Source organism: Ceratotherium simum, chromosome 29 (assembly GCF_057802395.1).
Source record: "Ceratotherium simum simum isolate JZ-2026a chromosome 29, ASM5780239v1, whole genome shotgun sequence".
Lineage (NCBI taxonomy): Eukaryota > Metazoa > Chordata > Mammalia > Perissodactyla > Rhinocerotidae > Ceratotherium > Ceratotherium simum.
Genome location: NC_141928.1, coordinates 23,096,467 through 23,229,384, shown reverse-complemented (window position 1 = coordinate 23,229,384; position 132,918 = coordinate 23,096,467). Strand labels below are relative to the sequence as shown.

General features: G+C 43.7%; 2 protein-coding genes and 1 pseudogene across 2 annotated transcripts in view; 2 read left to right on the top strand and 1 right to left on the bottom strand.

Annotated features, from left to right (window-relative positions):
- The first annotated feature begins 12,754 nt into the window (after positions 1-12,754).
- Positions 12,755-125,470, top strand: SNX30 (sorting nexin family member 30). Its single transcript, XM_004423338.2, has 9 exons — positions 12,755-13,155; positions 65,779-65,970; positions 73,931-74,041; positions 83,586-83,744; positions 88,147-88,342; positions 89,790-89,989; positions 104,261-104,347; positions 115,621-115,773; positions 119,065-125,470. Exons 1-9 carry the CDS (start codon positions 13,000-13,002, stop codon positions 119,122-119,124), a joined length of 1,314 nt encoding a protein of 437 aa, XP_004423395.1. The 5' UTR covers positions 12,755-12,999; the 3' UTR covers positions 119,125-125,470.
- On the top strand, positions 91,210-93,704 carry LOC106800716 (eukaryotic translation initiation factor 3 subunit J pseudogene; annotated as a pseudogene).
- Positions 125,471-128,401: 2,931 nt separating the features above from the next.
- SLC46A2 (solute carrier family 46 member 2) overlaps positions 128,402-132,918 on the bottom strand; it is a 16,563-nt gene continuing 12,046 nt past the window's right edge. The window contains exon 4 of the mRNA XM_004423339.3: positions 128,402-129,347. Within this exon, the coding sequence (XP_004423396.2) occupies positions 129,290-129,347 (58 nt within the window). The 3' untranslated portion in view covers positions 128,402-129,289. The remainder of the gene's footprint in view (positions 129,348-132,918) is intronic.

Below are 132,918 nucleotides of genomic sequence, written 5' to 3'. Positions count from 1 at the left end.
GCTTGTTAGCACATGTCTCAAGACACATCTGATAAAAGTCAGGTAGGACAAAAAGGAGTCTGTCTATAAAGTGGAGGAGAGAGGTGGGACACAGCAGTAAGGTGGAAGTCTAGGATGGTGCCTGAAAATTGTCTTTGTTGCTATTGAGTAGCATATAAATATAATTTGAAATAGAAAGTGATACATGTCATAAGAGGTTTTTTAAAAAGTGTTGTGGACTGTTAATTGGGGTGTAACAGATTTCTTAAAGTTCTTTTTGTAATTATATCACTTTAGGAGTAGAGAAAGATAAGCAAAAGGTTGGCTTATACAAGAATATTGCTTAGCCTTGGAAAAGAAGTAGGAGGCATTATAAATATAGTTAACTCATATGTTTCATATGTTTTGATTTTTAAATTTTTCCTTATTGAAATTTTTAAATTACAAAAGAAATAAATGCTCATTGTAACGTGTGAAAGTAAACAAAATGAAGTTGTGGAAAGAAAATATTAATCTGGTCTTTCCCTGCCTTGGTGCCCCCCAGCCCAAGCTAAAAACTTGTTAATAGTCTGGTGCATATCCTATCATGAGTTATGTGTATATATATATATATATATATATATACATATCAATGTATATACATTGATATATAGTGATCCCACTATACATATTACTTCGCCACTTGTCTTTTCAATTTGATTTATCATAGACCGTCCAATACATAAAGCTCTAATTCATGTTTTATTGCTGCATAACATAGTGTGGATGAACTATAATTTGTTCAACCTTTTCCCTGTTGAAGTGTATGTAGGTTGTTTCCATTTTCTTTGCCTCTATAAACAATGTTGCAATAAACATCTTTGCACATATATCCTTTTTTTTTTGTTTTCCTGAGGAAGATTTGCCCTGAACTAACATCTGTTGCCAGTCTTCCTCTTTTTGTATGTGAGCCGCTGTCGCATCATGGCCACTGACAGATGAGTGGTGTAGGTCCATGCCTGGGGACTGAACCTAGGCTGCTGAAGCAGAGCACACGGAACTTAACCACTAGGCCATGAGGGCTGGCCCTGCAAGATATCCTTAGGTACAAGTGCTTTTATTTTGATAGCACTACACGTTTCTGCCCACACTGTTTGAGAGCACCCATTTCCCTGTATCCTCCCCAGCGGGGTATTCGGAGGCAGATTTCCTGTGAAGCACATGAAGTTTCAGTTCCAGGGCCCTTTACTTGAACATGTGTCCCTCTCCACCCTCTTCCATCTCCAAGGTCCTGGGAGAAGTCTTAGCAGTATGCTCACATGGTATGTATTTTTTTAATATTGGAGAAAAGTAAGTAATGTATCGGCAACTAGTTAAGACAACTGTGCCTTACCACTCTGAATTCCCCTCCATTCACGCTGCCCCTTGAGTTGGACGGCCTTGGAGTGGCTGCAGGCATTTTTTTTTTCTTTTTTGGTGAGGAAGATTAGCCCTGAGCTAACATCTGTGCCAATCTTCCTCTATTTTGTATGTGCGTTGATGAGTGGCTTCATGAGTGGTGTAGGTCTGCACCCGAGATCCGAACCTGCGAACCCTGGACCACCTAAGCAGAGCGTGCCAGACTTAACCACTACACCACGGGGCCGGCCCCTGCAGGCATTTTTGAAAGTTGAGTTGGGATGCATCTATTTGAGTTTAGCAGGATGTATTTATGAGGCTCAGGGTCACTTCTGTGCATAGTGGGGTTATTGCTGGACATCCTGGTGTAGGAATAGTTTCCAGGTATACTTCTGTGAAGATACAGGGCCAAAGGTCACATCATGAAATGAACTTGTCTTATGGCATCTGGCACCAAATGTTTGAAGGGACTGGAGGGGAAACAAAGTTTGCAATGTATGGAGCCAGAAGCTGGTGTATAGAAAATTCCTCCCATCATCAAAGTTATACAACTGTAAACAAGTGATTCAGTTCTCACTGATGGTTAGCCAAAATCCAAAAGTTCTCTCCTATCAGGAATATCCTTGATAATGTAGTACATACAATTATAAACTCACCATATAGTTTTTTTTTTTTCTTTTTGGTGGAACTTACCTAAAACAGAATAAGAATTCCCATGTTTATAGGCCAAAAATCTGTAACAGTACTACAAACAGCAAGGATGTCTGGTGGTAAGCCACGTATTTTACGCCTGCAAAAGTATCAGATTGGATCTTAGCACCTTACCCACAACGAATGTGAAGCTGAAAGAAACTTTTCTAATCAATAATAAAAAAGCAAATTTCAATCAGCCATACTAGAAGAAAGACTTCATTATCTTTCTCTTCTCTCTGTAGAAATAATATTATATAAAATACTACAAGTAGAAGGTCTTAAGGGCTATGCATCCAAGACTATGGAAAATAGTATTGTGGAGGTGTGTCAGGCAATTAATAAATAATTTTTAAATTTTTTGTGCTGTTTGTGATATTTATCAGTTTTGTAAAACTTATAATTATGGTGATTTATTTTCTCATTCTAAATAAATATTTACCTTTGTACCAAGTTTTGTATTTGAAATTTTGAATTCTCTTTCTTGAAAAGGGCCCCCTAAACTGTTTAAATTTCAGACCTCGTAAAGCATGAATCCTCCCCTGATTATAATTTATTTGTCTTGCAATATTTGCCAATAGGATAAGCAAAAATTGTATCTTTTTGCTTTTGTTGACATTTCATAGATCTCTATTGAGATTGAACATTTTTTTCACACATATATTGGCCATTTGTATTTTCTATTCTTTGAATTGACTATCCATATCCTTTTGTCCATTTTTTGATTGATTGTTCTCTTATTAATTTGTAGGGGCTCTGTGTATTAAGAATATTAATACCTAGTGGGTCATTTGTGTTCCAAATAATTTTCTCTAGATTATCATTTGTCTTTTTTTTTGGTAACAGCTTTACTGAGATCTAATTCACCATACAATTCACTCATTCATTTATTTGTTTTTTAAAAATATTTTTTCCAGCTTTATTAAGGTATAATTGACAAATAAAAATTGTATATTTTAAGGTATACAATGTGATGTTTTGATATCTGTATACGTTGTGAAATGATTATCACAATCAGCTAATTAACATATCCATCAGTTCACTAAAAGTATACAATTCAATGGTTTTTATTATATTCACAGAGTTGTGCAACCATCTCCACGATCGATTTTATTTTTTATTTTATTTATTTATTTTGGTGAGGAAAATTGTCCCTGAGCTAACATTTGTGCCAATCTTCTTCCATTTTGCATGTGGGACACTGCCACAGCATAGCTTGATGAGTGGTGTGTAGGTCCCCGCCCAGGATCTAAACCCTCAGACTCCAGGCTGCTGAAGCAGAGAGCGCAAACTTCACTATGCCACCAGGATGGCCCCACACAATCAATTTTAAATATTTTTATTTATTTATTTTTTTTGTGAGGAAGATCAGCCCTGAGCTAACATCTGCCAATCCTCCTCTTTTTGCTCAGGAAGACTGACCCTGGGCTAACATCTGTGCCCATCTTCCTCCACTTTATATGGAACATCGCCACAGCATGGCCTGACAAGTGGCACGTGTGTGTGTGCCCGAGATCCGAACCTGTGAACCCCGGGCCACTGCAGCGGAGCGCGAGCTCTTAACTGCTTGTGCCACCCGGCCGGCCCCGCCCTACAATCAATTTTAAAACACTTCATAACCCCGCGAAAAAATCTTGTACCCTTTAGCTATCACTACCAATTCACCTTCACAATTTGTCTTTTGATACAATACTTGGTATTTTTAATATCAAATTTCCTTAATTACCTCTAGTCAAATATCCTATCTTTTCTTTTACAGCTTCTAGGTTTCCAGTTCCCAGTGTAGCTTAAGGTCTCCATTTTCTTTTTCCTTTCCTTTTTTTTTTTTTGAGGAAGATTGGCCCCGCACTAACATCTGTTGCCAATCTTCCTCTTTATTCTTTTTTCTCCCCAAAGCCCCAGTACATAGTTGTGTATCGTAGTTGTAGAGTTGTAGCTCTTCTATGTGGGCCGCCGCCTCAGCATGGCTTGATGAGTGATGAGTAGGTCCGAGCCCAGAATCTGAACCACCAAACCCTGGGCCGCCGAAGCGGAACATGTGAACTTAACTACTATGCCACCCGGCCAGCCCCAAGGTCTCCATTTTCTACAAAGTATTTAAAGATTCTGCTAATATTTTATTTTTACATTTACATCGTTAACTCATCTGGAATGTGTTAATTCTTAATCCTTCCCTAGCTACTAATCAAATAGACTCCCACTTCTTGACTAGATTTTGGGAAGAAAGTACTGTACCTAATGAGAAGTTTCTCTTTCAACACACTCAGGGGTAGATAAACTCTTGAGGGCCAGGCCCAAGCGGCAGGAGCAAGGAGGGGGAGCATCCTCAAAAGGCAGGGTCCTGATCAGCCTGTGTGTGTTTGGGGGAGTGGGTGCTGCAGGGTATATCACGCATGCTCGTGATACTCGGAGAACTGCCTTGACCGCATGACTTTCTCTTTCAAGTAAAGACCTGAAAATGGAAACCTAATAGCAAAAGTCAAAAAGGAGCCAACCTGTGCTTAGCAACATGATTCCCAAGACTGCAGTATGGGAATGGGTGGGGGGAGGAGTAACTACAGTGAAGAAACCTGGCAAACACTACTGCAACCAGGTGATCAAGGTTAACACCACCAGTGCTCAGTCATGTTGACAGTATGTAGCCTTGATATGATGTGATGACAGTGGCACTTCACCTCTGCGGTCTTCGTCCCCAGAACCCATAACCCCAGTCTAACCGTGAGAAAAACACCACACAAACCCAAATTGAGGGGCATTTTATAAATTGCCTGATCAATACTTTTCAAAACTGTCAAGGTCATCATAAAGTCTGAGAAACTGTCACAGACCAGAGGAGGCTAAGAGATATGACTACCAAATGTAAGGCGGTATCCTGGATGGGATTCTCTAGCAGAAAAAGAACATTAGGGAAAAACTAGTGAAATCCAGTCAAGTATACAGTGAATACTAATGTACCCATGTTGGCTCCTTAGTTGTGACAAACGTGCTGTAATGATATAAGATGATAACAATAGGAGCTGGGTGAGGAGTATGTGAGGACTCTCTGGACTCTGTTTGCAACTTTCCTATAAATCTAAAAGTATTGTAAAATAAAAAGTTTAAATTAAAAGGGAGGGGAAAATGTTTTTGCTAGCCACATCCTTCCTGAGGGAGTATATCTAGGCCATGAAAGCATCCTGACTTCAGAAATAAAGAGTTGGTGTCTCTACAACCTAGTGCTTAATTTGAACAAATTATGTGGGTCACAAAGGAATCTTGAGAAATCATTTCCCCTGTCCAAATTTTTCCAGCTAGCTCAGAGAAGCCTTCCAGAACAGTCGATTCTGGATGTCCTGGCGACTCCATGTCGGGGGATCACCCCAGCAAGCACAATGGTTCACAGTGACAGCTGTCCCCCACTCTCAGCCCCCAAGACGCTGCTCAGGATCACCAGAAGGCTCACTTTCTGGACCTGTTGCTCCTGGTTCTCAACCCCTGCCTCTTTTTTTGACCTTTGACACTTGCTTTTATCACCCCGCCCCCCTTGCTTTAGTGACCAATTCAGACCCTTACCCTGGTTTTCTGATCTTGGCTCCTCCCTTTACTCAGTTCTGCACAATCTCTTGATTTCTGTGCCACCTGAAGCTGCAGGCGAGAGATATTCTTCCTCCATCTTTCACTGCCCGACTAGCCCAAGGTCCCCTAGGTCTTAGCTGGAAGGAGTGGACACTATGTAGCTTCTCTTGTCCCTGTGACCGGATATCAGCAGCAGCAATTTCATCAAATATAAAGGCATCCTCTATACTCTAGGAAAAACACAGGAGCTGTCCAGATGAGAATGGCTTTACGAAAAACACTATTCTCTTCTATTACACTAATTAAACTAATATATAAAGTTATTATTGTGTAGCATATGTTCCATATTTTAAGGGAGTAGTGACATGATTTAAGTTTCTGGTGTCCCCTGAAGTTTCCTGATCCCCAGATGGTCCTGGCCATGTACCCATGTACCCAATACTCCAGGGCGTTCTGGGTAGTAGTGGTGCTGATGGATGGACCGAAGTCAGCAGAGCAGACCTTAATTCTGAGGCTGTGCAGAAACCCAGTGGTCGAGGTGGGGCTAGAACTCTGGTCTCATTTCAGTGTTAAATTACTTGTATCATCAATAACATCAATATCCCACCCTGAGGGACTGGATGTGTGGCTTTTCTTAGGAAGAACTTAGGTTTGCCTTGACTTGATGATAAGAAGCAGTTAAATGAGTAAATTTGGACGATTGGCAACCTCACAAGGATGCTAACCTAGAGGAGCCAAGATACACCATATGCACTAGAAATTGGGAGCTGAGCAAACCTCATTCTAGTGTAGGACAGGGTGGTTTAAAAATTCTCGCAGAGATGGGCCTGGCCCCATGGTCGAGTAGTTAAAGTTCCACGTGCTCCACTTTGGTGACCCCGGTTCATGGGTTCGGATCCCAGGTACAGACCTACTCCACTCACCAGCCGTGCTGCGGCAGTGTCCCACATACAAAATAGAGGAAGACTAGGACAGATGTCAGCTCAAGGCTAATCTTCTTCAAGCAAAAAAAAAAAAAAAAAAAGAGGCGGATTGGCAACAGATTAACATCTCAGGGTGAATCTTCCTCAGCCAAAAAAAAAAAAACAAGTCTTGCAGAGGACTGGGTTTGATTTTGGAGAAAATGAGCATTCTAATGGATAAAACTTCCATAAGTGTCCATTTATTGGCCCAGGCTCAACGGCTACTATTCCAGCAAGCTGAGAGAATCAGATTAATGTGTGTGTGGTGAGTGCAGCTTCCCGAATCTCCCATTTCTTCGTGAGTGGTGGTGATGGTGTGCTGCCTGCGACATCACAGGAACCCCAAATGAGGGCTCAGGGACAACCTGGCCTCCTGCTCTGCCCATCAGAGAATCCTGAAACTCCAGCATAATTAATTACTTTATATAGCTGGGGGCGTGATGGAAGCCCTGCCTTTAGCAAGTCACCTCACTTGGATCTATCATCCGGGTACTGAGTATAATTTTCTTACTGTGCCCTCAGCACCATCTTGCTACACTGCCCACAGGTTCTACAGAAAGACAAGGCCTCGTGCCCACACAGTCTCACTCCCTCTGTATAATGAGGACAAATCTGTGGCCCTGCACAGTCATTTATCACGGTACAAAGCGCAGGAGGGGCTGGACAGAGCGGGCCTGCTGGAGCTACCACAGTAGCAGGGATCCGGGAGGAGCTGGTGGAATTCCGAGGCTCTGGGGAGGCTCAGGAGCTCTGTCTTAGGAAGCCAGGAACTCTATTCCTTTTCTGTTTTAGAGCTTTTCTTGCATCATTACAGAGAAGTGTTTCTCAACCTTTTTTTTTCCATTATCACTGCCCCTAAGGGAAAAAAGTTAATTAGGTTTAAATTTTCCCTAACAAGAAAAATTAAATACTAAGGAATAAGATTTTGTCGGGGGTGTGTGTGTGTGTGTGGCTGAGCCTCAGAGGGGCACAGCCATTATAATATCTAAGACCTTTTGGCACTCCCCCAAGAACAAATTTTCACCCCTTGAGGGGTGGTATTGCCCCTTTTGAGAATGCATGTTATAGAAGGATGGTACGGCTGCTGTGACATTGCTTCCCACGAAAGGGACTCTCTTCCTAGACTTTCTCCTGCCTGCTTGTATTCCTCGTCTTCTGAATCCCTAAGGATGAGTTCAGCGCACATTACAGGATCCCAATTAAACTGCCTGAGACCACAGAGATGTTTAGTTTTTACTTAAGAAGTGTAGAGCTAGGTGCAGGGGCTCAGTGATGCCGTCCAAGACACAGGCTCTTTCCATTTATCCACTCAGCTAGCCTCGGGGTTTTGGGAATGTCTCCGCTCTTGGCCACAAGATGGCTGTAGCGGCTCCAGGCAAGTCCTCACAAGACAGCATTTGAAGGGAGGGAGGAAGACAGAGACGGGCAACAAGCCGTGGAAAGGGACAAATGACTGGTAGGCAACTAACAGTTGCTGACCCCTCTCTTTCTTATTTCCTCACTCCTTTACCTTTTGGCTTTACTTATGCCAGCATTCACTAACCCATCTGTGCATCGTCATGCACCCAAGTAGAAGGGAGCACTAGCAGTAACACTAGCTGGTTGTCCTGGAGCAAGTTACTTAACATCTCTGGGCCTCAGTTTCCCTACTTATGAACTGAGGGTCACAGACTAGATGCCTTCTTAACGTAAACTTTTTATTGAAGTATAACATAAAGGCTCACAAATCATAAATGTATGGCTTGATTGGGCCAGCCCGGTGGCTGAGAGGCTAAAGTTCTGTGTGCTCTGCTTTGGTGGCCCGGGTTCATGGGTTCAGATCCCAGGTGCGGACCTACTCCAGTCATCAGCCATGCTGTGGAGGCATCCCACATACAAAATAGAGGAAGATTGGCACAGATGTTAGCTCAGGGCTAATTTTCTTCAAGCAAAAAAAAAAAACAGGAAGATTGCCAAAGGATGTTAGCTCAGGGAGAATCTTACCAAAAAAAAAAAAAAAAAAAAAAGTACGGCTTGATGGATTGTTACAAAGAACCAGCCTCCAGATTCAGAAACAGAATATTATCAGTACCCTAGAACCCCACCTAAAGGTAGCACTACTCTGACTTCTAGCACTATACATTAGTTTTGCCTGTTTTTGAACTTTATACAAATGGAATTGTAAGTAGCTATTCTTCTGTCTGGCTTCTTTCATTCAATGTTATGTTTGTGAGATTCATTCACTGTGTTGCTGCTTCATTCTCATTGCTGTATATGATTCCATTGTGTGACTATACTGCTGTTGAGTCACATGAGTTGTTTCTAGTTTTGGCTGTTACAAATAGTGCTGCTGAGGAGATTCTTGAGTCTATCTTTTGATGAATATCCACATGCATTTCTGTTGTGTTTTGGGAGTGGAACTGCTGGGTCATATGATGTCAATGATCATCTCCTAGATGCCTTTTAAGGATCATTCCTAGTGATGGAACCAAACACTATCATGGAGCACACAGCCAATAAATAGGTTTTCCCTCGTATTCAAAGATTCGCTGCTAATAAGACTCAATGCCACAGCTTCCAGTACTTGTCAGCTCAATATTTTCTCCAGCCCAACCTCTCTAAGTGGGTAGCCACCACACACACACACACAAAATACATATACACCCACACACTCGAGAGTCTGCTTGTGAAGAAAGTCAGGTAGCAGGCATCCCTTGTAATGGCGGTGAGTTACGTTTCTATGGCCAGATGCGGCTCAGTTACTAGGAGACCGCGGGCCAGCCAAAGAAGTTTTTTGGGGCTCTGGAAAATATCACACTCCATTGTGAGACATTTCACAGCCAGAGCTCTGAAATGAATCTGTCAACAGATAGTTTAGTTCATCTGAGCTCTTCTTCCAAATTTTAAGCACCTGGTAGATGCTCAATAAAAATAACCATAGAAGTTTAGAGTAAAAGGACCTTGTAATAGAATTTTGTAAGAGAAATTTGACTTTTAAGCAACTCTTCAGCAAACAGGAAATTTCTCCCGAGTAAGCACTTAAAAAATGCTATTTACAAAAGGAGGTTTGGAATGTCAATTTATGGTTTAGAGAAATGGGTGGAGCTCTGAGAACAGTGTTGCTCAAAGTATAGTCTATAGACGAGCATCAGCAGGAGCATGAGATCACCCAGGAGGTTATTTAAAAAATGCAGATTCCAGTCTCCACTCCAGAATCAGAATCTCTTGGGTGGGTTCTAGAAATTTGCATTGAACAAACTCACAGGTGGTTCTCAGGCACCGACTCCGTGATCTGTGGTGCATTAGCCACTGCAGAGGGTCTCCAAGCTTTTGGGGCCAGGAGCTTCAATATGGAAAGATAAAATGATCCTGTCATTTACCCACAAGCCTCTCTGCTGGTTCTGGGGCAAGATCCAATTTCTTGTTTGTAAAACTCTTCAGATCCTGGCCTCAAGTGGACCTGCTGGCTTTTGCTTTTTCCTGGGACATCGTTGGCTGAATTAAATTGTCTGTACAATTTTGCCTCTGTTGGCAATAGTGCCTTCTCAGTTGCCCCTCCTGTTTGAGACAGCCCTCTGTGGCTTTCTACATGTCACTCTGAATGCTCTTTGAAAACCTCCTTTGTCCTCATCAGCCATCCACTTCAGAAGTGGTGGTGTTATTTTGAGGCAGGGTTTGGGATGCCATATAGAATAAAGCTATGATTGTATTAAAAACCAGAAGAGGATAAGCAGCTGACACAAACATGAATAAGGGCTAAGCACGTGCTGTACCAGGGGAGAGAAAGAGAGAATACTTGGTCGTGACTCTGCTTTGTTTCTGAGGTCTGGGTGCTCCTGTAAAGCCCTGATAGACTTGCTAGTGAGGTTGCCGGATTCCAGCTTGGCAAACTTACCGAATTCTGGGGCTCAAGGCCCTGTCTCCTGAAAGGTGCCAGCCTAAGTGGATGGCCTACAATTCTGTATGGATGGGGGAAAGCCCCATGCTGTGTTCTTGGGTTCTGGTGGCATCTCCCTTGTGTTCCCATGCACATACATCCAGTGAATTCTTCCTCAGAACTCAGCCCTAGAAATCCAAGCTTCCCCCTACAAATTCCAACAAACGCTACAACCTTCTGCTCTGGCATAAAAACTTCATTTTCCTCCTCACCACCATGTTGCTTTGAAAACTTTTAGTAGAAGCCTAGTCACGGACTCTCGGACACAACGTTATTTCAGTGACGATTTCCCACCACAAGGAACACTGAAATACAACAGGAAACGGTGAATATGAATAGGCAGTCCTGAGCTAAATTTGAATGATGGAAACTTTATACCAAAATGTTTTCCACAGAAGTTCACTTTCTTTAGTTTTGATGACTACCCACTGGATCGTTGTGGCCAGATGCCACTGACCAACCAGGAAATTGGAAAATAAATAATAAACTGTTTCATAAGGCCTTTTAGGAACTCTGTTTTCTTTTTCTTTTTTTGGTGGGAGCATAGAAAAATGATATTCTGAACTAAACTGAGCAGAGGAGTTTGGAGTGCAGCATGTTTAATTATGAAAGTTCTATCATTACCATTTCATAAGAGTAGTAGAGAAAGCCCATCAGAGAGGGAAAGGAAGGGAACTAATGTTTAGAGAGCATCTATTCCACGCCAACATTTTGCTGGGAACGTTACATAGAGAATGGTATTTCATTCTCACAATGACCATATAAGGTAAGTCTTATTACCTGCTCCCTCTCCTCCTTTTTAGGTTAGGAAACCAGTCCATTAAGGTTCATTAAATAAATGAACCATTCAATAAAAATACCCATGTTATACATCTATAGAACACTCATTTCTAGTTATATTCATGCTATTTATTTTAATGCTAATCAGAAGAACAGCCAATAGGGTCTGTAGTAGTTGTAAACAGCCTTTGAATATAAAAGTATTAATTTTACCCAACTCCAAGAGGAGTGGACATTGGCTTTCCAGTGAGGTAGATGCAGCATTTAGAACTGTTCCCCGTGCCTCCTGAATCCTGTTCTTTCAACCAAGGCAGACCCATGTCGGGGTGATAAAAGATGACACCTCCAGGATTAAGGCCCGGTGAATTACACCAGGGGAAATAAGGAAGATCTTTGAAACTTGGTGAGTCTCCGAGTGCTATTTTGGGTCAGCTTCGATTCTCTGCATTCTCCTCCTGCTGGAGTATCACTTGCTTCTGGAGACCACAGTGAATCCCAACTTCAAGATTTGTCAGGTGAAACTCGACACACCTAAAGAGTTTGGCAATAGATAGGGGGAACTGTGCTCCCTCACCATGAGCCACCCTACCCACTACCTTGCTAGTATCAATCTGTCCGTGGTGGACTGATGACCTCTAGTGACTTGGCCCTGAGAACAGAAGCTGCAGAGACAGATAAGGTGAACTTCCACCCTAAAGAGCCGAAGTAACGCCTTGACTGTCTCCACTCCTTTAGCAAACAGAGCTGAGAATCCAGCTCAGCCAAAGGCCTGGAAAGGAAGCACGAAGGCATAAAAAAATACGGTTCTTTGCAAAGGCAGTTCGGTCAAGGTGTGAGTTGGAGTCATCTATCATTCGCAGCACTCCCTGTCTTTATGTACTGATGCTCACTCCTCTGAGGTTTAACCTTACATAAACCTGGCTTAACTGCAGAAGCGAGATGGCAGGGGGACCTCAGCGTGCATCTGAAGAAACCCCACACTGCTGCCTTGATTTCCCCTCTAGGTTCCCCACCCGATGTTCTTGATCTCCTTTGAGACTCATGGCCTTGTATGCCATTCCTATAATACGCGTTGTAATTCCTTGCATTTTGAGTTATTTTAGAGCTCAGAAGATCCCGACTCACGTGCGTGCCCCAAACCCCCCAGCCCCAGGCGTGCCTGCCCGTAGGGCGCATCTGTAACCGCGGGTGGAATGGAACGGGATCCTGCAACGTCTTTTTCCACCTCTGATTTCCGTTAAACATACGCTCTGGAGGCAGCGCGCAGCCTCCAAGGGGCCAGCCTCTCGGGGGCGAGGTGGGACCTTCGGAGGACAGCGGCGGAGGGCTCAGGGCGCACTTCCTGCGGGGCGGCGGCGGGGCGGAGCTGCCCGCCTCCCCCTCCCCCTCGCTCCTCCCTCCGCCCCTCTCCTCCCCTTTGCCCCCTCCCGGGGCGGTCGAGGCGCTAGCGGGTTGGGCGGCGTGGCGGTGCGCGCTGGGCGCTCGGGGCCAAGGTGCGAGCGGACCGGCGGCGGGCTGCGGCGTGGAGCGGGGACGCGCGGCGCCCAGCAGCCCAGCCCCGCCCGGCGCGGGCAGGGACGAGCCGGCGGGTGGCGGTGGCGGCGGCGGCTCCCAGCCCGGCCGGTGCAGGGCCTCCGACCGAGCGGCGGCTGAGCGCGGCCTGGCCCGGGGCGCTGTGGCAGGCCGCCGCGGCGGGCAGCAGGAGGAAGCGGCGGCGGCGCGTCCCGGGTGGCGTGCGCCATGTCGGGCGGGCCCCCCAAGGCCCTGCCGTCCACGGGGCCCCACTCCCTGCGTGACATGCCGCACCCGCTGGCCGGCTCCAGCAGCGAGGAGGCCGTGGGCGGCGACAGCACGCCCAGCCCGGACCTGCTGATGGCCCGCAGCTTCGGCGACAAGGTGGGGCGCGCGGGGCTGGGGACGGGGAGGCTCGTTTCGCTCCCGAGGGGGCTGATGGAATTGGAGCCCCTTGGACACTGGGCCGCGCCCACCCTGGCGCCCCTTCCCGGGGGGCGGGCGTTCACGCGCCCCCAGAGCCTTCGGAAGAAGCATCTCTGCCGCCCCCGCGGGGTCGCAGCCCAGGGGGAGCGGCCAGGGGGACGGGCTTGCTCTGCTGTGTCTGGTCGCGAGCGCCGGTGACAGCTGGTGGGGAGGGGTCCCGCCTGCGCGTTGGGGCCGGAGGCGCGTGTGCAGTGCTCGGCGCTGCGTTCTGGGATGGGGTCCCACGTTCCTCCAGGTGCATCCCTGAAGGCTGAGCTGCTCAATAACTTGTAGCTCCTCCAGTTCCCGGGACTGAGAGAAGCAAGAGTTAAGTTTTCGTGGTGGGACTGGGCAGCCTGGGTCTTACCGCCGGAGTCGTCGTCTTCGGCTGTCTGTCGTGTGGGGAGTGATCTTTGTTTAGGTTTGCTCTGCGCCCAGAGGAGTCACCTGACTCAGACCCCAGCCGCGGCGGGACAAGAGTCTCGCTGTGGTTTTCTGTCGGGCCCCATTCACCTCTGCCGGCCTCCCACACTGTTTAGGTTTGGCAGAGGCTGGTTTTGTGGTTGATGAGAAGAAAGCTCGCCCTTTGACCTTCTTTGTGCCGAGGGAGGCTCCTGATTTTCTTAGAGCAGCATCACCTCCTGCTGCTTTGAGAGACAGCAGAGTCCAGTGAGGGGTAAGGGGCTGCCTCCCCTCCCCCACCGCCATTTCAGCTGTGACGAGGACTTGAGCTGGGATTGTAGCAGCGCTGCTGTTGCCACTTAGTCACTAATTGCAGAAATTAGAATTTTTCTCAACACTTGTGATCACGGTTTCCGCCTCCTAGTAAAATACTAAACGAATTCCTCCTTGTCCCAATACTAAATGGAATTAGGGGACCTAACTTTCTTTCCTCCTTAGATGGGAGGGCATGTGGTACAGGAAAAATGAATGTGAATGCATTGAGCATTCAGAATAGCTAGGAAGGAGGAACTGATGTATGTTCCGGAGAGGGTCTGTGCAAGTAGTGAGAGGGAGCCGGAAGACTTAAAAAGCTAATGAAACCAGTGGATTGAGCATCTTGAGGGGTGTGTGTGTTGGAGAGGCTCTTTGTGATTCCTTTTATAGACGGAATTTTATTTTATAGAAGATTATAAACTACATGAAGGCTTCTGTTGCTTGGAAATACCTTGTCCATATTTAACATTCAATAAGTAGTTGTTGAATGACGGCCTGAATAATTTGCTGCTTTCTTATGAACAGAGAACTTAGTCTTAACTGCATGTAGGAGAGGAACTGAGGTTAAACCTTCTGATTTCCTTCTCAGGTCTGTGTAGGATAGTGAGTTAATTATCTATTGCTGTGTAACTAATTACTCCGACATTAGCACCTAAAAGTAGTGTCTAGGGGTCAAAAATCTGGGAGCAGCTTAGCTGGGTGATTCTGACTCAGGTCTTTCCCGAGGTTGCAGTTGTCTAGAGGGTGGATTGGGGGAGGATCAGCTTCCAAGCTCGCTCACGTGGCTGTTGGCAGGCCTTCGTTCCTCTCCATAGGACTGCTTGACGTGGACTGGTTTCCCTCAGAGCAAGTGATCCAAGAGAGAGAGATCCCGACTCAGATCGCAGTCTTGTATAATCTAATCATGGAGTGACATGCCTCTGCCATATTGTATTGGTCACTCAGACCAACGCTGGTACAGTGTGGGCAGAGGGTCTGAATACCACGGAATGGGGATCCTTGGGGCCATCTTGGAGGCTGGCTACTACAGATGGCTATTTTAAATATTTGCTTAATGATCCACTCTTGGAGGATATCTGACTCAGAAGTACATATGGGCATTTCACTGATGTGTACCTGGACGACAAATGTCCTGTGCCACCAAGATCTAGTTGGTGGGCAGGAAGTCAGGCCCAAGTCTGATTACGTCTGGCTTCCTTTACAGGGACAGTTCTGTGTGAGAGATAGTCTTGAAGGCGTTATTATTAATTATTGAATATTTAATAAGTCTCCTTACAGCTGTGAGGAGCATCAAAATGACATTATTCCCAAGGACCTGATTTATAGTAAGCGACTTTTCCTTAGAGGCCAAGCAATTTTTTTCTCTGACTAGGAGTAATGTTTTCCTTGAACCTTGGCGTACACATATGCTCGTAACTCTGGAGAAATTTCTGCGGAGAGAAACTAGCAAGCAACAGAGGTGAGTCAGGACCAGTGGAAGGAAGCCTTTCCTTTGCCCTGCTTTCTCTTGCCCAGCAGCATGGGGCTCATTGAAGGGCAGGTAGGAAAGTTGAGTGCTGTGGTCTGTCTTTGAAAAGAAGCCTGTTTTCTTGCCTTTTTGGACATTGGGGTTGTGATCCTGGGTGCCTAATTCGGAGTCTGTTCTGGGCTTGGACAATGAGTTTGACAGGCTGCTCATAATGCAGGGTTACTATTTATGTGGAGGAGAATTGCTTTCTGCGGGCCCAGGATGGTGCCACGAACAGGGAAGCCTTGTGTCTCGGTTCAGCAGACACTTCTGAACAGCCTCTGCGCTAATGGGTAGGAGTAAAAGACTGAATGTGATGGCCTCTCCATCCACCAGCTTCTAAAATCATTCAAACCATGGTGGGATGGGAGGAATCCTTTCTATCTGTGAAGGGTTGCTACGACTAATTATTTTGATGCCAGCTAAACTCACCAGGCTTCTATCACTACATCTTTCGTCTCCACCTAAAACGTAAATAAACCACTTGGCTCATCTCTCTTTTTTGCTTTCATCTGCCAACTGCTCTGGGCTGTTCCTCCCCTGACTCAGCCTCGAACTCTTGCATGCCTCCCAAAACTTAACACCAAACCCTCTCAAGCCCCAGCTGTGGTTAACACCCCTTCCCACATCCTCAACCTCTTCACTGAACTCTTCTACCTGTTTCCTGCCCCCTTAGGTCGTTGCTTCCTCTGAAGTCTTCAAAATGGAGGTGTCTTTTTCTCCGATACTCCACTTATGTCAGGATCAGGAGATGGTGGTCAGTGTGCTCTCTCTCCACTGCCTTTTACAAACCAAGCTCTGCTCCTCTGAGGCTCATGTCATTTTATTTGTTCATTCAGCAAATATTTGAGCGTCTGCTACAAGCCAGGCACTGGTCTAAGAACTTGAGATGAATCAACTAGTTGAAGACCCCTGCCCTCATTGGGTACATTTTAGTGTGTATATACTATATTATGTAACAGATGCTATGGAAGGAAGAGAAAGTAGGGCAGGGAGTGGGGAGGTGGCCATGGGAAGGGGAATTCAGGTAAACTTTATTGAGAACTTGAGATTTGAGCAGAGACTTGAAGGAGGTAAGGGAGTTATTGAGTGGACGTCTGGAGGAGAGTCCGAGTGGAAGGAACAGCCGAAGTAGAGGCCTGAAGGCACCTGCCTGGTGTGTCAGGCAATACCCCAGAGGCCGGTGTAGCTGGGAGAGAGCAATGGAGAGTCATTGGCCGAGGGGAGGGAGCCAGACTGTGTAGGGCCTGGTAGGCCACCTGGAGAACTTTGGTCTTTATTTTGAGTGCCATTGCAGGATCTTGAGCAGAAGGAGGGCATGGTTTGACTTATGTCTTGAAAAGGATCACACGGGCTGTTGAATTGAGAATGCTTTATTTGACTCTTCCACTGGATTAGGTTTCTTTTTACAATCATGCACCGCATAATGACATTTCGGTCCCGTAAGATTAGTACCGTATAGCCTAGGTGTGTAGTAGGCTATACCATCTAGGTTTGTGTAAGTACACTCTATGATGCTCACACGAGGACAAAATCACCTGAGGACACATTTCTCAGAATATTTCCCCGTCGTTAAGCAATGCGTGACTGTAGTTAAAAGGTTATAAACCAAACTGTAAACTGGCTGAAGAGAAAAAAAAACTACTGGCTCGTGTCGAAAAGCCCCAGGTATTTTGGCTTTAGGAATGGCTGGAACTAGGTATTCAAATGATGTCTGGTTCCGTCTCTTGGTTCTACTTTCTTCTGTGTTGGCTTTATTCTCAAACTAGTGAAGGGATATGTTCTACAAAAAGGTTCACAACTCCAGCAGAAAGAGAGCACCTTTTTCCTGATAGTTCCAGCAAAGGCTCGGGGCTGTTGCCTCATGAGCCTAAATTGGGTCAGGCACTGAAACCAATCTTTGTAACTGATTGTCCAGACCTGGACCAGGTCGTCATCTTTGGAGCATGGAGAAGGGAAGTTTTTGTATGTTTGTTTTAACTGTGAAATGTATATACAAAGTATGTAACATATATCTGTATACTTTAAAGAATAAAATGCATCTATATGGTTTAAAGAAGAGTAAAATGAACATTCATGTTCCTACCCCTCAGATTAAGACATAGAATATTACCAGTATTTTGGAAGCCCCTTCTGTGCCTGGGGAGGAAGGAGATGGTTTTCTAAGCAGAATCAGGATGCTATTAGAGAAGAAGGAGGAACGAATGAATATTGGACAGGCAGAAACAACAAATGTTCATTACAGGTCTTCTACCACTTTTTTCTTCCCTGTTATTTTCTAACCTCCCTGCTTCTCACTCTTATTCATTAAAATCTTTAGACCCCAACTTACTGTCTTGTCACATCATGCCCTGGTCTCAGGGGACCCTGTCCAAATCTCAGAAACTCTCAGTGTCTTGACCCTACTTCCAGTCACCTTCACCTCTTTTTCAATTCAGCTGCCCTCTCCCATGGCCACACCCTTGTGTTATAATATCTAGAACTGTTCCGGCTCTGAAATAATACCATCAGATACCATCTTCTCTTGCCTTACCCTCCTCTCAGTCAGCACTAACTGACTGACTACCCCTGTTCTCTGACCTCTTGCATTCGCCTGCCTCCTCAGCCTCTGTGGCTCATCTCGTCAACTGCTCCTGCCACTGTCCTTGACTCAGTTCCCTTGCTCTCCATGTTTGACACCCAATCTGGATCATTCCATTTGTTCATGTCTTTTGCCTACACCTAGGGTGCAGAGGTACCTTGAGTATTGCTGCCAGTGTAAATTCACAGGTTCTGACCACAGTCAGGGCCTCAGTGTGCTGGGCACCCTTTCTTTCTACAGAGGCTCCTGTTCTGCGCTGTGGCTGACCTGAAGCTTTTTTCTGCTCGTCACACCTTCCACCCCTCTACTCCACCCTCCCGTTCTGCCAGTGGCCTTAGATAGAAACCACTGTAAAAGAACTTCCTTTCACGAAACTACGAAATGATCTGAACCTGTAGCCCTCCGTCCTTTCTTGCTTGCTCCCTGTTGCAGTACAAGAGATTCTAAGGCTGATCCTGGACGATGCGGCCCGCCTGCTCTGGCCTCTCGGAGACCCCACCCTGTTTGTCAGCCCGCCTCACTCCTGTGTCTTCAGACTCCCTCTCACCTGGCTCATTCCCATCAATATTTAAACATGCTCAAGTTGCTCTCATTTCTAAAACAAAGCAAGAGTAAAGAAAACTCGGCTGTGAAGCTCCCTTCTCCTCCATCTCATGCCCTATTTTGTGACTCCTCTTGACAGCCAAACTTTTTAAAGAAGGATTTGCTCTTCTTGTCTCTACTTCCTAACCGTCGGCTTACTGTTAGCCTACTGCTGTCTGGGTTCTGACTTTGCTATATAGGTCCTTCGTGACTTCCTTATTGCTAAATCCAGTCGACGCCTCACAGTCCTTATCTAACCTGGCCTCTTGGCGGGCAGCACTCAATCCTGTTGAGTACCCCCTGTTGGAAACACTCTTTGCCTGGCTCTGTGTTTCAGAGTGTGCTCTCTGGAGCCGGGGTGTCTGGATTTGAATCCCAGCTCCACCACTTACAGTCTTTGTAACAGCAAATTATTACCCTCTCTGAGCCTCAGTTTCCTCATCTGTAAAGAGGGGACAACAGAAGTCCCTACATTACAGGGTCGATATGAAGATCCAGTGAGTTCATACTCAGAGCAGTGCCTGACACATATGAGCTTTAATAAATGTGAGGGGTTCGTGGTAGTTGTTATTCCTTGATATTGTGTTCTCCCCATTTCCTTTGTCCATTTTTGCCTGTTCTTTGTCAATTTCTATATCAGTTGTGGTCAGGTCAGGGAATAAAAACCACTGTAGGTTTTTCAAGCTGAGAGACTATAATACAGGGAATTAGCTACATAGATGGGAACATGAGAAGTCAAGCAGAGGACGGTGAGTAACCCAGAGAGTAGCAGTAGCAGGAAGCTGCAGTCACCCCCAGGGCTGGACGGTCAATGGGAGGAAGTGATGTTAGCACAATCCAGGAGCTTTTGTGGGAACTAGAACTATGGCAGGATGGCTCCACAAGAGTGGAGACCACAGAGAAGGGAGCCCTGGAGAGGAAGCAGCTGCTGCTGGGGACGCACGCTATCGGAACCAGAGAGAAGGGGCTGGGGTGGGGACAAACACCTGGCTGCTCTCCTCATCCTGCCTTCTGGTCTTTCATCAGGATCTTCCATTGGCCAAAATATCCTCCTTAGTGGACATGTGACCCTAGCAGAGCCAAACGGTCTTTCTTAAGATTTGCTCAGATAGATGCTGGGAGAAAGAATCTCTCTTTCTATTAGATTGTATACCTTTGTTTCCTGCAATGTGGAGAGTGCCTGATTCAGACTGAAGCTAGAGAGGAAAGTAGAGCTGGAGAGGAAGAGGGGGACAAGTGCGGAAGATCGCTTGACTCCTGGATCCACCTGTGCCAGCTATGCCTGAAGCCAGCGCTGCTCCCCGGGCTTCCTGGCTACAGGAGGTCATGAATTCCCTTGAGTTTACACTATTTTCATTTTGGTTTGTCACTTGAAACTTAAATAAAAAACAAAATCAATACATTGATCTTAAAATGTGAAGTGAAAATTGTTTTACTTGGGGAGTATTGAGAAGGGGGTGCTTAATTCCTCTTGTCAGCCCCACTATTGGGGTGTATGTCTGCAAACCAGCGAAGGTGGCGGGGGTGTATTTTCACCAGGTCCTTGAAGTTTGAGGAGGCTTTCAGCTGCAGGGTGGGGAAAGCATCATGGGCCGAAGGAGTAGCTTGAGCAAAGCTGCTGAGATGGAAAAGACCTGTGCCTGCTGGAGTTGGATTGAGTTGGGTCATGTGTCAGGAGTGGGTTTTGAGAGTCTAGAAGTGGGATGAGTGAGAGAGGAGGTGGGAAGACAGGTCAGGAGGAGACTGAAGACTGCTTTGAATGCTGTGCTGTGGAGGCTGCCTTTTATTCTTGAGGCAATAGCCGGCCCTAAGGGGTTTTTGAGCAGGGGAAGGTATGATCAGTGCTTGGGATGGGGAGAGATTGGCAGTGAAAGAGGAAGGTTAGGAAGGTGTTATCCTGGTTTGGGTTGGAGTTGTTGCCTGGAAGAAGATTAGAAAATGGAAAGATGACTAGTTTTGGTGTCGTGGAGATGACCTGGTTTTCTAGTCTGGGAGACTGATGCTGACTGGTGCCCTCATGGAGAGGGGGAACACAGATTGGGAAGCAAGTGTGAGCAGGAAGTATAAAGATGACTAGGATGCAGTTTGAAGTCAGGAGTTCAGGACAGAGGTTGTCTGAACCCCACTGTTGAAAGCCCACTCAAATTTCAAGGCTTAGTGCAAATGCTGCCCCTGGGAAGCTCTTCTGTATTATAAAGACGTGTAACTCCCATAGATCCAAATGGAGATGGGAGTGGAGGATGCCGAGGTTGAAGTCAGAATTCAGACAAAGTGGATATTGACGATCAGGCAGGAGGTTATAGCAGTTTGGTAGTTAGAAGGGTGGTAGCTTGGGGGACAAACAGGTTTGAGGGAAGGCCTTTAGAATGGGGGAGAATTGAGCGTTAGTGGAGTTTACAGGAAGACAGATGTTCCATGATAAATGAGAGTGTCTCAAAATAAGTACATAAATAACAGCTTGGCCTAGGTGCAGTAATTCACATGTGAGCAATTCGGTTTGTTTACTAGATATTAGAGGGGTCACATGCTGTCTCATGTCTGCCTCGCCCCACAGAATTCCTCATTTTGCTTGCCACAGAGCAGGGATCAGGAATTACTGTTGTGTGTGTGTGTGTGTGTGTGTGTGTGTGTTGGGGTGGGGAGGAATAGACAAGGGCAAGAGGGCTGTGCAGAAAAAGTGTTTCGGGGCTCCTGTTTGAGAAAAGGCACAGAGGCAGGAAAAGCACCCAGCATGTTGGGGTAGTAGAGGGCAGACACTTTTCAAAACCCATCTCTCTTGAGCATCTGCTACATGCCTGGCTCTGTGCTAGATGCTGGGGACGTTGAGAAAGATAAAAAAAGGTCTCTTTCTTGAGAGGTTCATGGTCCAGTGCAAAAGAGAGACACATATACAGATGGTTGCGATAGAATGTGAAAAATGCTAAATGTGTTTACTAGCTCAGTGGCCTTGGGCAAGTTTCTTAACCTTGTAATGCCTCAGTGTCCCCCTGTCTAAATTTTGGATTATCTTACAGGAGTGTTCTGAAGGTTATATGAGTGTTTAGAATAGTGTCTGGCACACAGTAAATACTATGAAAATGCTAGATGTTATTATTGCCATAGAAGTAGACCCCAAGAAAGGATTTACTTGCCAGTAGTTGATCTGAGAGGTGAAGGAAAGTGAGACCTGGAAGGGAAGGCAACCAGTAAAAGGTGCGTTACCAAGCCAGTTTCCCCTGAGTGTGGCTGGAGCTTTACTCTCCTGGGGAACCCTGGGAGCCTGTGTGGAACACACATCTGGTTATCCCCACCCCGGGTGAGGGCACTGGGGTCTTTAAACAGCAATCCTTGTCAGTCACTGGTTGAGCTCTGCATGGGTGGGGTGTTTGGGCATTAATCCCCAAGAGCTTTCCAGCCTGCCCCATGGGTGGGCAAAGCAGGTTCAGCAGCCAGGGGGAGCAGGCAGGCCAAGAAGAGCAGGTGCTGGCAGTTGGAAGTCAGGCCAGTGGGCACTGAACTGGGCAGGGCAGGGGGTTATGGATGGGGTACTGACAGCATCTACTACAGTTATTGTGAAAATAACATGCAGGGAATGAAGTAAGGAGTGACCATGCTTAGGAGGGTAGTGGCTTTCCCAAAGGAGATGGTGTTTGAGCTGGAGAATGAAGAAGTAGATATTTTACCAAGGGACAGAGGAAGGAAGAGTAACTCGAGCAGAAAAACCAGCATGCTTTTGACAAGCTTTGCAATGTCAGTTTGCAGAGTGGTGTGTGAGGGGGTTGGTGGGCAGTGCAGCTGGAGAGGTAGGTAGTGGGCCGATTGTAGTCTGTAATGGCAAATAGTAAGACCTTTATCCCGAGCAATTGGGAGGCCAGTTGTATTTTAAGCAGGGGAGGTGCGGGGCCACGTTTGTTGGTAGAGAGGTCACTGTGACTGAGCCCCTAGTGGGGATAGGGAGGCCAGGGAGAAGGCTATTGCAGAAGAAGGTAGCTTCGGTAGGGCTTTGACTCATTGGATTCAGGAATGTGCTGGTCAGGACTTGTGTGTGTGTGTGTGTGTGTGTGTGTGTGTGTGTGTGTGTGTGTGTGTGTGTGTGAGGAAGATTAGCCCTGAGCTAACATCTGTTGCCAATCTTCCTCTTTTTGCTGAGGAAGATTGGCCCTGGGCTAATATCTGTGCCCATCTGCCTCCACTTTATATGGGACGCTGCCACAGCATGGCTTGACAAGCGGTGCGTTGGTGCGCGCCCAACGCGCCCAGGATCTGAACCTGCGGACCCTGGGCTGCTGAAGTGGAGCACACGCACTTAACCGCTATGCCACTGGGCTGGACCCTGGTCAAGACTTTTGTTTGCAAATGATAGACATCCCGCTCACCTTCACTTAAGCAAGAAGGTGAACCTAATGTTTTCAAGATTTATCCATGTTGTATGTATCACTACTTCATTCCTTTGTATGGGTGAATAATATTCCATTGTATGGATAGACGACATTTTGTTTATCCATTCAACAGTTAACGGACATTTGGGTTGTTTCCTAGGCGTATATACCTTTTTTTAAAAAGGACATTGAATATAATTTATTTTATTTTCCACAATAATTGACATTTGAGGTTAATGGTAGTTTTAGACATAAATGTACAATGAGATGATTGCAAATACTCTGATTTTTTTTTCTTTTTTTTTACCGTCTCAGCCGTTTTTGGTATACAGTTCAGTAGTGTTAGGTACATTCACATTGTTGTGAAATAGATCTCCAGAACTTTTTCATCTTGCAAAACTGAGACTCTATATCTAGTAAACAACAACTCTCCTGTTCCCTCTCCCCAGCCCCTGGTAACCACCATTCTACTTTCTGTCTGTATGAATTTGATACCTCTATTTTAGATACCTCATATAAGTAGAATCATACGATATTCGTCTTTTTGTGACTGTCTTATTTCACTTAGAATAACGTCCTCAAATTTCATCTGTGTTGTAGCATGTGACAGGATTTTCTTCCTTTTAAAGGCTGAATAATATTCCACTGTATGTATCTACCAATTTTTCTTTATCCATTTCTTTGTCCATCTGTTGATGGGCTACCTCTTAGCTATTGTGAATAATGCTGCAATGGGCATGAGTTTGCAAATATCTCTTCAAGATCCTGTTTTCAATTTTTTTGGATAGATAAACCCAGAAGTGGGATGGCTAGATCATATGGTAATTCTATTTTTAATTTTTTGAGGAACTTCCTTATTGTTTTCCAAAGCAGCTACGCCATTTTACAATCCTACCAACACTGCGCAAGGATTCCAATTTCTCTATATCCTCACTAACACTTGTTATTTTCTATTCTTTTGTTGGTGGCCATCCTAATGGATGTGAGGTTATACCTCATTGTGGTTTTGATTCGCATTTCTCTCATGATTAGTGATGTTGAGCATCTTTTTGTGTGCTTGTTGGCCATTTGTATATCATCTTTGGAGAAATGTCTATTGCAAGTCCTTTGCTCATTTTAAAATCAGACTATTTGATTTTTTGTTCTTGAGTTGTAGGAGTTCTTTTTATATTCTGGATATTAACCCCTTATCAGATACATGATTTGCAAATATTTTCTCCCATTCCATAGGTTGCCTTTTAATTCGGTTGATTGTGTCCTTTGCACAGAAGTTTTTAAGTTTGATGTAGTCCCTTTGTCTATTTTTGCTTTTGTTGCCTGTGTTTTTGGTGTCGTAGCTAAGAAATCATTGCCAAGTCCAATGTCATGAAGCTTTTTCCCTATGTTTTCTTCTAGGAGTTTTTTAGTTTTGGGTCTTAGGTTTAGGTCTTCAATCCATTTTAAGTTAATTTTTGTATATGGTGTAAGATGAGGGTCCACCTTAGTTCTTTTGCATGTGGATATCCAGTTTTCCCAGTCACTTGCTGAAAAGACTGTCCTGTCCCTGTTGAGGGTGAATATACTTATAAAGCTAATTTCTTACTAAAATCAATAAACCATGTTAATACTTGAAGTGATAAGATGAATTTATTCTGCAAGAGTTTGAGTGACTTCCCTGTCTTATGTGCTGTGTAAGGCATTATGTTCCTTGGGAGTTGATATCTAAATTCTGGAAATGACATTAGCCTGGGACAGGTCACATCTCAGACGTTCCAGGTAAATGATGTCTTACGGTAATTAGAATAAAAATGGTTGTGGAATAGCTGTTTTTATTGTAAAAATGGAAGCCCAGACCTTCTTTAGGGCTATTTAGTTAAGGCAGACGTGTGTTCTAAGGAACTGGGCTTGTCATCCTGCTAGCATCAGCATCTATGCTGCAAAAATGCAATATAGCAGCATTTCTCTGCACTGTCTGGTCAAGCATATCTTGTTTATTTCATGACTTGCATCAGCAATTGTGAAGGGCACTTGGACTTTTTGTTCATTCTTCAAAGATTGATATGAGCCTGTCGTGTGCCATGCCTGGGGGATACATAGATGAACAAGATGACCGTACTTTCTAGGCACTCAAGGTCCAGGAAAGGAGACAGGGGAGATACAAGTGAAGAATTGCAATTTAAGGTGATGATAGGGGTAAACAGTAGTCCCCCCTTATCTGCAGTTTTGCTTTCCCAGGTTTCAGTTACCCATGGTCAACTGTGTGGTCTGAAAATATTAAATGGAATACTCCAGAAATAAACAATTCATAAGTTTCAAATTGCGCACCGTTCTGAGTAGCATGATGAAGTCTTGCACTATCCCTCTTCGTCCCACAGGGGACGTGAATCATCCCTTTGTCTAGCTTATCCCTGCTGTATACGCCACCCTCCTCCCCGTTAGTCACTTAGTAGGCGTCTTGGTTATCAGATTGAGTGTTGGTATCACAGTGCTTGTGTTCGAGTAACCCTTATTTTACTTAATAAAGGCCCAAAAGCGTGAGAGTAGTGATGCTGGCAATTTGGATATGCCAAAGAGAAGCCGTAAAGTGCTTCCTTTAAGTGAAAAGGTGAAAGTTCTCAACTTAATAAGGAAAGAGAAAAAAATCATGTGCTGGGGCCGGCCCCGTGGCTTGGCGGTTAAGTGCTCGCGCTCCGCTGCTGGCGGCCCGGGTTCGGATCCCGGGCACGCACCGACGCACTGCTTCTCCGGCCATGCTGAGGCCGCGTCCCACGTGCAGCAGCTGGAAGGATGTGCAGCTGCGACATGCAGCTATCTGCTGGGGCTTTGGGGGAAAAATAAATAAATAAAATCTTTAAAAAAAAAAAAAAAAAAAAAAATCATGTGCTGAGGTTGCTAAGATCTACGGTAACTTTTATTACAGTATATTGTTATAATTGTTCTCTTTTATTAGTTATTGTTGTTAATCTCTTACTATGCCTAATTTATAAATTAAACTGTATCATGGGTATGTACGTATAGGAAAAAACATAGTATATATAGGGGTCGCTACTATCCACAGTTTCAGGCTTCCACAGGGAGTCTTGGAACATATCCCCACAGATAAGGGGGAATGGGGACTACTGTATACAGAATGCCATGAGGGTAATCAGAGTGATTTCTTTGAGTGAAAGAAATTCTAGAGTGAAGCATGTTTAAAGGAGGCCTTGGGTTACCTATTATAGGTAACAATTACATTTTGCCTTTTAAATTAATGGTCAATATTGGGGTTTCAATGAGAATTTGAATAATTGTTTTCTAGTCTGATGATAATGGCAAATTCTTTACTACTTTTCAGCCCTTAGATTTTATTATGTATACGTTAATCCAATGAATGTTCTTTACCAGTGTAACCAAGATTGGCTGCATAATTTGTGGGGCCCAGTGCAAAATTAAAATTCTTGTCCCTTTGTTAGAAAATTACTAAGAATTTGAAGATAGCGACAGCAGAGCATTAAACCCAGTGAGGAACCCTTCTGAGCGCAGGATCCTGTGTGATTGTACAGATTGCACACCCAGGAAGCTGGCCCTGAGGGTATCCTTTGGAAGTACTGGTTTCCAGGTCTTGCTAAAACCACCTCTGTCCATCTCGGTGTTCTACGTCAGGATCGCTGTCATTCTCTGGATATGCTTGCAATGAGTTGGGGTCCCCAGGGCTGGCTTGTCCAGTCTGAGTTGACTGTGGTGCTTTCCTGGAATACTCCATCCCCTGTCAACATTCTAGCATTCCCTGTTGCTAGAAAAACTTAAGGTGGTCTCCTCTATGTCCAGCCTTTCATGTTTAACATATGCTTGGGACTGCTTGTCATGTCCCTGACTTGCTTCTACTATCTTTTCCCTTTGTTCTGGTCTCTTCCGCATTGAGGATGTCCAGCATGTGCTCCCTCAGTTATCCTCACCTTCACCCAGAGGTAATAGCAGCGTGAGTTTGTGATCATTGCTGACATTTGTGGCGCGCTTACTTTGCTTGGGAGCTGTGCTGTATCATCTCAGTGCATTGCCCCATGATGTAGTTACTGTCTCATTCTCCTTTGACAGCTGGGGAAATGCAGGCTTTGAGAGGTGAGGTAACTTGTTCAGGGTCAAAGAGTTAGAAGAGAGTGGGGGTGGAGATTTGACTTCAGAGCCCACTCTCTTCACTACCACCACTGCTACAGAGTTGGCATCCTTTCCCAAACCCACTCCCCTCTTTTTTGAGCGCTTATGTGCATTAAGCACTGTACATTGCATTTCTTATACAAAGCACAGTCTTCAGGCCAAGGGGGAATGAAACCAACCTCTACTGTATCTTAGCCTGCGTCTCTTCCCTCCTCTCAGTCTCTAGCTTTTTCAACCTCTTCCTCCTCATTGTTCCAGTCTCCTTTGTTAGAGAAGTTTCCTAAGGCCCTGTGCCTTCTGCCTGCTCATTCTCCCTGTCTCCATCAGCGCCAGGCTCCTCGGATGAGCGGTGTTTGTGCACTGCTTCCATCTGCCTCCCCATCTGCCTTCTCTTGCCTCAGCACCAAGCCCCCCTGGTCCAGTTTCTGTCCTTACTGCTCACTGCTCACAGAGATCACAGGGGCTGTTTTTCTGCTGTGGGACCCTAGGCCTTTAGAGCTGCAGAGGCCTTGGAGGTCATCCACTCCAATACCCTCTTTTTTCACTTGAGGAAACTATGGCCCAGAGAGAGAAGTGATTTATCAGACCAGGGTCACCCACCTAGTTCATGGCAGAACTGAGGTTAGGACCCAGGTTTCCAGACCTCTGATCAGTGTCCATTTTCCTTGGCTATCACCATTAACCAGCCTCACCTCAACCTTTTTTTCACTATCTGTCTTTTTTCTCAGAGTATTACTCTGTTTACTACTATATTCCCCAGCCCAGTGCCTGGCACATAGCAGATGCTTAATACATATTCACTGAATGAATTGATTCTCTCCTCTCTTGGTCCTCCCCTGGTGTGCCCCTGCTTCTCTGGACCCTCCTCAAAAAAATCTGTCTTAGCTCTACCTGTGGGCCCACCCAGCCGTGGTTCCTGCCCTTTGCTGGTTCCTCATATACCATCTCTGGATGGTCTTTACTACTACATCAGGACTTAGGATTCCCAAATCTTTGTTTCTAGCTTCAAACTCATCTTTCCAAGTGTTTTTATGATTCTTATCATAAAAAGATAGCACCATATAATCACTCTGTGGTGAGAGTATTTAAAACCATCTTGCTCTTCTTCTCTCCTCTCGAGTATCCCAGTACTGCATATAACATCACTGTTCTTTAATGTCTCTCTTCATTGCCATTGTCATTGTTAATATCCTGATCAAGATGTATGATTGTCTAACTGGTTTTCCTTCTTTCATTCAGTCAGGTCCCTCCTCCTCAATCTAATCTGTTCTGAACACTGTAGCCAGAATTCACCTTCCTAAAATACTACTTTGTATGTGTCATTCCCATTTTTGGAGACCTCCAGCGACTTCCCATTGCTTACACGTGATGGTCTGAGTCCTTAGTCTGGCCTTTTGTGATCAAGTACTTGTTTACCTCCCTGATCCTCTCCTAGGAAGTTATGTCCTCGCCAAATGATTTTACTCGTGAGCTGCCTGGCATGTCATGTGAATTCTTGCTTGCCCACCTTTGCTAAGCTTGTCTCCTGTGCGTGTTACTGAACGAGATTCATTTTGCCCATTGCATGAAAAGTCAATCACCGAGATGATGGGTTTGCAGCTGAGAAAGTGTTTATTCACAAGGTAGCCAAGCAAGGAGATGGAAGAACAAATCTCAAATCCACCTCCCCGATAAATGGGGATTAGGGATATTTATGGGATAAAAGGGCAGAGTGGTCTGAAGTGTAGGAATAGATGATTGGAGGTGAGGAGAAGTGAGGTAATTGGTGATCTGCGCAAGCGTAGTCAAGCTTCATGGCTCTTCATAGGGTGCATCTTCCCAAAATGGTGGCGTTACCATGATCTGAGGGTGGAGTTTTTGGCTCCCTGACATCAGGAGTTCACCTATCAGACACCTGCACAGGCCCAGTTGGTGGGCTGGTGATCTCGACCAGCCTGAACCGGACAGGGGTTGACTCTTAGTTCCTGAAAAACAACTCAGGCATCCGTTACCATGGTGACCCAAGCCTTAGGGAGATGACTTTTTTTTTGTTGTTTTAGGAAGATTAGCCCTGAGGTCTGTTGCCAGTCCTCCTCTTTTTGCTGAGGAAGACTGGCCCTGGGCTAACATCTGTGTCCCTCTTCCTCTACTTTATATGTGGGATGCCTCCACAGCATGGCTTGATAAGCGGTGCATAGGTCTGCCCCGGGGATCCGAACCTGCCAACCCTGGGCCACCGAAGTGGAGTGCGTGAACTTAACCCCTATACCACTGGGCCGGCCCTGGGAGATAACTTATTTTTAAAAGTCATATAGATAGGCAATATATTGTCCGACTCCAGCTAGTCTACATGACTTTTAAAAGTAAGCAGCACAGCTAACAGTGGGCGGGTGAACGACTAAAGCTACAGTTAATAATTGCCCATACAAACTTTAGTTACTAGCTATCTAATCGTTAATGGCTAACTGTCCACCAGTTTCGCGTGTGTGTGTGTGTGTGTGTGTGTGTTTCCAGCTGCCTCCTACTATTGCCGTAGAACCTTGCTACTTCATGGACCAGTGGCTTTGGCATCACCTGGGACCTTGTTGGAGATCAGAATCTCAGGCCTAATTCCAGACCTACTGAGTCAGAATCTGCATTTTGACATGATCCTTAAGTCGTTTGTATACGCATTAAAAAATGAGAATCACTGTTTTAGAACAAGGTTATCAAGCTTAGTTAAGCATTCACATCATCTGAGGACCTCTTAGATGATGCCAATGCCTTTGCCCTGCCTCCAGAAATTTGGATATAATGAATCTAGGATGGCCCAGGGACCAGTATTTCTTTAAAAGTTTTTTTTCAGATAATTCTAATGTTCAGCCAGGGTTGAGATCAAATTGCCTTAGAAGAATTCTCTGGTTGACCCACAGAGAATTTGCCATCAGACGTGCACATCTCCTACACTCTGCTGTAAGCTCCTTGAGGGCAGAGGCTCTATCTGATTTGCTTATTGCTGTAATTTCAGTGCATGAACAAAGCCTAAGATGGGGTGCGGTATGTAAATATTAGTTGACTCAATAAATGGATGTGCTAAATGATGTGTGTACAAGGGCATTTGTTGCAATATTTTTTTTAATAGCAAAAGATAAGGAGCCTAAACATCCATCAGTAGGGAGTTAATTTTGTAAACTATAGTAATTTTTTTTTTTTTTTTTTGGTGAGGAAGATTAGCCCTGAGCTAACATCTGGTTGCCAATCCTCCTCTTTTTGCTGAGGGAGATTGGCCGTGGGCTAACATCTGTGCCTGTCTTCCTCTACTTTATATGTGAGATGCCTGCCACAGCATGGCTTAATAAGTGGTGCGTAGGTCCATGCCTGGGATCCAAACCTGCGAACCCTGGGCTGCCGAAGTGGAGCATGCGAGTGGAGCACTACACCACTGGGCCGGCCCCTATAGTAATTTTTTAAATGCAGTATTAAAAAGAATAAGTTAGCCCTATATATACTGATACGCAACAATGGCAAGATATATTAAGTAAAAAAAGAAAAAGTACAAACCACGTGAGGTCTGCTCTCATTTGTGTGTGTATGCATATAGGTGTGAATGTGTACATTAGCCTTGGAACGCTGCAGCATTGCCTCTCAGAAGGGTCATTTTCTGACCCTTCAAGAGGGTAGTCTTCCTCCCCTGGAGCTATTTGACCAAATTAGACAGAAAGAAACCTCCTTCTCTCTTCCTAATTGGGTTAATAATAGTTGATATTGATTAAAAAGGAAAAACTTGGCTAACCAACCCCTGACTAACCCTGATCTTATTTCCAACAAAGAAACAAAATGGGGCTCTTACTCACAGTCCTGTTGGGTAGAAGTGTATGTTGTCCCTGCCTGAGAACTGAGTCATAACTGCTCAAAACCTAAAAGGGATAGGGCTAAGCTTTTAACTGAGCGAATAAAAGAGACAATGCACTTCTGATAGTTTTTGATCAGTTCTGATCACATATGAGTGAATATTGGCTCAGAATGGGCTTTACCCCTTTTTCTTGATGGCCAGTCAATTTTTTGGACTTTTTTTCGGTTAAGAAATTCCTTTCTTTTCTGGCTCAAGTTACAGAGAAGAGGCAAGACCAACCTTCACTGGTTGTCTAGACTTTGTTGGACTCTCACTTGATGCTCTTGCCTCCGTCCTTCCTGGCAGAAGGGCTGCCCTGGACATGGCCTATCTCCATGAAAGAGGAGATGTTTTCAGCTCGATGACATTAGCTCTTTTCCTTCCCGATTTCCCTGATAGCAGTCCCTATCCTAGTGAGGGGTTATCTGGGCTTCATTACAGCTTCATAGAGAGAGGGGTGGTCGATTTGCAAACAAGTGGAAGGGGAAGACGTGGTACTGGAAGGTGGTCATGTCAGTGATTCGACTGACACCTCTTTGTTAGATGGTGCAATTGAGTTGACTCTTTTGGTGTAACCAAATTCTCCTCCCCTGGTATACTGGGAGGCTTGGCACATTATTTTAGGTATCCATGAAGTTTTTTGAGTAACCTAGAAAGTATTTTATATAGTATTATAGACTAGACTCTTTAGACATTTAGATTGAATGAGATCCAAATTTGGGGTTAACATGTTCCTCTACAGATTTCTGAGCATATCTCAAGTGCCACGGTTTGAGCAAAATGGTCACATCTCCACTTTCAACCTGACTTGGAAGAACCAGGTAGCCACTGGTCTTTTTGTTTTTCTCAAATCATTCTTGTTCTCTTTGCTATGTGCAGTGCTGAGTGTGAGTGGAAAGGGTAACGTTTATTAAAGACACATTGCAGCGTTCCAGGATTATAAGTTGTAGAAGCAGTGTTTGCATTTTACATAGACCGGTTTTGGTATCACTTAGATGAGTATGTTTACAAGTGTTGACCTTGGTGTGTTTGCTTGCTTGCTTGCTTATTTATTTATGTATGTATGTATGTATGTATGTATGTGAGGAAGATCAGCCATGAGCTAACATCCATGCTAATCCTCCTCTTTTTTGCTGAGGAAGACCGGCTCTGAGCTAACATCTATTGCCAGTCCTCCTCCTTTTTTTCCCCAAAGCCCCAGTAGATAGTTGTATGTCATAGTTGCACATCCTTCTAGTTGCTGTATGTGGGACGCAGGCCTCAGCATGGCCGGAGAAGCGGTGCATCAGCGTGCGCTGGAGATCCGAACCCCGGCCGCCAGCAGCAGAGCACGCGTACTTAACCACTAAGCCACGGGGCTGGCCCTGCTACTTAATTTAAAACAAACAAAAACAACACTGTCCATTTTAAACTTTCTTCTTGGTTAAATTATGATGAGACTGACAGAAAAGTCTTGCTGTTGATTTATTCATGAATCAAGGAAACTTCATCTGTCTGTAGGTTTATGATGTTGCGGTAATGGGTAAAGAGGATCTGTTAATCGTGAGAAATGATGTTGCCAGCAGCTGAATGAATAAAGTTTATTTGCTGTCTCTGGTTCCAGTGCAAGGAAGTGTGCTATGTAAAGAAATTTAGAACTGTTACATCAGAGAGGTTAGTTAGAGTAATGGTGTCGGGTTGGAGCAGGTGCAGCTGAGTAGAAAGAATGGAGCCTTTAGAGTCAGCCAAGGGAGTCCTAATACAGTTACTTGCTGGCTGGCAAGTCACTTATCTGCCCTGATCCTCTGTTATACCATCAATAAAATGGAAATAATAATAGTACCTACATCATGAGGTTGTTCTGATACCTTAATGAGATTATGCATAGTAGGCCCCAAAAGCTGTTCTCATAACTGATGCTCATGACTGATATGAACAACATATTTTAGATGACTACAAAGAAGATTCTTTGCCTGTTTTTGATAGATCCTGATGGTAGGGATAGGTGCATCTTGTAGTGTAAACATTCAGAAAGTAAAAGATGAAAGAAAGGAAAAATACTTTCTAGAACAGCAAGGTTGTGTAGTGAAGGATTTTTATAAAACTAAACAGAAAAAAAGGAAGAGGAGACAGACCCAGTTCTGCAGAAAGAGTGCATAAATTGTGGGAAAGAAAATCTTGAGTCAGCTCTAAGATTATTTTCTATAAAGTATGACTTCAAGGCCAAATTGTAGATAGCTTTAACAAAGAGCCCACAATAAATATTCACAATTATGTTTACATTACCATTGATCTGATTATTACTATGATCTGATTATGGTAGACATTTTCATTTCCTCTCCTTTATTTGATTTTCATTTTGTTTGAATAAGGGTGAATTACTCTTGGCTCATTCAACATGATGCTGAGAAGCAAAAGAGGAAACTTTCTGATATGTGAGCTATATACCTTGAAAAGAAAGGTTTATTTTAACTGACAAGAAAACTGAATTCTCTCCCAAAGGAAATAGAAGAAAGGAACCAGACTTAATCGTGAAGTTCATATTCCATTCATTTATACATCAAATATTTATCAAGTCCCCCAGCTATGCTAAGTGCTTCTAGCCAAATCCCCTTTGAACAGTCCATCACATTTCAGGGCTTTTCAAGTTCCTGTTTCTCTTCCTCTACCCCAAGATTAAAAATAAAGTGAAAAATCAAAATTATTGCTCTCTGCAGTTTCTTACTGCTTATTGCCAGAATGTAGGCAAGCTATTGGTTTTTGTAATTTTATCTTGCATCTAGCCACCTTACTGAATTCCTAACACATTTAAAATCATTTTTCAGTTCATTGTCTAATTAGAAAATCCAAGAGAATTATATATTTTGCAGCTCGTTGCTTCCTTTCAAAAATATGTTTTTTCTCATTTTATTGCATTGGTCAGAACCTATGGAAATTCTTAAATAAAATAGTGAGGGCATTCTTATCTAATTCTTTGTTTAAAGGAATTTATTGAGTATTTTCTCATTAGATGTAATGTTTGTTGTTGCTTTCCTATCAAGTTAAGACGGTTTTTTTTTTTTTCCCTAGTCATAGCTTACTAATTTTTTAAAAAAACCAGGAATGGAATTTGGGTTTAATAAAATGCCTTCTTAGGATCTATGGAAATGATCATTTGATTTTCTTCATTAATCTTTTTTTTTTTTTTGTGAGGAAGATCAGCCCTGAGCTAACATCCATGCTAATCCTCCTCTTTTTGCTGAAGAAGACCGGCTCTGAGCCAATGTCTATTGCCAATCCTCCTTTTTTCTCTCCAAAGCCCCAGTAGATAGTTGTATGTCATAGCTGCACACCCTTCCAGTTGCTGCATGTGGGACGCGGCCTCAGCATGGCTGGAGAAGCAGTGCCTCGGCGTGCGCCCAGGATCCGAACACGGGCCGCCAGCAGCGGAGCGTGCGCACTTAACCGCTAAGCCACGGGGCCAGGATTTCCTTTTTTAAGGCTGAATAAAATTCCATTGTGTGTATATACCGCATATATATTCTTATTAAGAGCTCTTGATATATTCTGGATACAAGTTTTTGTCAGATATATGTATTATATTTTCTCCCATTCTGTGGCTTGTCTTTTTTACTTTAAATTTGTGTGTGTGGGTGTGTGAGGAGGAGAGAGAGGGGGGGGAGAGACAGAGGGAGAGAGACAGAGGGAGAGAGAGAGGTGATTGAGATTGAGTTTGGTTTTTCTTTTGGTGTAGGCAATACATTCACATGGCACAAAATTCAGAAGTTACAAACATTTGTCTGGTGAGAGTCTCCCGTTTGTCCTGGGTCCATCATCCCCATCCTCTGGCAGCAGGTTTCCCTCCCCAGAGGTAACCAATGTTACCCGTTTCTGGAGAAACTTTTTATTTTTTATTTATTTTTATTTTTTTTCTGTGATAAAAGTTTATTATTACCCCTTAAACATTGTAAACTGTGAGAATTTATGCCCATCAGATTTTGAAATATATCAGGGTATCTGATTATGTCATTTTTTTTTTCAGCTTCATTTTTATTTATTTATTTTTTTAAATTTTTTGTTTATTGCAGTAACATTGGTTTATTTATTTATTTATTTTTTAAAATTATTTATTTATTTTCCCCCCAAAGCCCCAGTAGATAGTTGTATGTCATAGCTGCACATTCTTCTAGTTGCTGTATGTGGGACGCGGCCTCAGCATGGCGGGAGGAGCAGTGCGTTGGTGCACGCCCGGGATCCGAACCCGGGCCGCCAGCAGTGGATCACGCACACTTAACCGCTAAGCCACGGGGCCGGCCCAATAACATTGGTTTATAATGGAGAAACTTTTTAGAGATATATGTTATACATAAATATGAGAATGCATACTTGTAATCCTTTTTAAAACTCAAATGGCAGCATACCTTACACAGTGTTTTGCACCTTGCTTTACACTTGGCCATAGATCTTAAGATTGTTCCATATTGGTGCAGAAAGATCTTCTTCCCCCCTTCTTTCTCTTTTAATGATTGCATAGTGTTCCATTGTCTCAATTAGTTCAGCATGTACAGTCCCAGATGAGAAGTCTGTGCCAGCGATTCATTTTCTTCTGTACATAATCTTCGTCATATCCCTGGATTTTTCTCCTTACATTTATGAATTTTACCTGCTGGAATTGAGATGTATATTTTTCTTAGTTATTTTCCCTTGAAACCCATTCAGTTTCACTGCGTTGCCTACATCCCTTTCATTCTTCCTTCTCTCTTTTAGGAGGAAGGACTTATAGATATTTGGCTTTTAGTCTCTCCTTTTGGGGCTTCACTTTTTCTTGGCTACCTTCTATTTTCACTTTATATGTTGGGAGAATTCCTTGATTCGATCTTCTGAGTGATGGATTTATTTTTTATTTCATTCCATTTTGACATTTCTACTTTTCTATTTAAATTTAATCTCACTTATGTTTATTTCAGCAGTCATGTTTTTGGACCTGCTCTCAGAAGATGGTGTCCAAGATGGTGCTCTTGGCTGAGTGCAGGGACTGACCCCATTTAGCCCAGCGTATGCTGAGTTGCTAGTCTGCACATGTTGGGCTCTACTGCTTCTGCCTTCTTGGGGAGGCAAAATGCTGTTGCCCCAAGCAATGAGATTGGTTCTTGTGCCACCTCTGGGATGCATGTTGGTGTGGCCATGCATGCGTGTCCCTGTTTGTTTGTATAAACATGTACATATGTGTGCATAAGGGGTGCACGAAGACTCTGCAGTCGGCCTTTGCCCTGACTGCAGTGACTGGGGTAGAGATGAGAGGCGGTAAGGAGAGAATGGAGAATAGGTCCATCGCTCTTTGGCAGCCTTCCTGTCAGGGTGTATGGCTGATAACAGGACAGTCGGCTGGATGGACCCTTCTTAATTGAGGAAGTGGGAGAGTTGCCCTGCAGATGGAGAACTTCACAGCTGATTCAAAAATACCCTTCCTCTTTTCTTTCTTCCAGTTGCACTCGCAACTCAGCCCGCCACAGTCCTTCCATCACCCCCACCCGCCGCCTCAGTGCCTGCTTCTGCTCTCAGTCACTGTCACGTCTGAATTTGGGGTTTCCCTAGACCTTTCCCATATCCAGCATTTCCCACTGTGGCGCATTTAGGTTTGGTTTCTCAACTCGGGCTAAATTTGATTTTTTTGTAAATTTGTTCCTGTCTGCTGTATCTCTTCCAGAAATTCCTCAAAATTTTTTTATTGACTGATGGCATCCATCCCTGTTTTCTACCTTTTTTATGGGTTCATTCTTATTTTTATGTCTTTTGCCATTTCCCTGGAATTTGGAGTGACACAGGAGTCAAACAAAGGGCTGAGCCCATCCCCATCGTGGACTTAGTGTAGTGTACCCCATTAGTTTCACTGGCAGGGATGTAAAGGCCTCTTCAACCAGTATCTCTTCTCCTTTGTTCCTCTCCACGTGATTTTCATAATAGCAGCAGCAATTAAATGGAGTGTTTGCTATGTGCCATGTATCATGTCAGAGCTGATTTAATTGTTCTTTCATTTTGTACCCCCTGTTTGCCAGGCAGATATTGTTCTGATTATGTACTGCTGCTTAACAAACAACCCCAAAACGAAGTAGGTTAAAACACAGATTTAGGAGAGGGAGTCAAGATGGCGGCGTAGGCAGACTCTGAACTCACCTCCTCCCGTGGACACAGCCAATTTACAACTACTCGTGGAAAAATTACCCCGAGACAGAGCTGAAAACTGGATAAGAGGAACTCCTGCAACAACGGACAATCCTAACTGGGGTGGAAGAGGCAGAGACTCCCTTCCGGAGAGGAAAAACGCCGCCTTCACAAGCCGCCAGCTTCACGGCCGCCGGGAGCAGCTCACAGGTACGCAGCCTCCCTGGAGGCGCGGGGCCCTGAGCCGGGAGCGCCCCCGCTGTGGGCATTGTGTGGACCCAGCACAATCGAGACCAGCGGCATAATATCTGACTTTGCTGCTACTAAAGCATTGGGTAGCATCCCCAGAAAACCCGGCTCACAAAGAAACTAAAACTGGCTCTTAAAGGGCCCGCGCACAAACTCACCCGCTCCAGAAAGCATCCTAAAATCACCAGAAAGAAAGGTGCACACTGCTTTGGTGACAAGAGACTCACCTAATAGGCCCTGAGTGCATCTCGGTGAGGGGTGAGACCTCTCCAGGGACTGGGACATTGGCGGCGGCCATTGTTGTGGCCTGGTGTGAGCGTGCTGACACAGACGCCATTGGAGTTTTCCCTGAGACCTGCTAGCCCAGGGTCTGCTCCACCCGCTAGAGCACCGATTTAATCCAGCTCAGCCAGGGCAGGCAGCCCACCCTAGAGACTGGCCCCACCCAACAACAAGCCCTCAGGCAACGTGTGGGCCTGCATAGATTGGTGACTGGATTTTCTGCAGCCTGGCAACTGAGCTGACTTGAGCGGGGCAGGGTGTGCACAAGGAGCGGGTGGAGAGTGTGGGGTGGTGGCGGAGTGTGTGGGGCTCCCGCCGTGGAGAGACTGGGTCCGCTTGGGGAGGTCGGGCACTCACACGGGGCAGGACTGTGTTGACTGTGTGTGTGGACCTGTGGGCGGCAGGGCTTGTCAGCTGCAGAAGACTTGTGCTTCTCAAAGACCCACATAGGAGGTTTGCCCCACCTTCCAAAGCCTGAAACAATTGGGTGCTCCTGTGCCTGAGGCCAGCCCCACCCAGCTGCAATCCTCAGAGAGCTGACAAGAGACCTAATAGGCTAGAGGTTTACAGCAATTCTAAGGCCCTGAGCCTAACAACCTGCCACGCTGGGGGCCTACTCACTTAAAAGAAATACTGCAACACAGATGTGGTATTAGAACTTGCAGCCAACTGTGCTGGGGCTCCTCACACCTGATAAAGAGACTGAAGGGCCCACAACAACTACAAGCAGCTGAGCATTACAACAGCTGGCCAGGAGCATAACTCAGCCTCCCTGGGCACCTATAGGGGCCACAATAGAAGCACACACGTAGCCCACATAGGGGCCACCCCTGGAACATTGAGAACTGAGGGAAGCACACTGGAAGCCTCCTAAGCCATCACTTACATAAGGTCACCTATCCAAGAGCAGGAGACGTAGCTGACCTACCTAATACATAGACACAAGCACAGGGAAAGAGGCAAAATGAGGAGGCAAAAGAATACATTCCAAGTAAGGGAACAGGACAAAACCCCAGAAAAGGAACTAAGTGAAACAGAAATGAGCAACCTACCCGACAGAGAGTTCAAACTAAGAGTGTTAAGGATGCTAACTGATCTGGGGAGAAGAATAGGTGAACTCAGTGAGAATGTCAACAAAGAAATGGAAGATATAAAAAAGAACCAATCAGAAATGAAGAATACAATACTGGAAATGAAAAATTCATTAGAGGGACTCAAAAGCAGAGTAGAGGATACAGAAGAACGGATCTGTGAGCTGGAAGAAAGACTAGAAGAAATTACCCAAGGTGAACAGGTAAAAGAGAAAAGAATTAAAAAGAGTGAGGACAGTCTAAGGGACCTCTGGGACAACATCAAGCGCACTAACATCCGTGTTATAGGTGTCCCGGAAGGAGAAGAGCGAGACAAGGGGGCAGAGAATCTATTTCAAGAAATAATAGATGAAAACTTCCCTAACCTAAGGAAGGAAACAGACATCCAGGTACAGGAGGCACAGAGAGCCCCAAACAAGATAAACCCAAAGAGGCCCACACCAAGACACATCATAATCAAAATGTCCAGAATTAAAGATAAAGAGAGAATCCTAAAAGCCACAAGAGAATGTCAAGTTACATACAAAGGAAACCCCATAAGGCTATCAGCTGACTTCTCAGCAGAAACCTTACAGGCTAGAAGAGAATGGCACGATATATTTAAAGTGCTAAAAGGAAAAAACTTACAGCCAAGAATACTCTACCCAGCAAGGTTATCGTTCAAAATGGAAGGAGAGATCAAAAATTTCCCAGACAAGCAAAAATTAAAGGAGTTTGTCACCAAGAAACCAGTGTTACAAGAAATGTTAAAGGGACTGATTTAAGGGGAAAAGAGAAGACCACAAATAGGAAAAATTATCTATTTCCACGATTAGAACGTAATGGATACAAATGCACAAAAAGAAGTTGGATATGATATCAAAAACATAAAAGGAGGGAGGAGGGTAGTTAAAGAGTACAGCTTTCAGACAGAGGTCAAACTAAAGTGACCATCAATTCTGTATAGAAGAAGTAAGGAACAGAGAAGGACTACTAAAACACTGAGGGAAAAAAAAAAGCTAAAAAATGGCAGTAGGTACATTCTTATCAATAGCTCCTCTAACCGTCAATGGACTAAATGCTCCAATTAAAAGGCATAGGGTGGCTGACTGGATAAAAACAAGACCCATATATATGCTGCATACAAGAGACACACTTCAGACCTAAAGACACTCACAAACTGAAAGTGAAGGGATGGAAAAAGATACTCCACGCAAATGGCAATGAAAAGAAAGCAGGGGTAGCAGTACTCATATCAGACAAAATAGACTTTAAAACAAAAACTGTAAAACGAGACAAAGAAGGGCATTACATAATGATCAAGGGAACAATCCAACAAGAGGATATAACACTTGGAAAAATCTACGCACTCCAATGTAGGTGCACCTAAATATATAAAGCAATTATTAACAGACATAAAAACAGAAATAGACAGTAACACAATAATAGTAGGGACTTTAACACTCCACTTACACCAACGGATAGATCATCCAAACAGAAGATCAATAAGGAAACATTGGCCTTAAACGACACACTAGAACAGATGGACCTAGTAGATATATACAGAGCATTCCATCCAAAAACCGAAGAATACACGTTCTTTTCAAATGCACATGGAACATTCTCCAGGATTGATCACATATTAGGCCACAAAACAAGTCTCCATAAATTTAAGAAGATTGAAATAATACCAACCATCTTTTCTGACCACAACGGTATGAAACTAGAAATCAACTATAGGAAGAAAATCAGAAAAGCCACAAATACATGGAGATTAAACAAAATGCTACTGAACAACGATTGGGTTAACGAAGAAATCAAAGAAGAAAACAAAAATACCTGGAGACAAATGAAAATGAAAATACGACATGCCAGAATTTATGGGATACAGCAAAAGCAGTTCTAAGAGGGAAGTTTATAGCAATACAGGCCTATCTCAACAAACAAGAAAAATCTCAAATAAACAATCTAACAATGCACCTAAAGGAACTGGAAAAAGAAGAACAAACAAAGCCCAAAATCAGTAGAAGAAGGGAAATAATAAAAATCAGAGCAGAAATAAGTGAAATAGAGACCAAAAACAATAGAAAAATTAATAAAACCAAGAGCTGGTTCTTTGAAAAGATAAACAAAATTGACAAACCTTTAGCTAGACTCACCAAGAAAAAAAGAGAGAAGGCACAAATAAGTAAAATCAGAAATGAAAGAGGAGAGGTTACAACAGACACCTCAGAAATACAAAAGATTATAAGAGAATACTATGAAAAACTATATGCCAACCAATTCGACAATCTGGAAGAAATGGATAAATTCTTAGAATCATACAACCTTCCAAAACTGGATCAAGAAGAAGTAGAGAATTTGAATAGACCAATCACCAGTAAGGAGATCGAAACAGTAATCAAAAACCTCCCCAAAAATAAAAGTCCAGGACCAGATGGCTTCCCTGGTGAATTCTACCAAACATTCAAAGAAGAGTTAATACCTATCCTTCTCAAACTCTTCCAGACAATTGAGGAGGGGGGGAAGCTCCCTAACTCATTCTACGAAGCTGACATTACCCTGATACCAAAACCAGACAAGGACAACACAAAAAAAGAAAATTACAGGCCAATATCACTGATGAACATCGATGCGAAAATCCTCAACAAAATACTAGCAAATCGCATACAACAATACGTTAAAAAGATTATACACCATGATCAAGTGGGATTTATTCCAGGTATGCAGGGATGGTTTAACATTCGCAAATCAATCAACGTAATACACCACATTAATAAAATGAAGAATAAACTCACATGATCATCTCAATAGATGCAGAGAAAGCATTTGACAAGATACAGCATCCATTTATGATAAAAACTCTGAATAAAATGGGTATAGAAGGAAAGTACCTCAACATAATAAAGACCATATATGAGAAACCCACAGCTAATATCATCCTCAATGGTGAAAAACTGAAAGCTATCCCTCTAAGAACAGGAACCAGACAAGGATGCCCACTGTCACCACTCCTATTTAACATAGTATTGGAAGTCCTAGCCAGAGCAATCAGGCAAGAGAAAGAAATAAAAGGGATCCAAATTGGAAAGGAAGAAGTGAAACTGTCACTATTTGCAGATGACATGATTTTATATATAGAAAACCCTAAAGAATCCACCAGAAAACTTTTAGAAGTAATAAACGACTATGGGAAAGTTGCAGGATACAAAATCAACATACAAAAATCAGTTGCATTTCTGTACACTAACAACGAAGTAGCAGAAAGAGAAATTAAGAATACCATCCCATTTACAATTGCAACAAAAAGAATAAAATACCTAGGAATAAACTTAACCAAAGAGGTGAAAGATCTGTACACGAAAACTATAAAACATTGCTGAAAGAAATTGAAGAGGACACAAAGAAATGGAAAGATATTCCGTGCTCTTGGATTGGAAGAATTAACATAGTTAAGATGTCCATACTTCCTAAAGCCATCTATAGATTCAATGCAATCCCTATCAAAGTTCCAACAACATTTTTCACAGAAATAGAACAAAGAATCCTAAAATTTATATGGAACAACAAAAGACCCCGAATAGCTAAAGGAATCCTGAGAAAAAAGAACAAAGCTGGAGGTATCACACTCCCTGATTTCAAAATATACTACAAAGCTATAGTAACCAAAACAGCATGGTACTGGCACAAAAACAGACACACAGATCAATGGAATAGAATCGAAAGCCCAGAAATAAACCCACACATCTATGGACAGCTAATCTTCGACAAAGGAGCCAAGAACATACAATGGGGAAAAGAAAGTCTCTTCAACAAATGGTGTTGGGAAAACTGGATAGCCACATGCAAAAAATGAAAGTAGACCCTTACCTTACACCATACACAAAAATTAACTCCAAATGGATTAAAGACTTGAATGTAAGACCTGAAACTGTGAAACTTCTAGAAGAAAACATAGGCAGTACGCTCTTCCACATCAGTCTTAGCAACATCTTTTCAAACACCACATCTGACCAGGCAAGAGAAACAATAGAAAAAATAAACAAATGGGACTACATCAAACTAAAAGCTTCTGCACAGCAAAGGAAACCATCAACAAAACGAAAAGACAACCTAACAATTGGGAGAAGATATTTGCAAACCATACATCTGATAAGGGCTTAATCTCCAAAATATATAAAGAACTCATGCATCTCAACAACAAAAAACTACCAACCCAATTAAAAAATGGGCAAAAGACCTGAACAGACATTTCTCCAAAGAAGATATACAGATGGCCAACAGACACATGAAAAGATGTTCAAAATCACTAACTATCAGGGAAATGCAAATCAAAACTACAATGAGATATCACCTCACGCCTGTCAGAATGGCTATAATTAACAAGACAGGAAACAACATGTGTTGGAGAGGTTGTGGAGAGAAGGGAACTCTCATACACTGCTGGTGGGAGTGCAAACTGGTGCAGCCACTATGGAAAACAGTATGGAGATTCCTCAAAAAATCAACGATAGAACTACCATATGATCCAGCTATTCCACTGTTGGGTATTTATCCAAAGAACTTGAAAACACCAATTTGCAAAGGTACACGCACCCCTGTGTTCATTGCAGCCTTATTCACGATAGCCAAGACTTGGAAGCAACCTAAGTGCCCATCAAGGGACGAATGGATAAAGAAGCTGTGGTATATATACACAATGGAATACTACTCAGCCATAAGAAACGACGAAATCCAGCCATTTGTGACAACATGGATGGACATTGAGGGTATAATGCAAAGTGAAATAAGTCAGAGGGACAAGGTCAAATACCGTATGATTTCCTTCATTAAGTAGTAGATAATAACAACAATAAACAAACACATAGGGACAGAGATTGGATTGGTGGTTACCAGAGGGGAAGGGGGGAGGGAGGAGGGTGAAAGGGATAATTCGGTACATGTGTGTGGTGATGGGTTGTAATTAGTATTTTGGTGGTGAACATGATGTAGTCCATGCAGAAATAGAAGTACAATGATGTACACCTGAAATTTTTACAATGTTATAAACCAATGTTACTGCAATAAACAAAAAATAAAACACAGATTTATTCTTCTCTCGCATGGTTTTATGAGTTGCCTGGCCTCAGCTACGTGCTTCTCAGAGTCTCTCATGTGGTCATCTGAAGGCTCAACTGGGCTGGATGCCTACGAGGACTTGTGGCTGGCAGTTGACTTGAGTGACATCTCCACGTGGCTTGGGCTGCTCAAAGCATGGTGGATGGGTTCTTGGAGGATGTGTCCCAACTATGAGCATTCCAAGAGACAGGAAATGGAAGCTGCTGGGCCATATGAAGGCTGTGCCCAGAAATGGCACAGTGTCACTTCTGCCATATTCTTTCAGTCAAAGCATTCATAGGGCCCACCCGTATTCAATAGAGTGGACTGATGGACTCCATCTCTAGATGGGGAAGTGGCCAGGTCACGTTGCAGATAAACATGTGGGATGGAGATATTGTTATGGCTATCCTTTAAAGAATATGAACTGCCACAGACAACATGCTAGAGATACCAAGATAACCGATACCTCACACCTTATAGCTCCTCACACCTTGTAGTTCAGTGGCAGAGCCAGGAAGATAAACAGGCAAAAACAGTGCAGAGGATAAGCATTATGAAAGGGGCATGACGAGAGCATTGTGGGGGATATCTAACCCCGACTGGGCAAGTGCTGGGCGTGGATGGGGAGGTTGGTTGACAAAGAAGGCATCTTAGTGGGGATATCTTTGGAGCTGAGTCTTGAAGCACAAGTGGACACTAGCTGAGTGAACAAGGAGGAAGAAGGCGTTCCAGAAAGAGGAAACATCCGTCTCTGAGACATGAGCTATATGAGAGCTCATGGCGCTTTAGGGGAATTGCTGGTAGACTGAAGATTGGCAAGTACTTGGGTGCTGTTGGCACATGTGATGGGAGGTGAAACTATAGCAAAGGTATGTTCTATCTTCAGTTTCTGTGAATCTTTGGCCTGACTTGTGAGGGCCAAAGTGTTCTGTATCCAAAGTGTTTTAGTGGGAAGCTTCTGTATCCAAAGTGTTTTAGTGGGAAGCTTAAGTGTCTCCTTAGGGGTGATGGATGGGCTGCTTGAGGGGATGGTAGAAGAGCAAGCCTCATCAACTCCACTTTGGGGATCCTTTCCTAGAGCCTCTCCCTCCTCCATCATTCATTTCCCCTTCTGTTACTTATTCTTTCCTTCTCCTTCTGTAGCTCAAGTGAGCATGTGGAAAAGGATTATGTTCAGTGTGGAAGGATAAGGGCAGACAAGGGAAGAGGCGGATGGGAGCTAGAGTTGGAGAAGCTACTCATTGTGCGGCGCCTGGCTGAGCGGTCCATAGATTTTCTCTCAGTTGATAACTCTCCAAGGTAGGTAGATAATAAAATATTATCCCTGTTTTACAGGTGGGCTCTTTCAGCTAGTGAGGAGCAGACCCGGGACAGGGTTATTTGTCAGTATACTCCCCTAGTGCCTTCAGACATATGCTTCTCTCCAGGGTATGTGTCCGAGATGGTGATCTTGGCTTAGGACAGGAGCTGACCGCCTTTTAACTGGTTCCTAGTCTGCACATAGGGGGCTCTGCTGCTTCTACCTTCTTGAGGAGGCACATGCTGCCCCCTCAAGCAATAAGACTTGCTCTTGTACCGCCACTGAGGTACATGTTTGTGTGTTTAAACATGTACAGGTGTGTGCATAAGCAGGCAGAGTTGAGGTGAGGGGGCAAGACCAATCATAGCCCCAAACTCCTTTGGTTAAAAAGAGATGGTTGTGAAAGGAGTTCTGGAGGTTGTCTGCACAACAGTGTGAATGTATTTAACACTATTGAACTGTACACTTAAAAATGGTTAAGATGATAAATTTTATGTTATTTGTATTTTACCACAATTTAAAAAAAAAGAGAGAGAAGGTGGTAAACTCTGCGTGGCACAGCCTAAGGGAATCATTCTAGAGTCCTCAAAGAACTTGATGTGTGGGTTCGCGGATGGCAGCTGGAAGGACATCTTTTTTTTTTTTTTTTTTTTTAAAGATTTTATTTATTTATTTTTTCCCCCCAAAGCCCCAGTAGATAGTTGTATGTCACAGCTGCACATCCTTCTAGTTGCTGTATGTGGGACGCAGCCTCAGCATAGCCGGAGAAGTGGTGCGTCAGTGCGCGCCCGGGATCCGAACCCGGGCCGCCAGCAGCGGAGCGTGAGCACTTAACCGCTAAGCCACGGGGCCGGCCCTGGAAGGACATCTTTAAGCCTTTTGCTTGCACTTTTGGAAGCTGTTATCTTTGCACCAAAACACAAGAAGAATGGATTTCCTGCCGTCTCCAAGTGGACTCCTCCCTGGGTATAGTAACACCATTGTGCATAGAATTAAAAATGCTCCTTACACCGAGTTTCAGCACAGCATTTGGCTGACTGCCGTTTGTGTCCTGTGCTTCCTTGGGTGATTTTGAGGACTGTCTGCTTTCCTGGGGCTTGAATTTCACAGTGAGATGAAATTCACTGGGTGTAAACATTACCATCTGCCGTTAGTCACAACTGTCAGAGGAAATGCACCTGGGTCATTGAAGACAAATGCACGTGGGTAATGTCTGCTGCATTTTTGTGTTTTTTTTTAAGATTTTTATTTATTTATTTATTTATTTTCCCCCCAAAGCCCCAGTAGATTGTTGTATGTCATAGTTGCACATCCTTCTAGTTGCTGTATGTGGGACGCGGCCTCAACATGGCCGGAGAAGCGGTGTGTCGGTGCGCACCCGGGATCTGAACCCGGGCTGCCAGCAGCGGAGTGTGCGCGCTTAACTGCTAAGCCACAGGGCTGGCCCTGCTGCATTTTTGTCCTTGGCATAGTCATTGATGACACTTAGGCATGGCTGAAGATTGAAGAAGGGGACACCAGTTCTATTATCAACATTTTCTCTCTTTTTTTTTAAACATAGGAAACTTTTCTTTTTTTTCTTTTTTTATAATTTTATTTATTTATTTTTCCCCCAAAGCCCCAGCAGATAGCTGCACGTCACAGTTGCACATCCCTCCAGCTGCTGTACGTGGGACGCGGCCCCAGCACGGCCGGAGAAGTGGTGCGTCGGCGCGCGCCCAGGATCCGAACCCAGGCCGCCAGCAGCGGAGCGCGTGCACCCAACCACTAAGCCACTGGGCCGTCCCAGGAAACTTTTGTTTTTTTGAGGAAGATTGGCCTTGAGTTAACATCTGTTACAATCTTCCTTTTTTTCCCTTTTTTCTCTCCAAAGCCCCAGTAGGTAGTTGTATGTCATAGTTGTACATCCTTCTAGTTGCTCTACATGGGACACTGCCTCAGCATGGTTTGATGGGTTTGATGGGTAGGTCTGTGTGTGTGTGCCCAGGATCCGAGCCCCGGGCCGCCAAAGTGGAGTGGGCGAACTTAACTGCTACACCCCTGGGCCGGCCCCAACATTTTCTCTTTAGCTAAGGTAGTTTAACCAGTCACAGAGTCCCCTAACCAAGTATTGTCATCCAGCCCATATTCTTTCTTCTTGTTTACAAAGTCTGTCCTTGCTCTTTTGGCTCTGAACAGAGCTTTGAAAAATTCACTTTATTTTGTTGTCCTAAATATTTTTTAGTATGGTATAGTAGAAACAGAATGGCTTTAGAACCAGAGGTAATCTGTTTTTTTTAAAATTTATTTTCATTTTTTTAAAATTTATTTTTATTTATTTTTTTTGTGAGGAAGATCAGCCCTGAGCTAACATCCATGCTAATCCTCCTCTTTTTGCTGAGGAAGACCAGCTCTGAGCTAACATCTATTGCGAATCCTCCTCCTTTTTTTTCCCCCAAAGCCCCAGTAGATAGTTGTATGTCATAGTTGCACATCCTTCTAGTTGCTGTATGTGGGTCGCGGCCTCAGCGTGGCTGGAGAAGTGGTGCGTCAGTGTGCGCCCGGGATCCGAACCCGGGCCGCTAGTAGCGGAGCACGCACACTTAACCACTAAGCCACGGGGCCGGCCCCAGAGGTAATCTGTTTAATCTTTGCCAATTTGGTGGGAGAAATGATATCCTGTTTTCATTTTCATTTTGTTATTTACTATTAGTGAACAATTACTGTTTTTTGGCCATATTTACGTCATTTGTCCATTTTTGTGTCAGGCTTTTTTTTTTTTGGTGAGGAAGATTAGCCCTGAGCTAACATCTGTTGCCAATCTTCCTCTTTTTCTTTTTCTCTCCCCAATGCCCCAGTACATAGTTGTATGTTATAGTTGTAGAGTTGTAGCTCTTCTGTGTGGGACACTGCCTCGCCATGGCTTAATGAGCAGTGAGTAGGTCCACGTCCAGTGGCCTGGCGAACACCAGGCCGCTGAAGTGGAAGGCACAAACTTAACCACTGTGCCACTGGGAAGGTCTGTGTTTTCTTGACATAGAGAAAAAAGTTGTTAAATACGTACTTGTCCTTTATGGATTCTGCTTTTGGTTTTGGATTTAGAAAGCTTTTTCCAACCACAGGATTTTATGTACTATTCATTTAAATTAGGAATCAGCAAGCTAAGGCCACCAGACCAAATCTGGCCAGCCACCTGTTTTTGTACAGCCCATGAGTTAAATTTTTTTTTTTTTTACTTTGAAATAATTATAGATTCACAAGAAGTTACCGAAAATGTGTATAAGGAGGTCCCAGGTGCCCTTTACCCAGTTTCCTCCAATGGTAACATCTTGCATGACGGATGCCGGGTGATTGACATTGGTGCAATCCACAAAACGCCTTCAGATTGCACCAGTTTTACATGCCCTCATTTGCATGTGTGCACATGTGTGTATTTAGTTCTGTGCAGTCTATCACGTGTAGATTTCTGTAATCATCACCACCACGATCAAGATACAGACTCTTCCATCACTACAAGCCTCCTTCCTGCTACTCTTTTATGGCCACACCCACCGCAGGCCCCATCCCAAACCCCTGACAGCTTCAGTCCTAAGAGTAGTTTTTACATTTTTAAATGGCTGAAAGAAATAAAAAGATCTATATTTCGTGACGTGAAAAATTTTTTTTTTTTTTTTGTGAGATCAGCCCTGTGCTAACATCCGCCAATCCTCCTCTTTTTTTTTTTTTTGCCGAGGAAGATTGGCCCTGGGCTAACATCCGTGCCCATCTTCCTCCACTTTATATGGGACGCCGCCACAGCATGGCCTGCCAAAGCAGTGCATCGGTGCGCGCCCGGGATCTGAACCAGCGAACCCCGGGCCGCCGCAGCGGAGCGCGCGCACCCAACCGCTTGCGCCACCGGGCCGGCCCCCAGTGACGTGAAAATTAGTTAAATTCACATTTCAGTGCCCGTAAGTAAGTTGTTTTGGAACGCAGCCACACTCATTTTTCCGCCTGCTGTCTGGCTGCTTTTGCACAACAGCAGAAGACTTGAGTTGTTGCAACAGAGACGGTACAGCACGCAAACCTGAAAATATTTACTATCTGGTCCTTTACAAAAAAAGTTTGCCAGCCCCTGATACAAATCATCATCTAGTATTCTTTTTTTTTTTTTTAATTTGGTGTTTAATTCTTTATATGACCTGATATTTATTTTTGCATTTGGCGTTAGAGAAGGATATACCTTAATTGTTTTCTAAATAATTAACCATTCTAATTCTAACTAATTCTCCATCAGCGTTTATTGAATAATCTATTGTCTCCTCACAATTTGAAGTTCTATAGTTATCATATATTAAAAACACAGATCTGTTCCATCAATTTAGGGAATGACAGAGTGAATCACCAAGCTGTTCGGGCAGGATATATATTACCGGGAGTTCTCTGGGCGTGAGAAGCCCTTACCTCCTGCGTTAATGATCAGTGTTCAGGCCAGATGTGCCTGTGCACAGTGGTATCTGATCACTCAGGTTTATTTCTACGTGCGGATACTATGGTGGGGTCTTGTTTTATTTTTCTGGAGTCCACGGGGGATTGCTGATGGCCCCAGGGAGCTGTTTGTTTATGGTTTCTGGTCCTTTATGTTGGATCTTCTCTGGAGCTGGCTGGCTCTTAAAACTCCCGTGAGAGGAGAAGTGACTTGATTTCTTTCTCTGACACTGGTGGATCAGGAATTGAATTGTTGGGGCCGGGCCCGTGGCTTAGCAATTAAGTGCATGCGCTCTGCTACTGGCGACCCGTGTTCGGATCCCGGGTGTGCACCGACGCACCGCTGCTCCGGCCATGCTGAGGCCGCGTCCCACATACACCAACTAGAAGGATGTGCAACTATAACATACAACTGTCTACTGGGGCTTTGGGCGAAAAAAAGGAGGAGGATTGGCAATAGATGTTAGCTCAGAGCTGGTCTTCCTCAGCAAAAAGAGGAGGATTAGCACGGATGTTAGCTCAGGGCTGATCTTCCTCACAAAAAAAAAAAAAAAGGAATTGAATTGTTTTAAGAAATACGTGTGAAGGATTGCTCACGACCAGTCCCTACCACAGATGCAGAGGAGATTGTGGTGGTAGTGGGGGTCTCTTTGGGTAGGTGCCTGTTTAATGAAATCTCCTGTGACAAGGGGATAGGCAGTAGAGGGCTGCTAGCCTCCGCTCTGGACTCTTGGGGCTAGGCTCCATTTGGGCCTCTGCTTGTTACTGGCTGTGTGACCTTAGGCCCATCTGCTAACCTCCCAGGGCCAGTTCTCTTAGTAGGAAAAGGATATGAAAGCTCACCCCCCCACCCTCGCCCTGCGTTATTTTAAGGGTTAAATGAGACATAATGTGCCAGACACACTGCCTGGCAGAGAGTATGAGCTTAAAACATTTAATTTCCCGTTTTTCCCTTCCCTTGACTTAGAGGTGTGTGGGTAGATCACTGTGAAAAGTATAGATTTTGTCTCCAAGTCCTGTAATCTTTCTTAGCCCCAAGACTTTGCTTTCTATTTTGGGGTTTTGTTGTGTTTTTGAGTCAACTCATAGCCCAGGCTCCCAGGGCGCTCAGCTGGCCACCTTTTGCTCTCTGCCAAGGCTAGGTTCAGATGACCCAAGGAGAACGCTCAGGCCAGCTGTTGGAGCCAGGCCGTGATGACAGCCTGTGTTTGTTCATAGGACCTCCTTAAATGGACGAGAGTGCAAGATTCCCCATGTGAGTGCCTGTGGTGAGGGGTGCTGGCTTGTGACAGTGGAAAATGACTTGAATCAGGTGTCACTGAGGCAGACCACTGAAGGTGAGTGGGAGGACTCCACTCTGGGAGGCAGCTCCCACTTGGGCAGGAATGTCAAGTACCTGGGGACCTTGGTTTAAGCCTTTGCTGAACAGTCATTCTGACAGGACTTGCCCTCTTGTTTTAAGAATGGGCTCTGTGGATTTAAGGACAGCACACGGCGCTGTTGAACTTGGGTTTACTCGATTTTGCTAGAACTGCGGTGATTTCTAATCCTCTGTAATTTACCTGTGTTTGAAACATGATCCCTCTGATGTGGCCAGACTCTGTTTTTTTCTGCTGGAACCCTTCATCAGCATATCCCAGGCCATTTGACCTAAGTGTTGGCGACACTTCTCATCTGTCCTTTCCTCTGTGTGGCATCTACCACCTAGTTCAGGTACTATCTGGGGGGAGGGTGTGCCTGGACAATTACAGTAGCTCCCTAACTGATCCGTCTCTTTCTCCTATTTCTTCCCTTTTTTATTTGTTCTGCCTTTTCTGAAATCTTTTTGTGAAACTTAACAAATTTTTGCCACTTCCCTGCTTGAAAGCTCAGCCGTTGGCTATGGGGCGCACCTCAAACTCTTAAGCATGTCATTTAAGATCCCTGAGAGTCTGGAGCTCATCAGCCTTCCAGGCCTCATTTCCTGCCACTTCCCCGGGAGGCTCCCGTTCTGTCCACGATGAGGTTCCCCCGCTGTACCTTCTGCTTTTCACCCCGTGGCAATTTTGCCGATGTGGTGTTCCACGCCAGGGACGCCTTTCTCTTCCTTTGAGTGGCTCTTCACTGTTTACAGTGGGCTTTCACAGACATTCTTGATAATTTCACAGACGTTTCCCAGTGAATGTTGGTAAGTTTAAGTGATTTTCTTAGGGCCGCATAGCTAGTAGGAGAGCTGGAATTTAAACTCAGGCCTTCTGCCATCCTGCAAAGCCCAAACTGCCCTCTCTGATGCCTTCCTCAGAGGGCAGGTATTCTCACTTTCCCTAGACTCTAGTACAGCAGGTTTCTCCTCATTCATGTATTTATCACATCATATCATGTTGCTGTTCATCCTGGGTCTATGCCTCCCACATACTCCACCCTAATACTTGATTCCTCAGGTGACTTGCTTATCGGCTTGCTTTCTCCTGCACCTAGAATAGTGCCTGGTGCTCAGTGGGAACCCGATAAGTGTTTGTTTGGATGACTATGTGAATGAATAGATTTTTCTCCTCGTATCCTCTAATTTGTGGTTTGGGGGAGTATAGCACCCTGGTAGTTATGCTGCTTAAATCTCCCATGTGTTGGAAAACATCTCTCTTTTGGTCTACAGAGTAAATAGAAAGTGATAATTATTTTTTCCCATTCTCTCTGCCATCTCATAGAGACGTAATTAAGTTTTTCATTTCTTGAACAAAGATGCTTAAAACATATTTAATTATATATAATACAAATGTAATCTTTTAGCCAAATTTTGTCAAACAACGGCTTATACCTAGGAGTGGCTTTGAGGAAAGTTATCTCACCTTAATCATCAGCACACCCACTCCCCCACAACCTAACTAAAAAATAATAATATTCTTCACTTTGGACAGTTGACATTCTTCTCTATCATAGGTGAAGTGTAAATAAAAGCATCTTGAGAAATCCTTGCTTCTTATTGATCTCTTGTATATTGACTTCAAGATAAGCCTCCAAACCTCCCCACGTAGGTGGATACCCCATGGCTGCTGCTGTGCCGACACATGGGAGCTGTCTCCTTTTCGACTTTGTGTTATCCTCAGAGTTTATAGACAAATAAGGTTGTATGATTTTCTTCCTCATTCTTTCGTTGACTTTGTTCCTTCATCTGTTTCTGCCTCTCTGCCATCTGTACCTGGTCTGAAATCCTTCCACTTGTCGTTCCTCACAGAGCTCATTTCTGCCTCTGAGCCCAGAGTGCCTGTGGCAGAGGCAAGACTGGCCAGGATTAAGTTTAAGGCCCTTTTCTTTCATGTCCGTCCCTCCTCCCTTCCTTTCCTTGTCTAGTTACTTAGTTGCGAAACTCTTTTGAGCGATTTTGGTTTAGAATGTCCTATTCTTGCTTTTTCCTTGACTCTTTCGACTATGATCAGACTTTTGGTTGTCAGGTGCCTTTTTCTTTTCCAATGAATCAATTAACCACGGAAATAGAAAGGAATGCCCCACACTCAGTGTGAGTTGTGTCAGTAGGAACATGGGGATTAGATTAGATCTGGAGCAACCAGGGAGCCAGGTGGATCTCGAGCCCTGAAATCCATCTGCACTTCTGGGTAGGAGGCGGGCACACCTCAGGTTTCTCAAAAGGACGCTGTGGGGGAGACCGTGCCTCAGGCTTTGACAGGTTCCACAGAAAAACATCTCTTTTAGCTCCTTTGTGGTAAGATGCAGATTCCTGAATCAGGGCAATAGTGTTTAATCCCACAAAACTAGTAATGAGAGAATCCTATGCATCCTGTACAAAGAGAAAAAAATTAACACTTTTTTTCAAGTAAGTGTGACCTGTTTGAATATCATTACATATTTCCTTCTAATGTAACAAATTCTCACCTCAGGTTAGTTTTAGGTTTGAGTTGAGGGTTTAAGGACATCCCCACCCCCAAAGAGTTGGATATATGTGTCACAAATCATTGATGTGATAATGTTCTATTGGAGGGCAATTTGAATTTGGGGAGCTCATGAAAGTTGAAATGTACTTCTATTTCCTCTTTTTTTTTCTTCTTTGAGGAAGATTGGCCCTGAGCTAACATCTGTTGCCAGTCTTCCTCCTTTTTTCCTTTTTTCTCCTCAAAGCCCCAGTAGATAGTTGCATGTCATAGTTGCACATCCTTCTAGTTGCTCTATGTGGGATACCACCTCAGCATGGCTTGATGAGTGATGCATAGGTCCGCGCTCGGGATCCGACCCGGTGAACCCCGGACCGGAGTATGTGAAGTTAACTACTACACTACCGGGCCGGCCCCTTGTTCCCTCTTTTTAGTTTAGAGAAATAGTTTAGAATCTGCAGTGCCTAACTTTTTTTTCCCCATGGGTATCTTCAGGACTCTAAAAATGATAGGTTCTCTCCAAAGAAAGAGTCAAATTCACAAATGCACATTGGCGTGAGGTGGCTGTGGATTCCAGGGAAAGAGTCGCTGTTGTAGAGAAATGGTGGGCTTCAGGTAATTTTTGAGGCAAGGACACTTTTTAGTCTTGCTAAATGTACAAGGGTTTTTTTAAAGCACAGCGGAGTGGTGTGGGCTGTAAGTGTGGACTTAACCGTAGCCACTTGGCACTTGCTGTTGGTAGTGGAGTCCTGCCCTGTTCTGTTCCTCACTTGAGTGGTTTTTGCCCTTGAAAAGGTTTGGTCTAGGGTGATGATTAATCAACAAGTATTTGATCACCTACTATATATTCAGCTCTGTATACCATATTACTTTGTCTAGGTCTTTGTTCTGAAAACCAAAAATGCCCTTTTGTTTAACTTTCCGTAGGCATCTGACTTGTTTCATCAAACACCGAGTACAGTCCATATATGTAATACTGTGTCAGACGGTGGCACAAAAACATGTAAATTAGGACCAAGTTTTGTAAGAGGAACAAATGGTTTGGTTAAGAAGTATTAGGTGAAGGAAGGGAAAGAGCTAATATTTATTAAGGGATTATACTAGGCTCATTATATATTTTCTTTAATTCTTACACCCCTCCATGTCATAAATGGAGACACAAGGGCTCAGAGAGATTGAGTTACCTTACCCCAGGCCTGGCGAGGAGCAAAGCCAGAATCTAAACCCAGTCATTTGGACTCTAAGCCCAGATCGTCCTGCCTTGCCTCTTCTATTAAAGATCAGAGTTGGCCGACCCCTTGGCTTAGCGGTTACGTGCTCGCGCTCCGCTACTGGCGGCCCGGGTTCGGATCCCGGGCTCGCACTGACGTGCCGCTTCTCCCGCCATGCTGAGGCCGCGTCCCACATACAGCAACTAGAAGGATGTGCAGCTATGACACACAACTATCTACTGGGGCTTTGGCGGGAAAAAATAAATAAATAAAATCTAAAAAAAAAAAAAAAAAGATCAGAGTGAATGGAGTGGCTTAGGGTAGGAAGAGCATAGAAATGAGAACCTTAGCCTGAGTGTCCACGGCAGGTTAACTTCATAGTCTTTGTGAAACTTCATTTATCCTCTGTTGATTACCACTCATAATTTTTCTCAATTGGTCTGTTAGAGCTCTTTATTGGCTTGTCCACATCACTCACCTTCTTCCTATGGAGGATACAAGGAGGAGTGTCTGGGTTATGGTATAGCAGAGCCCTAGATGAGAGACCAAAGAGCTGGCTTTCTCACACACCACTTGAGTGACCTCATGCATACTGCTGCTAAGCCTTTTCTTATATGTAACACAAACAACTTGGATGATCTCTGAGGGGTTCTACACCCCAAACCCATGTGTGAATTTGATGCAGAAATGTCAGAGAAGGAATGCCTTACTTAGCTTTATGGGTTTTCAGTTGGCAAGATCATGAGAATGCGTCAAGGAGGGCAGAAAAAAGTGCAGGTTTTTAGAGAGAGTCACGTTCTCTTTGGATATGTGCTTTTAGGGAAGGTTTAATCTGTCTTTTTAGAAAGCTATCTGCTGGGGCTTTTGAGTCCGCAGATGGCATACACCTACTTGACCAGCAATAGAAGGCAGAACCTTCGTGTTGGGGGTGTTAGTTATCATTCAGTTAGGGACAAGCTTTGGGAAATACCTTTCCTCCTTCCGTGACAGTGACTTCTCAGCCTGGAATGTCTACACCAAACTCTCCTCCAGCCTCGCTTTTACACTTGGCAAATTTGCTCATTTTTCTCAAGTTGCCTCAGCATCCTTTGCCCTCCTTCATTTCGCACGGAGCTCTATTATAACCCATATTGCATTGCATCATAGTTAGAGGTTTTCATGTCCATATGCCCAGCTAGACTGAGTTATTTAAACAGAGGTGTCATATCCTATTTTGTTTGGTAGCCCTGCATCAGCACCTTGGCTGATGTGTATTAGGTGTTCAATATATGCTTGAAATAGTGCATCCTCCTTAGGAGGAATGAAAGGGATCATGTCTGAATTCAGCTGAGAGTGGAGGAAAACCTTTGCTCCCAGGAATCACAAGAATGTCTGGAAAAGTGATTGTTAGTCTGGAGAGTCTTAGAAAAAGCTAGTAACAGACATTGGAAACTTAGTCAAGGAATGTGGACTCACGTGCTTTGATTTTGACTTCATTTGGGATCTCATTGGAGGTCTTCTTTTGCATCAGTCTAATGGATGGATTTTACTGGAAGGGCAAGTTTTCTAATAAAAAGACTAGGGAAACATTTTCAGTTTCTAAACCTATAAATAAAGCTTTGAAGGTGGTCTCTTAACCCATGTCTAAAGAAGAGGAGTCTTTACCTCATAAGAAATGGCCCAGACTCCAAAGTAGGAAAAGGTCAGACTGTTCAGGGAAGATGCTAACCTAGAAACTGCAGATTGGTGGGCCTTGGGAACTTGGAGATACTTGTGCAAGAAACCTTGGGGGTTTTGGAGAATATTTGAGATAGGGATTCTGGGGCAGGGGTGGGAAGGAAGGACTGAACTTCCTACAAATAAGCAAGTAGGATCCCAGAACTTAGGACATACAGTTAAGATGCCTTTGAATAACTCTACAGGAAAAAAAAAGAGATAAATTTCTGTATTTTAAAATTCCACTGTTTTCTATCTAGATTAAAAAAATCATATAGACATTTTTATAATTATATGTATTAGTCAGCCTTGCTGTGTTAATAACTCCATAACTTCAAAGATTTGCAGCAAACATTAATTACCAGGTCACATTACATGTTGGTGTCTGTGGGTCTGTTGCTATGGCTCTCTTCCACAATCTTCCTGTTCTGAAGTCGCAGCCCCTGTTTGGGACATACTGGTTTCAAGACAGAGGAGAGAGAACAAGAGAGCTGGTGAAAGAATGCATAATGCCTCTTAAAGTGTCTGCTCCCATCTGGTGTATGTCACATTTGCTCATGTGCCATTGGCTGGAGCAAGTCACATGGCCAAGCCGAAAGTCAGTGGGGTGGGGAGGTGTCCTCCTGTGGGCAGTCACTTGGCAATAGTAAGAGTGTATAATCCTCTTACAGGAAGAGAGTTAATAATTGCAAATGATAATACAATCTACTGTATAGTTTGTGTCCTCTCCTTTTGTCACCAAACATTATTTAGTAAATACTTTGCATCAGTACAGATCTATCATTTTAAAATGTTTTAAATACATTTTCTCTCTATCATGTGTATTAAAATCTTAGACTAATTTTGGGGGCGGCTGTCATCTTGCCAGGGAGTGATGTGGTGGGTCACTGCCTGTTTTCAAGTATTCTTCCTGAATACTTCAGTGCATGGAGCTCTGTTGTACATCACTGCATTAGCTAGAGTCTCCAGAATGATTTGAATAATGCGGTGATAGTAGGTAGTAAAATCTTGTTTCTGAATTTAGTACACCTCCCTCCTATGTTTTATGTTGTTTGTTGCTTTTTAAAAAATTACTGTTGAGATCTAATTCACATACCTAAAATTCACCATTTTAAAGTATACAATTGTTTTCAGTATTTTCACAGCATTGTGTAACTGTCATTACTATCTAATTCCAGAATATTTTTGTGACCCCAAAAAGAAACCTTGTACTCATTGAGTATTCACTCTCATTCCACCTTCCTCCAGCCCCTGGCAACCAAAAATCTGCTTTCTGTCTCTATGGATTTGCCTGTTCTGGACATTTCATATAAATGGAATCATACATGTGGCTCATGTCTAGCTTCTTTCACTTAGAGTAATGTTTTTAAGGTTCATTGCTGATGTTTTCTGATATACACTCTTTAACGTATTTAGGAACTTTCCTCTTATTCCTTAATTTTACTTAGAGATTTTAATGGCATGGCTGATATATACCAATGAAGTCATGATTATATTCAGTGATCATTATATGATCAGTTAATGCAATAAATTTCCCAATGTTAAATCATTCTTGGCCGGCCCCGTGGCTTGGTGGTTAAGTGAGCGCGCTCCACTGCTGGCGACCCGGGTTCGGATCCCGGGCTCGCACCGACGCGCTGCTTCTCTGGCCATGCTGAGGCCGCGTCCCACATACAGCAACTAGAAGGATGTGCAGCTATGACACACAACTATCTACTGGGGCTTTGGGGGGAAAAAATAAATAAATAAAATCTTTAAAAAAAAAAAAAATCATTCTTGATTTCCTGGAATACGTTTGACTTGATCCTGGTATGTTCTTCTTTTTTTAAATTCTTTTAATATAACATTTGCTGTTACTTTATTGATGATGTTTACACTCAGATCTAATTTCTTTCTTTCTTTCTTTCTTTTTTGTGAGGAAGATTAGCCCTGAGCTAACATTCGATGCCAATCCTCCTGTTTTTGCTGAGGAAGACTGGCTCTGGGCTAACATCCGTGCCCATCTTCCTCTACCATATATGGGATGCCACCACAGCGTGGCTTGATAAGTGGGCGCATTGGTTCATGCCCGGGATCCAAACCCGGGAACCCCGGGACGCCGAAGCAGAGCGTGCGAACTTAACTGCTACGCCACCAGGCCGGCCCCTAACTTCCTTTCTTGTCCTAATATTTTGATATCAGATATAGGTAATGATTTGAAAAGTTTTTCCATTTTTAAAAAATATGTACCTTAGAGTGTTTGACTAAAACAGGAGTTGCTCCTTGAGGTTCATTAGAGCTCAGCTGTAAAACCACTGGGGCTTAGCTTACATTTTAGTAAAAGTTCTGTTCTGTGGTTATTTGTTTAGGTTTTCTACCTCAACTTAATTTCACTTTGGCCATATATTTTCCTACAAAGCCATCCAGCTCCTATAGACTTCCAAGTTTATTGGCGTAGTTATTCATAGCACATCCTTATAATTTATAATCATACATAGAGTTAAAATTTTAATAGTTATTGCCTGCTCCTTGATCCCCTCTCTTTTTATATTGGTCAAGCTTGCTATGTTTTTGTTTATCTAATTCATCTTTTAGAAGAATTAAATTTTGGTTTTGTTTATAACTTTCACACTTTCTTTTCTGTTTTCAGTTTATGCTTTTTTAGTCCCTTTTCCATTTTCTTCTGACTTTTTTTTTTTTTTTTGAGAGCACAAAGTAGATGGGACCTAAGATGTTCTGTTTCATGGGATAAATCTTTTTCAAATGTATATTTTTATGTGCTCTTGAAAACTATGCATCTTTCTTCATGTTTTGGTTTTCTTGTGTCTGAATGATGAGATAGTGCAGGCTTGATATATTTTTTGATTTACTTATCTGATGAGGTAATGCAGGCCTGCTGTTTGCCTCCCATCAGAACAAGTGAATTATTGGATCCTCTCTGTATCTACTTAATGTTAGAACTGTCTTCTTGGATCTTAGGTTGAGTTGATTTGAGTAATTGATTGACAGATCCATTGAGTGCTCTGTCAGTGGGGAAAGGAGTCAGGAAGAAGAAAGCCAGGGTCCTGGGCAGCCCGTCAGGAACCTTGGCCTGGTTCCTCTCTGTGTCTGGATGCAGTGTAGCCTAGTTTCCTTCTTGTTTTAGATGTTCTCTCCATCTTGGTAGAGCCCAGCCCCTTCAGAATTTGTAGTCTTGCCCTGCTCTGTCCTTGGTGGACCTGCCCAGGGCAGCTGATCCAGGTGCCTGCATGTTCCTGGCACCTTTCTCTTGCGTCTCTACTATGGCGAGATGAAGCCATGCGGGCAGCGCGCCCTCTGCTGGTGGTCCTCAGCCGGTGTATCTGTCTGTGCTTGGCTTCCCCTTGCTCACAGCAGCCAGACACTCTAGTGTCCTCCTCTGCCCCACTGTGGGCCTTTCCACTCCCCCATCCCAGCCCCTGCCCCGACAATTGCACTTTCAAATTAGGATGTATGTGAGTAGGAATTTTTCTACTTCTTAGGTAACCTTGATAATCTTAAGTAACCTCAGTAACATGGGTTAAGATATCTTTTAGTTCTTTTCTCAGTTGTATCCCAATTCTGTCCAGTACAAGATCTTTGAAAGTTTTGGCATTTGAATGGCACCCTTTCCTAGTTTGCAATCTGGTATGATTCCAGTCACTGTTTTTCTTTTTTCCTCCCACTGCTCTTCTTTCCCCCCACTCAATTCTCTAGATTGTTATGTTAGTTTCTGGAGAGTAGAAAGAAGGAGAAAGCAAAGGCTTGTGTGCAGTTCACTGAGTTTATCTGGAAGTCTAGATTTATAATTTTTAAATGAGTATGTAAAATTCTTATTAATGTAAACACGATCATTTCCTGGTTATTGGGCCTTCGGGGTTTTTTCCAAGGTTCGCCCTGTGTTCTTTGCTCTGTTATGAACATCTTTGAACAGAACATTTTTGAGATTTTTCTTTTGGCTTTATTCTCCGAAGTGGGCTTAAATTTAACTTTACAAAAAAGTCAGCAATCAAGAGTGTTCTATTCAGTTTTTGTAGGACACATTCATTCTTCAAGCATCTCCTGTGTGCCTGGCAGGAGGGAGGTAAATGAAGACAAGTCAGGTACTGTCTGTGCATTCAGAGAGCCCTCATTCTCCCCTTAACTCTCAGGATGCCTTGAGAGACTTTGTCTGGCTCTTCTGAAACTAGATCATCATGTTGCCCACATTCCTCTAATAGTATCAAAAAGAGAAATTAGAGTATCTTAGCATGACTTGTTTTTATTAAATCCATGTTGGCTCCTAATGTATACCATTTTCTTTTCATAAACCGTATGTTTAGTAGAATTTTGCCAGTGATTTATGTTAATTTAATGATCCATCTTGTGGCTGGCTGACTACAATGGTGGATCTTGTAACTGAAATTCTTTGAACCAGAGGGTTTCTGAAGCAGCCTTGCTATGTTTCTCTCTTCCTAGATAAAAAGGGGTAGAAAGGGAGAAGAAATTCTCTTATAACTGAAACCTACATGGTGAGAATTGATATTTTGGAGCAATGAGGAGTTTTCATTTCTCAACTGTGTAGTGGTAACACTCACAAGGGCTACTGTAGATATTTATTGCTACAGTAAAATCATTAAGAAAAGTGTATTTGAGGCACCAACTATGACTCTGGATACAATTTTTATTTTCAGCACTGTTTATTAAGTGTCTGTGTGAACCCAGCCCTATAGTCTATAGGGACTGCAAGAATACTTGCAGACAAGTTGACTTCATTTTTTTTTGTGTGTGAGTATGTTAATAGTGATGTAGCATCTACCATGTTCCAGGCACTATTCCAACTGCTTCCATATACTAACTAACTCAATTCCATTATACTCATTCTATAAATGAGGAGACTGGGGCGTAGAGAGGTTAAGAAAGTTGCTTAAATCACACTGCTAGTGAATAGTGGAACTGGGATTCAAAGCTGGGCAGTCTGGCTCAGGTTAGCCTCAGTTTTGTTGCCATTTGATGGATGTTTATTGAGTATCTTCTGTTGGCAAGGGATGGAGTTGGGTCATTTCTAAGACTCATTCATTCATCAAATACGTATTGAGAACCTACTGTGTGCCAGAGGACAGAGGGATGAACAAGAAAAAGTCTCTACTCTTGTGGAATTTACAGACTAGTGGGGAGTCAGACAGACACTCAATATATAATAAATGTTCAGATAGTGATAAGTCCTGTGGCTAAAATAAAGCCAGGGCAGGCGCTGGAAAGTGATGGAGGGGTCAGGATAGTTTTGGGTTTTTGTGGGCTGAGAAGGCCTCTCTGAGTAGGTGTCATTGGAGCAGAAACCTGTTTGAAGAGAGGAGCCACCACATGGGAATCTGAGGGGAGAGGAGTGTTCAGGTAGAGTGAACAGTGGTACGAAGGCCCTACGGACAAAATGAGCCAAGACCAGAGCATCTAGAGCGAGATGAGCTGGAGGGAGCACGTCTGTGATGAGGTTGTTGGGAATGACAAGGTTAGGTTGGTCCTTGCGGATTATGGGAGGGAGTCTGAATTTTATTCTGAATGTGAGTGGCTGATGTCTTTGAGAGTTTTGAGCAGGAGAGTGACATGTTTTGATTCACATTTTGAAAAGAACAGTCTGGCTGCAGTATGGAGGACTGACTGTAGGTAGGGTGGCAAAAATAAAACCAGAGGCTTTTGTGTTGAGCCAAGGGATTCTCTTGCTTCTGTGATTGATGTTGGTCATAAAGGTGCTGCTATCCCACGGTACCTGCTCTGGAGCTCAGGTCTCTCAGTGAAGCAAACCACTGCTGGAGGACTCTGAGGGTGGAGGAACCCGCATCGTTCAGTTCTCCTAACCCTCTGCCTTTTCCTCCTAAGATCTTCATATTTTCCCTCCACCTTTGTTTCTCATGGGAACCAAATCTTGAGGGGAGTCATTTGGGGAATAACTTGTATTAGGACTCTAAAGGAAAATGTTAGCTTTCCTTGACTGGCTTTACAAACAGAAGCTTCACGTTTACTCAAAAGGATTTAGGGCCAGAGAATGGAGGTGAGGGACAGTGTTGGGTTGGAAAAAGCCACACAAACGGGATTCAGCTCGATAAGGACCTTGAACTAGGAACCAGAAACCTGGGTTCAACTTCTAGCATAGCAACGACTAGCTTCCATGCATTTGGACCCGTTACGTAACGTTTTTGATTCTGCTTCCGCATTGGTAGAGGCAACCTCTGTCCTGCAAACCTCATGAGGCTGACATGGGTGCAATGAACTAAGAACGTGGAAGCACTGTGAACACATGTGCCGTGGAAATCTGAGGTGGTAGCATCCCTTTTTAAGAAATTACAGGCATTTGTAGCTTGTCAGCTATTTGTATATGCTCAAATAATATTCCATGAAACCCCCCATAATGAGAGTGTGGGTCTTTTCCCTGGTCGTGTGGTCCTAAGAAAAAAGAATCTGCAGCTTGTGACAAGATCTGGTTGACTGACTCTCCCCTCCCCCACCCCCACCAACTGATTTGAGAACTCATTAACTTCCCACTGTCTGGCCAAGACATTTCAGACCTTTGTTTGGGCTGTTGCTGGAAGGTTATTGGCTGAGGTCCACAGAGCAAAGGTTAGTGGAGTTGGCTTGGAGTCACTGGGAGATCTGCAAACAGATGGACAGATAAGTACACACACACAACACACACACACAGGTGAACACGGCGTAGCTACAGTTGTTGGGGACTCACAGTGTTTATGGATAAGTTATGTGTGTAAATAAATGATTAAAAATGTGAAAATTAATTTGGGGGAAGTATCTTCAAAGTACTGAGAAGAGAGTGACTAATTCTGCCAGAGAATGGATCAAGGACGGATTCCAAGAGGAGGGGGCATTTGAGAAGGTTCCTCTGAGATATTTGGAGACTCTGCATAAAAAAGAGGAGGGGGGCTTTGCAAGCAAAGATGAGGGGTATGAAACAGCATTGTTGGTTCCAGGAACTGATGCCCTGGTGGGAAACGAGGCTGCTGAGATTGGTCCAGGTCAGATTGTGGAAAACTGCTGTCTGAGCTGATGTTGGCTTATCTGACTAAAGATTTTGAATTCTTTTGTTCTTTTGTGCAATGTTTAGCCATCGATGGAGCTGCTCTGAGGCCCAGGTGCTAGTGTTGATAAAATGTTAAGGGTGGGCCCTGCAATGCCATGGTGCCTTTTCCAAAGTCAGTGTTTAAATATTTACTGAAATGATGAAGACATGATGGTTATCTCAGAGTTCCAGAGAAGATGTCCCCTCTCTGATCCGTAGACACTAGGGTGTGGACAGTGCATGTCCTGTGGTGTCACTGTACTGAGAAAGCAGCCAGGTCAGCTGGGTGCTGCTGTAGCTGGGTTCTGCTGTCCTGTCCACACTGAGAGCAGCTGTTGAGGGGTTTGACTTCCCAGCTGACAAGCTCCTGGATCTGCCCTCTAGTCGGAAGCATAGCTGAGGAAAAGTGGAGGGTGGGGTCCATTCCCATGAGTACCTTCTGTGAAAATGGTACCCTTTCAGTAATTACAAAAAAATTTTTTAACACTGCCTAAGGAAGTATGTGACTAAATTATCTGTGGTCAGTGGAAACGGGAGACAAAGGAAGGTGCCTTTTCTGTTACTTTCCATCACCCACCCAGTTGCGTGACGTTGCCCTTGACCCCAGGCCATGCTTCCTTCTGCCTTGTCCCAGCCCACTTCCCAGATGTCCCATGTTGAGCAGCAGCTCATGGATGTGACCTCTCATTTCCTGTATGTTCTCTTATCTAGGGGCTAAGTCATATCCAGACTGCTCACAAGAAGAGAGAATTCGGGGGCCAGCCTGGTGGCGTAGCGGTTAAGTGCCCGCGCTCTGCTGCTGGTGGCCCGGCTTCCGACCCCGGGCGTGCACCAATGCACCGCTTGTCAGGCCGTGCTGTTACGGCGTCCCATAGAAAGTGGAGGAAGATGGGCACGGGTGTTAGCCTAGGGCCAGTCTTCCTCAGCAAAAAGAGGAGGATTGGCATGGATGTTAGCTCAGGGCTGATCTTCCTCACAAAAAAAAGAAAGAAAAAGGAAAAAAAAAAAAAAAAGAGAGAATTTGGGGGAATTCCCACCCTCACCCCGTGATCTGAGGACCCACAGGTCAGGAGTGTTTTCTGTAGTCCTGACCAAGGCCCTTTCCATGGTGTCATGTCACTTTCTTGCCATATTCCTTAGTCTTTGCCTCTTCATGCTTCCAAGGTGACGTTCAGAGGCCTTCACATCTGCTGCTAGATGGGGTCTGTTCTGTTATTAAACCTTAAAACCAAAAAGGTAACTAAGACTGTGCCTTTTTTGGATATTGTAGGGACGTAATTTATTCAGGTGGCTTCCTACTAAGGCCTAAAGAGAAAGAGGTCCATAATTTTTTATCTTTCTTTCCTTTTCTTTTCTGTCATTTGTTTCCTCCCTCCCTTTCCCACTTTTTAAACTTTTTACTGTGGAAAATTTTAAACATATACAAAAGCGGAGAGACTTGTATAATGAACTTGCAACTACCAGTTTCAACAGTTATCAGCTGTGGGGCATCTTGTATCGTCTATATCCCATCTACCCATTCTTAATTATTTTGAAGCAAATACCAGACATCCTGTGATTTCATCCATGAATATTTTAGTATATATTTCTAAAAGATTAAGATTTTGTAAAATAATAATATTTCCTAATAATTCCTTAATATCATCAAATAATTGATCAGTATTTAAATTTCCATGAATATCTCAAAAATCTTTTAACATTTGTTTTAATCAAGATCCATTACAATTGTTGATATATCTCTTAAATTTCTTTACGTCTGTAGATGCTCCTCTCTCTCTCTTTTCTTTGCAATTTATTTATTGAAGAAAATGGGTCCTTGGTTCTCTTTAGTTTCATATAGTGTGGATTTTGCTGACTGCATCCTCATAGTATTGTTGAACATGTTCCTCACTCATCTGTGTTTCCTATAAATTGGTGTTGTGTCTAGAGATTTGTTCAGGATTCAGATTCCATTTTTTGGCAAGCGTACCTTGTAGTTGGTGATGTGAACATCTTTCAGGAGGCACATGATGTTTAGTTGTTTCTTTGTGATGGTTGATTGAGTTTCTAAAAGTGTTGAGTATTTAAGGGGGTTCAGGCCCTTTAATGTTTACCTGGGCCCAGGTGATGGTCTTGGGAAAGTGGGAAAAAGAGTATGTGGTGTGCTCACAGAGTTCTTTCTCTGTCGAAGTCTGAAGGTGGTGGAGCTGTTACGTTCTCTGTCCATGAAGTATTTGCTTCTGTGGGTTCCTGCAGCACTTACTAGAACATGAACTGGCATGAATTTGCCGTAGAGCACTGCCATAGTTTGTTTCTCTTGGTCATAAAGGACCTGTTCACTTCAGAAACATGAAGTAAGGAGAGGCTCAGATTTTTTGAAAGCTATTTTTGTATTTAGAAATGTTTCTTGGTTTGGCTAAACCAGCTACTTTTGCTGATATTCTCCAGGTGTGTGTTTTCATTTAATTTGTAAGGTGTTTCTTTTCTTCTTTTAGGATCTCATTTTGCCCAACGGTGGTACTCCAGCAGGCACTTCAAGTCCCGCTTCTTCATCTTCCCTTCTCAACAGACTTCAGCTTGATGACGACCTTGATGGTGAGACCAGAGATCTCTTTGTCACTGTTGATGATCCCAAGAAGCACGTCTGTACAATGGAGACCTACATCACCTATAGGATCACCACCAAAGTAGGTCCCTTCATTGTCTTCTGCCCGTGTTGAATGGTCTTGGAGAATTGGAGTCCTACCGCCATGATTTCTGCCTTTGCTTTCTCCCTCCCTTTGTACAAATTTGTTTACCTTTATTATAGTTGTGGGTGTGGCTATTTGAGAGAGGGGATGTATTTAGATTAAAAGGATTATATGCAAGTTTTTTATCTTAAAGTGAAGGAGAAATTGTGACTACAGTCTTTCAAATACAACATTTAATCCCTATACTTTCACTTATTTTCTATCATGATACTATTTAACACATTAATATCACATTACTCTTGAAATTTATGAATCGTTCTATCAACCTAAATCTCTGTGATGAGACCGTGATTATAACTTGATATAATTAGACTTGATGGTAGGGGGAGAACGAGTAAGAGAAGGATGGGAACTAATTACTGACTTTCTGCCTTGTGCCACTATGATATTACTGCCTTGTCCTTTCCACACCTGGTTCACAGTTGAAAATTTGTCTGTGTGTGTGTGCACACGCATATGCACTCGCAGTCACCCGTCACCATTGCCACTGGGTGTCCACTGTTTCCCAGGTGTTGAGCTAGGCACTTACATGTATATTATATCCTCAGAGGTCCTAGGTTGCTGCCCATATTCCCATGAATTATTTCCAGTTACTTATTTTTTTCCCCCTAGGGTCAACTTATTTTTTACCCTGGAGTCAGTGAAATGCAAAACTTGTTTTTCTTGAATTTGTGCTCTAAACAGCTGAATGACAAGGTGACTGCCTCGCTGGCACAGCAGTACTTGCCTACCTCGAGGTTTTCCCAGCCCTACTTGATGCCTCTGCCCGGCAGTTTACCTCTCCAAATGCTAATACCTCAGGGCCCTTAACTCATTCACAGGCTCCGGCACGTGCTGCAGCTCCCCAGCCTTTCCTGTGCCTGTTCTCTTTCCTTCCTTCTTCCTCTTCCTCCTTTGCGTTTCTATTTCTATCCCTTTTCCTGGGGTTATTTGATTTCCTGTAAGTCAGATAATGTCTTAGGATAAGCTGTTCCCAGTCCCAGTCCCACATTTTCACTTGACTGTGGTGCTGACTCCTCAAGGGGAACTTGTGGGAGAATTAAGTCTTACTTCTTACCGTCATTTCCATTTCTGATCTCAAACCAGAGTCCTCTTCTTTTCCTGTTTCAAGTAGTGGCACCAGGTTTAACATCTTGGTGGTGCGTTTGGAGCCTTCTTTCTGAATGTTGTGTTAAAGGGTACATAGGGAGGTGTGGGGTTGAGAGAGAGGGTCCAGATAGGAACACAGTGTCCCAAACACCTCATCTTGTCTCTGGACCCCCACTTCTGCTGTGGTTCTCAAGCAAAGTGAGTGGTCAGAGCACAAGGTCACACAAATACTTACTTGATTAATTTGAGCTTCGACTCTTCAGTCCTAATTCAGATTCCCGATGACCAACGCTGGCCAAAGTACAGAGCTGCTTTTGCCTGAGCGAAAATGAGCTTAGGGCTGAGAGCCAACGTAGGCAAAGCATTCTCCACCTAGATCTAAGTCAGGGGCATATTATCTCTCCAGTGGTGGAGAGCCAGCCCGGGCCTTCTCAGGGCAGGCAGATCCTGGCTCTTCTCTCCGCGGGCTCCTAGAAAGTAACATCATAATACAGTCATGTGTGGCTTAACGGGGATACATTCTAAGAAATGCATTGTTAGGCAATTTCATCATTATGTGAACATCATAAAATGTGCGTACACAAACTTAGTGTTTGTGTAACACCATACCACTTAGATGGCATAGCCTGGTGTAACACCTAGGCTGTATTGTACAGATCTTATGGGACCACTGTTGTATATGCGGTCCGTCGTTGACAGAAATGACATTATGCAGTGCATGACTGTAGTAGCTAATTATTGAGCACTTACCACATACTGTACTTTTTTGTGATAGAAACCCTTTAATTTTTATTTTATGTAAGTAATGTGTGCTCATTGTAGAGAAATTAGAAAACTCAAGTAAGCTAAAACTATAAAAGAACCCCTATAAGCTCACCAGCCAGAAATAGTCATTTATAACTTTCTGAACTATTTGTCTCTATACATTTACAAAAATGAGTATTTTGCATGCTGCCAAGTCACTAATACGTTGCACATATCTTTCTTTCTTTCTTTTTTGTGAGGAAGATCAGCCCTAAGCTAACATCCAATGCCAATCCTCCTCTTGTTTTGCTGAGGAAGACTGGCCCTGGGCTAACATCCGTGCCCATCTTCCTCTACTTTATATGGCATGCCGCCGCAGCGTGGCTTAACAAGTGGTGCGTCGGTGCGCGCTCACGACCCGAACCTGTGAACCCCAGGCTGCTGAAGCAGAGCGCGCGCACTTAACTGCTGCACCACTGGCTGGCCCCTGCACATATCTTTCTATGCTAGTAAGTGCCAGTAAGCACACTTTTTATGCTATCGTTTCTGAGACTGCAACAGTGTTCCACTGTATGGATGAGCTGTCATTTATTTTGTGCTAAGTGCTTTTTTTTTTTTTTTTATAATTTTATTTATTTATTTTTCCCTCCAAAGCCCCAGTAGATAGTTGTATGTCATAGCTGCACATCCTTCTAGCTGCTGTATGTGGGACGTGCCCTCAGCATGGCCAGAGAAGCAGTGCGTCGGTGCGAGCCCGGGATCCGAACCCGGGCCGCCAGCAGTGGAGCGCGCACACTCAATCGCTAAGCCACGGGGCCAGCCCTTGTACTAAGTGCTTTAAATATATCATCAGTTAATCTTCACTCTCAATGAAGTAGGATACTGGTAGTATTCTTACTTTTGCAGATGAGGAAACTGAGACACAGAGATATTAAGAAAATTGCTCAAAGACATGCAACTAATATGTGGTAGAACTAGAGTTGGAATCCAGATCTGTCTTGTGCTATACTTTCAAAAGACATGATTTTCAAGAGAGGACTGCTCCCTCCTCCCTGCCCCCCACCCCTGCCCCGCTGCCTCCCCATCTCCCCAGCACTGTGGTGCACACCATGGCCTGACTATTGAGACTGAGGATGATGTGGGAAGAGACTGGAGCTTGCGGAAATAGAGAGGAGCCTTCAGCTCCTTTTGAGGTCATCCTCCTCTTGTCTTTTACCCCATCGCCAGTGAGTCATCACCAAGTCTTATGTCCCATCTAGTTCCTCTTTTCAAATGCCTCACCGGTCAACAGAGGCTAAACGCTGCTCAGAGGTCAAGTTATATATAGGGATTACAAGGTGAAGGTTAGATTTGAGGACAGAAGGTTATTGATGACTGGTGAGAACAGTTTCATTGGTGTGGTGGGGCAGAACCCAGTTTGCAGTGGGTTAGGGTGAGGAGAAATAAGAAAGATGAGAAACCATGAGTGTTGGTTTGGCAATGGAAAGCCAGTCTACAGAAAGAACAGTAGCGGGAGGAGGATGTGGATTTGACGGGGGAGGGGCTTTTTGTTTGTTTTTTTTAAAGAATGGAAGAGACTTGTTTATGTGCCAAGAAGCCAGTGTTGGCAGAGAAGGAGACATTAAGTTAAAGATTGGAGAGCAGGATGGAAGCCACTGAGAAAGTGGAAGGAGAGTATCCTGAGGAGAAGTGGAGGGAATGAGTGGTCTCTGATGGGGGAGGTGTACTTTTTCCGTTGTTTCTGGAGGAAGAAGGGAAGTGTTTTTTTTTTTTTTTTTTTTGTGGCGGGAAGTTGAGCGATTCTTTGCTTATAGCTGCAATTTTCTCTATGAATAGACGATGAGGTCTTCTAAGAGCGAAGGGGAGGTTTTGAAGTCGGGCTTAGAAGTTTTCAAAACTTCTACAGGCTTTGCATTAACTGATGTAGAAAATGAGGGAGAGAGTTGACTAAGGAAGTATGAAAAGATTGCTTGGCAGTGTTGAGGATCCGGTTCTAGAATTGATTGTGTCAATCAGAGTTTGCCTGATTTTGTTTTTCCTCCAGGAGTGTGCTCACATGCCCGGGTCTAGTAAAGCGAGAAGTGGATGGTTGCGTTTTTGCCAGAGTTGTGTGAACGGACAGTGGAGAAAGGGGTGTTTAGGATATTGGCAAGTGTAAGAGGTTCAAGTGATGGGTCATGGAATTGGTGCTGAATAAAGCAGGAAGTAAAGACGGAGATGGACAGAATGTCAAGGAACTGTAGGTCCCAAGAGGCTGAAAAACCAGGGGTATGGGAAATGGAAGAGTCTGAAATACAGGAGGTGCTGGTTAGAGAGGGAGACGTCTGAATTTCTGCCTGACGACAAAGTCTGTGGAGAGGTCATGAGAGGGGAAGGCGGCATTGCTGGCTCAGAGGTAGGTGTTGTATGTGTGAACCACTTTGATCTCCAGAGCACCCAGATTATGGAAGAGCTGTGGAAAGGAAGCCTGAGAGCCAGCTACTAGAATCTTCAAGGAATCAGGAGAATTGTCAGGGGCGTCAGTAGATGATAGGTGTGAGGAGGGGTAGAGATGTATATATCTTGATGGCATGAGCCTCAGAAGGGTTTTCACAGGGCTGTGGAGGAGTGGTGGTAAGAGGCAATGTGGAGTGAGGAGGATGCCAACAGGAACTCTTGGTCTTGGAGGGTGGGGCGAGGTTTGTGAAATGTGAGAAAAAGAGCAGCTTTCCACTTGATGGGACAGCCGGAGTGCTGTATGCTCAGGGGAGAGCCAGCTTTCAGAATTTGAATAGATTGAAGAGCTGTAGGAATTTATTAATTATGGAATGGGTGTTCCAGAGGGCTTGGTGGAAGGCTCTGAGGAGGAGATAACTGGCAGCTCATGTCATAATAAAGGAAGCCCAGAGGAGCATGAGGAGAGGCCAAAAGTCATCATTCTCAGGTGTTCTCTTAGGGTAGTGGGGCTCTGAAGCAGAACGGGATTAGCTGAGTAATATGTGACAGGGGAAGAGGTCCCCTTGCGGGGGAGAGGGGTCACTCAGATTTCTTAGGATCCAGCTGTGGCTTGGACAGATGGCATTTGTGATGAAAACCAAATCTCTCTAGAGTGAATTGGTCATAAATTCTGGATTGAATGGAAATTCTTTGGAATGGCTCCAGGCCACAGTTGTTGGGCACATCAGCTCCTGGGGAATAAGAGTTCTTTTGTGGTAGGGTGAGGCCCAGTGGACAGGGTGCTGTGCTGGGTGACTGATTACCCTGTGGCTTTGTGCTGGGTCTTCTAAAGTGTTGAACTCAAAAAAATTGGCAGGGATGCGTAGAGAAGACCAAGCAGATATTCATATGGAGCGATGGTGAAAATGAATATTCTTCATTACAGCTCTTGTGCTTGGTGACCTATTTGCAGATCTGGCGTTAGGTATGTACCCATGACCTTGTGATCTTTGTGGGGCGTTCTAGATTGTGGAACATGGTATGGAAGGACACAGGACAAAATGGTGTAGTGCTTGTCTCTGATTATGAAATTGTTGGTGTGCACTTTTCTTTCTTTTTTATTGTTTTGTTTACCATAGATATTAGAAAATAGAGATAAACACTTATTACTTTATTTTCCTTTCTGAGTTGGACCCTGAATTTCACAGAGGAAAAATTTACTACAAACTCATAGTTGGCGTTTTATTGGCCTGCATATTTTATGAGTACTCCGAGTCTTATAACTGACTGGGTGTCCCTCCAGAAATTCATGGTAATGTCTGTGGCCTAGTTTTAACAGGTGTGCAGAATTCTGTGGTGACTGTTTTGCTAGCCTCGTTCCTGGCTCTGCTTTTTCTCTCTGTCCTTGTTTTTCCTTTATCTTTGTCACCTACTTCTAATTTGTCATTTGATCGTATTTCATGTATCACTGTATCTTTTCTAGAGTGAGTTGTGGTAAAAATAAGTAAAATAAATATTGGGTCAGAGAGTGTGAGCATCCTTGTGTTTCATGATGATTTTTTAACTTATTGCTTTCTATTTTTTTGTGTGTGTGTGTGTGTGAGGAAGATCAGCCCTGAGCTAACATCCATGCCAATCCTGCTCTTTTTGCTGAGGAAGACTGGCCCTGAGCTAACATCCGTGCCCATCTTCCTCCACTTTATATGGGACACCGCCACAGCATGGCCTGACAAGTGGTGCATCAGTGTGCGCCCGGGATCCGAATGTGGGCCGCCAGCAGCGGAGCGCGTGCACTTAACTGCTATGCCGTGGGGCCGGCCCCAACTTATTGCTTTCTAAAGCATCACATTTTTACAGCTTTACTGAATCTCTTATGTCCTTGAAGTAGTTTTCAAAAAATGAGCATTTTTTATGTGACTATGAAAGTATTATTTGAGAATGGTAGACAATTTGGAAATAAGGGTGAGTATATAGAGGACAGTTGTCATTATCAGTTCTAGATTTTTCTTCTAACCTTTTATATCCAAATTTTTAGTCCTCCATCAGTTCTGTTTACAACGAAAATGAGTTGTGTTCATTTGTCACCTGTCAAAATCTACCTTTCATGGGCCCATAATCATCAGCAAATTCTACGATGCAGCCTTTTGAGGAGCTCTCTGGGGTCTTGAAGAATGTCCCTTCCAACTCTCTTCTTAACTGTTGAGGAAACCAAGGCTCCGGGAGGCTCGGTGGTGTCTTAGGGGTCTGGCGGGGGTGCTAGGACTGCTCAGGCGCAGAGTTCTGCCCGCCCTGCCCGGGAGGGGTGTCAGGCTGCTTGTCCGCAATATTTCCATCACCCTCATGCCTGAATACGCCTTATGTTAACAGTGATTTGTCCTTTGGATGTAAGTATTCTTTTTTTTTCCCGTCTGATTCTACAATGCTAATTCCTTTGGGGAGTCTTCTAATAAATCACAAATACCTAAGTTGAATGAATTTCCTCACATCTTCCCACCCTCATCCCCCATCATAGGGGAGAGTTGTGTTTCATGGGTATATGCTGGTGCGTGGGACTTTGAAAAGGGGAAAAGATACAGAAAGAGTTATCAGTGGGTTAGTCCAAGACTGAGTCCTTTAACGCGCAGTTTTGCTCAGACTGTGAGCACGGCTTTCGGAGAGGATGAAATCATAATTTTGAATGCCAGAGCTGTTCACAGCTTTTTCTTTGATGGATCACTTTTGTTCGTGTGTTTTTAAGATTTTTTGGTGCTGTGGATTAAAACAGACTTTTGGCTTGAGGGAGTAAATTTATAAATGTCGCTTGAGCCATTTTTATCTTGTTCTTTAATTTTTGAGAACTGTGACTATCATATAGTCAGTAACTCTCATAGGAAAAAAATGCTTTCTCTGAGACAAAATTTTAGTTCAGGCAAATTAATGTGTAAAATTCTTGTTTTGATATAAATTAATTTTATTTAACATTGGTTTTCATTATTTAAGTACCTCAGTCACATTTGAGAAAACTTTTAACATTTAGGAAAGAGGAGGAGATGAATATTTTTCTGCAATACAGTGGTGTTTTGTTATTGTTTCCTTCTAGATTTTTTCTTATACATCTAAAATACAATATAGTTTCAAGGTTATGGTTCTGGCAGAATATGGCAGATTTAGCAAAATTTTCTTTTCTGTTTTCATTTAATCTGGCTCCTAAATAAGCAGGTGATCTGTTATCTTTTTGTTTGTTTCCCCTCTGCCTTTGGCAAAACTTGTCAGCGCATTTGCGTATTTAGCGGAAAGTGGAGACTTAATAATTCAGATTCAGTAGCAATATCTTCATCAGAGTTATTCTGCTAAAAGAAATTCTCAAAGTTCAGCTTGGAGGAAATGAATCAAATGTTTCTAAACACTATTCTTGAGTTCCATTTCCTGAGGGTAGAAAAAAAAAACCCTTGACATTTTTATCCTAGATCCTTGAATTTTTCACTGGGCCCTGTGGCCCAGACTCGTCATGCTGTGTTGGTAAAACCCTGCCATTTGGCTGGTGTGTTTGGTGGAAGGAAAATGTGTTCTTGCCCAGTTTGGTTATTCAAAGAGAGCTTTTTCCTTCTCTTCTGCCAAGATATGCTACTATTCCCTTATGCTTATTTTGTTCCACTGTTCTTATTTGCAGAGCACTCGGGTGGAGTTTGACCTGCCAGAATATTCTGTTCGCCGAAGATACCAGGATTTTGACTGGTTGAGGAACAAACTAGAAGAATCGCAGCCCACTCATCTCATTCCCGTAGGTACTAAGTCATTACAGCTTGTTACTCACTTTTCCTGCAGGATCTTTTCTGAGGATGTTCACTCAACTCTCACCCCTTAAATTACAGGCAAACTCTGCCTTACGTTTTATAGCAGATTCACCCATCAAATGTACGTAAAACACGTTCATGGATATTGTATATTATTTCACCTTTTGGGTTTTGGTTTCTAGTTTGCTATACAGTATGCTGGTTTCTTGAGTGGGGTGGGGTAGATTTTCACTTTCATTATGACAGTTAATTTTTCGAGGTATGGAGAGTCCTAATTCTCATTCGCTGCCTCTTTAAAGCCTGCCTTACCCTTCCTAGACACTATTCTTGAGGTTTGGATGGCTGCCACCAGGTGAAGCAAGATGCCTCAGGCCACAGCTGGCAGGGCTGTCTTTAGACATGGGTAATTCAGGGAGCAGGAATCGAGCACACAGTCCATTCACCCACAGTTTTTCATTTAAAAAACAAATCAAAAAGCCACCTAACTCTGTTTATTGAAGCAGCATAATATTTATCTACTACTTACATCTGCACATTTTTTAAATAGAACCAGAGCAAATAAGATTTAAAAGACTACTTAAATCAACATGCATATTGAGTACTTTTCTGACTACTTTTTTTTTTAAGTAGAAATAATAACTATTATTTAGACCCTAGATGGTTTTTTGGGCTTTAGTGGCTTTAGGGCAATTTGGGTCATAGAACTCTTCTCAGGGTTTTATCTTTCAGTAAAAACCATGGTTGAATCATTTCTTAGCACTACCAATTTTCCTGTTAACACTGCATCTTCCAGTGCTGCTTTCCCCGCCATGGTTGGAAGAGGCTGGATATGCTGTGAACACTCTGGCAGTTTCTTTGGTCTTCAAGGCAAAGGTGGCCATGTTGCTAGTGCCGTGATGGAAATGATGGGTCTTGCCGGGACTCCATTCTTTATCGGGGAACTCCCCCTACCCCCTATCATGTATCCCCTCTGCTCTCCAAGCCTGAAGTTTTGCTTTTCTGTCTTCTAATCACTTAAAAACTTCCCTGAATGAGAAACTATAGTTTTTAAGCAGTTGGAACTATTTCTTAAAATCTTAATTTGGCAAAATTGGCAGCTAGCAAATTTTTTTAAAATAGACTTTTTATTTTAGAACAGTATTAGATGTACAGAATTATGATGAAGATAGTACAGTGAGTTCTCATATACCCACATCCAGTTTTTGCTTATCATTAACACTTTACGTTAGTATGGCACATTTGTCACATTTAATGAACTGGTAATGATAACGTTATTGTTGACCACACGTCCTTTATTCGGAGTTCTTCAGTTTTTGCCTAATGGCCTTTTTCTGTTCCGGGATCCCAGCCAGGATACCACATTACATTTAGTTGTCATGTCTCAGCTTCTTCTTGTTTGTGACAGTTTCTCAAGCTTTCCTTGTTTTTGATGACCTTTGACCGTTTTGAGGAGTACTGTCAGGCATTTTGTAGAATGCACCTCAGTGGAGATTTGTCTGATGTTTTTCTCACGAGTAGACTGGGGTAATGTGTTCTTGAGAGGAAAGGCACAGAGGTAAAGTCTCATCGTATCGTATCAAGGGTATATACTATCAACAGTGTTTATCACTGTTGATGGTGACCTTGATCACCTGACTTTAGGTAGTGCTTGTCAGGTTTCTCTACTGTACAGGTACTGTTTTTTCTCTCCCTGTCAATACTGTTCTCTTTGGAAGGAAGTCATTCTTTATGCGTAGCCCACACTGTACATAAGGGGAATTATGCTCCACCGCCTGGCAGCTAATTTGAAGTCTGTACTTAAAGATCAAAGGTTAGACATCGCCACCTGGTGGTGAAATATAGTAACACTCATGTGTAGGCACTGAAGCCAGATCCAGAATGCCCAAAGTGGATCCAGAGTATCTTTAAGTATGGTTTTCTGTAGTCTGGGTAGAAGCAGGGAGTAGGAAGATACTTGAGAAGCAAGTGGAGACTTAAATTTCTTTGTCAAGTCTTGGTGCATATCCGGGGTGGAGAGAGATTTAATATAGGAGAGCATCTCTGATTTAAACATGAAAGTCAAACTGGAAACAAACTCTTTTTTCCCCCCGTGGAAATTCATTTTACAACAACTTTGCTAGGAGATGTCGATCTGTTATTAAGCGTCGACTTTGTGTTAGTCTTTTTACTAGGCTTGATGAGTACCCTTGGGAGAGGTTATAAGACAGACAGGGACCCCTGCCCTGGGGAGTTTATTGTCAGATGGAGACCCTCTAAACATGTAACGTAATTATTGTTTAAATTTTTATTTCTTTTTTTCAGAAACAGCTTTATTGAGGTATGATTCATATGTCATACGATTCACCCATTTAAAATGTACAAACAAGGGGTTTTAGTATAGTTATAGAGTTTGCCATCAGCAAATCAATTTTAGAACCTTTTCATCACCCCAAAAAGAAACCTCCTACTCCTTGCTGTCACTTCCAAACCTTCTATCTTCCCCAGTGCCTAGCAACCACTAATCTACTTTCTTCTCTATAGATTTTCCTATTCTGGATATTTCATAAAAGTAGGATCATATATTAAGTAGTCTTTTGTGACTGGATTTTTTCACTTAGCGTACTGTTTTCAGGGTTCACCCATGTTGTAGCATGTATCAGTACTTCATTCCTTTTTATTGTCGAATAATACTCCATTGTATGGACATATCACATTTTGCCTGTCTACTCACCTTTGCTGGGCATTTGGGTTGTTTGCACTTTTGGACTATTATGAGTAATGATGCTATGAACATTTGCGTGCAAGCTTTTGTGTGGCCATTTGTTTTGCTTTTTCTTGGGTGTATACCTAGGAATATAATTGCTAAATCACATGTAACTCTATATTTAACCTTTTGGGGAATTGCCAGACTGTTTTCCAAAGTGGCTGCATCATTTTACATTCCCACCAGCAGTGAATGAGGGTTCCAGTTTCTCCACATCTTCATCCACACTGGTTATTATCTTTTTGATTATAGCCATCCTAGTGGATGTGAAGTGGTATGTCATTGTGGTTTTGATTTGTATTTCTCTGACAGTTAATGGTGTTGAATGTTTTTTTGTGTGCTTGTTGGCCATTTGTTATCTTCCTTTGAGAAATATCTATTCAGATGTTTTGTGCATTTTAGAATTGGGTTGTCTTTTTATTATCGAGTTGTTATATTTCTTAATATCTAGATACAAGTTCCTTATCAGATATATGATTTGCAAAAATTTTCTCCCATTTAATGGTTGTCTGTTTATTTTCTTGATGGTTTCCTTTAAGTACAAAAGTTTTTAATTTGGATGATGTCCAATTTATCTAATTTTTCTTTGGCTGCTTGTGCTTTTGGTGTTATATCTAAGTAACCATTGCCTAATCCTAGGTCATGAAGATTTACACCTATGTTGTCTTCTAAGATTTTTACAGTTTTAGCTCTTACATTTAGGTCTTTAATCCATTTTGAGTTCATTTTTGTCCAGTAAGTTTTCGTTTCTTTAACTAGTGAGGCTGAATATCTTCCCAACATTTTATTGGACATTGGTATTACTTTCATGAATTGTCTCTTTATTTTTCTATTGTGTTTTTTTTATTGGTTTGTAGAAACTCCATATCTGCAAAGGAAATGGACCTAGTTGGGAATATCTATCTATCTGTCTTTCCTCTAGTTGTTGTTTATCTTAGACTTGACTCCTATAAACTATAGTTTCTGGCTTTGAAGCCTGTTTCTAACCTAGGATATTAAAAATATATTTCTGGGGCCGGCCCTGTGGCTTAGCGGTTAAGTGCATGCGCTCCGCTGCTGGCGGCCCGGGTTCGGATCCCTGGCGCGCACCGACGCACCGCTTCTCCAGCCATGCTGAGGCCATGTCTCACGTACAGCAACTAGAAGGATCTGCAGCTATGACATACAACTATCTACTGGGACTTTGGGGGGAAAATAAATAAATAAATAAAATTATAAAAAAAAAATATATATATTTTTCTGTATTTTCTTCTACTACTTTTGTGTCTTCATTTTTTATATTTAAATCTAGAATTTATTCTGATGTGAGATAGGAGGACCTTAGTTTTTCAGATGGTGAGTTGTCCCAGACCACTTAGGAGTAATCTTTATCATAGTTTGTGCATTAGACTGTGTCGTGCATTAGTTGTGTGTTCTTGGGCTATTTCTTTTCTTTTGTGAGGAAGATCAGCCCTGAGCTAACATCCATGCCAATTCTCCTCTTTTTGCTGAGGAAGACTGGCCCTGGGCTAACATCTGTGCCCATCTCCCTCCACTTTATATGGGACGCTGCCACAGCATGGCCTGACTAGCGGTGCATCGGTGCACGCCTGGGATCCAAACCCCCCGGGCCGCCAGCAGCGGAGCGCGCACACTTAACCGCTGCGCCACGGGGCCGGCCCCATCTTGGGCTATTTCTGAACCTTTTGGTTCATTGATCTCTTTAGTCTAGTGGCCCCCACCTCCCAATATACTTTGTTTTCAGAGCTTTTCTAGCTATTTGCACGTGTTTTCAAGATGAACTTTACAATCTTTTGAATCAGTTGGAAAATTGGGGGGAGTGGTGGTGAGTTCCTTTTTATTTTTTCTCCTCCAACTTAAGTCAGCTATGGTAAAAAATGTCTGAGAATTCCTGAGCTGTCAGATTCTACTGCTTATGTTAGGCACATGGAGATAAAGTTCCCACTTTTCCTGGACTTCATTGGAGCCATGTGAAGTTGTGGGTGAACAGCCAGCCAGACTGGGGTTCTGGGGAGGAACCCAAGTTCTTTCACTTGCCTTTCCCCATTGGCTGTCCTGAGGCCTGCCCTTATTTCCAGTACCTGTGGCTCTGAACTTGGCAGCTTCTGGGACTCTGCTGGAGAAACCCAACCCCTTCCTTCCTAGGCCAACCTTTCACAAGATGGTCGATAGTGGTTAACTTTTCTCTCAATCCAGTCTTTTCTGCCTTGTATCTTTAACAAATTCTGGCCTGTTACCAGTACCTCTCTATTTTCTGGTGCTGCAGCAGACTTTTCTCTTTTTATATTGCTTTGTTCCTGTGCAATTTTAAAACCAGAAGGAAATAATCATATGCTCTTAAAATGCCATCTTAAAACTAGAAGTATGCTGGATATGTATACTTGTTATCTCATAATGACAATTCACTTTTCTCTATTATGTAATAGAGCCACCAGAAAGTCTTCATCGTGACATGGTTTTTGCTTTTTAATTTATTTTTTGGCTCAGAAGTTGGTTTTAACACTGCTTCATTTGCTGAGACACAGCTAGTTACTCAGCAGTCAGATTTTGTGATTCGATGGGGACAGATAGATTTTAGAGATGGAGCATTTACATTTAGTGTTTAATTTCACTTGGAAATTTAATGTTTGCTTCCATTTTTATGAAGGAAGCTTTGCTGGAAGGATGCATTTGTATTTATTATGCACCCAGTTTTGTTTTGGATAGCGGCAAAGTCCTAGGAATTAATCAGAAATTTGTAATGCAACAACTGTTTTTCTTAATATGAAATACTCAGTGAAGGGCCGGCCCCGTGGCTTAGCGGTTAAGTGCGCGCGCTCCGCTGCTGGCGGCCCGGGTTCGCGGCCCGGGTTCGCATCCCGGGCGCGCACCGAAACCCCGCTTCTCCGGCCATGCTGAGGCCGTGTCCCACATACAGCAACTGGAAGGATGTGCAGCTATGACATACAACTATCTACTGGGGCTTTGGGGGGGAAAAAATAAATAAATAAAATCTTTAAAAAAAAAAAATCAGTGAAAACTCGAACTTCATTTTCTAGTTGGTTTCTCCTTTTTTTGTACTGTTAAAAAAGCGTATACATGCTTTTAGCTTACCCAGTAGATAAGAAGTAGTTGAACGTTGGTTCAACTTTCAAGTACTATGAATTAAACCAAGCTTGGTGATTGTTCTTTGTAGGGACAAGGGTTTTAATCTTGATGCTTTTTTACTTATTTGTTACTTATTTTTGCTTAGGAGCAATATTTTCTGTTAGTTTGATAAGGATAGGAAAAAGTTTTCTGTCATGTAGTGAATATGCACTAAATATTTGTTGAATTGCACAGAAAAAGCAATTAAATGCTGACAAGAGGAATTCAGACATTTCAAGATTGAGCAATTGAAATCTTTGTCCAGATTTCCTACCCAGAAATAGTAGCTTTTCAGTGACATCTATAGGAAATATGCTTTTGTTTCACAGATTATAAAATACTTTCTTATAAACTAGTATGAAATATATGTGCAAGTGCTTTACCAAAGTATCAAGTGCTATAAAAATGTAAATATTTTAAGATTAAACCTTGCAATATGTAATGGGTTCTTGTAATGCTTTGCAAATAGAATTTTTTGTAGGTTCCATCATATTTATCCATATGTAGTTTTTAAAGAACTTTTTCATTATGGGAAATGTCAAATATACTAAAGTAGAGACATTCAGTGCAGTGAATCCTGATGTACTCATCACCCAGTTTCAACATTTATCAACTTATGGCTAATCTTGTTTCATCTCTATCCCTACCCACCCCCTCATCCCCATACCAGGTGGTTTTTCTAAAAAATGACTTACACAACAGAAATTTACTATTTTATAGTTCTGGAGGTCAAAAGTCCAAAATCAGCCTCAGTGGGTTAATATCAAGGTGTAGACAAGGCTGCATTCCTTCTGAAGGCTCTAGGGGAAAATTTGTTTCTTGCTTTTTCCAGCTTCTAGAGGCTGCCCTACATTCCTTGGCTCATGGCCCATTCCTCCAGCTTCAAAGCCAGCAGCATAGCGTCTTCTCTCCTCTCTGACATCTGCTTCCATCGTTGCATCCTTTTTATTAAATTGAGGTAAAAAGCACATAACATAAAATTCACTATTTTAAAGTGTACAATTCAGTGGCTTTTAGCACATTCACAATCTTTGCCCATCACCACCACTGTCTAATTCCAGAACATTTTCATCACCCTTTTAAAAACAAACCCCGTACCCATTAAGCAATCACTTCCCATTCCCCCTTTTCCTCAGCCCAACTATTATCAATAATGCTGCTTGAACGTTTATCGTACAAGTTTTATTTTGAACACTTGCTTTCAGTTATCTTGGCTATATACCAAAGAGTGGAATTGCTGGAGCCTATGGTAATCCTGTGTTTAGTTTTTTGAGGAACTGCCAAACTGTTTTCCACAGTGGCTGCACCATTTTGCATTCCCACCAGCAATGTATGAGGATTCCACTTTCTCCACGTACTTGCCAACACTTATTTTCCTTTTATAGACATCCTAGTGAGTGCTAAATGGTATCCCAGATGATTTTTTAAAACATTTTGGCTTAAAAGATATATGGAATTCCACCCTTTAGTCTGCTCTCCTTTTTGCTTTCTGTTCTCAATGTTTACAAATTAATAAAAATAGCTGGCATTCATTCAACATCTGTCATGTGCTTGGAGCTGTGTTGAGCTCCTCTCTTGTATTATCTCATTTCTACTTGGTTTCACCAGCACCCCCGATTCCTATGCATAAACAACCCAGAAGGTAATTATAAAGGTGAGGCTGAGAGTAGGTGTGCCCCTTTAAGGAAGCTTGAAATAGGAGGAAACAAATTTCTGAAGCCATGTATATTTGAGAATAATAATGCTTATTATAGAAGGAAATTCTGTTTGCAGAAGGATTCACCCCGGGTTTCCTTTAAATAGCAAGCTTCCCTGATTCATTAAACGTAAAGTTCAATGTACTAGATCTGAAGAGTGGATAACTATTTCAGGAGGTTATCTGTTATGTTCAGTGGGGCACACCTAACCACTATTTGCTCATTAGGCCTTCCTCCCAAGTCCTATTCAGCATAAGCAAATGAGAGTATGCTCAACAGGACTCACAAGATAAGAACAGGAAAATATCCAATGGCTTTGGTAATCAGAAAGTCATTGACCATTGTTGAAAGGGCAGTTTCTGCGTTGGGTAGGGATAGGGAAGAGAAATGCAGCATTGAAGGCAGTACCAGCTTTGTTTTGGTGTGGAGGAAGGTTGGGGGTTGAGAAATCAATGGAAATAGTGGAAGTAAAGATACGCGATTCTTTTCAAAAAGGTTGAATGAGATAGCAAGGAGAGTGGAGAAGAAGATATAAGGTCAAGGGATAGTTGGATTTATTTTGTTCAGGTAGAAAGAGAACCAGCTATATTTGTGAGATGCGGAACAGAGCTGAATAAGGAGGAGATTTTGAAGATACAGGGAAGAGAAGGTGTAATTAATTGATGACAGCAGGCGCACGATCGTGAACTAATGGGTCAAGGACACAGATGGAACAGTTAGCTTTGGGCAGGGGTGTGTTGTTACAGGGTCCTGAGGAATGGAGGTGAAGGTGGTGCCCAGTAGATGGGTTTCGGAGGAAGCAAAATGGTTAGGGAATTTCCACGTGATGCCCTACACCTGGTTCCTGTTTCGGCATTGGCTAAGACCTTGTTTCTCTTTTTGTTGGTGTATGCTCGAGGATTTATAACTTGAAAAAAATCTCTTTATTGCCATAATATAGGGCTTAAGGAGGCCGAGGACTTAAATACTTCTTCTAGTTTATCCGCATCCTCACCAACACTTGTTCTTGACTTTGCTTTTCTCTCTTTTCTTCCTTATTATGACCATCCTAGTGGGCATGAAGTGGTATCTCTTTGTGGCTTTGGTTTGTACTTCCCTAAAGACTAATGATGTTGAGCATGTTTTCATGTGCTTGTTGGCCATTTGTATATTTTCTTTGGAGAAATATCTGCCAGGTGATTTGCTTATTTTTTAATGTAAATGTTCTTTTAATATTTCATAACCAAAACATTTTCAAATTGTGCATTAGTAGATTCTCTCCCTGTGGTGGTAGTGATGAGGAAGGCCTTTTAATCAAGCATTTAATGAAGTTATTACGGAAATAGGTTAAAGCTCAAAGATCCCTTGGTAGCCAGGTAGTTTTAAATTGCCCACAATATTGGCTCGAAATAAATATGCTAGAGAAATTTGCTTGAGTAAAGGGAGTCACATTTTTAAGAACTTTTGAGGGTAAACCTAAACAAAAAAGTTGGCTTAGAAAAGGTATTTTTTAGATACATGAGTTTGCCTAATGTATTTATTTCTCCATTTACCAGGTTCTTAACTGAACTGGGAGTAGAATCTTAAGATATTTATATAAATTTTTGTGTGGTTAGTGTTGTCTGCCTTTTTTCCTTAGACTAACTTTCTTATCTTGCCTGACTTTCCCATTATATCATCTGCATCAAGCAATGTAACGATAACTATACTATTGGATTTACTAGATAGAAGTTGACTGACCGTTTTCTGTATTCCAGGGACTATGTTCTAATGTTTTATTTCTCACATTATAAAATTGATAGGGTAGTTGTGATTTACTCCACCTGTATTTTTCAGAAATGTTTATATTGATGACTGCATAAAGATCCAACCGATTCAGAAATACTGTTCTTGACCGGTGTGTCATAGGAATTATTTGCTAGCCTGTGGTTTTTCTTTCCACCGTGTTATCAATTACTCTAAATAGTTTTCTTCCTGTCTTCATAGCCGCTTCCTGAGAAGTTTGTGGTGAAAGGTGTTGTGGATCGTTTTTCAGAAGAGTTTGTGGAGACCAGAAGAAAAGCTTTGGATAAATTCCTAAAAAGAATTACAGATCATCCTGTGCTCTCTTTCAACGAACACTTTCATGTTTTCCTTACTGCTAAGGTAAGGACAGAATTTTTCATTCTCCTCCTCCAAATTAGCATTCTTCAGGGTCTTTCTTAGAAGCTGCTTTGATCTCTCACAGGCCACCTTCACGACTGGCCCACTATAGTGAACGTCATAGAATTGCTCTGGTTTTTGGCGTCCATTTGCATTAGCATGGTTTCTGGGTTAGAATTCAGGAGAACACCTCCTCAGAACAGCAGAGGAGGTTAGAATATTTTCACTTTCCGAAAACAGGGACAAGTGTTTCTTTAAACACTTCTTGGCGTGCTACTGGGTGAGGCCATTCTGAGCAACAGTGGGCACGAAAGGGAAAGAACTTTTATTGAGCGTTTGGTAAGGATGTTCTTCACAAGAACCCTGTGAGTGGTTACTCAGAGCTTCATTTTACAGAGGGGGAAACGGAAGTTCAGGGAGTTTGTACTTGTTCAAGTGGCATCACTAAGATTTGAAATTGGGTCTTTGTGACTCTTGAGGCCACCCTTTCCCCCTATATCAGACTGTCTGACCAAGAGTAGTTCAGTGTTACTTCCCGCAGCCAAGTTCCTATTGGGTGGGCATTTTCCAAGCATTTGCCAGAGAAATAATTGTGTCCTACACAGTTGCCGGATTCTGCATACTCAAACGCAAGCTGGTCATTCCCTCACTTCTCTCTACACTTCCTGTTGGCAGAACTGGCCAGAAAACCTGAGGTGCTCCACTCTAATTGTCTGCAGAAACAGGATCTCACGTTCTGACTCTCATGCCAACTTCCTTTCAGCCCCGTCTGTTTAGTTTCGTGTATCACGTTCCCACATTCAGGTTATAGGTAATTTGTTTCATGTTGGCAAGGTATTGAGGCCCAGGTACTTTTTAGTTTTCTTTTTCAAAATGACAAAATTGAGAAACATTTACAGATAACATCAGTTGACTTGAAAGACTTTAAAGGGAATGCCATTCTCTAGACAATGGAAACCACATGGCAAAGTCCTTTAGTATTGGGGGTTTTTTTTTTTTTTTTTAAACCTCAATTGGCATTTAGCCTCATGGGTGACATTCCCATTAATCTTTTCTCTTTCCTGGAGGCCTTTTCCCCCTGTAGGTCAAACTTGTGTTCTTTTTAAAAATAAGTATTTCCTGGTGAACTGATCCTCAGATATAGTTCTTTCAGCTTATATACAAAGTAAAATTCATCCTGTTCTCCAAAAGTGCAACTCACTGTTTCACCTGAATTACAGGTCCGTTGTCCAGGTGGGCCCTCAAGCTTAGTCATTTTTTTTTTTTTTTTTAAAGATTTTATTTATTCAGTTTTTTCCCCCCAAAGCCCCAGTAGATAGTTGTACGTCATAGGTTCACATCCTTCTAGTTGCTGTACGTGGGACTCGGCCTCGCGTTGGACGGAGAAGTGGTGCCTCGGGGCGCTCCCAGGATCCGAACCCGGGCCGCCAGCATCAGAGCGCGTGCACTTAACCGCTAAGCCACGGGGCCGGCCCAGCTTAGTCATTTTTATTGAACAGAGAGATAAAGGGGGAAAAAGCGTGAACCTCTGGTCTTAGGAATCTGTGTGAATAAGTAGGAAAGATTTTTGTGTGTGTGTGATATTTATCTGTGGGCCAAGCAATATGAAATGATTGAAAAAAATCAAGTCCTTTAGCCATCTTAATCAAAATCCAACTTCATCTGAGTGAGTACAGGGGGTTGGCTTGTTTAAACAGAACAGATTCTAGCCCTTGGTCAGTTTTACTTGCTGAACTAAATGCACTAAATAACCCAATCTTTTCTTTTTTTCCTTTTGCTTTTTAATTATGGTAAGATATAGATAACATGAAATTTACAATCTTAACCATTTTAAAGTGTATAGTTCATCAGTGTTAAATATGTTCACACTGTGGTATAGCTAATCTCCAGAACTTTTTCATCTTGCAAAACTGAAACTCTATACCCATTAACAACAACTTCCCATCTCCTACTCCCCTCAGCCCCCCATCTTTTCTTTTAACACACCCTGAAGAACTTGGTCTTGTTCTTAGATGAGCCACTTCCGTGCTCTGCCACAGCAGATGCAGAAGCATTCCTCTTCCTTGTCATGATGTGATCTTGTCACAAACCGGAATTGTCTTTAAGAAGAAGACAATAATGCTGGGAGAGGTGGGGGAACACTCAGGTTCAACTACGTTCAAATCAGTATTTTCACCTTTGGTCATATGGGTGCACCAATCAGATAGGTACTCCTAAATAACTTGATTCAACATGTTAATTAACTGGGTTAACTGGGGCTTCTTTTTTACTTCAAGTAGAGCTTGTGTAGTCCAACGAGCCCATTTGGATCTAGCCCTGCTCCCAAAAATATTGTCTATGGAAGCAATTCCTAGACCTCCAAGGCTTCAGTTATGGTCTCGTGAAAGCCTGGTGCTTATAGGGATGTTTTTTGTCTAGAGAGTATGAGGTTAGAAGGGGAGATGGAATCTTTTTTTTTTTAATTTAATTTTTTTTTGGTGAGGAAGAATGACCCTGAGCTAACATCTGTTGCCAATCGTTTTCTTTTTGCTTGAGGAAGATTGTCACTGAGCTAACATCTGTGCCATTCTTCCTCCATTTTGTATGTGGGACACCGCCGCAGTGTGGCTTGCTGAGCAGTGTGTAGGTCTGTGCCCAGGATCTGCACCCGGGAACCCCGGGCTGCTGAAGCAGAACATGCGAACTTAACCACTACACCACCAGGCTGGCCCTGAGATGGAATATTTAGAACATTCTCTCAGGCAGCCTGACTTTGACAGGAAGGAGATGGAGGAGGGGGTCTGGAGGGGATTGCTGCTGTTTTTAAGATGGGTGAGCCTTGGATATATTTTACATGCTGAAGAATTAGAAGTTGAAGGTAGAGACAGGAGAGGAGATAGTTGATAGGGCAAAGGCCTTGGTTGGGAGGATAGTGTGAATAGGAAAGAGCAAAAGTGAAGGCCTTGGATATATGAAGAAGGAGGAAGTAAAATCAGAAGGAGTCTACACTGCAGACACTGATGGAGACCTGAGTCTCCGATTGTGTGTCAGATGGGGAGGGGTAGCAGCTGGCCTGGTGGTGTAGTGGTTGAGTTTACGTGCTCTGCTTCGGCGGCCCAGGGTTTGCAGGTTCGGATCCCAGGCGTGAACATACATGCCGCTCATCAAGCCATGCTGTGGTGGTGTCCCACATACAAAATAGAGGAAGATGGGCACAGATGTTAGCTCAGGGCTAATCTTCCTCACCAAAAAAAAAAAAAAAAAAAGAATGAGGAGGGGCTGTCGGGCAGCTGTGTTAACCATGATTCCCTGTTCTCTGCTCTGTCCCTATATCCAGCTAGGTCACCAGAAAGCAATGGCTTGTGTTGTGTTCTCTTATCTCCCTGTAGACATGCCCTTCTGGGACTGGGAATTAGCATTCTGTTTGTATTTAGGGTGGGTATAAGGAAGACACCTGCATCTTCTGTAAAATCGTTTTTGAAGGCACCATTAAAGGGACATAGAACAACCTGAAGATACTGTAGATTCCTCTTAGAATTTTTTTTTTTTTTTTTTTTAAAGATTTTATTTATTTTATTTTTTCCCCCCAAAGCCCCAGTGGATAGTTGTGTGTCGTAGCTGCACATCCTTCTAGTTGCTGTATGTGGGACTCGGCCTCAGGATGAACGGAGAAGTGGTGCCTCGATGCGCACCCGGGATCCGAACCCGGGCCGCCAGCATCGCAGCGCGCGCACTTAACCACCAAGCCACAGGGCCGGCCCTCCTCTTAGAATTTAATGATAGGAAGAAGCCTGTTTTACCTGGCAGGCTAACATGCTTCTTAAATTTAGGTACAATGGATTATGTAGCTCAACGTGTTTCCCATTTATGCTGTGACCAAGGAATTCAGGGTAAAATGCTTTGTTGTTTACAGCATCTCTCCTCAGCCTGGGTTTTCTAGTGCTGCTTCTTCTGTCACTGTTCCTGCTTCCACCCTCTACTCTCTACTTTCCTTATACGGCTTTGGTTGGGATATAAATAAATGAATGGAATGAATTTCAGCTCTTGAATTTGCTCCTAAAGACAACTTAGGGTATTTTGTATGGGAGAAAGGGCCACTTTTTTTTGGTTAGCGGTTTTAAAAAATTATGTTAGAAACAGCATTGTGTTTAGAGGAGAGCCTGCTCAGGTGAGTGAACCTGGTTAGAAAGATAGCCTAGTTCTCTTAAAAGAGATGGGGGTGTAAACGCACAGGAATGGGAGCTTGGCGGTTGTGATGTCAGGGAGGGGATACCATTGTGTACGTGGTTAGGTCCTCTAACTCAGCTCCTTGTTTCTGGAGTCTTCCATTTCCCAAAAGAAACTGCCTGAAGGAGTTGATTTACCGAGTCCCGGCCATGTGAGGGATTGAGCCCTTTGAGTTTGTGTGTTCATGTGTCATCCTCAGGACCTGAACGCCTACAAGAAGCAAGGGATGGCGCTGTTGACTAGAGTGGGCGAGTCGGTCAAGCATGTCACTGGGGGCTACAAGCTGAGGAGTCGGCCTCTTGAGTTTGCAGCCATAGGCGAATACTTGGATACGTTTGCGCTCAAACTGGGAACCATTGATCGAATAGCCCAGCGCATCATCAAAGAAGAAATAGGTGAGCTCTCTGTGGAGACCTTGATCATGCCCAGGGACCACGTTTGCAGAAATGACATTCATGTGTGCTTAGCAGAATCCAACTGCAGAAATGCTGAAGTGACAGAACGAGGCCATATCTTACTAATAAGACTAATAAATAAATACAAGGAGGGGAGGAGGTAGTTGTGACTAGAGTGTAATTTTGTGCTCCATCCTTTGTCCTGCATCTCAGCCTTGTGTTTGCTTTCCCTGTGGGAAAGAACCACTTCTGAGCTTCTAGGTTTTTCTACTTTTCTGTCTCTTAACTTTAGCTTTAACAATAGAGACATTGACTCAACTTCCTTTTGTTCGCAGGAATGAGAATTTACAAAACAAACTTAGGTTTTATCTTCTGACAGAAAGGTGGTTCAAAAGGACAGCATGACCTGTGTTTGCCCAAGTTGTGATCCTAATGAGCCTTCAGAATTGAACTTGACTCACCTGCCCCACCCCGGCTTCATTTCAGACCCACTCTTCCTGACCTGGGGAGTTACCGGGGCCTTTCTTTATCCTTCCTGGTTGTTGCCACCACTTCCTCCCCACCCTCCTCATGGTTGCTTGCTTTTCTGTATTCCGAAACGTTGAAGTCTTTGTCTTCTTACACATGTGTAGGCCAGCCAGACAGACCTGAACAATCTTAATGATCATGGTGGCATGTTAAACATGTTGAAAAGGATTCTCCGGTAGTTGCCATCCATTGGTACTAAAAAATGGCAACGTTTTATTGTAATGGCAAGAATTCTGGTGACAAATGATGGGCCAGATTTTCTTTGTGGGGGGAAATAAATCAACATTTTTCCTTGTTCCCTGTGCTTTCGTTCTCCTTTTCCCACTGATGGTATCTTGTGGGGGCTGTAGATGTTGGAGGTAGCTTTAGGTACCATCTACACCTAAGGGTCATGTGAAGTAAATTCTGATGGGACCAAGGGGTTGGGGTGACCCCTCAGTGAGAGAGTGAGTCTGCCTATGTAAGACCTCATCTGTATCCAAATGTTTCCTAAAATCTCATTATTTTTCCATCACGGTATATGTTTTTTCCTTTAAAAACATCCCCCTAAACCTATATGAAACTGTGCCCCCATTGCCTGCCCACCATGAGTGGTTATTTTTAAAGATACTTGGTGGATGCAGCTCCAACCACTTTCTCCCAAAAGTCATTGTGGTCCCCATTATCCAGAGGCATGGCATTCCCGTTATGGGGTGGAGTCGATTGATGTTATGATGTTAGCTCTAACATCAGCTTTTAGAGATTTTAAAAAATTATGTTATAAACAGTGTTGTGTTTAAAGGAGAGCATGCTCAGGTGAGTGAATGGCCAAGGGAAACACATCTTAATGTAGAGAGCTCTTGGCTGTGGTAGTTATTGAGTCAGTAATACCAGTGATTGTTACCCAGCAGATCTTAACTGGTTTCTGTTCCCCATTTAGAGTACCTTGTGGAGCTGAGAGAATATGGGCCTGTGTACTCCACATGGAGCACATTAGAGGGGGAACTGGCCGAACCCCTGGAGGGTGTGTCGGCTTGCATCGGGAACTGCTCAACAGCCTTGGAAGAGCTGACAGATGACATGACAGAAGACTTTCTACCTGTGCTCAGGGAATATATTTTATACTCTGACTCCATGAAGGTAAGCTGGCCCACTTCTTCTTCTTCCTCTTTTTTTTTTTTGAGGAAGATTGGCCCTTGAGCTAACATCTATTGCCTGTCTTCCTGCTTTTTCCTTTCTTCTGCCCAGAGCCCCAGTAGATAGTTGTATGTCATAGTTGTATGTCGTTCTAGTTGTTCTATGTGAGATGCCACCTCAGCATGGCTTGATGAGTGGTGAGTAGGTCTGCACCCAGGATCTGAACCGGCAAACCCCGGGCTGCTGAAGCAGAACACACGAACTTAACCACTAGGCCCCCAGGCCAGCCCCTGGCCCACTTCTTGTGCACTTAGATACTTTCTTTGTTGTGGTCATTATCAAAAAGTAATTGATTATTGCCTATTTGCATGTGGTACAGGTGTCCTTCTTCCTAGGTGGGCAGGATCAGACGTGTGGACTGACATCATGGACATATAAATAGAACATATAGTGAGCCAAGTATGAATTAGAAAAAAACAAGTTTGGAAGAAATTCTTATTAGTGTTTTCTGAGAGTTCAGGAGATCTAACATCTACTAAACAAGAACAGGATGCTGTGGAAAAAGAACAATTGGACTATTAGAGCTCTTGGAAGTTAAAATACAATTGCTGGAATAAAATCAAAGAGTAAGGTTGGAAGATGAGGTTGAGGAAATCTTGGAAAGTAAAACAAATAAAAAAAATGGTTGGAAAGTAGAACACAAATGCAAAAACACTGAGAATATCGAAGAATGATAAGAGACATAGAGGATTCATCTCAAAAGTTTAGTATCTGACTGATAAGAGTTCCTGACAGAGAAGATAGAGAAAACGGAGGGAAGGAAATTATGCAAGAAATAATACAAGAAAATCCCCCAAAGCTGAAGGACATGAGTCTTCAAATTAAAAGGACATGCTATTTGCCCAGCAAAAGGAATAAAAAGAGAACCGACTCAAAGCACATCATTGTAAAATTTTAAAATAAAGGTGATAAGATTTTAAAAGCTTTTAAAGAAAGAGGGAGAGGGAGGTAATGTACAAGAGGAATATGAATCAGAAGAGCTTTGGTCTAGCAGCCAATGGATGAGAAAAGACAGAGGAACTGTTAGGACAGATGATTTCCAACCTCAAATTCTATATGCAGAATAAGGATGGGGAATGGAATCAGATGCTTTAATGCCCACACTAGACACTGCCCCAGCCCGCCCTGAGACTGGTTGGAGAGCGTAGCTGCAGGGGACTCCGATGGTGGCGCCAGTTAGAGAAAAGGGTCAGTCTTCCCGGCCAACGGAAAAAGAGATGTGGCTCAGTGTTGCACGTCCCTGTCTGTAGGTAGCCCCCTTCCTGCTTCCCAAAGGAGATCTCTGAATTATTGATGTGTCTTTGGGGCAGATCTAGGGCATCCCTTTAGGAAGGACCTGGGTAGGCACTGATGTGAATCTCTAGAGAGAACAACCTTGGGTTGTAAAAACGGAAAACCAGAAAAATCATGGTGCCGTGAAAATATTCTACACCTTGAGAAGGGGAGTAAAAACGTAATGAATCAATTGGTTATAAAAACTTAAAAAAAAACTTTATTATGGTTAATTTCAAGCATATACAAAAGCAGAGAGAGTAGTGTGATGAACTCCCAAATACCCATCATTCTTGTTCTGTCTTGTTCCATCAGGTATGAAGTTGTAAGGCTCTTGATGCATATTAAAGTGTGGACAATGGAGAACGGAGCTTGTTCCTGGTAGAATGAATCACTTTCTCATGTACACTCTATAAAGCTGCTAGTAAAACACTTTGAAAGACAGGATTGGGTCTAGATCTCAAAGTGATCAGGGAAAATGGTATGAATTTCCTTATCTGTAAGGTGGAAATGGTGGTAGTAATGGTGATGATAAGGATAAAACTCACATGTGAGACCGTTAGCCTGAGGCAGTTTTGCTGGTAATTATTGGAACTGAGGCTGAAAACCAAGGCTTCTGACTCTAAATTTGCAACTCATTCACCTCTATTACATTGTAGTTTTTTTTTTTTTAAATTGAGCTCTCCCCTCACACGCTCACACCTGGCTCGAGATGGCAGTGGCAGTGATGGGGGATCCGACTCTTGGGAGCGGACAGGTTCTGCATGGAAGACCCCCGTGTGGAAGGTGGGGGGCAGGGACCGCTGAGAAGGCGAGGACCAGGACAAGGACATCAAGGATAACTGGGATGATGATGATGACTGCAGAAAAAAAGAGGAAGCAGAAGTAAAACCAGAAGTAAAAATTTCAAAAAGGAAAAAAAATAGAGAAGATAGAAGAGAAGAGGTGGGAAGAAATTAAAAAGAGGTTAGAAGAACCTGAAGAACCTAAAGTGCTAACACCAGAAGAACAATTAGCAGATAACCTTCAGCTAAAGATATTACAGGAGGAGTCAAACCTCAAATTAGCAAAAGACACTTTTGGTGTTAATAATACAGTTTATGGAATAGATGCTATGAACCCATCTTCAAGAGATGACTTCACAGAGTTTGGAAAGTTACTTAGAGATAAAATTACACAATATGAAAAGTCACTGGATTGTGCCAGTTTTTTGGAAGCCTTAGTTCGAGATGTGTGTATTTCATTGGAGATTGATGACTTGGCAAAGATTACCACTTCGTTGACTGTGCTTTGCAGTGAAAAACAGAAGCAATCAATGCAAAGCCAGAAAGAAGAAGATGTGTTTCCTGGAGGGGCATTAGAGGCCACCATGGAAGACGATGTGGCAGATTATGGTGGTCACAATGGAGGCTACGTACAAGACTAGGAAGACTTCATGTGACATTTTATCTTCTGGTGTCTTTTTTCTGTTGCCTGCAATCCCTTCAACATGTAGCATAACTCCTTTCCTTTCAGTTCTGCCAAATGCTACAATCAGAAGTGCAGTATCTTTTCTGCTGACTATTTAACCCCTTGACACTTAGGTGCTAATATGCAAATGAAGGAACTTGGATCTTGCTGCCAAGGAGTTAAAATTGGGAACCTCAATTGCTATTAAATCATAGTTTAAAAAAACAAACCTAATGTTGTCAGCGTTGCTGTCTGATTCATTGTGGCAGTCACTAAATTGGAAACAAAGATTGCAACATGACACAAAAGTGTGTAGTATTTACCAGCACCATTCAGTAATACAGCCTTAACCACACCTCCTTGAACTACTTCATAACTGGTCAAGAAAAGCAGTTTGCAGCAAGGGTATGTGGCGTGCACCTAGTATTCAAATTGCTTTGTTTTAAAATTGAGCATGAGGATATTAAAAATACATTGTAAAGAAGATGGCTTATCTCAGAGTAAAGATATGGCGCCTGAAAAGCATTAGTTTGGTACCTCCAACTTTGAAGCTGAAGGAGATAAACATCTCCATTATTGCTTTACAAGTTGCAGAATCTCTTGAATGCATAGACTGTCTAGTTTGTATTTATCAGACTATTCTACTGATGGAGTGCTTCAGATGGGGCAGCGAAACTGATTACCTGTTTTATTTGCCTGATTTAAGTGTCTGAGAAACAAATCTCCTTTGTTCTCCGGGGCTGCAGTGGAACAACTTGAACAGGTGTTGGCATTCCCTTTCCTTTATAAACCGTGCTCAGCTAACTGCACCAGTTAACTACAGTTTGGTAAATTATGTTAACAATTATGACATCTGCAATGTTTTATAAAGCAACTAATTTAATAAAAAATTGAGATCTACACATTGTATGTTTAATCCTGTGGCTGAAACAAGTATAAAAAGGCATCATGGGGTGGGGGGTGGGTGAAATGGATGAGGGGGATCAAAAGGAGCAAAGTAGTTAGCTAGTCTTATCTTTGTTAACTAGTCTTATTGTGGTGATCATTTCACAGTATACAAATATCAAATCATTATGGTACACCTGAAACTAATAAAACGTATGTCAGTTATATCTCAATTAAAAAAAAAAGGCAGCCCGACTTACTTAAAATGAACTAGAATATTTCACTTATAAAGTTAATAGTATCTGTTTTTGTGAACAAAGATAAATTTTTTACAGTTCCTGGCGTGTCCTTGATTTTGTCTCTCTCTTTTTTTTTTTTTGTGAGGAAGATCAGCCCTGAGCTAACATCCATGCCAATCCTCCTCTTTTTGCTGAGGAAGACTGGCCCTGAGCTAACATCCGTGCCAATCTTCCTCCACTTTATGTGGGACCCCGCCATGGCATGGCCTGACAAGTGGTGCGTTGGTATGCGCCTGGGATCCGAACCTGGGCCGCCAGTAGAGGAGCTCGCACACGCTATGCCATGGTGCCAGCCCTGATTTTGTCTCTTATGTAGACACGCCCTTCATTAAATGCTCCCTTTTTTTTTTTTTTTAACTTGCCAGAAAATCTGATGCATACATCGACCTGGGATATTACGCTACAAATTATTGTGTACTTGTATGTGACAAGTGTATATATTCATATTATATATATTAAGTACTTAATATATATTTGTACTTGAAGGAACGTTTTAAATTGTCCTTTAGCTAGGATTTTTCTGGCATCTTTATTAAAATATTATTACACAGTGAGACATAAACTTGTGTGAGTAATTGAAGTTACACATCAAAGAAACACTTGTTTCTCTCTTTCTTTACCCCATGTATTGAGTTTATTACTGAGCCTGAAAACATATTAATCAGGTTAATGAAGTCGGGAAAATGGGATCATATACAGTGTCATCTGGGGAAGGGCATGGTGAAGAGGAAGTCTTGACTGACAGTCTCTGAAACCCTCCCTCTGCCCCATGGTGAGCTAAGCTAAGCCCAGTTAGAAAGAAACGGGGCCACCTGCTCCCCATCTTTCTAACAGCAAAATATCTTTGCAGACTGGTCTGGGCAAGACAGGAGTGACCTGATGGCACAGCCAAGACTTGCATGTAGGATTGTTAGGGTCCATGTGGCCAGGACTGAAGACATCAGGAGAGCAATAGGCATCTTAAGTGGCTCTCCTGCCTTTTGACATTGCTACTCTTTGAGAATTCTTAACTATATTTTATTCCTCTGAGAGTCATATAATTCTGTTTCCAAAATAACTTTCTGATTTTTGAGATATAAGTGGGACAGACTTTGCTATTCAGCATGAGAACTAAGCACAGAGTAGAGAGCTTGCTGAAGGCCTGGTTGTGACGTGTTCTTGATTGACTACTGAATGGTCTTCAGAACTGAGAAAGTCATTCTGATTTTGTTTTGGTGGGAAGGAATTGGCATGGTGATGTTTTGTCAGTCCTCTCCTTATGATGACCGTGAGGGAACCAAAGTGAGTATTTGTCCTCATCATTTGGAGTCACGGGCTGGTGCCTTAGGAATTTGAAATCATTGAGGGTTGGTCTAGCCTTGCATCGAGAAAATGCTGGAGATCATTGAATCCCTCTCCTAATGGGGCTGAGGTTGGGGTTCCACTCTGAGTTTGAAAAGGCCTTTGGGATCATCTTGTCTAACTTGCTCATTTTATAGGTGAAGAAACAGAAATCTTTTCTCTGTTCCATGGCCCCAGTTCTAATGACCAGTCGTCTTGTATCTGTATCTTTACTATTGGCCAAGAAGGAAACCAGATCAGGCTGAGTCTCAAATTGTCTCTCATTATGTGCAATTGTGGCTGGGTACATTCTGTTCCCTTTGGAGGTAGAGAGAAAGCATAGAAAAAGTAGGGTCGTTACCAGGCCATGTGGAACAGATGGACAATGTGCATTGAACAATCAGGGCAGCTTGTACTAGAAAGATGGTTGAAAAAGTTTATTCCAAGGATGCTGTGGAGTGAGAGTGAACAGTGCCTGAGAGGGAGAGGTACCCAAGTTACCCTCAGGCCCAGACTCAAGTTAAACACCCTGTAGACATCTGCAGGTGAGCCTTTATATGGGATTTCACATCCTGTAGGCAATGTGTGTGTAGAATGTAATTAGGATAGTGATGGGCTGAGAGAGAACATCTTAAAGTCCTTACCAAATTTCTGGAAGTGCCTTTTGAGTCTTGGCATCATTATGACCAGGCCAAGAGTTAGAGAAGCTTTATTTAAGAAGGTTAGAGCAGGACCATCCTATTTCCCACTCTGCCTTATTCATTGAAGTCAGCAAATACTTAATTGAATTTGACAATGTGGTGAATTTGGGACATTTACAGATATATAACTGTTGCATGTCATATGTCTTGTTTTTGTGTGTGTGTGTGTGTGTGTGTGTGTGTGTGAGGAAGATCAGCCCTGTGCTAACATCTGCCAATCCTCCTCTTTTTTTCCTGAGGAAGACTGGCCCTGAGCCAACATCTTTGCCCATCTTCCTCCACTTTATATGGGACACCACCACAGCATGGCTTGCCAAGCGCTGCATTGGTGCATGCCCAGCACCCGAACTGGCAAACCCCGGGCTGCTGCAGTGGCGTGTGCGCACTTAACCACTTGTGCCACCGGCGGCCCCTATATCTTGTTATTTTTAAGGGAGGGGTTTATCTACAAGTCAAAGAGTGTGCTTATCTCAGAGATCTTGGTGAATAGGGTAGATGGGAGTTAGAAGGAAGAGTGGGTGGTAAGGAAAAGCTGCACAGAGGAAGTGGCTTCGGTTGGAGACTTGAGTGACATATATGAGTTAGCTATGGGAGAATTGGAGGGGCAAGCATTTTAGGCAGAAGGGACAGCCAGTGCAAAGTTTCTAAAGCAGAAATGAGCTGAGTGTCTTTGCAGATCAGGAAGGCCAGTGTGAGTGGAGCCCAGTGAGCAGGGGAGCAAGTGGGAGGAGGCAAAGTCAAAGAGATGGGTAGGGGCCAGGACATATAGTAGCATCTTAAAGGCCATAACTGGTAAGAGTCTGGCTTTTATTCTTAGGAATAAAAGGGAAGCCATTTGGTTTTATGCAGGGGAATGACGGGATACAAGTTTTACTTTAAGACAGCTAGTTCTTCAGTATGGAACATGGGTTGTAGAGAATGAGAGTGGAGGTAGGAAGACCATTTAGGAGACTGTCACAGGGAGCTAAGTGGCAGATAACTAAGGTAGTGGAGCTTGGATTACAGTGGTGAAGTGGGTAGATTTGGGGTATATTTTGGGTGAAGGGCCAACTAGACTTGCTGCTGTATTAATGTGAAGCAAGAAAGGGAGGAATTGAGGATGAGTCCTGGGTTTTTGGCTTCAGTGACTGGGTGGATAGTGGTACTCTTTATTGAAATGGGAAAGTCTGGGAGGAACAGATTGGACAGTTGGGAATCAAGTTGTTTTGGCCATGTTGTGTTCAAAAATGCCTATTAGTCATTAAGGTAGAGACGTCACAGCGGTTTGTTATGAGTTTTAGTTCAGAGTGGGAGTAGAAATTTGGGAGTCATTTGTATAAGCATGGCATTTGTTCATTCATTCATTCATTCTCCCAAAAGCCCCAGTACGTATTTAATATATTCTAGTTGTAAGTCCCTCTAGTTCTTCTGTGTGAGCCGCTGCCACAGCATGGCTACTGACAGAGGAGTGGTGTGGTTCTGTGCCCAGGGACTGAACTTGGGCTGCCAAAGAGGAGTGTGCTGAACTTTAACCACTAGGACATCAGGGCTGGCTCATAGATGGCATTTAAATCTATGGGACTGGAGGAGATCATCTTGTGAGATGAGGTCAAGGTAAATAGTCTAGGCCTGTACCCTGAGGCATGACAATATTTAGTGGTCTAGCACCTAATTAGGAGGAGCAACAAGCAGAAAAGAAGCTTGAGAAGGAATGGTCAGTGGAGTAGGAGGAAAAAAGTCAAGGATTGCCCTAGTGAGGCCAAGAGAAATGTTTTCAGAAGAAGCATAGTAAAAGTGACCATTGGATTTAATAATATGGAAGTCATTGGTGATCATGATTAGAGGTGTGACATGTGGAATCAGAAATTTGGGTTTACAGACAGAGTTTGTCTTTGAGTTGGAGATACTTTAAACAACCTTTCCAGGTAGTTCTTTTCAAATGCTGATTATTGTCAGACGGTTTCTTCAGCCTGCCCACCTTTTCCCCTCAGGGGCTACAAGGTGGAACTAATGAGTCAACTAGTTTATGCTTTGTTGGCCACTTCTGGTGCCTTTCAAAAACTAAAAAGGAGATTTTCTGGAAGATTGAGTTGGGGGGAAAAGGTCTTCCTTCCTAAACAAAACTGATTATGGATTGAGGGCCTAATTTCTTGAAGATATGAAGAAGCAGAATGTGGAAGTGCACATGATCTCAAATGTTTTAAAAATTTAGAAAAATATAAAAATGAAAACTCTGAGGTTCCCAGTAATGGCAGACTGAATACATATTTAAATTTCCTCTTCTTCGTGAAACCACACCAAAATGACCCTAGAATGATTTTTTTAAAGGCGTAAGCAACAGGAAGGGAATTGATGACAGACAATTGGGGACTAGGAAGCAAATTGAGAGGTAATGAGGGACTTAGGTGACTCAGAAAAGCTGCCTTTGAAGCTGACCGTGGGAAAAAGTGAGAAGCCACCTCATTTACGCTGCGGGATCCTTCAAAAAGGTCAAGAATTGGCAGCACCTCTGGGGCTGAAAGAGAGATGGGCCAGTCAGGAATCTGTTAAGAAGCGGTTAGAGCTTCCGATTCAGTGAAGCCCACCCTCCCTCCTCACACAGGGACCACTGTCCCTTCTCCACTCTGGCAGAACTGGAGGCATGTTCTCTGGAAAGGGAAAATAGAGGGTCTCTGGGCCGAGGGACACCAGGCACAGTTGAGGGTGGGGCTAAAATCCAAAAATGAGGAACTTAGGCAAAAGGTTACTGAATGTTGAGTCATCTTCACCTGCTTGGCTCTTAGCCTTGTATCTTCCCTGCAAGGATTAGGAGAACCTTTTCTAGAAAATCTGAACAGGCCAAGAGAAGAGACTGGAAGATACTGATATTGGGTGATGATCCTCCATGAAATGACCCAACGGAGTCTCCATAGAGAATTGTCAACAAGCTGTCAAGTGCAGACAGCTTGCAATCAGTTTTTTAGTGTTTTGCTCTTGGATGAGTGAGCCAAGGTCACCAGATATTTAAGGGAAGTTTCTAATATGAATATCAAGTAAAAACAAAGAAAAAGCATATTGAGTGAAACATCATTAAGGGAGAAAAAATTTCCAGGAAAAAAATGATTAATATGGTCAAGAAGAGAAGATGTCATAGTCATAAAATAAGAATTTTTTAAAATCTGGAGACCAAAGAGCTCTTAGAAATTAAAACCATGATAGAAATGAGAACAAACAATAGAAGAGTTAGAAGAAGAAGTTAAGGAAGTCATATATAAAATGAAACAAAAAGACAGAGGACTGGAGAGAAGAAAATTTGAAAAAGAGAGGACCAGACCATAATGTCCAACATCTGAATAACAGGAGTGTCAGCAAGAGAAAGCAGAGAAATGGGAAGCATCAAAGGAGTCATTCAAGAGAAAAGACTAGAAGTGAAGACATAATGTGTTACTGGTTGTGCCTGAAAGATGAGATTATGGATGCCTTTTTTCCCCTCTTCTACATTTTTCTTTATTTTCCAAATTTTCTGTGACAAATATCTTTGAAAATTAGGGGGAAATGTGTGGTTTCAATATCGCCCACATTGCCCTAGAACATTAACTCACAGGTGGTCCCATTTTCAATAGAATGAATGTGTGAAAAGGAGCATGTCGAAAAGGCAACCTAAGTTCAATCATTTAATCAGAAATTATGTCACCAGGACAAAGTCAGACTCATTTTCCTGCCTGTAGGAAAATGCTCTCCCAGAGGGCCACCCAAAAACAGGCCACGGGGCTATGTTGAGTGTTCAATTTTTATTCTCATTTGAGCTTCTTTCTTTATTTCCTGAACACTCATTATTCTACATGAATTCCTCTGGGGTCTTTTGGACTGTCAGCCCCTGGCAAACCAGCATACAAACCGTTCTGTTCTGTAATTCTCTACGTGTGGCTGAGCTGTTCCTATACTTGCTCAACCCTGCATCCTAGTGTCGCTCTTACGAAAAGATCTGGAGCTGAGAAAACTTCCGGACGTGAGGAGACTTTTTGGTAGCTGCTGACCTTTTGCCGTGGGGGCCGTTTTGGGGCTGCCATTACCTCCTACAAGTGTGTGAGCCCACAGCATTACCAGGGGAAGGTGTGAGCATGAGCTCTGGGGGTGAAGAAGGAGGTGTCGAGCTTTCCTGTTGGTTCTATTGTGGTACTTTCTTGGAAAAAATCCAGTGCAGATGTTGAGAGCCAAACCACAGAATGCATCTGTGATCTAACTTCCAGACACTTTTGTCATTGTAATTTAATGGCTATTATTAGTTTGTTAGAAACATTTTAGATGACAGGTGTTATGTTTTCATTGTTTAACTTTTTTTTAATGGAAAAATTCAAACATATCCAAAAGTAGAGTAACCGTATAGCAGTGGCCGCTGTCCCCATCAGCCAGCTCCCACAGTGTGTCGGTGCGTGGTCCATCTTGTAGCCCTGCTCCCATCCGCTCCTAACCCCCACCCCCTGGATTATTTTAAAACAAATCCCAGGCATCATATCATTTCATACAATAATGTCTAGTACATATCTCTTAAAATACAAGCATTCTTTTTAAAAAGAACCACATTGTCATCACGCCTAAAGAAATTTTTTTCTTATCCTCAAATATCCAGTTAGTGTTCAATTTCCTCAATTGTCTCAGACACTATTTTTATAAATAGGTTTTTTTTTTTCCTAAATCAGGATCCAAATAAAATCCACGTGTGGGTTGATGTGTTTCTTCAATATTTTTTAAATCCCTCCCCATGTATTTTTATTTTTCCTTGCAATTTATTTGTTGAAGAAATTGAGTCATTTTTCCTCTCTACCTTTGAAAAGAGTAGTGAAGTTCCAGATTACTAGTACTGTTTCAAAATTGTGACGAAAGCTCTATATTAAAAAAATACAGCATTGAAGAGGTTTATTCCATCTGTCTAATTAATAATCACCTTCCCATCGAGGCCCTCCCTGGCCACCCCGTGTGCAATTCCACTATCCCCCAAACCCTCGGTGCCTTACATCCTTCTCTCTCGTTTTATGTTTCTCCTCGACGCCTAGCACTACCTTACACGCTGTATATTAGTATATCTGACTTTTGTATTGTCTGCCTCCCCTCTAGAATGCAAGCTCCAGGAATGCAAGGGTTTGTGTGTTTTGTTCTCTGCTGTCTCCCCAGCACCTGGGTAGATGAATGAAGAAACATCGAGGCGGGTGGAAACAGTGAGGATGGCTCTATGGAGGAGGGGCAGTGGGATGCAAAGTGTAACAAGAAAAGCATCTCCATGCACTTCATTGATTTCTGGTATCCGCCAGAATCAGATCCCTATGAAGTTCTGTCAGAAGCTCAGATGATGAATATCTTATCTTTTGCTCATCCCTCAGTGACGGAGGGACCTCTGTGTCGATGCTGGCTCAGTCTGTTGGTCCTTTCACCCCATCACAGGCTCAGGACCCATCAACCATAGGCTGGTTTGACCAGTTTTATCAACAGAGCCTGCGTTATTTGTGGGTGGGAGACTAGTCCTTTCAGATCATCACCAACAGGCTGCAAAAGTGCTCTTAACAAGGATGATAGTCTGAAACAGTTTATCTTGATTCAAAGCATGTTTCCCAACCCATAGTGTGGTTGGGTGGCAGGCAGACTGGGAAACCAGAGACTGTCCTAGAATACAGCAGGAAAAGCCTGAGTGAGTCACCACTGTGCTATTAGCCAGTGATGTAGCCTCAACCAGGTCCCTCCACTATACCTTAGTGTTCTTGTCTATAAAATGGGGGTAATACCCTTTCACCTCTGCAGGGTTGTTGTGAGCTTTTGTAGTTGTTGTGAGCTTTTTCTGCTGTCTGGTGATGCAGGAATGTTAGCACAAATCCTCCAGTCAGCCTGCGTGAGAAGGCATTGTGCTGGCCACTCCAGGTGAGGTTGGGACAGCAGTGCCTGAGGAGACAGAGGCCTACTTCTCCTCTGGGCCAGGGAAGGCCTAAGCTAACTGGGGAGGGAAGTATGGCTAAACCTTAGGGCCCGCTCACCTGCTTGGGGGTAGGGAGAGGAGAGGCATTTCAGCTGTTTTAGCTGTGTGGCGCTGACAGGTCTTCTCTGACCATCCCTCCTTGCCTGTGGGCCTTGGCAACCTCAGCAGAGAGACTTGGAACAGAACGAGGGACAGGAAACCCCACACTGGGCTGACTGTATTCCAAGGCATTGTTTTAAGAGCATTTCTAGCTTTGGTGATTAGGTTCTTGCCACACTGACAGTGTGTCACTGGTACAACTCATCCTCGTTCCTAGAACCCCATTCCTAGTCTGGATGTGTGCTTATTCCAGTAAGATGTGAGACGTGCTGTGAAGGGAGCACATGGCAGTGATGAGGATGCCAGTCAACCCCCTTCCTGCTGTCCCATTGTGCCTCAGGGAACCACATTTGCGTCTCCATGGAGAGCATCATGTGTTTATTTCTCTTGGGTGGAGATTATGATTTTTACTACTGCTGAGACCAGACCAATAGATTTAGAATATTTTCTGGGCTCTATGAAATCCAGAAAGGACCCCTGATTTTTCATTGTTTGTTTTTGCTTTATAGGTTCATGCTGTCCAGTAAGGCAGCCATGAGCCATGAGTGACTATTTAAGTTTAAATTCGAATTAAAAATTTAAATCCAACTCCTCAGTCACACTAGCCACATTTCACGAACTCAATCGGCAGGTGGGGCTGGTGGCCACAGTATTATGGAACATAATGCACAGTGCAGATCGTGGAACATTTCCATCATAGAGGAAAGTTCTGTTGAACAGCACTGTAAACGTTCCTACTCAAAGGTCGATGAGGTGCATGTGTGTGGTGATGGGTTGTAATTAGTATTTTGGTGGTGAACATGATGTGGTCCATGCAGAAATAGAAGTACAATGATGTACACCTGAAATTTTTACAATGTTATAAACCGATGTTACTGCAATAAACAAAAAATTTAAAAAAAAAAAAAAAAGGTCGATGAGCGTGGGGAGGGAGCTTCAGAGCATGGAGGAGAAAGATGAGTGGCAAACAATGAAAAATAAGCTATTGCAAGTTTTACCTCATGTTCTTCTCATGGTAAAACACTTCTCAAAGTACTTACTTCCGGGGAAGACTTGAGGTTCCCTGTGTTGATGCATTCCGTTAGAAGATTGTCTCCAGAGCGCTCTCAACTATTCAGTTGTTCATCACCTTTTAGCATGTTGTCAGGGACACAAGGTGCTCACTGCTTAGCCAAGGAATGGCTCCTTCCTGCTCTGACTCCGTGCTCTGCTGGAAGGTCCCTATGGGAAGAGCGTGAGATTAGCAACTTGCATAGCAATTTGTCATTTCTGAGTTACTGCGAAAGAAAATTCTTATCACTCTTGGTTTGCCATTTGTGATTCTACTAAAACAAGAAAAAAGAAACCCCTAGATCAAACAGATGCTTTTCTAGAATGTCAACTGCAAGCTTTTCTGTTCTAGCTGGTGGAGTCTTAGCGGCAGAGCCTGGACTAGGTGAGGCAGGGGAGGCATCCAGGGCACGGATTTAGGGAGACACTCACATTCGGGTGCAGACCTTGTACCTGCACAGGCCCAAGAGTAAGGGTCTCCTTAAATTTCGCATCCTGGACTCCTGGCTTACCTCACCCTAGTCCCTTCCAGGCTGGCTCTCTTTACCATTTATCACTCAGTCTGGCAGACTCGCTGCATTGGTTCTAGGGATTCTGGACTTGTCCATAGCTCTTTTATCACATGCAGCCTCCTGCTATATCTGCATCTCACGCCTCAGGGAGGAGCTGTATCTCTTTGCTCTTTGAGTACCTGGCCCAGAGTGGAGGACAAATAAGTGGGTAATGGATCAGGGAGCAAATCAGCCTGCCAGGGATCAACTCGAATTAAAGTCAAGAACTCTCCTGCCTTCAACTTTTCCATTAACAGTTCAGAGAATGTCCTGCATTGTCCCCTGCCAAGCTGCACATTTCAGCACAGCTGAGTCCTCTCTGCACACGGGAAGCTGAGAGGCCTCTCATCAGCGTGGCTGTGGGTGGCCACCGTTCCTTCCACTTGCCCTTCCCCGGAACCCTATCATTTCAGCGTCAGGCGGAGTTACTCCACTAGAAAGCTCGGTCTCTGAGAATGGTTCTCCTTCCCCCTCTCTCCTCCAGCCCTGCTTCCTTCCTCCAGAGTCCATGTCACGCGTCACACCGCAGCCAGGCTGTCCTCAGAGCACGTGGCTGGGCCTGGGTGTGTCATGATTTGGGGGGAACTGGGTAAAGAAGCAACTGCCTGGGGCTTGAAATTCCCTGTGTGAGCTCTGCTACATGCTTCCCCTTTCTGCCTCCACAGAGCGTGTTGAAGAAGAGGGACCAAGTGCAAGCAGAGTACGAAGCCAAACTGGAAGCTGTGGCCCTGAGGAAGGAAGACCGGCCCAAGGTGGGGGAAGGCCTGGGGAGGGGTGGGCTGCTCTGGGCTGTCAACTGTGATCGCCCCCGCTGGTGCTAAGTGAATTCTTGTCCCCAGATAGTGCGACTAAGCTGGTGAGGGCCAGTCGGGCTGTGTTGTTGCTGTTCTTTTCCTCCCTTTTATGTCTTATTTCTGGGAGCTCCTAGTGTGCACTTGGGGTTGAGTTTGCTGCTGTTTCCCTGGGATTTTTTTTTTTTTAAGACTCCCAGCTCTGCCATTCATGGGCAGTTCCTCTCTCTGTAAAATAGGATTGAGGAGAAAGGGGAAGAACAGTCTAGATCAGTGTTCTCAAAAGTGTGGTTTGTGGACTGATCCACAGACTGGTACCAATCCATGACGAGAAACGCACAGAAGCTGAGAGTAAGCGCTTTTATAGCCATTTGATATTTGTCAAACAGTCCAGATGAGTGTTGTCAAACTAGCGTGGTGAGTTGCATGCGGAGCAAGCTGCATACTAGTTCTGCATAGTAGGACTACAGCTTGGTTGTATTATGGGAAAAAGCCAACAGAAAGTGGTCCTTTACCACAAAGTTTGAGAAGCAGTGATCCAGCTTGTTTCTGACACCTTCCAGTTCCAATGCTGTGGGTCTAGATAGAGGACCACAGTTGTAAAAATGCACCTGTTGTTTGGTCACTCCCATCTGTTACCTTTCTCTTCCTCAGCCAGGATTAAAAACAAGAATAATAATAACCAACATGCAAGTGCTTACAATGTGCTAAGCACCTTATATTTATGTCATTTATTCCATACAACAATCATGTGGTTTAGGTACCATTTTTATTCCCAATTGAGAGATGAGCAAACCAAGGCCCAAGATCACACAGCTAGCCAGCAGTAGAGCCAGGATCACATCCTGCAGGCTGACTTGAGAGCCTTACCAGTTACCATTACGTTACTCTGCTCCTTTTTGTTTGTAATTGGAAGGTGTATTTGTTTTTTTTGTTTTTTTTTCCAAAAAAGGGTGGGTTAGGGAATGTTATTAAAAAGATGAATAGCAGGGGCCCAAGTTTCAGAAAAATAATTTGACATCAGAACTGTTTGTTTCAGAACTGTTTTTTCTCTGCCTTGGTTCTCGCTGGCGCTGCCCTGCCGAGATATGCCTGGAAAGGAACCAGCTTTGGGAATTTGTAACTCAACCCTCAGAAATGACACACCTTGACTCCATATAGTATTTTTTTATATTATTGCTTCACATGATTGCCACAGCAGTCATCTGGGGCCCAGAGGGAAGGTGTTGTTCTTTCCCCGGTTCATGGATAATGAGATGAGGCACGGAGCAGCTCAGTAAATGCCCAGCTTTGTTGAAGCCGAAGGTCTTTATCCCACGTGCTGGACGCAGCAGGCAGACAGTACGTGCCTGTTGCATTGCTCCGTGTGTCACCCATAGTGATCTACACAAGTGAGTGAAGGCTGCATACATCTTACGGGAAGTCAGATGATAAGGATTGGGACCGTTGTCACTGGTCTAGTGTCTGCAGCTGGGACTTGGCCAGAGAGCCAGGCACCCTCCCTTTTGTTGCTCTTGCCACAGACTGTCGGCCTTCTTCCAACCCCTGTCACAAAGGAGGTCATGATAGAAATGCAGCTGTGTGCACAGTTGCCCTCTGTCTTCCAGCTGCCTGTCCTGTTGCTTAGTTCCTAGCTGTCCCTGTGATATTCTGGAATATGGTGCCATCTGCTGAGCCCATGTCTGAGTCTCATTTAAAGGAATGACATGGAATACTGTGTTTATATATTTAAAAATTTCTAATGATTTAGCTTCCCAATATAAATATGGAAGTCACCTTTCCTGACTAGGGAGGGAAGTAGAGACAGCAAGTTCTGCCACTGACCTAGTTTGGAAGCTGAAGATCTTGTGTTTAGAAGATGTCACCTAAATAGTTCTGCCGGCATTCGTACCTGCTCAGCACTGAATACGAGCTTTCTCCGAGGCAGGTTTTGTCATTTAATATATGTTCAGCCCTATGTGGGACAGTTCCTTTCCAAAGACAGGAACTGAAGGTTATGAATAATGGGCCAAATAAAATGTTGACTGTGCCCTGACTTGCTGGCGGCCTGAAGGTCACACCTATCTTGGAGCAGATGGAACAGCTGTTTCTGGCTCGCACATTCCACCCAGCTGAGCTGTGGGGCTCCCCCTCATGCTCTGCCCTTCTTGCTGTCCTGGGTGACTTCCTTCTCCTCCCAGTGGTGTTCTTCCTGCTCCTGCTGTTCTCACCTCCCTGGAGCATCACTTACCCCTATGACTCATTCTCTTGGCCACGAGAGTTGTTACAAGGGGCGGAAGGGTTTCTTTCCAGCCAATGAGACTAACCAGTAGGTTCCAAACACACCTACGTTCTCTTAGCACACTGGGGTGGGCAGTCTTCATCTTCTCTCTTTCTGGTGGGATACTGAGCCATGCCAAAGTTAATTTTGCTACTTATTTAGCAGTTGTGGTATTTAACAACAAAGCAGGGGCTGTCATGATGGCGATGTACCAGTGAGTGTGATCTGACAGTGAGGGCAGCAGAAATTGTGCCGCCAGTTTTGGATCTGGGGCGGCAGCTACTTTGGTGGGCAGAGGAGGGCTTGGTTGGCGGCCTGTCCATGTTGACCATGGTTTTGTAGAAAGAGCACAGGCCTTAGAATGAGATGGCTGTGGGGGCCCTCCCCAGTGACATAGTGGTTAAGTTCGTGCATTCCGCTTCAGTGGCCTGGGGTTTGCCGGTTCAGATTCTGGGCGCGGACCTACTCACCGCTCATCAAGCCATGCTGAGGCGGCATCCCACGTAGAGGCGCTACAGCTCTACAACTAGGATATACAACTATGTACTGGGGGCTTTGGGGAGAAAAAAGAAAAAAAGAGGAAGATTGGCAACAGATGTTAGCTCAGGGCCAATCTTCCTCAAAAAGAAAAAAGAAAAAAATCAGACGGCCCTGGGTTCAAATCCCAGCTGTGCTGGGACTGGTTTGCTCATTAGCCTTTGAGGGGCTCATACATGTGACTGCTGTGAAGATGTGAAGATCGGCATTGTCTGATATAGTAACAGATGCTCTGTTGGTGGGGCCTCTGTTTACCATACCAGTACCAGTTGTCCCGGTAGGAATGCTGAATGAGAACTTGTTTTCTGGGTTTGTTGCCACTTATGTTTTTTTTAATTAAAATTTTTTTCTGACTGCACTGTTTTGGGCATTGTTTCTTGTGTCTTAAAGCTTCCCCTGCTCACCCACTCCTCCTGAATGCCTATCCTCTCTGACCACCTATCAGCAGGTAGAGAGACGGCTAGGAAATGAGTAGCTTAAGGTTTTGCTGTGCTTTGTTTTATGTGGTTCTAGACCACACAAAACAGTGGGTTGAGCCCACTTTCCAGAGCTGCTGTCGGTGAGATAAAAGTCAGGGTATCAGGAAGTGGGTCAGGGCTCATTCCACCCCAAGGACTCATTGAGTTCTACTGTTAGTAACTATAGTGGGAGTAAGATTGTTCACAGGTCCATCGCAGGGATGCAGGGGAGGAGAGGATTCCTGCCGAAAGGTGGGCAGTTTTCACAGGAGAGGGCCCTGGGTCTGGGCATGTTAACAGAAGATCTGAGGCCTTAACTTATTTTGAGGTGAAATCTTGAAACGTTGCTCTGAAGAGTGAGGGAAGCTTGATTTTTGTGAAGTCACAGAGTGGTATCAAAATCTGATCGCTCCTCTGTAACCCAGAAGAAGAAAGTGGCCTCGTGCGTCTCCATGACCCTCACTGCACATTTCGCACTGGGCTGGACATCTTAGGACAAAGGATGAGCCCTGTGGCTCCAGCCGCTGGACTGGAGCCCTTTGGCTGCGGCTTCTCAGTGTGTGCCGAGGGCATGCAGTGATGAGGCCTTGAGAGCTGAGGGAAAACGTTAGCATGTAGAATTTGAAGTTTGGCTTTGTTTTTAGGTTGAGGAAACTCAGCAGGCCTTGAGGTGGTTTATTCTCAGGCAGATGGAGCTTCGTTGTGTCGACTTGGCTTTCCTCATTATAATTTTGAAGTTAGAGAAATTGTGGGCACTTAGTAGGGCGCCAGCTGCCTTCTGCTGCATCTGTCAGGACCACAGACTTGTATAAATCTGAGTATCTGACCCTCCTTAGAAGCCAGGGAGGCTATCAGAGCTGTTACTAGAAACAGAGAGGCCGAGGACATGCATGTAAAACTGGATGGGAAGCAGACGTACCCTAATGTGCACAGGAGGGTACACTGTGGAGGGAACCTGCACATTTTACGCTATTCTGCATTTGACTCTGTTCAATGCTAATATATTCATGAGCTGCTGGTTCAGAAAAGAACAAAGAAGGGATGCCAAGAGAGAATGCTTTATAAAAATCTGAGAATTACCTTCAAAAGGTAAAAAAAAAACAAAAAAACAAAAAATGGTGGAGGGGTTATTTTAGGCCCTGGCCCTCAGGTGGCCTTGTACTGGGTATGGTGCTGGGTGAAGAGGTTGTTGGAGACAGGTGGTGTCATTGTGGAGGTGAGAAGGTGTGTGGTGTGGAGGTGGAGGGTAGTGGAAAACAGGTATATTGAGCGGTTGCTTCTCAGGTTGAGCCCAGTTGGGGAGGGGAGGTAGAATGTGGGATCGCTTGGACAAACTTCTTGAAGGCTGTGGACTTTTAAAAGCTCTTGGAACTACCAGAATGGTTAACATTCTGGAATGGGGAAGTTGTGGCAGACAGCAAGAACTCTATTCCAAAGTGCCAGACAGGAACAGGGAGACTTCTTAATCTGGAGCTTCTACTGACCTGCGAGTTAAGCATGCATACCTGTTGTTACCACACGCTTTTGACAATGAGGAGAGACAAGCCTGATGTTTCCCAGTTCTCTTCACAGCAGCCATGATGTCAACCTGGGTTAGAAAGCCAGACCAGTGAGGCAGAGGTCACATCAGCCAGAGAAGGGCAGGAGTCTGCCACCTCCCTTATCTTGCTTAATTCCTACAACAGCCTCTATCAGTGTGGTTGTTCCCATCTTACAGATGAGGAACCAGGGCTCGGGGAATTATATAACTTGCCTGCCTAAGCTAACAAATGGTAGAGCTGGGATTGGCCTCCCAGATGTGTCTGGCTCCAAAGTTGGAGCTCTTTATCCCCACTGTGTGGGCTCCCAGCGATCTTGGCTCCATTGAGGAGGAGGGTTCTGGCTTTTGTAAGCATGTAGGGGTGAACGCTAGTGGGACAGGGGAGGTAATACGGACCTTCTCTTGGGGCTTCAGTCTCTGTGTCCACTAACTCCTCAGTCATCATGCAGGGAAGCTCACGGCTCCTCTATTCTCAGTGTGTCTGCTCTCAACTCATCTTGTGTCCTTTCTTCTCCCTCCTCACCTGCCGTTCTCTAGAGTTTGTTCCTTTTTATCTACTAAAACAACAATAACAACAACAACAACATTCTTTCAGGGCACCAATGACTTCCTATTTGCCAAATTTAGTAGCCTCTTCTCAATCTTGACCCTGTCTCAGTGTTTTCTCAACTTTTTTTCATCTTATGGCTCACATAGAAAATGAAACTATTTGTATGGCACACCGGGATAAACAGACCAGGTTACTTGAAGCTGGAGGTGACCAGCCTGGAACCCGGGCTTCCCAGAGGGCTGGGGATCAATATTGGTGTCATTCACACAGCACCAGTTAGGAAGCCCTGCCTCATCTTTTTGCTCAGCAGCGTATGGACAAGAAGAGCCATTTTGAATTGGTTCTGTCATTGGTCCTGGCACCTGTCCCATAGCAGCCGTGAACCCTCTTTCCCCCAAGTCTTGGGATCATGTCTGCTTTACATAATCTTTTCGGACTTTATTAACCAACTGTCATCATGGGAACAGATAATGTGACATCTCCAGCCTAGCTCCAAGAAGGAAACTTAGGTAGAGATTTATATTATAGGGCCTAGAAATGCCTGGTACCTGGAAAGAGCTCAATAATACTTGTTTTTTTTTCTGGTGAGGAAGATTAGCCCTGAGCTAACATCTGTTGCCAATCCTCCTCTCTTTGCTGAGGAAGATTGGCCCTGGATCAACATCCATGCCCATCTTCCTCTACTTTAGATGTGGGACACCTGCCAGAGCATGGCTTGATGAGCAGTGCATAGGTCCACACCCGGGATCCCAACCTGTGAACCCCGGGCCGCCAAAGCGGAGCTCACATACTTAACCACTACACCACCTGGCTGGCCCCTCAAAAATACATTTTTTTTTTTTTTAAAGATTTTATTTATTTATTTTTTCCCCCCAAAGCCCCAGTAGATAGTTGTATGTCATAGCTGCACATCCTTCTAGTTGCTGTATGTGGGACTCGGCCTCAGGATGGACGGAGAAGTGGTGCCTCGGTGCGCACCCGGGATCCGAACCCGGGCCGCCAGCATCGGAGCGCGTGCACTTAACCACCAAGCCACGGGGCCGGCCCTCAAAAATACATTTTTAAATGAATGTTGAGTGAGTTAGCATTACCACCCAGCTCCCCAACACACGAAAATCTCAATTTCATCCCACTTTACCCTTCTCCCGTCACTCCAACAACCCACATCGTGTAATGGAAATCTTCATGAGAGGAACCAATGGGAAAAAATGCAGTCTTGTCCTCTATTTAGGAGTTTTTGTCTTTTGAGGTCTTATCTGGTGATTTTTTTTCTTCTTAATGTCTTGTGATAAGCAACCTCCAACCATTAGCATTGGATATTGCCACTCAACATTCTTCAGACACAAGATAGCAGAACCCTGACAATACATCAGTCAAAAAATTAAAACACTGAGATAAGAAGGAATGCTGGATGTTACTGGTCAGTGAGTTGATTGTCACAAAGACACCATCCAAAAAGAAACAAAAGCCAGAAGAATGTGATCCTGAGCATCTGCTGCCAACAGCCCTCCTCTTCATAAAGTTGGGCAACTTCAGTAGCTGGGCCCTTCAGACAGCTCACCTCAATTCCTCTTATTCTCGTCTTTTTGAGCCCTTCCCCCTTTCTAACCGCCTCCTCGCTCCTTCCCTGGGCTTCTATGACTCTGCCCTTTCTGACTCACTTCCTGCTTCTGTGCCTGTCTTTCTTAGCGACCTTTGCTGATTCCTTTAACTCTCTAAATGTAGGCTTCTCTGTGAGTTCTACCCTTTGACCCTCCCCTCCTCAGCCCCCCGTTTTATTAAAAGTTAAAAAAATTTTGATTGTGGCAAAATACACATAACATAAAATTTACCATCTTAATCATTTTTAAGTGTACAGTTCAGAGTGTTAAGTAAATTCACATTGTTGTGCAACCAATCTTTAGAACTCTTTTCATCTTGCAGAATTGAAACTCTGTACCTGTTAAACAACAACTCCACATTTCCCCCTCCCTCTGGCTTCTGGCAACCTCCATTCTACTTTCTGTGATTTTGACTACTCTAGATACTCATATAAGTGGAATGATACAGGATTTGTCTTTTTGTGACTGGCTTGTTTCACTTCGCATAATGTCCTCAAGGTTCATCCATGTTGTAGCATGTGTCAGAATTTCCTTCCTTTCTAAGGCTAAATAATATTCACTGTATGTATATATTATATTTTGTTTATCCATTCCTCTGTGAATGAAAGCTTGAGTTGTTTCCACCTTTTGGCTATTGTGAATAATGCTATTATGAACATGAGTGTACAGATATATCTGTTTGTATGTCATACTGTTTTCCATGGTGACTATACCATTTTACATACCCATCAACAGTGTACAAAGATTCAAATTTTTCCACATCCTCGCCAATACTTGTTATTTTCTGTTTTTTTTTTTATAGTAGCCATCCTAATGGGTGTGAAGTGGTATCTCATTGTAGTTTGGATTTGCATTTCCCTAATGGTTAGTGATGTGAAGCATCTTTTCATGTGCTTGTTAACGATTTGTGTATCTTCTTTGGAGAAACGTCTATTCAAGCCCTTTGCTCATTTTAAAATAGAGTTGTTTGTTTTCTTGTTGTTGAGTTGTCTCAGCCCCCTCTTCTGAAGGGGAGGTCTCATCCTTCCCATGGCTGCAGCTACCTCCTTTATCTGGTCTGTGGACCTCTCCTTTATCCTGAGCCCTATAGTGGACTTTTCTCACTCTGATCACCCAGACTAGAAACTTAAGGTTCTTCTCTGACTTCCTATATCTTATTTCTCATATGCAATTGGCTGCCAAATCTGTCAGTTGGATTTCCACCATGTTGGTTTAATCTGTCTTCTCCCTTCTGGTGTTACAGCCATTGCCCTGGTTCCAGGGTGCCAAGGGTAATCTCTTGATCTCAAGGGTGATTTGATGTTGACTCATCTCTGGTCTCTGGTGAAATCTCGGAGAGGGATAGCATGGGTGAAGGGTGAAAAGAACATATTATCCAGAAAAGGAATGAAATTTGAAAGAACATATTTTATATTCAGAAAACAAAAAAGAAACTTCTTTTTTAAGACATGGAATAAAGCTCCATAAAATATGCTTGACTTGAAGGACTGTACAAATGATAAATTATCTTTTGTGAACAGTGATTTACGATATTGATACTGATCAGAACTAACATATTTGTTGAGCACTTAATGTATGCCAGGCACCAAGTGTTTTATGCACATCATCTCTTTTAACCTCATAACAACCTTATAAGATGGATAGTATTATCCAGAAAAAGAAGCTGAGGCATAGAGATGCCCAGAGTCACCCATCTAGTAGGTGGTAGATGTGGTATTCAAACTCTGGAAGTCTGGCTCTAGAACTGTCTGTATCGTTAGAGGAAGCCAAGGCTTTTCTATTTTCCAAAAGGGGGCATGAATTAAATGAACCTCAGAAAACCTGGCCTTCAGGAAGAGTCCCAGGCTTCTCATCTTCTACCCTTCCCCTCTCTACGTGCTCCCTGCCTCCCGCCCATCTTGCCAGCTGGGGAAAGTTCTCTCTCTATGCCTTTGTGGGCACTATGGCCTCTGAGCTACTCCTGAATGGGTCTAGATTTTGTCTCATCTCTGTCACTTGCATGTACTGTCACTGTAGAGTGCCCTCTCCCTCATCATCGCATTTCCCACTTCTATCGTCTTTGAAGAATTGCCTCAGTGGTATTTCTTCAAGGAAACCTGATCCCTCATCCAAGCTGGACTCGCTCTCCAGCTCCTCCTCATAGCATGCTTATCACGGGGCTCAGAGAGAAGTGAGAGCACTCATAATATCTCACCTTACTGTCCCCAGACCTGTTCATTTTCTTCCCAACTAGACTGTAGGTGACTTGAGACAAGATTTGCCTACTGAGACCTAAGCACGTTTGTATTCCTCAGTGCCCAGCATGGAGTGTGTTGTGAAAATGATAAGCTAAAAATATTCCCCAAAGTGAGGGTCAGGCAGTCATAAAGTCTAAAGATGTAGTTTTAACTTAATTTCTATGGGTCAACCAGAGTTGCCATCCCCTGAACAGACCCAGGAATCTTTCCTTTGAGTCAGAGAGCCTACCCTCCCTCTTCTCGCTGTGCCCTGATGAGAGTCTCGTTTCAGAGCTTTACGTTTCCTCCTTGCTGCAGTAGTTCTGTTAAGCAAACAGGAAGTTGCTCCTAGGCACTTTCACCCACATGCTAAAATGAGCAGTGGCCAGGAGAGCCATAAGGGAACTGGACTGTGTCTGCAGGGAGGTGAGGCCAGCCCAGAGACACTGGCTCACTGGCTGCCTATTGAGGCTGGTTCACTGGACATTTCTGGGGGAATGGCTGAGGGGAAGCAAAGCCAGGGCACTCTTGTTTTATTTCACTTTCCCCTGAGGTGGCCAACAGTAATGGGTGAATCAGCAGGGAAAGGCAAGAGTGACAGTGACCTCAGTCATGGCATCTGAAGAAAAAGTAAAGCCTTTTTTTTTTCCCTTCCAGAAGCTTAAGTGCTTTGAAGAAGGCTTCTTTTCCCTGCTTAAAAGAAAAATTCCTTTCTTTTAAGTTGCCCAGCATGCCTTGCTATAGCTTTCTCTCCAACTCATCCTTGTCTCACGCAAGCTTAGTTCCCATGCCAGGCATGTTCCAATCCCCTCACCTGGGCTGCTTCCCTTTCCTTGCTCCTCTGTGCTGCAGCCATCTCCAGATGATCTGGGTGGCAGATGGCCAAGTGCCCTTGGCACTTTTGGAAGCCCTGAAGGTGTCCAGCTCCCTCAGGCTTGGGCTCGTCATTATTGGTGTTTCTGGGTTGGCTTCTTGCCCATAAGGCCTGGGTATAAACCTTCCTTGGTTGGTAGAGATTGACCTGGATGGTGACCCACAGCTTGGAGACATTTGGGATCACAGGCCCCAGCACACAAAATGTACAAGGCCTCATTCGTTGCTGGGAAGCATTTGGCAGGTGGGTGTTGGACCCAGCTTTGGGCATGTTGACCCCCTGGATACCATCAAGGCCCAGGGGAGCTCTTGAGTTAGGAGAGAAGCTAGCTTTGTTCTTTGGGAACCAGGGTAATCATTTCCCATTACCTTCTCATAATATTGGATATTCTCTCTCTGGCTGTGTGGGATGGATGAAACTCACCAAAGCAAAGTGAAAGTTGGAGAATTCAGGTGACATAGTTCCATTTTGAGAAATTCTTGTGAACTTCTTCAAGAAAAACTTCAAGTAGCCTGCTATATTTTTCTTCTTATATTTCAGATTCTTTTGACACGCATAAATAATTTTCTTCCCATTTCTCCAGAATTACCTAACTTCAACTCTTCGTTTTTGATTATCTGCAGTCTAGGGGTACATGGACAAGTCTCCAGTTTATTGGTAATGTGGGATTCAGAGGAGGAAGCTGGCAGTAGTCTTATTATTGCAATTAATTCTCTGACTCATGAGGGTAGGCATTATCAAACATCACAAGTAATGGAATAGTTCACATGATATGGGAAAACCGTCTTTTCTGATTTCATTATGGAACACAGGAGACTAGCAGGGCAATACCAGCTACCGCTGTGTATTTGCAAAATCTACATACATTTTTATCTATGGGTGGGTAAAAAAAAGGAACCCAAGACATATGACTGAATTGCAATGTTTCTTCTTCCTGTTTGTAAACAAGGGGCTATTCCCCCGCTCTGTGGTGCTTGGATGGGTTTGAAGATCTGGGTCAGCTTAGCCTTGTTCAGAATTCCTTCTTAAACCTGAAAACCCAAGGCTCTGCCTTCAAATAAATGCCTCCAGAACAGGGAGTATGTTTATGACATTTTAATGTATAATTTGTTCTTCCACAAATGTGTGAGCAGAGGAGCTCAAGGCGTGAGATACCAGTTGCACGTACACAGCACCCATTTATTCATGTGCGTTCCAGGTGCCAGCAGACGTTGAGAAGTGTCAGGATCGGATGGAATGTTTCAATGCTGATCTGAAAGCCGACATGGAGAGGTGGCAGAACAACAAGAGGCAGGACTTCCGGCAGCTGCTCATGGGAATGGCTGACAAGAACATCCAATATTATGAGAAGGTGATGAGCATGGTGATGAGCATGTTGACGAGACTACAGCCCTCTCATTAAGGAAGCATTGCTAATAGCCAGAGTCTTTCGTAAGGACCTGCCGGAAATCCAGAGGCAGGGACAATCCTGCCAGTCCCATCTCCTTCCCTAATTTTATGTGTTTAGCTTTAGCAACCCCTGCATGTCCTTCTCCTCTGTGCTAGATGCAGTGCTGAGTTTGGAAGCAGAGGCCCCCCGGGTGCCCACAGGGGGTTCACTTGCACACACTGCTGATGGAAGCCGCAGCTTTATCTGTCATGCCCTCTGGTCCTGCTGGCTGCCTGCTTCCCCTAGTCAGTTAGGCCCAGCGCAGGGATGCCCCAGGTAAGGGAGGTTTGGGGTTGCTTTAAGCTGTCTTGTAGTTCTACATGCAGGGGTTCTTCACTTTCCTAGTGCCATGGACCCTTTGGTCATCTGGTGAAGCCTGTAAACCCCTTATCAAAATAACTGTTTGTTTTCTTTAAATAGACTTTTAAAGACTGTTTTTAAATACCTAAAATAAGGGTATGTAGGATTACAAAGGAAAACTGTTAATAGTTTTTTTCGTGAATCCCTTTGATCTGTGCACTTCAGGTTACGCAGCACACACGCACACAGGCATGCACACACGCAGGCACATGCATGCACGGCTCTCATCAAGCTGCAGCCCAGTCTCCTCAATCAAGGCTTGCTCCTAGCATATCCAAATCTAGATCATTTCTGCTAAGGAATCCTAGTATTTATTAAAAGCTGAGTTATAGATGAAGAATGGCTTGCTCACAATTCAACAGATAATCTGCAGAGTTGACATCAATCTGGACAGGCACTAACTTGGCTTCTCCCGCCACAATTCTAGAAACACGTCCACCTCCCAAACTAGAAGAATCCATCTTTTTCTAAGGCTTTGATGGGTCTGGCTGCTCTTCAGAGGCAGAGTGTCTGCATCTTTCCTGGGAGGAGAGTTAAGGAAACCAGTCATGGAATAGCTCTTGCTTGCCAGGTCTTAGGAAGGGCTAGTTTAGAGGGGAAGAGAAAGGTGGCAGACTGCTTTTCTCAACACTGGTTTTATGAAGGCCCTGCTGTGTGCCTGGGCTGGCTATGTATACGTCATCTCATTTAACCCTCACCATAATAACCCTGTTACTTGGGCTGTATGATTCTCAAAGCTGAAGAAAGAGACTCAGCAAGATTTTAAAACTCTGCCCAAGGTTATACAGCTTTGAGTGACTGAACAAGGATGAGATTCAGCTCTCCAGGTCCACAAATCTGAAAATTCCCACTCCCACATACTGTCAGTGTAGGGGACAGGGGCCATGTGTCCTCAGGAACAGTCCTGACTGCCCAAAGGTGAGAAGATCATTCCATGTGAAGTCAAGGCCTTGTTCCTCTGCTGACCACACCCTTAGGCAGGGTACCTCTGTTTCTTCATCTGTATAACGGCAGTGATCCCTCTCCACTGAATGATTGTGAAGCTACAATGAAGTAATGCATACCCGAGTGCCTAGAACATACCTTGCACATGGTAGATACTCAGTAAATGGTACTTCCTTCCCTGATCCCCTCACCTGCCCTCCACTGTTCAACGGCCTTCCCACTATACCAAAGCCAACTCAATCGGATGTGTCTATCAGTCCTTGGTGATAATGCCAGCATTCCCAAGGCCCTGGGCCCAGGACTGAAACCCAGGTCTTTTGTCTATGTTTGGTAGTCTTCCCACTATACCACACACAGGGTCACTGTCTTGGAGCCTCATCTTGGCTCCTACATATATTTAAAAAATGCTTTTTGTGTACTTACTGTGCGCGAGGGACTGGGTATACACATTGGTAAACAAAACAGCAGAACTTCTGCCTTAAGGAGCCCTGGTCCAGTGGAGGACACATGTTAATCCAAGAATCCCAGCTCTGCACAATGAGATACGTGCTTTACAGGAAAAGAACAGGGAAATGTGGGAGAAAATACTAGGGGCATAATTTAGATTAGGGATGGGAGGGGGCCAGTGGAGTGGGCAGGAAAGGCTGATCTGAGGAAGTAATGTTTCATCTGAGTCTCAGAGACAAGGACTTGAGGAGCAAGTATTCCCGGCAAAGGGAGCAACGTATGCAAGGGCCCTGAGGTGGGAAAAAGCTTGAGCATTTGAGGACTGAGAGGAAAGCTAGTGTGGGCTTGGTTCCCCATTGCTGACATAGAAGGACCCTCCCAGATTTGAGATAATGGCCTAGGGAGAGAACAGGACCCAGAATGCCGCAGACCCCACACTGGGTCTCTTCCTGAAAGCCAGCTCCTTGAGGCTCCCCAGGCTTCTTTATGTAGGGCAGGGTCCGAGTCTAGCTTCTTCTCCAACCTCAGAGTCACCAGGGAAGGAAGCAGGAAGCGATTTCACCACTCCCCTCTCTGGCTTGAGCTAAGATGCCTCTCTCCTCCCACCTCCTCAGAACTCCTCCCCAAATGACTCAGTGCAAAGTCCTGCCTCACCCCTGGGCTGCTTCGAAGAAAGGCCTTCTGTGGTTCTTCTGTCCTTCCCTTTACAAAAGGGGATTGGTATAGTGGAAAGAACATCTGTTTTCGAATCATGAGCTCTACCACTTAGTAGCTGTGTATCTTGGGCAAGCTATTTAACCTCTCTGGGTCTCATTTTCCCCATCTATGAAGTGTGTGTGTGTAATAAATAATAATAATTCTACTTCATAGAATTATTGTGAGGACTAGCGATAGTGAATGTAAAATATGTAACAGTGTTTGGACATAATTAAACTCAATAAATATAGAGTTCTCTCAGGTACCTATTTTCCCTTTTGGGAGATCCAGGTGTGGTGAAGAAGAGTGAGTTTTCCACCAGCTCTGAGTCAAGTGGCTGGCCCATTCCAATATGATTTACATCCTTATGCAAGCACCACCCACACCCGGAGCAGTGTTTCCATCCTGGCTGGGAACCTAGGGCCTCATCAAGGGTTTGCAGCCTTGTCTTTTTTCTACTTTTTGAAGGGAAAGAATTTCTTTTAGTGAGTACAGTTCCACTCACTGGATATGAGCTTGATGGACAATGCATTTAGGCCTTGCAGAGACGCTGCTGTCTTTTGTAGAGATGGGGGTGATGTATTCAAAACAAACAGCTGTTACCTCTCCTGTTTCTAATAGTTGTGGATAATACATGTAGGCGTCATTAGACAAAGGTGAGCCAGCAGGACTGACAATGAAAGGGTAGGTCAGAGCAGAATTAAGAAGCTGACCCTGGAATCTGAAACTCGATGCTGATCCTCTGTGCGTGTGTTGTTGTTGCAGTGCCTCATGGCGTGGGAGTCGATCATTCCACTACTGCAGGAGAAACAAGAGGCCAAGTAAGCTCCCTCGTGGGACAGACTCTTCTGCCTACGCGGGGCATGGCGCACACACCAGAATGTCCCTGCGGTGCCAGAGAGGCGACACTGGGAAAACAACCACGGAAACATCTCCCCTTTGTGTATTTCTTTCCCTTACACCCCTCCCTGTCTGACAGTTGGTTTCAATTAGTATTTATTCCTTGGTGGAGTCTGTAAGGCTATGATCCTCTCCCACAGAGGAGGCATACCTCCGTGCTGTGAAGGAACCTCCTAAAGTAACACTACGGACATTTGAAACTGAGGGACAAGACAGCTGACGTTTTGACATCTCATTACGGTTTCCTGTTTGGGGACAGCAGAGTTGCCTGTTGTAGACGAGAACCCATGTCCTGCTTTTCAAGGACGTGAGGAAGGCACACATAGAAGGCAGCTGTCGCTTTCCTTGGATACGTGGCAGCTCTGGAATTGACCTCCGTGGGCATTGACTTGTCTCAGCCTAGAAGGAGGTGTTGGCACCTCCGTGGAAAGTCCCTCATGCACAGTGGCCTGCAGCTGTGAGTGTAGCCTGCTGCCTGCTTGTGATGAATGACACCTGTTTTATGGTTTCCAGTTGGTGCAGGACCATTTAAATCAGCGTCTATATGCATCCATGCTAGAGTGAGCAAGCCAGCGTTCTTGTCCTTATGCGATGCCCCGGGAAGCTGGGGGAGCAGTGCTCCCCGAACTTGTTTCTGACGCTAGAATGCAGTAGATTTGAAACTGTTTTTGTGTAAAATGAAAAAAGGTGCATTTTTCTCAGTGAGTTTTTCAATGTTTTTCTTTCGCTTGTTCAGTGTCATCCGAGTAGAGATTAGGCCTGTTCGGAAATATCTATTGTCTTGAAGTCAGGGTAGCTCCCCAGTTGTTGAGGTCCGTGGGCACACACCAAGCTCCACCTGCCACATCTGCTTTGTGCAATTTGCCTTTACCTCACCAAAAAGTCCTAGTTTCATGTTTCCTACTGTGTCCACTGAATGTTTGGGCAACCTTTTGGTGAGAAGCTGGTATGTTGTTAGGACACAGTTGAGATTTTGTAAACTCAATGTGAATGTTCTACATGAAGTGCTTTAACCTTCAATAATTCCTGGTCGGGAAGCAAAGTCAGAATCTGGACGGGCCTTGAAGAGGACAAGCGCACCAGCGAACTCTCCGCTTCTAGTTGAGTTCAAGTCTCCTCAATTTGCAGCCCAGCCCCTGGGTTCTGCTGGCCGCATCTAAAGTCTTCATTTCAAACTATTACCAGGTTTCCTTTTCACATCAACACAAAACTAACAGACACAAGGATCTATCTTCTAACTCATTTTTTTTTCCCCTTCCTGAAATGAAGCTACATAGGTCATGTTTGCATTCCTTCATCTGTGGCTCATTCCTGTAAAATTATAAATCTGAGCCTCAAAGAAACGGTAGTATTTTTTTTAATGAAACAGCTGTGCTGAGACGCTGCTGCATATGTAAGTTAACCTGCAAATACCGATCAACGTGCAGCATGTTGAAGTCACTTCATTCCCTTTCTAACCGCAGGGTTGACCTTGCCTCAGCCACAGCTGTGATGCTGTTGGGGCAGCCGTTGGACGGCACAGAACAGTTTGGTTCTGTTTCATCGTGTTTGAAAAAGTCACAGTTTAAATTATAATTTTTATAGCAATTGGTACTTGCCTGCACTGTCAGACCTCATTCGTGCCATTCTAAAATCCTTTGATGTGAATTTTCAGTTTGGTACAATTAGAAATGTTCATTGAAGCAGAAGGGTAAGAACAGTCCACCTACCCTGAGTGGTGACTCAGTGTTTCATTCTACCTCTAAACCATGATGTTGGTGTGGGTACGGATGTCCAGGTCCAACCTGATGGCCTGCTGATAGAATCGGGGTGTGTATCGGCAACCTTCTATTGATATTTGGCAGAAGACACTAAACTGACCAGGCAGCGAATGCTCACCTTTGGGAATGTGTAAAGCCTTGCCTTCTGGAATGTGTGCTTTAAAAATGTTGTCCAGTGTAACAAATACTTGGAAAGAACTGTGGAAAGAGTTACGGGAAGACTAGAATCTAGTCTGCTGCTAGTTGCCAAAGCCCAGGGACATTCCTGTCTAAGGGTTAGTTGGGAAAGAAGGCAGCCCTTCAAACAAGTCATTTGGTTCCTCGCTGGGACATATGGGGAAGGGAGTGGGTACACAGTCATACCCTTACAGTATTGGAGGCAGAAGACTGGCTCTGAAGGGATTCAGGCATCTTGGGATTTTGTCTTTCTCTATTTGTTTGGTCCCCAAGTGATGTTCCTGTGCTTTAAGACAGGAGAGAGGGCTAGAACAAGGCCAACTGTCCTCCAGCATGCCGTTAATAGCAGAGCTGGGAAAACCAGTGTATGTTAGACTTCCTTGGAGAAATGGCCTTTCCAGAGAAGGGACCCTTGTCCCTTACTTCAGGCTAGCATGTGGTGAGGTGACAATAGGCAGTAAAGGAGGCTCTCCAGTCCTTCCTACCCCCATGGCTCCCTCGGGCCCCTGAGGGTCAGCAGCCCCAAGCATTCGCCTCTTCATGTCCCTCAGCACAGAGGTGATTCCCTATGAGAAGTGTAACGCGGAGACTTCTGTGCCAAAAACTGCCTTGTAGAGGCTTCGTCAGCCCATCCTTCTTGGCTCCACAAAGTCCTGGTGCTGAGACCACCGACTCCTCTCGTGTTTATTTTCCAGGAGATTTTTGCTTGAGGACGCACCTTACCTCAGGCAGACAGACATGGGCAGGTTTTGGGGCTTGAGCACATGGCAGTGGAATGGAAAGTCATCCCTGTCAACTGCCTTTGGGCCTGGATAGTGACAGGTTTCCTTCACCCAGGTTAAAAATCCAGGCTAAGGCAGAAGAGAGAATTCCCAGAAACTGAGCGAGTTTAGAGATGTAAATGAGTTGAAGAGAGCAGCTGTGATCTGTGGCAGGTATGGACACTGCTCGTCCTTATCATGTGCTGGATCTACAGGAAGATTCTAGGCTACTCTGCTCAAAGCAGGGAACCGCTGCTCCTAATCGATGAGGGAACGTCTTACACAGCCAGGTTTAGGGTTGGGTTTTGTCCTTTAATAAGACTTAATAACGATTCCTAGTGAACTCTGCTAAGTGCGATTATGGAGGTGATTGGCTCGTATTTCACTGTGCTGCTCATGGAACAAACCAGCACAACTCTAGGGATCGTGGTGAATGTATCATAAGTTGGTCTTCATGCCAAAATTTCAGCTGCACCCAGGGCGCATTCTATGTGTTGTTGAATTGAATGTGCTTTCTCAGTTGCCATCTACATGAGGAAATTAAGAGCACACTTGCTGCACATTTCTTGTGAGTTTGCCTTTTGTGATGGAACAAGGGAAGTTCTGCTTTAGAGGAGGGCATGATGGCCGTGTGGCAGTCTGCAAGTGGTGTTTCTCTCTTGGGATGGTGTCAGACCAAGAAACACCCAGAATTTGTGTGACTTGTTCCTGCCCTTGATAGCATTGAAATCTCAGGCACCAGGCTCTGTTTTGACGCCATTCATTGGCTTGCAGTATAGTCCTTCTCTGTACTATCCTGAGAGAAGGGAGAGCAAGGTCTAGAGCGGCCTCCTAGGTCCGTGTTAGCCTCATCTGTTTGGGTCTTGGGATGGGTTAGCACTGGGCTCTACCCTGGCTGCCCTAAAGGGTGTTTCTGCTCTGAAGATGGGCTGCCTGTGGTCATGGCAGGGCGCACCAATCCTGGACCCTGCCTTGCCAGACGCCTACTCTCAAGGCCTGTGGAAACTGGGTAATCTGATTATAGGGCTGAGGTAACACTGCTTTGGCCACCCCCATTTACAAAATTATGTTGGGAATTTGGGTTTGCCTTCTCACTTTCAAAAGTCCTCAAGATGGCAACAGATTGGACATCCCCTCTCACTTCTTAGTCTCTCTTCAGATGGCAGGTGGCATTTATCAGTAAATTAGAGGAAAATGTCATGCCCTGGGCCAGACTTACGGATTGAGCTGGGCGTGTTGGAGTTGTTCTCCTCTTCCTTGTCGTTTAAGTCAGTGAATAAACCAGAAACCCAGTTTTTCATCAACCCACCCAATAGGTGGTTGGCTTTTTGTTTGAAGGATATCGAGTCTCCCCGTAGTTGCACAGATCAGAGCATGCGCAGGGCTATCTGCATTATAAAGGTTGGGGGGCAGGGGACTTTGTTATAGGGAGTTTGACTGTTCTTAATCATATGTGTTTGAAATGCTTTCTGGGTATGGCTGTCTAACTCCATCTATGTGGCAGAAAATGTATTATCCTGATAATTTTTACTACTACAGATAGCCTGTAAATAAGTGCTTTGAAAAAATAACTGTAACAAACCAATAAGATATTTGTCTCATATATAAACATTCTGTGTATTTAGCACTTGAAAATCAACAAATCCAGACTTTCAAAAATGCCACAGACTGTTAAAGAGGCCTAACTCAACTTTTTGAGAATCTGTCAACACCTATTAATATGCCTTATTCTTCAACTAGTGTTTTTCAGATTCTGGACAGAAAGCGTTTTTAGTAATGTAGCCAGTTGTTCAGCTTCAAGACCAGAGGTCTAACATAGCCAGTCCTTAGTCCTCTCAAAGAAAACAAAGAAGAAAGTGAGGTTCGTAATAAGGGCTGCCTTTTGGGAGGAGAAAGCTAAGTATTGCTATTGCCAAATGATATTTTTGATAATGTAAGGAAACACAGGGACCACAAAACCTTTTTTTATTTTAAAGTGTTTTAGTGCCTTTTGGCACACTTTTGATAGTAGAGGATATATGGTATGAGCACTGACAAATCACATAGCTACAAAGAACTCTAGAGATTATGACAATATTAAAGGTTTACTCTGATTCTGCAGAACAGCTTTTGAAAAAATACTGTGGGGGCCTCAGAGCAGCGTATTTCACATAGAAATTCTCCACAGGTTGAAATACCAAAAACATAAAACATACTGTGTTGACTCACATAATTTAGTCCACATTAACAGAGCTTGTCCTATTAAAGCCAGTGATTGGGTATGGCACGTGCGCCTCTCCCGGTAGCGCCACCCTCACCAGGTGATTCCAGGCTCCCTGTAAGCCAGGTCAGAGCAGGGAGCACCTGTTGACACCCCATATGACGGGCTGGTTCACAGTCAAGACCAACCCTCCAGTCACAAATGATACTGGAAGGAAGGAAGGGGGATTGCTTTGTCCTCGGTGTGGAAATGGGGAGAGGAAAGTAGATTGTAAACAAAAATGTGCATCAGTATGATAAAACGATGCCTGGGTCAGCTGGGCTTTCATCGAATTACAAACCGGCAGCTCTTAGCAGTCAGCATTGTTCGCCTGGACACCCCTGAGGTTTTGGTCCAGTCCAGTAGACACCCTGTCCCTTGTACTTCTGTGTGCCTCTTCCCTTGATGTCTGTGAGTCGGGAATGCATTGAGAGATGATGTACATCTGATAGATTCCCATGAACTAAACTGCCAGCAAACTTTCTAACTTGTATTTTAACTGTTGAAAAAGAGAGAAAGACTTTTGCCTAGGTCATGTCCAAATGATGGACTGTATTTCTTCTTTTTAGAAATCATCCTTTACATTTAAAATTTTAAAAGAAAAAACCCTGCTGAGGTATTGATCAAGTCCTCTGTGTAAATACGTTCTCTTCTCTCCATGCTGCCATTACGCCAAATCAAAAGCTGTGAAAAAAAAAATGCGCTCGAGAATGTGTGTAGAGGATAAAGTGATTTATTTACAGATTCAAGTCATTGTTTCATGAAGCCGCCAAACTTTAAAAAGAATGTCACCTATGTTTTCCTTGTTGTGGAACCCAGAGATTGTAAAAAGCAAAAAAAGTTTTTGTTGCGTTTTTGATGCTGGCACAAGGTTTTTGTCCACTTTTTTCCTTATATCTGTGTATAAAAAATTCTGTCTATTGTTTACTATGGGGTTAGTATTACATTTTGAGGTAAACAAAAGAATTTGTATTGCTTGATAAACTATTAGCTTGTGAATTTAAAAAGGTTTCTTTACCTCAATTAACTTAAAGTAATGGACCAATAAACCTATAAAAGATGCTCTCTTTACCTTGACTCGTTCTCATTTGTACCGATTTATAGGACAGGAAAACATACGTGCCTCCTATTTTGTTTTCTTATTTTTCCTAAAGAGGTATCAGTTTGCCTGCGAGAATCAGGATAATACAGAGCAACAGGAAAAAAAAATGTAATTGAACTATTTTTATTCTTCTTCACTTCTTTATAGGCTTATCCTCAATTTACCTTCCTCTGTGTCTTACAAGTTGGCACCAATCCGGGGAGATGAAGAAACTACCTAGTGTTTATACGTAACCATATATGTGACCGTGATTGGCGGGCAGGCTGGCGGCCAGCCCAGGTAATTACATGAAGGATTTCTTCCCACTCCATCCCGGAGCAAAGCACAACATCATATTCTGAGTCAGGGCCAGTCATTTCCTGATTTTTTTTTCCGACTGCTATGATGTTTTAAAAAAAATCTGTGAAGAAAGAAGAAAGGTCTGTGGTTCATTAGAGTGTTAGTGTTGCACATTAGAGACCGGAATGCTCGGTTAGGTTTACCTAATGATGGCAATGGACTTAAACTGGTACTGAACTTGGCTTACTGATAGTAGACATCATTAATAGAAGACTGCAGTCCTACAAAATGAGGCAGCAAGGTGGGATAAGAGAGAAAGGTTTGGGATCAAATCTTAGCTTTCCCGCTCACTAGCTATATGGCTTTAGGCCAGTCACATCTCTCTGAAGTTCAGTATTATGATCTTTGAAATGAAGACATGCCTCCCCTGAAAGGTTGCCCATAGGACTAGCAATAACGTATACAAAGCACCTACGTGTCTGCTGGGCGCTCATCACGTTATAGCCTTTATGGGAAGACCCTTCCTATTACTAGTTTAAATATGGCCAACTTAAATATTAAGGATATTCCCATAACAATCCTTCCTGAATGCTTTGCAGGTGAAAATTAAAAAGCGGATATACCTGTTTTAACTGTTTTAAGAAGATGATGGAGATAGTATGCTGGAAGATTGTGGTCAGACTGAAGGCCTGTGGAATAAATGGGAAGAGATCGCAAAAGATGTGGCAAGAAGTGACAGAAAGGGATATGGATTTAAGAGATTTCTGAGGTGAAGGGAAGGGGTCAGAGATGATTTGGAGATTTCCAGCCTGGGAGCTGGGAGGTGATGCCATTAACTGAAATATGAAATCAATCAGGAGAAAAATATAAAAGATGGAGTAGGCTTAGATGGTGACTGGGAGAAGAATAATTTGGTTTGGATTTATGTTTGAGGAAATCCAGGTGAAGATGTCGACTAGGTTGTTGGAAAGAGAGTTCTGGAGTCCATGGGAGTAAACTAGATTACTTGGGAAGAAAACCAAGGGGAGGGCTTTCGGGGCCTCTGGAATTAAGCGTGCAGGGAGAGGAGGAGGGGGACTCGGGCGAAGTTCTTCAGGAGAAAAAGTCTGACCCATTAGAACAGTGGTTCTTAAGCTTGAAGACTTGTGAAAACACCAACTGTTGGGCCCCATGCCTAGAGTTTGATTTGAGTGGGGCCCAAGAATTTCATTTTCTAACAGGTTCCCAGGGGTTGCTGATGCTGCTGGTCCAGGAACCGCACTTTGAGAACCACTGGGTTAGAACATTTGTTAGAAGAAATAGTGACCTGGGGAAAGAAGATTTGAAACTGCTACCCTGGTGACAGGGGGAGTTGAAAAGGAGCCAATATTAGGACTTTGAAAGCCCAACTTAGGTTAAAATCCACAAGGTGGGGCCGGCCCCGTGGCTTAGCAGTTAGGTGCGCGTGCTCCGCTGCTGGCGGCCCGGGTTCGGATCCCGGGTGTGCACCGAGGCACCGCTTCTCCGGCCATGCTGAGGTCGCGTCCCACATACAGCAACTAGAAGGATGTGCAACTATGACATACAGCTATCTACTGGGGCTTTGGGGAGAAAAAGGAGGAGGATTGGCAATAGATGTTAGCTCAGAGCCAGGCTTCCTCAGCAAAAAGAGGAGGATTGGCATGGATGTTAGCTCAGGGCTGATCTTCCTCACAAAAAAAAAAAAAAAAGGAAAACTTGAATTAAAAAAAAAAAACCCACACGGTCAATGGCAGGGTCAATGTGAACAAATAAGGAAATTTTTCTAGATGTTGAGAGCAAGCTTTTCAGGAGCAGGAATGGAGAAGCCAGCAATTAGATTCATTCAGGTTGGGAAACTGGTCGGGCTGAGGTGTGAGGCAAGGAGTCAAGAGGAAGGAGCATATTGGTGCCAGTTTAGCGATGTGGAGCATGGTCTCGAACTCGTCTTCCTCATCCCGCCTTCTCTGCTCATATTGCGGGTCTCAGTGAGGGCCTCTACCTTCTTCCTAGTTGCCTGAACCCCCAGTCTGAGTCATTCTTGCCTCCATCTACCTCACCCTTTACAGTCCATCCGTCACCAACTCCTGTTGACCTCTAGCTTCCAAATATTTCTCCAAGTCCATCTACTTTCCTCCATCCTCATAGCTTCTTAGACAGTGTCATTCCACCATTATCCTTCACCTGGATTACTGCAAGGATCTCTCAGGTTGTCTCCTTTCTACAAGTCTTGCTCACTCCTTCCTCCACCAATTCATTCTCAGTGCTGTTAGAGTGCTCTTTCTAAGATACAAATGGAAGCATTCTGTGTTCCTCCATGAAAGCTTTCAACAGCTATCCCCGTTACTCTAAAGACAAACTTGTCTTCAAAAGGCTCTATTTTATGTTGTTCCTCCTTACCGCTCTGGTCTCGTCTCTCGATTCTCTTCCATTATACCTCTCCCTCCCTCCCTCTTTGCTCCCCTCACATTGAATTCCTATGTCTTGGGATATTTTCACCTTCAGGCCTTCCAGCATGTTGTTCCTTCTGCCTGGAATGTCCCTTAATTTCCAGCCTTGGTAACTCCTTATCCTTCCGGTCTTATCATATGCCACTTCTTCTGAGAAGCCCTCCCTGCTCTCCTAAATATGGATTATGTGCTCCCTTATGTTAGTATTATAGGATATATCATTGCCTGCTGTTCTGTCTGCTCAACCCACTAGACAACACACTCAGGGCAGGACCAGGGCATGTTCTTGCTGTATCTCAGCACCTAGCATGGTGCTGGGGCCTTAGTAGATGTGCCATAAAATTTTGTTCATTCGCCACAGGATCAGAGAGAGAAACTCTCTGAGCCCAAATGCTCTGAGATTTAAAGACCTTCTCTAGCTTTAAGTTTTACCCCAGTATAAGAATGCCATGTCTGTAGTTATGGAGGGAATCTGACCTGGGAAAGAATGATTCACACACATACTACGAATGTTGATTTATTTAGGAGGTGATTCTGCTTTTATATATGTAAGTAAAATAGGCTATAAAAATAAGTACCTCAAAATAAAATGGCTCTTCACATATCTCCTCTTCCCTCTTCCCTCACACCATTCACTTTGGGAAGTATTATTGACTGAAAGTATTCAATTTAATATTCCACTAAAGAAAAGGTTTTGATATTTGCTCTTTAAAAACAACAGTAACAATGACAACAAAACTACCCTGAAGCCAAGAGCGTGAGCTCCAAATCTCTCCTGAGTGTTCACAGCTCACAAGGCCTCAGGGAAGAAAGGTAACTTTTTTCCAAGGTTTTATTTTAATTTAAAAAGTCTTGACTGATGTTCACAGTTGGCAGTTCTTACAAAACATCCCTTCCTCATTCCCCTCAGGCTGTGGAAAATGTGTGCCTTGGTTTGAGTTCTCACAGGAGACTCCTAGCACAGCACCCAGGCGACTAGTCAGCCATACCTTGGAGCCCTGAGACAGTGCCTGGAAGGAAAGGGCTGCTGTCTGAAGCCCTTTATAGCATCCGGTATGGCAGTGTATAACCCTTGACAGTTCATACTCCATTGCCCGCAGAACCTAACTTCTGCCTAACAGGGATGTCTGAAAGCTGAGAAAGTTCTTCCATCACCAAGAAAGTGCTTTTCTCTACCCACCAGGGACCCCTGAGCCAGAGCGGGTCATTCTGAGGCTGACTCTGGCTGGAACTTGGGTTTCTTGGGCAGTGGGCTGGGCTGCTTTGGTCACCAGTTGCTGGTCCCGGTCGTTGCTGGGGTTTTCAGCTCCCGCAAGTCAGCACCTTCATGTCTCTGTGATGTCTCCATATTGCAACTGCGAGGCTTGTTTATAGGCCACGATGCTGTAAGAATTCACAATAGAGAATGACAAGAGAACAGCTGGAATGGGGCAGAGCGTATGCCTTTTCCTCCCCACTGGTGGTGAGGTGGTCTCTAGCCACTCTTTATCACTGGTACGCTGAGAGGCTCCATCCACTATGGCATCAGAATGCGTACTGAGTGGAGAGAGATGGCCCAAGGGAACTTCTCTCACTCCAGGCTCATTCTAGACCATAAGATCTCCAGCCCTTTGCATCTACATTTTCCTTTTCCATCTCACTTTGGTCTGATGATGAACTCCCACATTTATCTCAAGATCAAGATTCACTAATCCCAAGCAGAATTAGCTGCCTCATCTTCTGCCTTCCCATAGCCCCTTTATCTCTTCCATAAATCATCATTACATGGTTTTAAAATATTTGCAGATAAGTGGATGCATAGGAATTAGGAGCTCTGAGTTGAAGTCTTGGATCTGTGCGACCTTTGGCATATCCTTCAACCTCTGGGGCCCTCGATTTTCTCACGTTTGAGCTCTTGAACCTCAGGTTCTAAGCTAGAGCACAGCTCCTCCTGATTGATGTACAGCACCTAGAGCTGCTAGATGGGGTGTGAGTTTAAATCCAAACCTTCTAATGGAAAGCTTTGTGGAAACTTCCAAACGTTGATTTCCCACCTTCCATGAGCCCCAGGGCTCTACAGCGAGGAGCACTTACTGTGCTTAAAACAAAACTCATTATTTTACAAAGCTGGCAACAGGAGAGCCAAGACTTGGAGGCAGCCAGCCAGGACCCGTGAACTCTGGGATGCCCTGACTCCAGAGCTGACCCCCTCTGTGGACCACCACAGCACAGCCACATGGTGATGGCCAGCCCCTGACTTCACAATAAGCCAAGAGGCAACTCTGGAATGTGGATGGTCAGCAGTGCTGGCTAGCAGGTGCCACACCCTTCTGACAGATCATTCATTCATTAAACAAAAGCTTTTTGAGTACTTCTTACATGCTAGGCTCTCTGCTGGATGCGGAAGATACATGGTGAGCCAAACAGTCATGGTTCCTGCCCTCAGGGAGACTACAGTCTAGTGGGCAAGCATATGAAACAGATAATCACTAAATAATCATCAACTGTCATGCTTTGAAGGCAAAGTAGAGGAAGCTTTGGGAGCATATAATAGAAGGATTTAATTTAGATTGAGATGGATTTAATTTTCTCCTTTTTGAGAAATGGTGTTTAAGTTAAGACCACAGCTAGTCAGGTTAAGAAAGAGGTGTGGGTGAGGAATGAGGAAAAGCATGAGGGGAGGCTACTGGGGCTGAAGCAGAGCGGGGGAGAGTGCTTAGTGGCAGGAATAGGAGCAAGAGAGGTTGGCAAGGCCAGATTATGCAGGACCTTGTCGTCCATGGTAAGACATTTGGGTTTTATTCTAAGGGCACTGAAAGCCAAGTGTAGAGCTTTGAGCAGGCGATGACATGATCTGATTTACACGTTAAGGAAATTGCTCTGGCCACCTGGGGGAGAGAGGATGGGAGGGGAACAAGAGCAGAGGAGGGGAGAATGGTTCAGAGGCTAATTCAGTCACCCAGCGGCTTTGGACTAGAGGTGGTAGCAGTAGCAATAAAAAGAAAAGGATGAATTTGAGACATTTTGGAGGTAGAATCAATGAAGCCTGATGGATTGGAGGTGTGGGGAGATGAAGAAGAGGGAGAACACTGGTGACTGTCAGATTTCCATCCTGGGTGAGCGGCGGTGCCATTTAATGAGATGGGAAAGACTGGAGTGGGGGAGCAGATTTAGGAGGGCATCGAGAACCCAATTTTGGAAATTTAAATGGTAATTTGACGTTTTGAAAGTGCTTTCGATTGTTTAGAGAGAGAGTATGAAGTGAGAAGACAATTCAGAGCAGAGCCCCAAAGAATTCTTCCATTTGGATGTTTGTAGAGAAGCGATCAGAGAGGTAGGAGAAAAACCAGAAGAGTGAGGTGTTAAGACAGCCAAGTGACAGTGACAAGTTCCGCCCAGGGAAAGAGTGATCCACAGTGTTGGGGGCTGCTGAGAAATCATGTGGGATAAGGGTTACATTGAATCCACTGGATTCAGCTTCAAAGAAGTCATTAGTGGCCTCAGTGAGGGCGGCTCTGGTGGAGTTGAGGACGGACATCAGACTGTAGTGGGCTGAAGAGGGAATGGGAGGTGAGGATGTGAGAAAGCATGTGCAGACCAGCCTTTGGAGAAGTTGGCTATAAAGGGGAGGTTGAGGAGAGGGAGGGTGATAGATCACGTGTCCGTTCTGGTAGGAAGAATTCAGGCGAGACAGTAGCTAACCAGTGCAGTGACCTCTAGACCTCTAGTCTAAGGAGATGGGCAAGGTGACACCCAGATACCCAGTGACTTTGCTAAGAAGCAGTGTCATGCAGTGGAAAGAGAGACTGCCTGTCTCTGCCACTCATCAGCTATGTAATCTTTGGCAAATTACATAGTACCTTTGACTCTCTGTTTCCTGATGGGCAAAATGGGGATAATGATAATTACCTCAGAGGATTGTTTGGGAAGATTAAATTAGTTAAAACATAAAAAATATTTTAAGTAGTGCCTGGCACATCGTAAGGGCTGTTTAAGTGTTGGCTATTATTATCATAAAAAAAGGGTCGGGGGGAGGAGAAGAATAGGATGGCTACAAATGAATGTAGGTTTGTAGATTTACTTGGGAGAAGTTGAGGCCAATCTTCTGTGATGACTTCTATTTTCTGTATGAGGCATGAGGCAGCAGCTGAGCGCTGTTGGGTGGTGAGTGGGTTGCAGATGGGCAGAGCCAGACAGTTATGTCCTCAGCATCTCCCAATTGCTCGTAAAGAGCAAGCAGGAGAGGCCACGTTCTCACAGTAGCATGAAATTTGCTCACTTTGGTACCAGGAAGGGCCGGGGCCACAGTCTCTTCTTGCAAACAGGCTGTTCGTAGCTCTGGTCCAGGGACCTCTCCTCCCATCCTCCCAGCCTTCTGCCCTCCGTGGCCTCCTCTGCTGCCTCCTCCTCTGACATGCCTTCCTGGGTTTTTATGTTGCTGGGATGTAGCTTTCCTTTGTGTGGTTAGAAAGCTCTCCTGGTCTTTCCTGTTGCTCTCGCTTAATGATTGATGGTATAGCCTTGGCCTCTTCTAGCTGCAAGAATATTTCAGAATCTCATTTATTTAGTGACTTCTGGAAGGGAAAGGTAATGCAAATACTCTCTTTATACCAGAGTTCTCAATCTTGGTTGTATGTTCGAACAACCTGGAGAGCTTTTAAAAACTCCTGTGTCCAGGCTGCACCCCAGACCAACTGAGTCAGATTCTCTGAGGGTAGGATTCAGACATCAGTAATTTTTAAATCTCTCCAGGTTATTCCAACGTACAGTGAATAAGGCTTTTTTTGCACAAGTGTCTCTTTACTGTTAAATGTCTGCAACAGAGGGAAAGAATTAGCAATTACTTAAGGGCCTCATTCACATAAGCACTCAATGACTTACTTGATGGGTTCAAGATTCTGTCCCTGCTTCTGTGATGTAAGAACATGAAGACCCTGCATGGCTTAAATAAGATTCATGCACGGAATGTATGACT

Bases quoted from the DNA above. Each gene is read 5' to 3' on its own strand.
- SNX30 (XM_004423338.2), top strand. From the start codon at position 13,000: ATGTCGGGCGGGCCCCCCAAGGCCCTGCCGTCCACGGGGCCCCACTCC. The intron at 13,156-65,778 runs GTGGGGCGCGCG...TTCTTCTTTTAG, and splicing joins CCCGCAGCTTCGGCGACAAG to GATCTCATTTTGCCCAACGG. The intron at 83,745-88,146 runs GTAAGGACAGAA...TGTCATCCTCAG, and splicing joins ATGTTTTCCTTACTGCTAAG to GACCTGAACGCCTACAAGAA.